The sequence below is a fragment of the Lissotriton helveticus genome, chromosome 9, assembly GCF_964261635.1.
Source record: "Lissotriton helveticus chromosome 9, aLisHel1.1, whole genome shotgun sequence".
NCBI classification, from domain to species: domain Eukaryota; kingdom Metazoa; phylum Chordata; class Amphibia; order Caudata; family Salamandridae; genus Lissotriton; species Lissotriton helveticus.
Genome location: NC_136070.1, coordinates 994,826,352 through 994,970,530, shown reverse-complemented (window position 1 = coordinate 994,970,530; position 144,179 = coordinate 994,826,352).

The window sequence follows — 144,179 nt, the reverse complement described above, 5'->3', positions numbered from 1 at the left end:
GTAATCAGGCATCCCAAGAACCGGAGCGCGACACAAGCTTTCTCTCAGCTCCATGTACGCAACCAAAAAGTTGTTATCCCATGGTACCAGATCACTCACATACTGGTGTGTTAACCTCTGTAGAGGTTTTGCCCTCAGCGAAAAGCTGGAGATTGACTGTTAACAGTACCCAACCATCCCCAAAACATTCTGACTTCCTTCTGTGTGGTAGGCGCAGTCATGTTCATGATAACCTCAATGCGGTCTGGTGACACCTTCCTCTTGCCTTTCTTAATGCGATGACCCAAATACCGAACTTTAGACAAACAATACTGTAGCTTGTTCGAGGATACCTTGTTTCCGTTCTCTGCCAGGTGGTTTAACAAAGCAACAGTATCAATCCTGCAAGCGTCTTCTGTCTCGGACGCAATAAAGAGGGTGTCAAGGTACTGCACAAGAACTGAATTCTGTGGCAGTATCAGACTCTCAAGATTCTTCTTCAAAATCTGATTGAAATCGATGGACTCTCTTGATAGCCTTGTGGGATACAACACCACGTTAGTGCACGAATTTCTAGACAGAAAGCGAATACAATTTGGCTTTCCTCGTGTAAGGGTATCGAAAAGAAGGCCTGACACAAATCAATCACTGTGAACCATGCAGCTTTACACAGGATTTGGAACAAAATCACTGTTGGATTCAGGACTTCGGGACAGTGCAGAACCACAATCGGGTTGACCTTTTGCAGGTCCTGAACAATCCAAAAAATTCCCACTCGGTTTCTGCAGTCCCATTATAGTGGAATTACATGGGATCCCCATTATATTCATCGGGATTCCCTGTTCGATCATAGGCTCAATTACAGGCTTGATTCCTGCCGCCGTTTCCAGCGTCAGATTGTACTGGGGCGTTCTTGGTTACTCAGCGTTTGGCTTGATCTGAATCTTAACTGGCTCAACCCTTTTGATAAACTCTATCTCTTCTCCCGTAAAATCCCATACATCCAAACAGACTGAGTCTCTCAAAACAAGTGGTAGTTCCTCAACTGTCAATACTGGATACATCTCAATACAGAAGTTCTGGTTTGCCAAGTTGAACGCAAGATCATCATTATTAGTCTGCAACTCCACTCCTTTGGGCGTGCAATAGATAGTGCAATTCAACTTTCACAAGAGATCACAACCCAACATGCAGGCTGGACTTGAACCACACACCACAAATTGGTGTCGATCATGGAAGTTTCCTATTCTCAAAGGTATCTCATCGGTCAATGGATTTGTCATTCTCTTATTAGCAACTCCTACAACTGGGATTGATTGCCCAGAGAGGGGTAGGTTTGGGGCTACTGCAGATCTCACAGTAGAATGGGTAGCACCAGTATCAATCAGAAAGGTGATAGGAGGACCGTCAACATCTGCATTCACATACTGTTCTCTCTGGCCTACCTCCAAGACTGCTCCAAGGGCACAGTCTTCCTCCCTCCTTAAGGCACCCTCATTGCAACGGGTCCGAATCGAAGTCATCTAAACTCTCAATGAATGGCATCTGCTGGTACATCTGATTTCCTTTAGGGATTCTCGGAGGTTGAGGAACCTACACTTGTGGACTCAAACTCCCTCCATGTACAGATCTGGGCCTAGACACTCTATTCACGACCTTAGGTGCATGTACTACTTCCTCATCTTGGACATGATTAGTGGGGTTTAATCGACACTCGCACTTCCAGTGCCCAATCGTGTGCAGTAGTTTTTTTCAATGTATCAACGTCAATCCCTGTCTTGGGATCTATGGGCTTCCCTTTTCCCTGACCCGTGTTATTCAATGCACTATGGGTCCCTACATGATTGTTTCCCTGTCTTCGTCCCAACGTTCCCTCACTTGGCTGTGCTTACTCCACTCTATCTGCATTTCTCATCTGGACCAGAATCTGCTTATCCTTGAGCTTCCTATGCTTCGAGTAAACTTCATCACTTCAATATCTGGCGTATCACAGAATCTCTTCCACTGTCTTGTTTTGCCAGCAAATCAAATGCTGTTGGATCCTAAGCTAATCTCTAGTCTTAGCCCTAGGACACATTTGGAGACAAACTGTCCCATGTCCTTTGAATCTAGAGTATCCAATCCACTGTACTGCTTGAAGGCTTGCAAGAGACTCTTTGGGTTCTTGGGTGGGTTGATCTATTTTGACCCAATCAATTTCTTGTGGTGAATTCTTGGACTGTGACCATGTGACTACCTGTTCATATTTTTTCATAACCACAGGTGAAGGACCATGCATTATTGGGTCTTGTTCAGGTTCTGAAGTTGGCCAATCAACAACAATTTTACAAGCAGACCACAGATCACTGGGTTCTACAATGTCAAACAAGGTATTCAGATGCATCTAAAATACTTTTGAAATCTTGACAAAGCAATCAACTTGCTTGTACCACTCAACAGTTTTTTCCCTCAGCAGAGGAAAATCATTTGTAAATGCTGCCAAATCACCCCTGCTTCATGCACATACCCTCCACTCGGTACCTCTCGCAATGGGTAAGCCTCTACCCCTGCTGTCCTTCCTCATGGGGGTGGCATATCTCCTATGACAGTTTTGACACTCTTTTTCTTAGACCACCTTCCCTCCCATTTGTTAAGCATGCTCCATACACATATCCTTACAATCAACTCTTGAATATGTTTTTTCAAACCAATGACTCGTTTCTCTTCCAGTTCCTGATCACTGTAATTTAGCCTATGACCTCCCTGTAACATTTTCTTTTTAGACAAATCCACCTCATATCTTTGTGGTAACTCTGCCAGTTTCTCATGGACTTTCCTTGCCTTACGGGTCACATCCTTTGCCACAAACAATAGCTCATCTTGTTCATAAAGCTCCATCCATTCCAGAGGTAAGTTTCCACTTATCATCTCATCCGTTTCCGCTTTTAACCTCACTATATTTAAAACTTTGGCCCTTATAGCAGCTCTAATCATTCCCCGACTTGATGCACTACTCAGTTCTCTGCTTTCACTGCCCTGATTTTCAGCATGGATTGCCTTCAGTTGTGTTCAGTGGGACATCCTGACTCCCAGAAGCTCCTTGATTAACTCCTCCTGTAGTCCTACCTATGGGACCTCTAACCGGGACTCCAACATCCTCAAGTCAGAGTGTGAATCTGCCAACGACACTGATGTTACTGATCTATGTGCAATGGGTCCTCTAGAAGAATCTTCGGTGGCTGGCAATGGAGAACTAGCCTCTACAGGTCTCGAGAAGTAGGACCACTTTCGCTCATCATAGTGTTTCTTTCAAAACAAATGCCTTCTCATACTACTGACTGTATTTTACTACTATTTTCTATTCGACTCAGATCATACATTGACACTATGGGACCAATGGTAAGGGATTCTGGTAATCGTGTAGCAGCATTAGCTTCCTGCATAGCAGTGTTAACTACATTTGTTTCCACACTCCTCGATTCTTGTATCCCAATTCCTTCCGTACCTGTTGAAATCTTTCTCACTACCCTTGCAATAGGACTCGCCTGTGGTTCTCCCATTTCCCCCATCAGCGCTGGTCTTCCCTCCTCTGAGCTTTGATTGTATGGAGGCGGAGGCTCTGCCAGCAACCTGTCTAACAAGCTGTCATCTGTGTCACCATCATCCTCTTCTTTCCTTTTCTGAGCGTCTCCTACTTTCACTAGCAGTGGGGATAATCTTTCTCCCACAAAGGTGTCTACCCTCCACTTCTTCAACTGTGCATCCCAACGCACATTTTGAAATGCCTTCATCGCCTTTTTCATCATTCCATGACGTTGCATCCTCTTCTTTGCCTGTGCTGCTCTCATCCATGCATCCAATGCCTCAAACTGTGTTGGTCTAGGTGGAGGTCGCAATGAAGTAATCACTGCCCTTAACTGATACAACACGTCTAATTTAAATGAACCAAAATGTAGAAAGGCCAAATCTCCTTCCTTTTCAGTAATCTTATGCAAATTTTGAAGCCATACTATGGTATGAATTCCTACATTTGTTGCCATGTAATGTGCTGGTGTATCTTCATGTGGTGCTTCCTCACCCACTTGTGTTACTACTCCCCTATCTTCACTACAAAGGTCTCTTAGCAGCCTAAAGCATTGCATGGTCGAATCAAATTATTCTACCCACAAGATGTTTTCGTTCCACTTCCTGATGACAATCCACCAATGCTAGCGTGACTCTACCCCAACAAACCTATTGCAGTGTGGCACACTCCGACGTCACTTCTTCTTCCTCACACACACCCATGCAGCAATACACCCCCCTTCACAATCTCTTCCTTACACATTCACGCACTTCATGCATAGAAAGAAATAACTGTCTCTCCTGCAACCAACCGGACCGATATACACTCAAAATATCGAGTTATTAATATCGAATTAAAAATATAGAATGGACACAATGTCGAATGGACAGAATATAGACTACAAAAATATCGGATAGAATAGCAGTAATATCGAATTCAAAATATAGAATGGACAAAATATCGAATGGACAGAATATAGACAACAAAAATATAGAATGGACAGAATATAGACAACAATGTGATGTATTCCTATAGGTACTGTATCGATTCCCCTATTCCTGACCCTGGTTTGGTTAATAATTAACTAGCAGCCATCCAACGGTGCAAAAACCGTTATCTGATTAAGCCACACCACGGCACAGAAGCGCGTTATCTGATTAGGTCATAATGCATGCCATCTAATTAGACAAGCGATATTCCTCCAGCCCCTGATAAGGCATACGGAGTTCTCAAAACAAATCTAACCTACAGCGACCTGGGAAATTCCCATAGCCATTGTTTTGATTTCACCGAGAACTTCAGCAAAAGAATGTGCGAACGAGCCCGTTCATATGACATCCTTATTGACGTATATATGTCCATCCTTACGTCAATCTCGGCACCTTTCAGGTATAAATATTACCGACATTGCCTTAAGCAAACACATGCGGTGGTGACGAGATCGGAGCAGCGAGACGTGCTGAGGAGCCCAGCAGAGAGCGAAGCCCACAGACGCTGCCCCGCCTTCCTGACGCGCTGAGAACGAGACGCTGCCTTTCTCCTGCCGAGAAATCCAGCTCCGGCGCTTCCAAGCAGCCCTCGCAGGCAGCTGGAATATCAAGACCTGGGATAAGAGATACCAGCCCTCCATCATTCTAGATCTCAGGTACAGAACTGAATAACCCCTTGCAGAGAATTCTCGAGTCAGTCCCTTGGCAAAACAAACTTAACTTAAACTGCTACTTATCTACTCCCGCCCACGTATTAGGCTTAGGTCAGGTACATTGGGGTAGGCGTGGTTAGAAGCACCAGTTGAGTACGATTAGTCAAATGTATATATGTATGTATCTATTTTATCCATTTTAAAGTATCATATGGCTCAGAAACCATATCAATGCTTTTACAGTATTATTTTATAATTCTGTCTCTACTGTATGCACTTTACTTAACTACAAGTATTGCAATAATAGCGATTCATTTCTCTTGTATGAGAAAAGAGACTGATCAATAAATAACATCTTTTATTGAACCACGCCCATCTCTTATTTCCCTACAAACTGGTGAAACTAAGAATGCACGTACTGACTGAGTAAAATAAGTTGTCTATTGTTTTCACACGACTCTAGAGATACACCCTTGATTAGGGGAGAGCAAAGTTGTCATGTTCTATGGTTGTCAGAAACTAAATCCCTTCTTGTCTATCCAGGGAGGTTAAAATCCTCCTTGCCTATTCGAGAAAGTTTCTAGTGAACTCTGAGCTAGCTGGCAAACACAAAACATTAAGTCTAATATCGTCGGTAGAAGACCTAGTTAACCTCTGCCCTAGGTCTATACTATTGAAGATATTATTCCAATGCGCAGAGCCTATTGGGATAATAGGAACTACACTACATGGCGCCCAACGTTTGGATAGGCGATAAAACTAACGCAAGACATTAGAGTAACTCAGTTGTGCTTTTTCACACAGAACCCCTTTTTTCCCATAATACTCCAAAGACGTCTGGAGTGGGTGAAAGGTCATATCCGCCAAACCTCGCAGGAGGAGACTCCTATGTATGGTTCTTGGTTTATTCAACGTTGAAGGATACACTGTTCCAAAATATTGTGCATCTAATCTTTGTTTCCATAGAAACCAGATCTGCAAACAAACAGAATAACCTTCCTGTCAGTAAAATGACAGAAAGTGAAGACGAAAGGGAGACAGTTAGACTAGCAGCTGAACTCCTAGAAGCAGACAACACTCTGCTGGAAAATGACCCAAATGCAATACTCATCCCGGTCAACATAAGGAAATCTATAACCTTAAAACTTATAGAAAATGGACTGACACCAAGAGGTGGTACAGTCATATTCGTAATTGAGGCACACGAATATCGGCAGACAGAGGTATTCTATTCATGGATAAACTTTCCAGCAGCAAACGCTGTAACAAAGGACTTCCACTATTACAAAATAGAGGAACCTCCTAGTGAGTACACTCCTTTCGAGGAAGTGGAAATACCACTCAAATTCCAAGAGCACCTGCTCTTGTTTAATGGCGCCCTAAAACATAATAATCACATCACCAGGCTCGGTCCACTAGGTAGACCAGGAGCAACGTGGCCGGTCCTAGCCGGATATACTCCACATCCAGACATTGAAGAAATGCCTGCACCAGAGCTTTTAACACAGCTAAAACAATTAATAAAAATACATAGACAATTAGTCCAATATGTAATGCGGACTTCAACAATCCAACCAGCAATTAAAATTCCACAGCTGACCAGTCATCAGGGGAACACAAATACAATTACACCACAGAACATACAGTCCTGTCTAGGTAAGGTACCCGCAAAACGGGAACAAATTCCTTTCTGGCTAGCACAAAAAATAACTCAAATAGAGGTGGTGTTTCCAGATACCACCCCTGTTGAGAAACATAGGATTCTGACTATCTGTCTTCCAATGGGAATAGCACCACATGTGGAGGACTGTGACACTTGGGGAACAGTCTTTGCTTCCATTTACACAAAAACACATGGTGTACCATCCATGTCAGTAATACCAGATGTGCTAAAACAGATTCAAGATGAATACGGTCCAGAACCCGCCTTAACTCTCGGTATGAAATTACTGAAAGATTTCAAGCAGGTCTCGGCAATATTATTAGCCAACATAAAGGGAGAAGCAGCAAATGTGGCGATTCGCCAGAGGTTAAAAGAGACAAATATAGCAGACCAACCATCTGAAATTGCCAGAATCATAGAAAAATCCTATGAAGAACTAGGAAGAGATAGTTTGGGTGGAATACCAGTGAAACCCCAACTAGTTGAAAGTCCTGAAAAGGTATTTATAAAAAATAATTTAAACAATCAAAAAAAGAGCTGGGATGGAAATAGACAATCCAATCCTAAAGAAAAAAGATTCCAGTCCAGAGGAAGGTCTCCTTGGCAGAGAGAAAGATCTCCCGACCAAGGACGCAAGTCTCCCCAACGGGAGCCCTCTGTGTAAAAATACAACCTTAGAAATAAGGATAATATAAAGAAACCTGATAGATATCAAGATATTGATACACGTCCCTCTCAATCTTTTCAGACTTCCTTGCAGAAATCGGAAAGAAGAGGACGATCAGAACAAAGGAAAGAGCACGTCAAGTCCAAAGACAAAGAACCTGCTCATCTGAATAAAAAAATTACAATTTCCAAAAAAGAAGGTAGCCAGTATTAAAGTAATCAACAATGCCAAGAATACTGAGGACACAGCTGAAAAACGGAGAATGGGCTCAGACAATGCTAGACAGCGCAGCAGAAGTGAGCATAGCTCGCAAAGTCCTTATGAATCATTTGGAGACAGTGGACACGAATGAATACATTCAGGTGGAAACTGCAGATACCAGAGTTAGCAAACCTCATAAAATATATGAAATAACATTGCGTATAGAGGGGGATAAGACTAGAAAAATAAGGGGACTATTTTGGGATAATTTGTCCAAGGGCTATGACATCCTTCTAGCTGAACAAGACGGGCCTCCAGAGTTTGTCAGGGAGTGCCCACATGGCGAAGAAATAATTATGCCTGCCTTCTCAAACCATATTCCAATTCATAAAAAATATACACTTGCAAGAAAGTGGGCAGTAGCTCAAGCCCCTGCCTTATATAAAAATCATGTGGGATGGGATGAGGACTCTCCTCCTCACAAAATCCAGTTAAAATCACAACCTACTGCCCAGAGGCAGTACCCGATTAAGCAAGAAGCTAAAAAACAGGTAAAAGAGATCCTAGATCAACTTGAATACCAGGGGGTGATTGAAACTTGCACCTCACAAATGAACAACCCTTTGTTTCCTTTCTCCAAGCCAGACAATTCATATCGTCTTGTTTTGGACTACAGACACCTTAACTCATGTTGCAAAACATTTGCAGTACAAAACTCGCACAGTGCTGCACTAATGAATAACATAGTGCGCAAAAAATACAAAACAACCTTAGACATTTCTAATGGTTTCTTTTGTCAAAATATAGCACCAGAGAGCAGATATTTGACGGCGTTCTCAATAAATGGCACGCAAAAGAATTTCTGTTGTTTGCCCCAGGGGTTCAAGAACAGCCCAGGATTATTCTCAGCGAGAGTAACAGAATTACTACAAACATATGATGAAGAGGCATTATCTTATGTCGACGACATCTATCTAACAGACGATGACTTGGATACTCACTTGAAGAGTGTGAACACCATAATACTTGGGTTCGCAGCAGAGGGTTACAAATTCATCTTTAAAAAGTCAAGAATTGCCCATCTAACAGTCCTGTTTTTAGGATATGAACTATCAAGTGAAGGAAAAAGCCTGGCTGACAATTTCCTAGAGAAATGTGCTGTAATCCAAGCACCCAGAACACTAAAAAAACCTACAATCAATTCTAGGCTTCCTGAATTTCGGAAGAACTTACATTATAAATTATGCAGAGAGAATTAAACCTCTCTATGATCTAATAAAACCAGATTTTAAAAGAATCAATTGGACTCAAAAACACACAGAAATTTTGATATCTTTACAAATAGATATGTTAGTTAAAACAAAATTACAAACACGTGACAACACACGCAACCTTGTGATTCGAGTCATCCCAGGAAGATGCGGATTCACATACCTGACCTCTAATGAGGGAGAGAAGGTACCAATAGCATACAAATCACATTTGTACACAAAAGCTGAAATGAAATTTAGCCCAACGGAAAAAATTCTGACCGCGGTACAGACTGCTGTAGCAAAGGAGCGGGCCCTAGCACAGGGTAAACGAATAATCATCGTGACACCGATACCAGCCCTAGAGGCGGTAACAAAGGCAAGCATTCCGAATGCTAAAGCACTCCATCCAAGATGGATACAGTGGGCTAACTCTTGCTGCAACAGACGTGGTATACGAATTTGATCCCAATTTAAAAACACAAGAATTTCTCCAATATGAATTCGAATGTCCTCCGCCGACCGAAATTCTGCCTCTAGAAGACTACGGCTGTATAATATATACAGACGGATCAGCACAACCGGCAGTGGGGGGTAAGCAAGCCTACAGTGCTGCGTGCGCGATTGTTAAAGGTCGCTGGCACGAAGGAAAATTTAAACCTGTGGTCACTAAAACGCAACCTCTAGGAGACTGTACAGCTCAAAGAGCTGAACTACTGGCATTCAAGATGGCGCTTGAAAATACCGATTGAGAATTCCCCACACTTATTGTGTGCGATTCGTACTACTGCGTCCAATCTTACAATGAATACTTGCAGATCTGGGTTCAGAATGGTTTTAAAGATGCAAAAGGTGGCACAATCAAACATAAAATGCTTTGGGAACAAATAGTTCTTTTTCAAAAAGAACTACAAAAGACTCACGTGATACATACACTGAGTCATCAACGTGATGGCGTTCACGTTGCAGGGAATTCATTGGCTGACGAAGCAGCGAAGGCAGCAGTGCAAACGGCTTCCGTAGCTGCTATCACTCGGTCAAAAACCAAAATAGACAGCGAAATATTACAGGCTGTCAGCGCTACAGTAAAAGATGCGATAGAAACACTCCCGAAAGGCTTTCCAGTAAAGTACTCATACATAACTGATGCAAATAATGTTCCGTTTGCTCGAATCCCTGGAGTGGGGGATAGGGCAATTCCAAACATGGAACATAGGTTAGGGCTCATTATAACGGCACACGAAGGACTCGCTTCTGTACATGCTGGCGTTTCAGCCACAGTATCATTATTAAAACAGAGATATTGGTGGCCACAAATGAGAAGACAAACAAGGAACTATGTTCTAGAATGTGAAACATGTCAACGAATGAAAGTATCAACAGTGAAACGACCAGCACAGACGCCCCTTCTAATCTCAGATAAACCATTAGCATGTGTTTACCTGGACCACTGTGGTCCCTTACAAAGGGACGGTAACTATAAATATATCTTGGTCGCAGTGGATTCCTGCATGAGATTCATATGGATGTGGCTCCAGCGATCGGCTGACGCCAGAACTGTTATAAAAGATTTGCGAGTCTTTATCGGCACATACGCAATTGGCATGCTACATTCTGACCAGGGTCCTGCTTTTAGCTCACAGGCTTATAAGGAGGCCATGACCAGCATGGGCATTGCATTGCGGTACTCTTGTCCATTTCATCCCGAGGGAAACGGAATTGTAGAAAGAAAAAACCGTGACATAAAGCAATCTATAACAGCAAAGGTATTAGGTTCGGGAGCTGGGTGGGTCAAACATCTAATAAGTGTCCAACGTAGTCTAAATAACCTGCCAAGGAATTCTCTGAAAGGGTTCAGTCCGTACGAACTATTGTTCGGGACTAGAATGATAATCCAAGATCTTGATAGTCAGACTTCAGTGGTTAAAGACAAAAGCTTTGATATCAAAGATCGTTTGGCTATTTTGCAGGACTTAAATGAAACAAGAAAAGACCTGAGCAACATAAAACTGAAACAACAGCCAACAACCACTGAAGAGAAACCACCTGTCCCAGCAAGGCCTGTCTGGATTCCAAAAGTCGGGGATCTAGTCAGAGAAAAGATCGCGGTAAAGAAGGAATTTGGGCCTTCTTACAGAAAAGCAGTTCCTGTCTTGTCTGTCAATGGGACAAGATCAGTAGTACTACCGCCCCTTGCTGGTAAAAAGGAGAACCGAGTTGTATCCATCGACCTGGTTAAACCACAATCATGTGGCCGATAACAAACAGTAGGCCAAGTGGACTCCCAAGAAGTAGCAGAACACCAATGTTTGCTACAAATACAGAGGCTCAAACTGGAAGACTGATCACATTTGGAAAATCTACAGTAAATCAACAAGGACTATGCAACAAAGCAATGGAACTTGAACCTCTTAAAACCCAAATTAAAACCTTTCATCAAGAAACAACAACCTATGATGATGTAACTGCAGACTTTGCTAATGAAACAAAGCAAAATCCAAAAACAATTGGAACAATTGACAGAACAGCATCCGGCTACTTCATCAACTTTGATGATTCATCTGAAGACCTGAGTGAAGCAAAGAAACAGCCATCAACAAAAACTTTTAAAGACAATGCTAAGGAACTTTTTCAACAGCTGAAAGAAACCTATCTGATCTCTCCATGGATTGAATTTTGGGTGGCATTCGGTGCATTTATCCTCATTCTTTGGCTCATCCTAGTACTATGTTTGGGACATTTCATTGAGGGGAAATATGCTAAAATGGACACAGCAAGCCAGAAAATCAACTTGGTCCTTAAACCACACACATCTTCACACATCGAGAAAAGAGAACTTTCTTCAGTAAACTTCACAGCCAATCCTATACCAGGCGGTGTAGCATGGGACAAAACTGATTATGAAATCTATGGTCCGGTTGAAATCCTGAAGTATCCACACCAATTCAAGATCTCATTGAGTGACTTAGTAAAACCAAGCTCATTTGCAGATGATTGGGACTTTGAAAGTATCAATGATATGATGTCTGATCTTGTTATGTCTGCTAAATTCACAGAACATGATTATTTGCAGGGTTCGTCTAATTATGATCAGATGTTCTGCTACAACCATTATGGTAACCATTATCTACATAAATCTGCTCAACCTAGAAATGTTTTAAATTATAGCCAATGGGAACATTGTGCTACTCCTCCAAAAGATAGCTCAAAAACATTTTATGATAAATATTCATACTTTTCAGGGTTTAACACAAGTAATGCAGAAACATTTTATTTCAAATTGTCAAATAAGACAGGTATGAAGACCATGCTTACAAACACAAAATTGATATATTCCGATTCATTCTTTGAACAAATGAATACATTTGGGTTTGATTTCTGGAACAAAAATATTGAAGCAAAAACTGTTTGGGGTACAAGAGATTGGCAAGTACAAGGTATAGAATCATTGTTTAGAGCCTGCATGATCCCAGAACAAATTATATTTTTGAACGACACTATTCAACAAACTACCTGTCTTGGCTTAGCCAAAATCAAAGATTTGAACAAACCGTCTATTCCAAAGCCAACAGTGAACAGTAATAGCTCTATAGATGTTGAGATAGACGTAAACCATATATTAAACCAAAACAGAACACATCCTGAATGGAAAAAATGGTTGATCTGGCCCACAGATACAAATAACTGTCAAGACAGATTCCTGAACAAAGAACAGGGGTTCACATTGACTAGGCCAGACCCTAGATATTCCCAAAGACAACATCCAGGGATAGTAACAACCTACAGCATGGGCAAGCTCTGCCTTCAATGGCTACAAACGTCCACACTGGCTGAAATTAAGCAACACCTAACTTTACTTACAGAAGGTGCTGACTTGCGTGATTTCATATTGGGACCACGCAAACAGCGTCAAAAACGTTTCATAGCGGCCTCTATATATGCAGCTTATAACGAAATTTGGAAAGTAACTCAAATTGAGACAGCAGAAAAAATATGGGAAATCGACCGTATTAATTTGGAAAAATCACTTTCTGTGGTGGACAATGGGTTAATGACTCTGTCCTCCAGAATATATTCTCTGGACAGCATTGTGTCTTCAGCAATCGGTATAATATCGCAAGACTTACTGATGTTACAACACGGTCAGTCCCAATTGCGTTCTATTGTACAGCTTGGCTGGACGTTACAAAATTTGCGTTCTGGCTATGTGCCTTGGCGTTTAATCAACACAACGTCATTATTTAATATCTTTAATCTCACTGATAAACAAATCAGTTTGGCACAGAAGGGTGCTGACTATACAATTCTGAGCATTGAAAAACTTGAGAGATTACCATTGACAATGTCAGAACGACCTGTCATTGAATGGATAATACATGGAATAATAAATATTCCGATAACTACTTTCCAGTTTCAATTCTGCCAAAAATATATACCGGCAGGCCAGTATGAAAGGTTGGGTAAAGGATACATTAAGTCAATATGGAACTTGCCCTATACACACGAATGTGTCAGCAATAAAGGCCAGAAAGTGTTTCTCAGTGGCGATAATTGTGCAAGATCACTGAGCGGTACACTTCTGTGTCAGGTAGCACGAATAGAACCATTCTTTAGGAGACTCTCGAACGGGAGTTACATTCTAATTGTAGATCGCAGATGTTGTAGTTTGCTGCCCGGAAAACCTTATCTCATAAATGTGACTAGGAAGGTCATGTGCTGTGAACGTGTATTGTTCACCAGCGACTCTGCAGACAGGGAGGCAAGGTTGTGGCCCGATTTGAAAATTGCTTCTATTCGAATAGATACTTTAAGCAGAATGAAAACCGTGCTCCCACAGACGCCGACGAGGCTCACGTCATCAAAAGAAACGTATGATCTCCAAGTTGCAAGGACAACAGAAGAGATTCATTCATTGTTATCAACTAATTCCCCCATACATTTCGCAGAAATACTGAACGAAATCTTAAATATTTCTGATACCACTGGTATCTCCAGTGTATTTAAAGCAGTGTTTTCGGGTGCTTTAACTCCATTCAAAGCCATCCTGGGTATTTTTCCAGACTTTGTCCATTCCATTTTTGGCAGACTTCCTCTCCTTTTAGGACTAGTAGCGGGTATTATATTTTTGATCCTGTTATTTCGCTATGGCAAACCGTGTCACAGACAAAACACCTGCGACAAGGGAAGAAATGATCCTAGCCATTGGCTACCGGGACCGGGTAACTAAAATCCTTGGACTATCCCGGCTTAGAGACCTGAACATGACTTGGTTTCTTTCATTTAGACCAATGTGGCAAAGTTGTGTTATGCCTGTATTAAGATGCTTGCTATGCGGCGAAGAATGCGTGTTGGACACCTGTCTGGCACTACAATCGGATGTGCCAATGGACGCAGATACCTTGTTGGGTCCGGTAACGGCTCATGCATTGTGCTGTCCCCAGCGGCTACCAATCCTGATGACGGCATTCGTGGAGTCTTCACCACTACGATTGAGGGGTAGTGAAGTACAAGATGAAAGCAGCATCGATCAGGTACGACCTTCAGTCAGCTATGCTGATCAAAACATCAATGGAGGCAATCATGCTCAAGCTCATGAATGCATGGTAACAACTTTTTCCGAATTAGTGGAACTTACGCAAGAAGCTGTTGACAGTTTTTTCAACAGTCTAAATGATATGATGTTTTCACCAGAACTGCAGGAATAACTTTGAGCAAATTGGCACTCGGAGTTCCCTACATGCTGAATTTGGCCTTCAACTTTTTAAAGAAAAGCGATATGAAAAATTCTCTCATAATTTTTTCAGACTGCAAGAACTTTTCCCCAATTCCAAAATATTTACGATTTTGGGACACTTATCTTCTGCTTAAAGTAGACGTTATTCTTAGAAAACTAAATTTCTAATTTTAGGTAGTCACAAGACATTCGCTATGCTAGCACTGTTATACATAATTTTATGATTGTGATGAAATGGTCTCGCATTTTTTTTCTGTATTTAGAGCCATTTCATGTGTAAATTTCGCGTTTATTGATGCTGAATTTAGAAATATGCGTTATATATTTAGCATTATTAGACAGCTTGTGCATATAGTATACGTGACAGTATATGTGATTGTGTTTCATATATTCTATAAAATCCAATTTCCGGAATGCATATAAATGTATTTTTGGGGTGGTACGGTATACAAAAATGCTACTGATATTCACTATGCCTAGATTTGTAAATATGGACATAGTCTACGTGGAGTGGGTGTGATGTATTCCTATAGGTACTGTATCGATTCCCCTATTCCTGACCCTGGTTTGGTTAATAATTAACTAGCAGCCATCCGACGGTGCAAAAACCGTTATCTGATTAAGCCACACCACGGCACAGAAGCGCGTTATCTGATTAGGTCATAACGCATGCCATCTAATTAGACAAGCGATATTCCTCCAGCCCCTGATAAGGCATACGGAGTTCTCAAAACAAATCAAACCTACAGCGACCTGGGAAATTCCCATAGCCATTGTTTTGATTTCACCGAGAACTTCAGCAAAAGAATGTGCGAACGAGCCCGTTCATATGACATCCTTATTGACGTATATATGTCCATCCTTACGTCAATCTCGGCACCTTTCAGGTATAAATATTACCGACATTGCCTTAAGCAAACACATGCGGTGGTGACGAGATCGGAGCAGCGAGACGTGCTGAGGAGCCCAGCAGAGAGCGAAGCCCACAGACGCTGCCCCGCCTTCCTGACGCGCTGAGAACGAGACGCTGCCTTTCTCCTGCCGAGAAATCCAGCTCCGGCGCTTCCAAGCAGCCCTCGCAGGCAGCTGGAATATCAAGACCTGGGATAAGAGATACCAGCCCTCCATCATTCTAGATCTCAGGTACAGGACTGAATAACCCCTTGCAGAGAATTCTCGAGTCAGTCCCTTGGCAAAACAAACTTAACTTAAACTGCTACTTATCTACTCCCGCCCACGTATTAGGCTTAGGTCAGGTACATTGGGGTAGGCGTGGTTAGAAGCACCAGTTGAGTACGATTAGTCAAATGTATATATGTATGTATCTATTTTATCCATTTTAAAGTATCATATGGCTCAGAAACCATATCAATGCTTTTACAGTATTATTTTATAATTCTGTCTCTACTGTATGCACTTTACTTAACTACAAGTATTGCAATAATAGCGATTCATTTCTCTTGTATGAGAAAAGAGACTGATCAATAAATAACATCTTTTATTGAACCACGCCCATCTCTTATTTCCCTACAAACTGGTGAAACTAAGAATGCACGTACTGACTGAGTAAAATAAGTTGTCTATTTTTTTCACACGACTCTAGAGATACACTCTTGATTAGGGGAGAGCAAAGTTGTCATGTTCTATGGTTGTCAGAAACTAAATCCCTTCTTGTCTATCCAGGGAGGTTAAAATCCTCCTTGCCTATTCGAGAAAGTTTCTAGTGAACTCTGAGCTAGCTGGCAAACACAAAACTTTAAGTCTAATATCGTCGGTAGAAGACCTAGTTAACCTCTGCCCTAGGTCTATACTATTGAAGATATTATTCCAATGCGCAGAGCCTATTGGGATGATAGGAACTACACTACAACAAAAATATCCAATTTGTTAAAGTGATTTTTTATGTTAGTATATGTGTGAAAAGTGTATATTTATTTTATAATTTATTTTATTTAATTATTTTTATGGTATTTAATTTTTGCATAATATAATTATGTAGCGGGTTGTGGGTTTATAGGGGAATAGGGTGGGAAGTAATTTAATTATGATTAATTAATTTTTGTAATTTATTTATTGGTATTTATTTTGAATTAATTGTTAATCAATTGTTAATTGGTAACTAATTAAAATATAATTGGTGATTCATTTTAATTGATTGATTAATTGATAATTATGTTAATTTTATTAATTTATTTTCTGTAGCGGGTAGTGGGTTTATAGGGAAATAGGGTGGGAAGTAATTTAATTATAATTAATTACATTTTCTAATTTATTTATTGGTATTTATTTTGAATTGGTTGTTAATTCATTGTTAATTGGTAATTAATTAAAATATAGTTGGTGATTAATTTTAATTAATTAATTTATTGATAATTATGTTAATTTTATTAATTTATTTGCTGTAGCGGGTTGTGGGTTTATAGGGGAATAGGGTGGGAAGTAATTTAATCATAAATAATGTAATTTTTTAATTTTATTTATTGGTATTTATTTTGAATTAATTGTTATTTAAATTTGTAATTGGTAATTAATTAAAATATAATTGGTAATTAATTTTAATTAATTAATTAATTGATAATTATGTAATTTTTTAATTATTTTTAATTGTTAATTCATTAATTGTTAATTGGTAAATAATTTGTATTAATAGCTAATAATTTCTAATAATTACTTTTTATTTGTATTTTTAATTGATTAATTATTATATTATATAAAATAGTTAATTACTTTTAATTAATTTGTAATTGGTATTAATATTTAATAAATGTTTATTTATATATGAAGTATTTAGTAATTTTTACCCCTACGCTATCCAACGCTTTCCCTACTGTTGCACTCTCTGGAGTGGGAATAGTAATTTTCCTCCTACCCTATCAAACGCTTTCCCTACTGTTGCACTCTTTGGAGTGGGAATAGTAAATTTTACCCTGTCGCTATCCAACGTTTTCCCTACTGTTGCACTCTCTGGAGTTGGAATAGTAATTTTTACCCTCCCGCTATCCAACGCTTTCCCTACTGTTGCACTCTCTGGAGTGGGAATAGTAATTTTTACCACTACGCTATCCAACGCTTTCCCTACTGTTGCACTCTTTGGAGTGGGAATAGTAAATTTTCCCCTGCCACTATCCAACGTTTTCCCTACTGTTGCACTCTCTGGAGTTGGAATAGTAATTTTTACCCCTACGCTATCCAACGCTTTCCCTACTGTTGCACTCTCTGGAGTGGGAATAGTAATTTTTACCCCTACGCTATCCAACACTTTCCCTACTGTTGCACTCTCTGGAGTGGGAATAGTAATTTTTACCCCTACGCTATCCAACGCTTTCCCTACTGTTGCACTCTCTGGAGTGGGAATAGTAATTTTTACCCCTACGCTATCCAACGCTTTCCCTACTGTTGCACTCTCTGGAGTGGGAATAGTAATTTTTACCCCTACGCTATCCAACGCTTTCCCTACTGTTGCACTCTCTGGAGTGGGAATAGTAATTTTTACCCCTATGCTATCCAGCACTTTCCCGACTGTTGCACTCTCTGGAGTTGTAATAGTAATTTTTACCCCTACTCTATCCAACGCTTTCCCTACTGTTGCACTCACTGGAGTGGTAATAGTACATTTGACCCTTTCCGCTATCCTACGGTAAAAATATTGTATTTTTTTTATTAATATTACGTTTATATATATATATATATGTATTAACAAATCAATTTGTATGTGTTTTTTTACTTACATTAATTATTTATTAATTTTAAGGTTATTTAGGTATTTTAAGTATGTTTAAGTTAATTATATTTATTATTTCATAACTTTTTAATTAATTTAAAGCATTTTAAAAAATTCGATATTTTGACTAACTATATTTTTTACATCGATATTTTTGTACTTACCTGTTTGGAAATAGGAGGTTGATATTTTGGTATTCTATATTTTTACCTCGATATTTTTGTAACTCGATATTCTTGACGTCGATATTGTTTCAGTGATCCAACCGGACCATTACATCTCCGACTGTCTGTCCACGAAACGACCCGACAGTCTCACAAGTAATTGTCTACCTCACCACTGGTAACCATCTGCCCGCGAATTGACCTGACAGTCACCTCAGACCGTCTGCCCACTAACAGCCAAGTAGTCATATACTTATCAATAGGATACACTCGCTTAACCACATTCACACACAGTGACCTGCGTTAGCCACTCGAATCGCTCTAGTCCGCCCTTGAGCACTAGCTTACCACACGACTCTATCAAGCTCTCTCACACATGTTTCCCTATCAACTGTGGGTTGTCGATGGAGCTTCATGAATCCCACAATCACTGGTCAGACAATTACAGCGCTGGTGTTTTCTACACCACAAATCTATCCTGGGATCTTCGGCTACTCATCGAGCCTGACATCAAAATCCTCAAATCGTATTGCTTGTGCTGCGTGCGTTCAGCCCGAAACCACAATCACTCGATACTCATCCCAACTCTGTCAGACATCACACAATCAAATCATCACCACAGTCTAACACACACATCCCTATTCATACTCACTCCACTGTGAACCGCTGTTTCCGCCACACAGTCACTCTCTGTTGGTTTCTGCCAAAGTCCGCCGTCCTCCGCTCTCGATCTTCTGGGCTCTTATCCTTTGAGCTCTTTGGGGATCTATGACTCCTTTCCCTAACTTTCTAAATTCTCCCCTCACTGCAGAGACAACCGTCCTTCTGCTACCAACTGATCGGACCAGGTTCCACATTACCAACCTACTCTGGAACCCTCGCTGATGAACCTTTGTTGCCTGCAAAGAAGTGTAGAGGGGAGAAGCAATTTATTTATACAATCTAATCAACTTTAGATAGGGGCATGACCCTGAAGAATCATTGACTCGAAGTTCAAATTAGTGGGTTTATTACAAAGCCAAAAGTAACTGGACATACAAACACCTCAGGACAAGGTTATAGAAGTACAGAGGTACTAATGCAAATCCGAACCTACGGGCAAGGTTACATTTTTAAAGCTGGAATAGAATGACATTTTACAGTACCAAAACACAGGCACTGATTGCCCCAACATCAAGGTCTGTCTCCATCTGCGGTTGATAAGAAAAAAACATTAGTCTGTCCCCACACTACCACTATCGTGACACCCCTAATTAGCATTCCCCAGGCAAGATCAGGAAAAGGTGTCAGCGTGTGAAGACTTCCTAAGAAGAACACTCATGTTGCATGGGTCAAGTAGCCAAGCTACAGAGCTCGTTCTAAGATGCTCCTTCACTCTCCTTCGATCTCCTCGCCTCTTCTCCTGTCCCTAATTCAAAATTCAAAAACACAGAACACGCCCAATGTTGCATCAGGATCACCTCATCCTCCTGAACACTTCTCATAGGTGATTTTCCAATGAGTCTGAACACTCCCAGCTCCTGGCTCGATGACCTTGATTCCCAGGCCTCCTCCAGAGTGAAAGAACACTTCTCCCAATTATCAACATTCCTTGCATAAAAGTATCCTCTCCTCCTCAGGCCTAACTCCTAAAACAAAATAAAATTATTTTAGCTTGCTGCGTCCTACTTACTGCTCCTCTTGGCCGCATCCCTCCTACTCCCGCAGGCAGGAACAGGAAGCAGCCTGGAAGCAGCCAGGCTCCTCTGAGCCAATCACAATGCAGCAATGCAGCATTGTGATTAGTCCGAGCGCTGTGGCTCGGTGCTCAGACAGGGCATGGGGACCTGGGCACGTTCTCCACCCAGGCTGTATTTCAGCCTGGGTGGAGAAGAGGGAAAGTGTGCATGACTGGTTTGGGTGGCCAGAGAAGGCTGGCCAAAGAGTCATTGCGCACTTAGGAGTGGGAGGCAAACCAGTCCTTGGCTACTCTGTCAGCCCCGGCTTGTCTTGCCTCTCAAAGCTGATGTGCACCAAAAAGAATTCAAGAAAATGATAATAACTGAGCTTATATCATTTTTTTCTCTTACACTACTAAAAAAACAGTAGAGCGATGCTCCTCTGCCTTAGCAGAGGACCCACCACTGGAGGCTAGACATGTACATAATTATGTTATTGAAGAATAGAACAAATTAGTCTGCAAGAAATATCTTGACCCCTCCAGTCGACTTCCAGCAGGTTGTAATGACATTGATAAAGATGCAAGTGGCCCGACGGACTGCTTTAAGGCTCTTACACATTTTTTTAGAATGGTTTGAAATATTCACGTCCACACCTGCCTTCGATCGCCGCAATGAGAGAAGTCCCTGGCTTTGACACTGCCCACCCTTCCCATCATTTTCACATCTCTTGAAGTAGATTGGATTTGCAGTCGCGGACGGTAGGGGAGTACTTGTCGGGCGGTGACGTGGGGAAGGGGAGGGGCAGGGTGTCGTTTAGTAATGTATGGATAATGGAGGTTTGCAGGTAAGTAAACATTTAAATAAATCAAATTAATTTTGTTACGCGCACTGCATCTCCAAATGCAATGCAGTGCGTGCAACAACATTCGTTTGATTTATTTAAATGTTTACTTACCTGCAAACCTCCATTATCCATACATTACTAACCCCCACCCTGCCCCATCCCCCTCCCCACGTCACCGCCCCGGCAGGTACTCCCCTACCGACCACAGCTGTGGATTTGCCTTAATTCACTAAAAACTTTACAAACTTCACCAGAATCCCGAGCAATGGTATGCACAGACTGTGAACATTTTTAAAATAGGTCACATAACTGTTTCTGATTTAGAACAAATGTTTTCTTATATTCGACCCCCTGATATATATGACAACAATGTTGCCAAGAAAATAGTTCAGACCTACCCATTACGTTCGCATCTATTGAAAATCCAAATATTGCTAACCATCATGATGCCAATACTGTTTTGTTGCACTCAAATATACTTACACTGCCTGAAAATAATATAAATAGAATATACCAGATTGTGCCTCACACACAGTTAAATTGGGATAAATTGACTCCTTGTAAACAATAAGAGGGTGAGTCAGTTGAAGAATTATTTTTCAGGAATGGAAACTACGTTCACTTCCTTCAGTGCAATGGCCAATGGATCTTGCGGGGAACGTTTACAACGCAACTTTTGCAACGCAGTACCTTTACCACGCAACTTTTACAACGCAAGTCGTTACAACGACTTGAGCTGAGGGGCGCTCTAGAATAGGGAATAGTTAATTTACTATCCAAAACCTTCCCTACTATCCACGGGGACTGGAGTTGGAATAGTAAATTAAACTATTCACTATCCAGCACCCCCCAACGGAAGTCGTTGTAACGACTTGTGTTGTGAAAGTTGCGTGGTAAAGGCATGCATTGTAAAAGCATGCGTGGTAATGACATACATCCGATCTTGCTAACAGAGTTTCTGTTCACATTTCGTTACTGGTTTGTTGCCTCATATTACGAATGATTTTCAACCTTATATATCCACTTGGCCTGGACAGACAGACTTCTGCCCAAATATTGATGATGGGCAAATATTTTGCCAGCAGGCATCTTAAAGACCTGGCCATAAAATATAAAAAGATAAAGGATTTGAAGACTAAAGCTTCGATGCAGCAAGTATTTCCTGAAAGGGGCCGTGCCCCTCACGCTCAAAGGCGACGGGGAAGAGCATCTTTTAGTTAACTTTAGAGCAGTTTCTGCTCCTCCTACCTTTCACCCCCAAAATAGTCAAGATAACGAATGTTAATACTGTCATGCACCAGATCACTGCATTCGCAAGTGCCCACAAGCATCCAGGGGTGTGAGTAGATCCCAATCACGTGGCCGAGGCAGAGGTCGCTCTGCTCCACCACCATAACAAGATATTGCTGCTGTCCCTCAAGAAAATTATTTTGACAAACCCCAATACTACACCGACAGACCTATACTGAATTACACTTCAAGAGAATATTACGAAGATGATAATTATGATTTTGTTCATACAGAATAGGGCTGCCCTAGAGAGAGCATGGATTGATTTTCTATCTAAGTGTATCCGTCAGGTCCCTATGTAGAGGACCTGTGGTGAGGGAAAAGGAATATGTTTTCTATTGGACACACTGGCATCATACACCTCTATATGCCGTAAATTTATACCTGGGATACCTCTTTCGGAAAAAAGGAATACTTCTGTAATGTTTTCAAACACTCCAATTTTCAGCCGCATTTTTGAGCCTTTGCAATTCAATATAGTCCTCTAACTTGTTCTTCTACTTTTGACAAACTGATAAGTGTGCTTTAAATGTACCAGGCATAGATTTACTGAAACTCTTGCATGCTAACATCTATTGCTCCCCTGATGGTGTCTATCTTACTTGCTTTGCTGCCTGGTTTGCAAAGTGTTTCATAACATTCAACTCTGGGTGCATTTCTGTCCCCCATGAACAATCTTCTTTCAATTCTTCCATATGGACAGTTGGTAAGAACGATGTAGGTTACATGCAAATTGATCCAGTTACTGTTGTGCTTAAGATCAATGCCAAATTGCCTCATATCCCTCAGTATAAAATATCCCAAGAAATAATTTTTTAGGTCTGCAAGTGGTCGTTTGAGAGTTATTGGCTAAAGGTAGCGTGCATGAATATTGTGCAATAATTAAATTCTTTAAAATTTGAAAATAACGTATCTTTCTGAGCCCCTACAGTAGCATTTTCTTATTGATTTACGTGCCATTAATAAAACAGTAGTGCCTCAATTTCTTGTTATTCCAGATATGAATACTATATTGACTATGATACCTCCAACTGCACAGTTCTTTATCATGTTGGACTAAAGAATGCATGTTTTAGTATGCCAATAAATTCAGACAGTTCTGTTTGTCCACAAACAGCAAGGCAATGCTCTTTGTGTACTAACTCAACAACATGGTGGGGAGCATAGACCAATGCCTTTTTTTCACGACATTAGATACGGTGTCTAAAGGATTGCCTACATGCCTTAGAGCAGATGTGGCTGCTGCCCTCTCAGTAAAACATTGTGTTGGGTCACTCCTTTACTCTTTTTGTTTCTCACATTGTGGATATTCTCCCGAATTAAGCACCAACCCAACTTTTGACTATTGTTCTTTTTTTTTCTTTATAAGCTCAAACTTTTTGCCCCAACATTGCCATCCAGAGATGTAATACCCTCAATCCTGCTACCATGATGCCCCTCCCTCCGGACCACTCCACTGACTTACATGATTGTATACTAATAACAGATGAGGAGACCAAAGGAAAAGTGGATTCTACTGATGTTACAATGTCTTCTCCGGTTGGAGAACTATTCGTAGATGGTTCATGCTTTAAATTACCTGATGGAACATCTACTTAGGCTTATGTGATCTCTACACGGAAGACAATTGTTCAAAGCTGTCGAATTCCACAAGATTATGCTCAAGGGGCTGAAATAATAGCCTTTACTAGAGCTTGTGAATTATGTACTGGCCTTATGGTTAATATCTATACAGATAGCCAGTATGCATTTGGAGTCACACATAATGTTGGATGCCTAGGGACTGAGAGAAATTGCCTGATGTAACACAGTCCCAAGATCCAGCATGGAGCATTAATCATGAATTTGTTGAAAGGAGTGGCACTTCCAGAGAAATTAGAGAGAAAATTGGATGTTGTAAAATGTAATTCACATAATAGAATTGTTGATCAATTTGGACAAGGAAATGCGTTTGTAGATGAGACTGACAAACCTTCTGCTCAGCAAGTAACTAGTATGATGTACATGGCAGCACTTTGTCTTGCAGATGGTGAAATGTTTGACCATATTATTGATGCTGTGAAAAGTTTACAAAGTGAAGCTACAGAGAAAGAAAAGAAAGCGTAGGATTTGAAATATGAAGAAGAAGCTGATGCTGGAAAGATGGCTCTAATAAAACGTGACGGCTATTGCCTAGTTGTCGTGTCCTAGCTATTGTTACTATAGCCTTTACTCCTGCTCACCTAAATGTAGATGGCATAGTAAATGCTTTAGACCCAGTCTGGAAAAATTATAAAATTCGGAATGTGGCTACTATCCATTGTAAATCTAGTGTAATTTAAGCCTAGTGTGATACACAAAAGATTATGGATGCCCCAAAAGGCCATTTCGGACCTCCTGAATTGCCCTTTGAATGTCCATAAATGGACTTCATAGAGCTTCCACTTTCCAAAATATATAGACATGTCCTAGTTGAGATCTGCATTTTAAAAAATGAGTAGAAGCACATCCCCTTAAAGATTGGAGAGCCATGAGCACTGCTAAGGCCCTGGTCACCCAGTTCTTCCCAGGATTTGGATTGCCCTGCATAATCTTGAGTGACAATGGCACCTATTTTTTTAAAATAAAATCATGGACTTAGTATGTCAGGCCCTTGTTATTAAACAACAACTTCATTCTGTATATCACCCTCAATCAGCAGGCTTAGTGAAGCAACAGTTGTACATTTAAGTATTAAATTGCCACCACGTGAAGTAGTAATGGGCATACCTTACAGCATTTGGGGTGTGCCCAGACCTAGGAAAATATCACATATTGAGCATCCTATACTGACTATTGTAAGGAATTCACAGTGAGTCTTTCTGCTATCCACCAGCAGGTCAAGGAATCCCTGCCCTAAACTTGCAACGGTCGGGACACAATATCCGGCCTGGGGACTGGCTCCTGACCAAAAACTTTCAAAGGGATTCCAGACTTCGGCCACGCTGATAGAGCCCTGTGCAGGTCCGCCCAGCCATACAGACTGGTGTGATGGCCACAAAAATTGGTTTCACAACAGCCATATTCAACGTGCCCCAATTCCTTTCCCTTCTGATGCTCATATTCTTGGATGTTTTTGGAGAGAAGAAACTCAACATTTTCCCAAATAAAAACTGTTTGGTAGAGGAGAACTGATTAAGCATGAGCTAGTGCCACTGAACACTGATAAAATCCTTTCTCACACTCCAGAGAACAAGGGAGCTGGTGCAGGCATCCCTTGCAGTGTACCAAGAGACATTACTGCAGAGAGAGATTCTCCTCGGTACAACGTCAGACCCCGGCATCTAAAATAAAGCAGAGTGTGAAGATTGCCTATTACGTGGAAAGGCAACCAACCTTTAGGTGGTCAAGACCCCCATCATTTAGGACTACCTCTCGGGTGTGGTATTCAGGACACTTCTAAATGTGTGCCTCGCACATTAATCTTCTGAATGATTTAAGGGCCGGCACCTCATGGTTCTGGCATTTGCATTAAAAGGGTCTTACTCCCCCCTCCTGAGGTGGTTGGGACCCCAAATACAAGGACTAAATGCTTGTCTTTGTGAGAAATGTACAAACTCTCTCTCATTGATCTCTTAATTAATTTACGCGGGTACCCACGTAGTTTAGTTGACAAAACTTCTGCCTCACGGAAATAATCTTCTCTGAAAAAACAATTCCTACGGATACGTAAAAATTGGCCAAAGGGAAGGCCATCCCTTAGCCCTCTTGGATGGTTACTGGAATACTCCAATAGAGTGTTCCGGGCTGTTGGTTTGGTGAACAATTAGGTGGACAGCTTTCCCTCATTTGGAAAGATGGTCAGATCTAAAAAGTCAAACTCACTGTTACTGGAATTGGAAGTACATTTTAAATCAGGAGAACAAGAATTCAACCAAATCAAAAAATAACTTCAAGTCATCATTAGTAACAGTCCAAATAAAAAATAAAATGTTGTCGATATAACGTCGCCAATGGCAAACGTTATCAAAATAAGGATTGTGTTTACAGTCATAAATGAAAAGTTGGTCAAAATCGTCAACAAACAAAATTGCAAAATTGGGGGCATAAGAAGTCCCCATTGAAGTACCTTTGATCTGTAAAGAATATTGTCCGTCAAACTCAAAATAATTGTGTGTCAAAGATATTGTCAGAAGCTCAACAATAAATTCAGTGGGAACAGGTACAGGTGCTGTCCGAGAATCCAAGACCCTTCGGATCACCTCTATACCCTCGAATTGTGGAATGTTGGTGTATAGGGACTCAAGGTCCAAACACACCAATAATTCAGAGTCAGGACAGAATTCCATCACCTCCAACTGGGTGATAATATCACCGCTATCACGCACATAACTACGTGTGCTGGAGGCGGAATCTCTGAAGAACACATCAATGTATTTACATAAAGGCTCCAGTACCGACCCACAGCCAGAAACTATGGGTCGGCCTGGAGGATTTGTCAGACTTTTGTGTACTTTTGGCAAAGTATACAGGACAGGTATCCTTGGAGATTTTGAGTTAAGGAACACATATTCCTTGTCACTCAGATATCCCTCTGTTTTGGCTATTGCAGTTGTAGTTGCATTCAAATTTTGGATCTCGGTCAGAGGATTGGTTAGCAGAGTTTGATAATGATTCGTGTTGCTCAGTTGTCTTTTTATTTCAGCCTTGTATTGATCTCTGGACTGTACAACAATTCCTCCGCCTTTATCGGCAGGTTTAAATATAACTTCTTGATTTTGTTTCAGTTTCATTATAGCCTGCCGTTCGATCAATGAGATATTGTATGGGATGTATTCAAAACTGAGATTCAGAGCAGATACTTCCCTTAGAACCATTGATTCAAATGCCAATAATTCAATCAGCATTTTATTTTCTGGTGGATTAAAAACTGAAGGAGGTCGCAGTCCAGACTGGCTGTCAGCTATTGTGGAATCTTTGTTCAAAAAGAAAGCTTTTAGTCTTAATTTACGAAAAAATTGTAACAGTTCTAGCTGAATATCGAATAGGCAAGTCTTTTCAGTTGGGACAAAACTCAAGCCTTTAGTTGAAAGAGAAATCTCGGCAGAGGACAACAGATGTTCAGATAGATTGAAAATAGGAATAGTCTCATCAGCAGGGTTAGTACGTGCCACTACTGAGGAGGCCCCCACTGGTAAATCTTCCTGCGGGTCTGTCTCTCTCCTGCTTGGAAGTTCCAATGCTGTGGTTGTGGATTGGATAAAGGAGGCCGAGTTTTTACTGCCTCTCCCCCTTCCCCGTTGTTCTAAAAAAGATGACATAATTCATAGTGGAAGGCCCAGGTCGGGAGTTCATACTCAAATCAGCTTCGTCCCCCGAGCTTGCAGAGGAATCAGAAAATGTGACCCCGATATTTCTTTTAAACCTCCCCCAAGTGGGATAATTATCTGAGTACTGTTGCCTCGGCTGCATAAAAAATTTGTCTTTCAAGTATGGGTGAAAGCGTACTTGATCAAAATTCGCGATGTCCTTCTGTATTTGATTTGATTTTATGTTTCGTTCAATTTGTTCAAACTCTCCAATGATTTTGGTAACCTTATCAAGTGCTGCCTTAGCATCGGCAACCACTTTCCCTTAAGCTAGGCGTTTTTCAAGATATGCTATAATTTCCAATTCTTTCTTACTATGCTCAATGGCAGTGTCGATCCCATGGGGTCCAGTACATATACCCAGTTGTGCCTTTGAAGTAGAGGTGACATTAAAGAAGTGTCTTTGAAGAGGCCTGAGGTCCTTTCTTCTTGCCTTGGCTCCAGACTCACCACAGGGGGGTATGCAGCCCTTTGTGTGTTGGCAGGGCCCAGCCTATTTGGGTGTAAGTGTGCGGCTGTGCTACGGCCGGACTGGGACCTGAAACTGGCCCTGGCAAACAGCTCGGCTGGTCTCTGGTGGGGGGTGCTACTCCCGTCTCACCACCACTTTTTGTTACAGGGCAAATATTTCTGCAAAACTGGCCCCCAGTAGCAAAAACAGCAACCTAGGGGTCCAAAACCAGCCCGCCCTTGCGGCACACCAGGGAAATGCCCGGGGCCCGCTATAGCCAGTCGAGTCCTGGGCTGTGCCCAACTCCACCCTCCCATCCTCCCGTGAAGAAGCATGAAGTCACACCCAGCCGTTCTTTGTATGGGACCATCTAGAGGGAATGCACAACTTGAACTGTCACCCAGCACAACCAGTGATCAAAGACAGGCAGCAGAAATTAAACAGCCAAGAGCAGGAACATTTCCAAATTCTAAAAGTGGCATTTTCAGAATGGTAACTTAAAATCCATCTTTACCATTAAAGAGGATTTGTTATTTCCATTTGAGGGGTACTAAACATGAAAACTCCACCTTCTCTCAATTAGGAATGACAGCTTATTAAATGTATTAAGGAATCCCCAATGTTAACCTATGAGAGGGGTAGGCCTCTCATGTGTGAAAAATGAGTTGGGAGAATTCCACTACCTGGACATGGAAAATTTAAAACAACATGCCCTGCCTTTTGATTACTCAGCAACCTGCCTTATGGGATACCTAAGGCCTACCTTAGGGGTGACGTATATGTGATAAAAGGTGTGTTTAAGACTTGGCAAGGGGTTTTATATGCCAAGTCAAAATCACAGTGTAAATGGCTCATACATTCATTTTATTTTATTTTATTTTAGAGTTTTATAGAGGGCGAACTTGACCCGTGAGGGTATCAGAGCGCTTTACAAGAATTATCAGTGTACAAACAAAGTCAATGTGCAGAAGTATACAGAAACTGTACAAAAAGGGGTGTGGAGAGGCATGCTCTACAGTGGCAAGCCTGAGATGTGTAAAGTGCTACTTACATGTGTGGCACCATCAGGTCTGCAGGCCCACTAGTAGCATTTAATTTACAGGTAATGGATACAAGTAGTGCACTGTACAAGGGACTTACAAGTAAATCAAGTGTGTCAATTGTGGATATATCAATCAAACCATGTATTAGGGGAAAAGCAGTGGTAAAGTTGTGAGAGTCTTAAAGCCAAGAAAAAGAATCAGCAAAAATAGGATGATAGCAGGCAAAAAAGTTTGGGGGAAGACCACTCCAAGGATGTCAGTTCCAACAAACTGCATAAATACTTCCACTATTCCTACTGCCTAGATGCAAGCTCCGGACATCTTCACCAATTATTGCCCAATGTCTCTGCTTCCAGTCCCTGTGAAAATGCTAAAGAAACACATCAACCAGCAATTACCTAATTACTTAATGGTCAATAATGTCCTTCACCCCTCTCAATTTCATTTTTCGCGCAGGTCATATCACCAAATCCATTTTTTTTACAGTATCTAAAATCTATCCAGAACATCAGGGGGACTGCTGCCCTTGTTTTTTCTTGATTTGTCAGCAGCATTTGACACCATCTCTCCTTTGACTCTGATATATAAACTTCAGGAAATTGGTATTCCAGGCATGGTCATTTCTTGGATTGCCAATTTCCATGCAAACAGGACTCAGGCTATTCAGCTCCCTTCCTGTGCTTCCAAAGTGAGGCCTTTAGTACATGTAGTGCCACAGGAGTAATCCTTGAGCCCCATGCTCTTCAATATTGATATGATCCAATCTGCTGCTCTTATTCGGAGCTTTAGATTTTAAGTTTTGTCCTACGCCGATGATGCGTAAAATCTGAAGAAAAGTGACCAGATTCCTTCCTCGTATTGCCAAAAAGATTGTAATACATGTCCTTACCTCCTCAAGATTAGAGACTAGTTCAATACATTATTTCTTGGTTTACCTTTTTACCTCATTAGAAAACTTCAACTAGCTTATAATGCTCTGACTAGGATGCTTTTCAATCTGCCCAAAGTCTGTTTAATCTCTGATAAGCTCAGGACGTCTATTGAAACAATCATTTGCAATGCAATAGGTCTCGCATTTACGAGTTTGAGGTATTGACATTGTAAATGGCAATGCCTTTAATTTATGTGTTTTGAAAAACTGCAGCTGGTGAGTAAACATGCACTTTGTAATTATAGTCCTGGTTTATGGGAAGCAAGACTTGCAGTGAAAGAGATGCAGTTACTGCCAGCCTTGCTTCTCGTAAGCAAGGACTATAAGCACAAAGTGCATGTTTAGCCCTAGCTTGCTGGTTTTTAAAACACATAAACAGCTCAAACTCATATGCAAGACCCGTCGCATTGCAAATACTTGCTTAAAGAAATAGCTTTGACCTAAAAGTAAATGTATCCAATTTTCCTGGAGTCATATATTATATAAGATCCAGACGTCGTCCACCCCTCAGAATAAGCCATGTCTGCTGTTGGCCCCATTATTGCTGCTTGTGGAATAGCGAATAGAGCAAGCAGACAAAGAGACAAGACAAAGGTGTTTAATTTTGATTTACAGGAGACAGCCGTGTGTGTTCGCTTTTGAGATAATCAGGATGAAAAAAAACATTGATTTGGGGCGTGGCTAAGCACGCAATGGCTGCAGACGTGCCTGGGTAGAGCTCCATGCTGAGCTCCCCTCACACAGGCAATTTCCCCGAACATTTTCCCTGCACGCGGCCCCCGTCAACAGCGAGGCTGTGAGTAGCTGTTCCCCACACTCTGGCGAAATTTGGGGCTAGGAGGCGGTCCCTGGCTACTTCTACGGGGGCGGGAAGAGTCGGCCCCTGCTGCGGATCCTCGGCGCCGGCACCTGCACCTACGCAAGCCCGAGGCCGGGTGCTGTGAGGCGGGCCGGGTGGGATCGCCGAATGGACTCAGGACCCGGCTGACATCGGAATCCTGCTTGTGTTCCTCTTGCTGCCTACAGTGACCGACCGGATGGTGAGATAGACCCCCTGCTGACGGGGCCCGATCGGGGCGAGGGGCGACGCCTTGGAGGTGACTGACGGAGGTGGCCATCTTGACGGGCCGGTCCCGGCCGGGCCGGGGAGGGACCAGACGAAGACACAGCTAGACTGCTCCGGCAGAGGCCAGATACGACAAGACCCCAGAGGATCGCGTCTGTGCCCCCTCCCACACCGGAGCGGCGACGAGGGGTTGCTGTGGGGCGAGTTAAACTCCCTGACCCCCCTGCTTTCAAGTTGGGCAACCGGAGCGGCCATCTTGGTAGGCCATCATTACTCGGTGCGCGGATCGGATCAACTTCAGGTACTGGTGACCCTACCCGGGGAGGCTATCGGAGGTGACGCTGAGTGGGCATTACCATCACCGGCACTAATGGACAGAGTTGTGCCCAGAGCCTAGCGAAATTGGCGCTGAACTAGTGGCATTGCGGACCTACCTAAAGGAGCCTATTCCATCTGGCCCTCCCTCCCCTGTTGACGGAGAGTCCTGGCCCGCAGTCGGGTCCGGCTAGTACACGGGGACATCACCCTACAGGTGGCGACTCTGGGCGGAGGAGCGGATGCAGCTGTGGGACAGTGTCCATGGGGAGAGAAGGTACTTGTGATTTTTAATTAAGACGCCCCTTCACCCCCCTGGCCCCGACTATATGCGCTGCTGATTGTGAGCTGGAGTCCCCCCGCACTGGCAGTGGACACGCGGAGCACTAACAGGCACAATTCTATCGCCCTCCCTGAGGCTAAGGAGTGAAGGATGTGTTATCGTTGACCGGACTGGGGGCCTGGGCCGGCCCGCCCCGCAACTGGGAGCATTACTAGCCCTGGGAAGCTGATAGTGGTCGCCGAGACCGTTACATGACTGTACGACTGTTCGGCGCCTATTACTAATAGACACTGGAAAGCCCAATCCCGGCTGGGAGTCCGAATACCAGGGTTGGCTGTCCTGATGTGAGCTTGGGGTACTACCCATCATCCATGCTGGGCCAACCCTTAAGGTGGATCACCTATCGCCCGGAGAACTTGAACCTAGTAACGGTGAGGTGAACTGCATGTCTCACTGTGCCTACTGGGCGGCGAGCTTCCCCCCTGCCGGGCAAAGCGATTGCCAGGGTGCCTGGAGGGTGTAGCAGCACAGTTGCACCCTTTCGGACAGCGTCGCCTGTGGCAACTGACACCGGAACATTCCCTACGCCACGGAAAACCTTCCTGGGGGCAATTGCACATTGACCGGTATCACATTGTCCATGTCTGGAGGGCCTAAGACGAGGGCTGGTGCTGGAGGCGCACTAGTGAAAGGACGAATGGCGAAACAGGCAGACCAGGATCAAACCGCCTCCAAGCTTGACACTATGCTGGCGGCTATGGAGCACCTGGAGGAATCCCTACAACTCACCCGAACGTCACTGGAGAAGAAGATTGATAGCATAGCCATTGACCTCACGCACCTCAGAGCGGATCATAGGAAACTGTCTGAACGCACAACGGCCCTTGAGGCCACCGTGGCGGATGTCCCACCCAAAGTAGCACAAACGGACAAACATGGACAGGACCTCCTCAACCGTGTAGAGTTCCTCGAAGACCGCGCCGAGGATGCGGAAGGGAGGGCGCGAAGTAATAACGTCCGTATTGTAGGACTGCCGGAAAGATGGGAGGGCAGAGAACCAGAAATCCGAATGGAGAAGTTGGTCATGGACCTCCTTCCTGAGGGTTCCCTTTCTCCACACTTTGTGGTTGAACGAGCTCATAGAGTGCCGGCGAGGCCCCCCCCAGAGGGCTCCAACCCAAGGCCCATGCTCATCCGAATATTGAATTACCGGGACCGCGATACAGTGCTGCGAGAGACAAGGAAGCTATCTGAGGTCAGGGTTGAAAATGCGAAGATAATGCTCTTTCCTGATTACACAATACAGGTACAACGCCAACAACACTCCTTCCTGCAGGTGTAACAGCGACTCCGCGACTTGGCACTGAAATACTCTTTACTTTTCCCAGGCGGACTGCGTGTGGTTGCCCACGACAAAACCCATTTTTTTGACACCCCGGAGGCGGTGGAAGCCTGGTTAGACTCAGGAACAGTTGTGGAGCCCGGCGCTACGGCCACCGGGTCAACTGCGAGATGTAACAGAGGTCCCCGAAGTCTCCGCAAGCGGAGGCTCTCACCCTCAGAAAGAACATGATTGGAGGCAGAAATAGGTCCTCCGACAGAACTCATCCGCAGCGAACAACAGGAGGCTCTGGGGATAGTGGCGGAGGTCAGCGGTTCGCAGGAAGAAGACCCGCTCCTGGTGACTAGTCCCCGTGACCTCCCCAGGGATGATGAACGTATATATGGACTGTCGGACTCGCAGGCATCGGCGGACCTACCTGACGTCACGCCTCAAACAGCATACTTTATTCATTAATGTCTATCTATACAGTTTGCCCCCACCTGCTAAGCCTCAAAAACCCTTTATGCCGCACGATAAGAGGTTTTTCCTTTTTGTCTCGGTTTCGCCCCATTGGTGCCTTGCCGGGACTGCTCTACCCCTGTGGGGGGTGCCGGGGCCGGGGCCGGCCTGCTGAGCGCTCCAGAGACATAGCAAGTACCAGCCGGAACTAGTAGGAGGGGCCATAGGGCCTGTGGGGGAAGACACCCTCTACATGCAAATGTGCTAGGCTCCTATCTTCGGAGCCGGGTGCTTAACGACCTCCCCATGAACTCAAGTTTTTTTCTCTTTAAGCTCTCTAGAGCATTTGGATGATAACATGGTCTGTTGTCGACCTTTTGGTATTGCACTGTTGCTCCTAATGTTTTCAGGAACATTTGTTTTTATGTATTTTGTTTCCCTATTATTATTGCGTAATGGGTGCGTGTGGAGATCCACTGTAGATTTTCATGCCTGTTTGAGTGACTTTGCGCTGCTGTGGGGTAATGGAGGCGAGTGGGTAATGGTCATGCTGAGATTGAGGGACAATTATGACTATGGTTAAATTTTGCACCTGGAACGTGCGGGGAATGCACACGCCATCATGCCGTTACCAGGTTTACTCCTATCTTAAGATACAGCGCATCCAAATAGCACTGCTACAAGAGACCCATCTGACCGCTGTGGAGGCATTGGCGATCCGCCGCCAATGGAGGGGACAGATCTACGCTACTGGCTATTCAGCTTATGCGAGGGGAGCACTGATTTGGGTACGGCCTGGAGTTCCCTTTGCACTTGCCCATTGCATGATAGACACAGATGGTAGATATGTAGTACTGCAGGGATCCCTGGATGGTCAGCCAGTAGTATTGGCCTCCCTTTACGCCCCTAACACTGAACATCCCTGTTTTTTTGAGCGGCTGTCGGTGGTACTAGTGCCATGGCTCGGAATGCCACTTCTGTTGGGGGGGTGATTATAACTATATACTGGATGTTGCTCTGGATCGCTCGTTCCCCCCCTTGGCTAGCGCACCGGTGAGCGGTGCTGCGAGGACACTCAGAGATTGGGCTGCACAATGGGATTTGCACGATGCTTGGAGAGTACGCAACCCCCATACGAAGACATATTAATATTACTCTGGTGCACACACACTCCACGTTAGGTTAGATAGATACATGCTGACCAGCGATCTGCTCCCCCAAGTGGTTGATTCCTGCTATCTAGGACGCACCCACTCTGACCATAATCCCCACACTTTAGATTTCGCCTGGGTACGCCCACACCCGCCTGTGCCAACCTGGCGCCTGCAACCAGATCTTCTCCTGGACGGCCCGTTCAGGGGAGCGCTTGAAACCCGTCTCCTACAATATTTTGAGGAGAACTCTGACACCGCCTCCTCTCCACAGCTGGAATGGGACGCTTTCAAGGTGGTAGTTAGGGGCCATTGTCTGGAAACACAGGCAGGGATGCGCAGACAGGTTGAAGGCGAACTTGCTCGAGTTGAGGCCACCCTACTAGATTGGGAATGTGAGGCGATTGAGGGCGACAATACGAACTTGCTGGCAAGCAGAGAACGACATGCAGAGTTATTAGACCGGCTGAAACATTTAAATTACGCGGCACATTCAGCGCGCACGCATGCTTCTGGGGATAAACCAGGCAAGCTGCTGTCTTGGCTGATCAGGCGGGGAACCCAAACTGCCCCAGTGATGTCACTAACAACAGCCCAGAACACCATAGTATACACACAACAAGCAATACACAATGCCTTCAAAACACACTATGAGGACCTCTACCGCTCTCGCATACAGGTTACTGCTGAACAGATCTCGACATATCTATCCACCCTGCCCTTGCCGGTTGTTACCGATGCACAACGAGATGACCTTGGAGCTCCCCTGACATCAGAAGAGCTTAGATCGGCCATATTTTCTCTGTCAAATGGCAAGTCCCCGGGACCTGACGGACTACCCGCGGAGTTTTATAAGGCCTATTCTATCATATTGATCCCGGAAGTATTGCGCATGTTCGCGGCGGCTATTCAAGACTCTGCCCTTCCTCCCACACTAAATGAGGCGAATCTCATATCATTTTTTAAACCAGGCAGAGTCGGGGTCAAACTGGGGTCGTACCGTCCCCTAGCACTTCTCAACACGGACTATAAACTCCTGGCTTCTACGCTGGCGCAGAGGTTGGCACCATTGGTGCCCGCCCTTGTTCACGTTGACCAAAACGGTTTCGTGCCTGCGCGCAGCACATCCCACAACATCAGACGACTGTTTCGAGTGCAAAGCCTGGCCCTGCATCGATGGCCCAGCTCGGGATTTCTAGTGCTAGACCTAGAAAAACCATTTGATTCAGTAGAGTGGCCTTACCTGCTATCGGTGCTAAGTAAATGTGACTTAGGTGAGGGCTTTCTGCAATTGGTGGGGCTCCTGTATCAAAGACCAGTGGTACGTGTCCGGACAGGCAGGCTTATCTCTGACCAAATCAGGGTACGTAGAGGCACTAGACAGGGGTGTCCCCTCTCCCCTCTTATATTTGCCTTCATGATGGAACCATTGGCGATTCGACTGCGGGCTTCAGGCGAGGACTGGGGAATACAGCTGGCAGATGGGATTCATGCAGTGTCACTATATGCGGATGGCCTATTGCTTTACATCAGTGACTTGATTAGCTTCCCACAGGCACTCACTGACATTTTCCGTGAATTCAGAGAAATGTCTGGACTCCGGGTCAACTGGACTAAATCGGGCGTTTATCCCTTTAATGCTGCAACACAGGAGTGTGATATTGCCGTTATGGGAGAACGGCTTGCGTGGTATCCCACAACGTTTAGATATCTAGGGTTGTATATCTACCGAGACCCTGCTGATGTGTTGGAGGGGAACCTGGTACGAGCAATCTCTTCACTCACTGCACAGGTGACATTCTGGAGCTCTCTCCCGCTAAACGTCCCAGCTCGTATCACCCAAACGAAAATGGTGGTATTGCCAAGATTACTGTACTTTTACGCCAACCTGCCAGTTTATCTCCCTGTTCGCATATTTCGTGAGCTAGAAACACTAAGCAGACAATTTATTTGGAACAAGGGGCGGCCAGGGTAGCGCTACACACCCTATACGCATCGCTGGAAGCTGGCGGACTAGCTGTACCGAATCATGAACTATATTATTTAGCTGCGCAGCTGCAGTGGGTGGCCTATTGGCTGAGCGGGAAAAATGTGGCTGATACAGCCACAGATGCGACTGTTTTAACTGCCGCTCAAATACATGAACTTTTTCATCCCCTCTCCAAGTCCCGATGCCCAGCACAGATACACTTAGCGGTGGCGCAAAAATGTTATACATGCAGCTTAAAACTCACAAACAGCATTAAGCCGTATGCACCTAATCTACCATTGTTGGGGACACCCTGGGGTGCTGGGACACTCACGGAAGCGGCTCTGAACAGCTGGCTGCAGGCGGATCTAGACACAGTGGGCGCCCTGTACGAGTATGGCTCGCTGCTCTCGTTCGAGTCGCTAGTTACTGATGCGGGGATTCCGGCAGGCCAGTTCCTTATGTACGCAACGCTAATGCGCATACTCACAGAAGCTTGGGGTGACCTTGCGGTGGAACCACCACCTCCTTTACTGATACAATACCTGCACGTGATGGGGAACGGGTCTCAGTACACTGGCTAGCACAGGCCTTACATATGCATACACAACACTCCTCCCAGCGCTTGCGGGATAAGTGGGCCAGAGACAGGGGACGGGACTGGACCGATAAAGAATGGGGCAAGGCACTAGCCGGAACAATAGATATCCCGCGCAATTCCCGATTTAAAATCATCCAATTTTATGTTATACATCGGGTATACCTTTCCCCTGACAAGATAAACCGCTATTTTGGGCTGACAACGGCATCCTGTCCTAGATGTGGATTGCTAGATGCGGATTTCTTACATATGTTTTGGGCCTGCCCTTCTTTGCAAAGTTACTGGATGGAGGTCTCAACCGCACTGGCGTCAGGGGCGGGAGGTGGATTGCCACACACAGGGGAAGCTTGTCTATTGGGTCTATACAAAAGGACAAAGCTATCGAAAGTCCCAGCTAGATTCTGGGATCTTGGTCTCATAACTGCAAAAAGGCTCATTACCAAATGCTGGAAAAACGGAGAACCTCCACAGGCCATACACTGGCGCACTTTATTTGATAACTGGGCAAAAGCAGAAAGCGTCGCTTTGCATAGGGAGGAGACTGCAGGCCTTCGTAAATACCCCATAGCCCAGACTTGGGACGATATCCTTGCCGCCTTTCACCAGGTGTGTATACAGAGAGGCATTACTTAGACACGCATCTTTTTTTACTCCCCGGTCCCCTGGAATAGCCTTGACACAGAAGATCCACCCAGTCTGCGCCCCCACACCCACGCCCTTCCGACAGCCACAGATAGCGCTTTAACACGGTCCCATGCTTACAGACCCGCGACAATGGAAGCCACTGCATTACCAAAACTTCTTCTCCCTCTCTCTCCTTCCCCCCCCCCAGCTCCCCCTGAGGCAGCGACCCGCGCTCACACTGAACTGTTTCTGCAGCGACCGGCAAAACACGCACCCCACACGCACACGCATTTGCCCCCAGACCTGTTTTTGATGGGCATTTTGTTCGGTTCTTATTTTCTTGAGTTTTGTTTGGATCACACATTCCCAGATGGGGATGTTGACAGTTGCATCAGTTAATACTCCTCCCTGGGCTACATGTAGAGACCGCCAAAGCGGATGACATCACTCCGACACTTCAGGGTTCCCTGAAACGGGTGTGTATTATTTTGTCGAGAAACGGTTAGCACGATCCCATGAGCAGGGATGATCCACTGGGAAAGCTGAGCCCTGACACTGGGGAGCACACTCAATGTTCCGAACTGCATATGCCCTGGTGTATCAATTAATCGAATCATTACATGTTAATAGCGTACAGCCAACACCACCTGGCCGGAGACACGCCTCTTGACTAATATAGACTTTGTTCAGGGCCTACACTATATGGTTACAGTGCGGTATGTTTCACTTCAGTTCATTTAGCTCATGGGTCGTATGCGGTGCCACTGGCTACGGCGCTGAACTGTTGTTGTATTCGGATGCCAAGGCAAAAATACCAGATATGTATGTCTTACTGCATTCTTCAATTGCCCAGACCTAAACAACATGTATAACGAGTGGTACAGGCACCAGACTGACTGCTGCTGTATTTAATCCTCCTGCCCGATGCATTCATGAAACCTAGTATTGTACAATGCAATAATGTTAATGTTAATAATAATAAAAACATTCAAACAAAAAAAATGAAGAAAAACATTAATTTAAACTAACAAATAAGTTTTATGTACTACTGTGTATCAAAATCTATGAAGTTTGAAAATCCATTGTTTGTCTTTATCAATTCCTAGCTAGGTGAACACATGTGCAGTGCGGAGAGCATCTCTTATATACACTCTGCTGCACGTGTCTTTGTGATTCCAGGAACTTGTCATTGTATGTTGGTGGCACCCTTGGACACTGCAAAGCCGATTCACAGAACTAATCTGAGACAAAATCCTAAACATACTATTTTTGGTATTCACAGAAGGCATTTAGTAGTAGTAAAGTTAGGATTCCTAACTTTACTACTACTAAACTCAGACAAAATCCTAACTTTACGACTTTCGGTATTCATAAAAGGGATTTAGTAGTAGTACAGTTAGGATTCCTAACTTTACTTCTACTAAATACCTACTGTGAATACCAAAAGTAGTACGTTTAGGATTTTGTCTCGGATTACTTTTGTGAATCGGGCCCTGCGTGACTGGACGGTGGCTCCATCGTTGCATGGATGGAAGACTTGCTCCCGGAGTGTCATCTCACAATGCAGGGCCCCGGGGGGAGTGGAGACGCAGTCTAGTCTTCCCCCAGGGTCATTCGCACGGGGAGGGCCAGGCTGGGGATAGGGGTGTGGTTTGGGGGGTGGGTATGAGATTGCAGGAGAGGAAGGCGACTTCCTCTTCCTGCATTCTGGCATCGTCGGGTGGGGCAGTTATTTGAGGCCTCCCACCCACCCTACAGTTATTAGGGTTCAGGGGTAGGGATGGCTGAGCGTGCCAGTTTAGGACGGGCTGCGGGGATGGCGGTACTTGGGAGGGATGGGGGAGTCACTAGCGGGCGCACCCACCTCTCGTGGGGGGGAAGAGTGAATGATGGGGGGGACTGGAGGCATGAGTGTAATATTAACTAAAGGGATGTATGGGGGTCTAAGGGACAGTTTTACGACCTAACAATGCTACTATCCTTAAGAACAGTCAATACAACAACAGGTAGCAAGGGGTCCACACCTATGCACACTAAGTTAAAATCCCACGTGGTGAAATAGAAGGAAAAGGAAAGGATAGAACTACTATAGTGTTGTAAAAAATACACATAGGGTCTCTCATCTCTGTGAAAAGATTCCCATCATCGCCCTTCATCATCTGGGATCCTTCTTCACCGAAGGTAGATTTTGAGACCCACTGTGGATTGGCAGTTGTTATGAAGCCTAATCCTACAAGTGGTACCCAGTGTGAGGAGAACATATGATGTATAGTGTGGTAACTGAAAAGTAGTGCTCAAACTAAAGTGCAAAGTGAAGTTGTGAAAAAACTATAAAATTAGGTAAGGAAGAGAAAAAATAGTTTATTGGGATTCTCTTCAATCCTAAAATAAAAGAGTGCGTAGTGGTGTAAACAAATAACCACTAATATGGATGTAAGGTCGACATGTTACTGCAGACTAATTAGATCCACATGGTATTTAGCTGCTTCCTCAGGACCATTACCGCTACTGCTTATAAAGAAAAAAAGTGAAGAAAAGATAAAATATCACCTGCTTGTTAGTGATACAATCCTTCTCCTGACTGTATAGTTCAAACCCGGTAGTGGATCCATTTCCAACGAGACACACATGTAGGAAAAAACAAAAGTACATACAGAATTGGATACAGAACACTGTATTGAAGCACATCTGTCTAACACAGTGTGATCTCTCAAAATGATCTCATTTCATGACAGAAGTGTGGTGTCTTATATGTAAAAATCATCCACACCCGTCTCCAGGCACACATATTGTCGCTGCTCACTCACCAAATCGGCAGGAGAGAAAAGTCCCACCTCACCTGGCTACAGCGCAGGTAAAACGGGGCACCGCTCTAAGTAGCGAAACAAACACATAGAAAGAAAATTAGGACACACCAGGCGTCGCTCGCCTCCAACACAAACCATTAAGTCAACAATGAATTTAAAAAGTGAATTTGAAAAGTGCACTATTAGATGTCCATACAGTGCTACCACTTTATAATGAAGTCAATCCTTAGGGTTTACCCACATTTATTTGCTGGTGACCGTTATAAAAATGTATTTATCAGCACTGATAACCAGGTGGGCAGATACTACTGGTTATTGAAGCTAGTTGCTTCGTGTATCGACCATAACCAGGCTCAAAATACTCTATTGGGAAGTCAGTATGTGGCATGTACAGAATACATGACAATGACTCAATCACAAAAGACTACGAGTATCGGAATGAAAATATCTAGTGCAACTTCTATCTTTACAGACACGGCAAATGAAGAGAAATGCTGCAGTGACAGAGATCGATATTGTAAACACGCATCTCCCCCACTCTCTGCACGCGTCTCGACCGGGCCAAGAAACACCGCCCATGCATTAAACGAATCGTGTAATGTGCTTACCTGTCCGTCGGTACCCCGGGCTTCCCTCTGGGCTGTCGTGGGAGGTACCGACGCGGCGCGCAAATACACGTTTTATTTCCACAGAGTCGGCGTCTAAGGGTCGCCCGAGTGATGTCAGGGCGCGCGCGACGCGCATAGCATCATGGGAAAAGTAGTTGTTTTAGATGGAAAAACTACAAGTTAGTGTCACTGTCTATCGTGTTTTAACGTGTTTGTTGTCTGAGCGATTAAAAGCCAAATAGAGACTCTCATATGGCGCAAAGACATTTATAACCCTAATTTCGACGGTAATTATACTGTTCAGAGGAAAAAATTCATAAGACAGCAGACGCTGTGCTGAGAACTAAATATGTACATACGTTGGAGTGTTATGTGATACAGTCACCGGGCAAGCCATATGAATTATCTGGGGGATAGAAAACCAAAAGATACAAAAGGGACAAGGCAAAAAACCTTCTTTGAAGATCTTTCTTAGGTTTGTGCAAAATGGTAAACCGATTTGCCAGCATAGCATACATGACTGTCTTATATTAGAACTCCAGGTGAATAACAACCAGACAGAAGGTTACAGTAAATCTTGAAGTCACCACAACACCAAAGTTCATTAGAGTGACATCCACGGGATGTCCTCACTAAGTCCCACTCTGTCAGTTTTAAGTTGATACACCCATCTTTGTTCTTTTTTGAATAGGAAACTACTGATATCTGTTATGTGGGGTGGGATCATGGGTTGTTCGATGACCGTCCATTTCAAATCTGTGGGTAAATGGCCGACCTCCATAAAGTGTTTAGTCAGTCTGGTTGCCTGTTTACAACATCTAATCGAGCTCTTGTGCTCTGAAATTCTTGTTTTAACTTTGCGTGTAGTCATCCCTACATATTGTTTGTTGCAGGGGCATGTAATGAGATAAATAACATTTTGACTATTGCAATTGGTAAAACTTTGTTGTTCCCAGGGGCGACCTGTGCCGATGTCAATCTGTGTAGACTTAGATGTAAGTGGACAAGATACGCAATTGCCACACGGATGGTGGCCTGTGACTGCTGGCATATCCCACAAAGTCCCTATCGTGCGGGTAATTGTGTTTCTAGGTCTGTATGGACCAGCTGGTCCTTCATATTTCGTCCGCGCTTAAAGGCGAACAATGGGGGCGGTAAATTAGCGGTGTCATTACCGGTGTTAAGAATCGCCCAGTGCTTCTTCACAATTTTTTTAATACGATTGGACTCCGTGCTAAAGGTGTTGACACATGTTATTCTTTTCTGTGCCGGTTTGGTAGGCAGTAATTCCAATAGACCCTCCCTGTTGTTATTCGAGGCACGTTTCTTAGCAGTCTTAACCAATCTTTTGGGATATTTTTTCTCAATCAGGTGTTTCTCCAGAGTTTGAGAATGTTCCTCAAATGCAGATTTGGTAGAACAATTCCGTTGAATTCGAAGGAATTGTCCGTAAGGCAAGTTATCAAGAAGTGCCTTAGGGTAAAAACTTTCATAGCTGAGCAAAGAGTTCCTTGTTATGTTATGTTATGTTATGTTATCGTAGGTTTTGTTAAGCGCTCAGCTACTCTAACAGAGTGTCCCGGCGCTGACAGATCAAACACAGCATAACTCTTCCAATGAGGGGCAAATTAGAGGCCGAAGAGCCACGTTTTGAGATCTTTCCTGAAAGATACCAAATTCTTGCTCTTTCTCAGAGCAAGAGGCAAATCATTCCAGGCACGTGACGCTAGATGTTGAAAAGAGCGGCCCCCGGTCCGTGCACGCCTGATTACAGGGATCCTCGCCAATGACAAGGCAGCCGATCGTAAGGCTCTGGTTGGGTTGTGGAAGACAACTCTCTTCCGCAGATACAGAGCCCCAATACCATGCAAGGCTTTAAACGCCATGGTAAGGGCCTTAAACTTGATGCGTTTCCTGATTGGAAGCCAGTGAAGGGACACCAGAAGGTCAGTGGCATGAGACCGGCGCCCAAGGCCAAAGATGGCCCGAGCCGCCGCGTTCTGCACCACCTGCAGTTTAGTTTAGTTTAGTTTATGACATTTGTTAAGCGCTTGGTTGCACAGAGAACAGTGCGTCCCCGCGCTGACGACCCTACCTACATCTCTTCAGCTTAGCTCACAGAGGGTGAACACAGGGACACGGGTGAACTATGCTGAGTTTATCATGGGGAAAAGATCGGTTTTCAGCCTCTGTCTGAACCTGGTTTCAGACGGCTCCATCCTCAGTTCGATGGGTAGGTTATTCCAGTCGTTGCTGGCATGGTGTCTGAATGAACGTCCTCCCATCCTTGCTCTATGTATCCGGGGCACCACTAATAGCATGCTACCCATCGACCTCAAAGGACGTGCAGGGCCATAGACTGGAAGCAAGTCCTGAAGATATGGAGGTGCTTTTTTGTGAGCTATACGGTGGGTGATGCATATAGTTTTAAATTTGATTCTTTCCTTTATTGGGAGCCAATGAAGGGAGCGTAATGCATGTTTACCAGAGGCTCTCCTAGGGAGGTTAAGGACCAGCCTCGCAGCTGCGTTCTGAACGCGTTGCAGCTGTGTTAGGCCCTTTTTACTAAGTCCACATAGGAGGGAGTTCCCATAATCCAACTGGGAGGTGACCAAGGCGTGTACCATAGTTTTTCTGGAGCTGGGGGGCAATAGGTCCAGGATTTTCCTTAGGACCTTCAGGAGTCCATAGCATTTTCCCGCGACCTTACCCACATGATTGGTGTAGGCTAGGTTAGAGTCCAGAAGAAAGCCAAGATTCTTAACTGTGTCTACTGGGACCGGGACAGAGCCCAGTTCAGTGGGCCACCAAGCAGAGGTCCAGATGGAAGGACATGGACCTACAATAAGAACTTCCGTCTTGTTACCATTAAGGCGGAGACAGTTCTGTTTCATCCAGCCGTCAAGTGCCACAAGGCAAGCCGAGAAGTTCTCAGCATCCACAACTGGATCACGGGACAGATTGATCACCAGTTGTGTATCATCTGCATAGGAGACTATTGCCACACCATATGACTCCACCAGATTGGCAAGGGGTTCCATGTACAGATTGAATAATGTAGGGCTCAAAATAGAGCCCTGTGGAACCCCTTGCCTGAGACACCTTATACTGGATTTGCATGGTGGGCAATGCACTTGAAATCTCCTGTTCTTAAGAAAGGATACCAGCCACTCATGAGCAGGTCCGGTTATTCCCTTTTCACTCAATCGGTCCAGTAGTACGGGATGTGATACGGTGTCAAACGCCGCACTTAAGTCCAATAGGACCAGTGCGGCCATGTGACCTTCATCCGCCTTGCTCCGCAGCAATTCTGTTGATAGGAGGAGGGCGGTCTCAGTCGAGTGTTTAGCTCTGAAACCCGATTGAGACGTGTGCAGGAGCAAGTTTTCCTCCATGTAGCTTACCAGCTGTCGGTTAGCCAGTTTTTCTACTACCTTCGCACAGTAGGGGAGAAGGGAGATTGGTCTTAGGTTGTCTAATTGCGCTATGCTTATGTGGGCTTTCTTTTTTATTGGGACGACTTGGGCCAGTTTCCAGCTCTCCGGAACTAGACATTCATAGAAGGAAAGCGAGGCCATATTGCCTATGTGCTTCGCCACCTGGGGAAGATGACTACGAAGAATTCTCGCTGGTACCACATCTAGGGGAGAGCCCGAGTGAATGTCCGATAGGATGTTGATAAACTCCTCAGTTTGGGGAACCACAAATTTCCTAAGTTCTTTTCTGCCCATACACGGCGACCTAGGCTGTGGTAGCAGGCTGTCGGAAATCTTGCTGCTGACCTAATAGCACGCACTTTATTGCATTTTTAAAATTGTATATTTGCACCTTGACTCTGTTGCTGATTTTAATAGCACGCAGACTTCATTTTAAAAAATTGTATTTTGCACATTTCATTTGTAGCCTGCCACAGTCACTCTTACCTGTTTCCTTCTCACCTCGTGGCCCCGTTCCGCCCCGGCTTGTGCCGTTTGCGCGGAGGGTCAGTCCGAGGTGCAGTCACTTCGTGTTCGTGACACCACTTCCGCCCTGCACAGAAGCCCCGCAGGTTAGCGGTCTAGTGCTGCCGAGCCCTTTGGTTATTTAACTTCCTCCTTGCTCCCGGCCTCATTCACATACACGGCGACCTAGGCTGTGGTAGCAGGCTGTCGGAAATCTTGCTGCTGACCTAATAGCACGCACTTTATTGCATTTTTAAAATTGTATATTTGCACCTTGACTCTGTTGCTGATTTTAATAGCACGCAGACTTCATTTAAATTTTTTTTATTTTGCACATTTCATTTGTAGCCTGCCACAGTCACTCTTACCTGTTTCCTTCTCACCTCGTGGCCCCGTTCCGCCCCGGCTTGTGCCGTTTGCGCGGAGGGTCAGTCCGAGGTGCAGTCACTTCGTGTTCGTGACACCACTTCCGCCCTGCACAGAAGCCCCGCAGGTTAGCGGTCTAGTGCTGCCGAGCCCTTTGGTTATTTAACTTCCTCCTTGCTCCCGGCCTCATTCACATACACGGCGACCTAGGCTGTGGTAGCAGGCTGTCGGAAATCTTGCTGCTGACCTAATAGCACGCACTTTATTGCATTTTTAAAATTGTATATTTGCACCTTGACTCTGTTGCTGATTTTAATAGCACGCAGACTTCATTTTAAAAAATTGTATTTTGCACATTTCATTTGTAGCCTGCCACAGTCACTCTTACCTGTTTCCTTCTCACCTCGTGGCCCCGTTCCGCCCCGGCTTGTGCCGTTTGCACGGAGGGTCAGTCCGAGGTGCAGTCACTTCGTGTTCGTGACACCACTTCCGCCCTGCACAGAAGCCCCACAGGTTAGCGGTCTAGTGCTGCCGAGCCCTTTGGTTATTTAACTTCCTCCTTGCTCCCGGCCTCATTCACATACACGGCGACCTAGGCTGTGGTAGCAGGCTGTCGGAAATCTTGCTGCTGACCTAATAGCACGCACTTTATTGCATTTTTAAAATTGTATATTTGCACCTTGACTCTGTTGCTGATTTTAATAGCACGCAGACTTCATTTTAAAAAATTGTATTTTGCACATTTCATTTGTAGCCTGCCACAGTCACTCTTACCTGTTTCCTTCTCACCTCGTGGCCCCGTTCCGCCCCGGCTTGTGCCGTTTGCGCGGAGGGTCAGTCCGAGGTGCAGTCACTTCGTGTTCGTGACACCACTTCCGCCCTCCACAGAAGCCCCGCAGGTTAGCGGTCTAGTGCTGCCGAGCCCTTTGGTTATTTAACTTCCTCCTTGCTCCCGGCCTCATTCACATACACGGCGACCTAGGCTGTGGTAGCAGGCTGTCGGAAATCTTGCTGCTGACCTAATAGCACGCACTTTATTGCATTTTTAAAATTGTATATTTGCACCTTGACTCTGTTGCTGATTTTAATAGCACGCAGACTTCATTTTAAAAAATTGTATTTTGCACATTTCATTTGTAGCCTGCCACAGTCACTCTTACCTGTTTCCTTCTCACCTCGTGGCCCCGTTCCGCCCCGGCTTGTGCCGTTTGCGCGGAGGGTCAGTCCGAGGTGCAGTCACTTCGTGTTCGTGACACCACTTCCGCCCTGCACAGAAGCCCCGCAGGTTAGCGGTCTAGTACTCCCTCCCCCTTCTGTACTTAATGACGGCATGGAGGAAGCGCAGCGGACGAGCGCAGCGGGAGCGCCGACTTTGCGCCGAAGTCGCGCTTAAGTCAAGCCCGTCTGCGCCCGTCCGCGGCCGACCGGGCCCAGGGCCTCGTCGTAATGCCCATTTTTATTCTTATTCCTCAGACGATCTCATGAGACTCAAATCATCCGGACCCATTCCTGCCCGTGCCGTTAAAGCGGCTCTGGCATGCGATATCCTGGCTCCATCAGATTCTTTGCAACAGGTTTGCTCCCTTGACCCTCCCCCCCCGGCTTCCCAGACATTCTCGTCCCTATCGATTTATTACCTCAACACCCGCTCCCTTATTCGTCATCAGCTTGAGCTCTTCCAATTATTGCATCAAAGTTCAATTGATGTCCTTCTGTTAACTGAAACTTGGATCAATGAAGATTCCGCCCCGACATCTTGGCAGCTATCCCCACGGGATATTACATCATACAGGCTAACCGTCCTGCTGGGAAGATAGGTGGCGGGGTAGCGGCTATAATCCGCTCCGAATTTACTTTTTCCGAGATTACGGTAACCCCTATCCCTAAAATCGACTACTTGGCAATAAAATTTATTTCCCCTAAATCGTCCTTCATTTGTGTTCTTGTCTATAGGCCCCCCCATCATATGCCTCTGTTTCCCCAACTCTTTAGCGATGCCATCGCTCCGCTTGTAATTAACCATGCCAACATTTTGGTTATCGGTGATTTTAATTATTGGCCATCCGATGCCCATGAAAGCAACACGTCAGTTGAATTCTCCGAACATCTAAAAACCATGAATCTTTCTCAACACATCAATACCCCCACTCATCGGTTGGGTCATATCCTTGACCAAGTTTGGACCTCTAATTTAGACATCTCCCCTCCCTCAGTTGTTCCTTGCTCATGGTCAGACCATTATCTCATTTCGTTTCATCTACCCCTTCACACTTTGTGCCTTCCACTTTGCATTAAAAATCTGTCGGCTCGCAATTGGAAAAGGGCCAACCTGCTTGACTTTCACGAGTCACTGGTCTCTACTGCTCCGGAGTTGTATACTTCACTTGAGAACCAGGCTGACAATCTTAATGATTGGCTACGCCAGGCCAGCGATAAAGTAGCCCCTTTTAAGAAAATAAAAACCAAGCGCCCACATGATGCTCAATGTTGGTTTTCTGACCAACTTAAAGCAGCCAAACTTGCGCTCAGGCAATCGGAGCGCCGATGGCGGCGCCACTATGATCCTCAGCTTAAGCTCGTCTACATGGAGACTCTAAAATCCTATAAAGTATCCATCCTAGCAGCCAAGACGGCATTTTTCTCTCAAAAAATTTTGAAGTCTAATAATAAATCGAAGGATATTTTCTCAATTGTGAATGAGCTTGCCCGCCCAGACAGAGTCACCCCTCAACCTTTACCTACCCAAACACTCTGTGACTCGCTCAATGCCTATTTTTCAGAGAAAATAACAATAATTAAAAACAACATACCGATTCCGGCCTCTCCCACTTCTCCCCCTCTTCCCCCTACCAACACTAGTACCTTGACGGAGTTTCCACCCATTTCGCATCAAGAGTTTGTCTCTCTCCTCCACAAAGTCAGCTCTGGCGCCCCCAGTGACTGCTGTCCTCCGCAAGTCTTGAAAGACGCTTTTCTAGCATGCCCAGGTCCCCCACTAGCATTGCTAAACAACTCTCTTGCTACTGGGGAGGTTCCATCTTCTTTCAAGCAAGCCGCAGTCCTACCGATTCTAAAAAAAACAAACGTTGACCCTACCTTACTTAGTAATTACAGACCCATCTCCCTCCTCCCATATTTAGGAAAGATCCTGGAGACTTATATCACCCGATGCTTGAACTCGTTTGTAGAGGAATCCTCTTTTTTGGATCCTCAACAAGCAGGATTTAGACCCCTCCACTCCACCGAGGCGGTCATAGTAGCAGTTATGGACACCCTTAGGAAAGGTGCTGATAACAACATCTCTCAAGCCCTTGTCCTACTGGATCTCTCAGCGGCATTCGACACGGTCGATCATACTATTTTGATCGACCGTGTCCATAACGCTGGCATTCAGGGAGTGGCCCTTGACTGGCTCAGATCTTTCCTCCATCAGCGTTCTCAATCTGTTCATCTTTCCACTTTCTCCGCTCCTTACACTTCCCTTCCCTGTGGTGTACCCCAGGGCTCTGCACTTTCCCCTCTCCTGTTTAATTTGTATCTCCAGCCACTCTTAGCCTCCCTTCGAAACGCCCCAGTCACAATTCTTAATTATGCTGACGACCTTCAGTTATTTTTCCCCATCACTTCTCATCCGTCTTCCCGTATTGATTTTCAGTCCACTATGTTGTCCATTGCGGAGTGGATGTATCATAGTCATTTAAAGTTAAATCCTACAAAAACAGAGCTCGTCCTGGTAGGAGGACCCTCGCACCCTTGGAACGCCACCTTCTGGCCCACCACCTTGGGGTTAGCACCCACTCCGGTGAGCTCTGTCAAAAGCCTGGGGGTGATCATCTCCGATGATCTGTCCATGAAGCCGCACATTAACGCGGTGACATCTGCCTGCTTCTTTCACCTTAGGCGAATTCGCAAGATCAGTCGTTTCCTTACTAAAGAAGCACTTATTCAAGTTGTCATCGCGCTGATAACTTCCAGGCTTGACTATGCCAATAGTCTGTACGCTGGAATCCCCGCCTGTCACCTCCACCGACTTCAGCTGGTGCAGAATCAGGCTGCCCGGCTGATTTTCTGTCTGCCCAAATATGAACACGTCACCCCCCTTCTCCGTACTCTTCACTGGCTCCCCGTCTCGAAGCGCTGTACTTTCAAACTGGCATGCACCACCTTTAAGGCACTCTCGAACGCAGCCCCTCTGTTCATATCCTCAACTCTGTCTCGTCACATCCCTTCTCGAGCTCTCCGCTCTGCATCACTCAATCTTCTGGATGTTCCCCGATATAAAAGGAAAAAACATGGTGGTCTGAGCTTTTCGGTCTTGGCCCCATCGACCTGGAACTCCTTGCCGCCTTTTCTCCGTTTCTGCCCTAAATATGAGCTGTTTCGAAAATCTTTAAAAACTTTGCTTTTTCAAGCTGCCTTCGACTAACTCCCCTCCCTAGGTCACCGTTTACTGTTTTGAGCGCCAAGAAACCTATGGTGATAGCGCGCGGTACGAATAATTTTAATAGAATAATAATAGAATAGAATTAGGGTCGGGCAAATTAGTAGCATCTGAATTAGTCTGAAACGAAGCATAGATCTTTTCTACCTTCCCTATAAAGAAGTCTGCGATCTCGTTGCATGACTCAGTCGTGGGTGGGACTTCCCCTGAACTCGCGGGAGGGGCGGAGAGTTCCTTCAGGATCATAAAGAGCTCTTTCGATGTATTCTCTGCACAGCCTATCCTGTTGTTATAGTACTCTCTTTTAGATTTCCTGATCTGGCTGTGGTAGACTCTAAGTTCGCTCTTATAGACTTCGCGTAGTGAGGCGGCGTAATCCACTCTCCATCTATGCTCCCAGGTTTTACATTTAGTTTTTGCGGCGCGTAGCTCAGCGGTGAACCACGGAGCGGATTTCGTACTCCGTGCCATGGGTTTGTGAGTCCACGGGGCTACATTGTCCAGCGCACCTTGAACCCATTCTTCATACATCTTGTACGCCTCCACCAAATTGTCGCTAAGCTTTGGGGGGTCCTGTTCTAGGGCTTGACTGATGGCATCGTGACTGAATTTCCTCCAGTCCCTGCGTCTAATAACGGGAGGTTTCTGTAATGGCCCCCTGTTGGGCAGTTTTCTGAGTTGAAATGGTATCAGATAATGGTCTGACCATAGGATCTTAGTCGGAGCAGAGACACTTATATCGTCCCAGTTAGTAAAAATTGGGTCTAGTAGATGTCCTGCTTGATGGGTGGCTCTATTGTCAGCTAAATCGAACATAAGAGCTCTAAGTTCATTGATTAAGGAAATGGCCTCACTGCAGTAGACATCCTCCAAATGCACCTTGAGGTCCCCTACAATCATGAACTTATTATGGCGTAAAGCAGATTGCGTTAGAACATCCAGGAGGCTTTCAATGAACGCAGTTGCCACACCCGGAGGACGATATATAAGGTAGCCCTTAATAGTACAGTTGGGGCTGACCGTAATAGAAAAGAGTCCTGCTTCACATTTATTAATGGGAGTTGGTTCAAGAGAGACTGGTAGGTCGCTTTTGTGAATAATAGCTATCCCCCCCCCTCTTTGGTCCCCTCTATTGATGTGAAGAATGTCAAAGCCGGGCGGGAGGGCGGGAGGGCCTCTACGATATCAGGGATGGATTGTTCATCCAGCCATGTCTCGGTCAAGAAGACCAAGTCGGGTTTGTCGTCAATCAATAGGTCATAGATATTCAGGCTATGCCGTTTCATTGATCGGCAGTTCAGTAATAAGGCAGATAGTTCCTTCTCTTCAGCCTAGACAAAAGATATTCAGGCAGGCCGAGGTAGAGTAGGTTCACGTAATCCAACCTCGATCCAATCAGGGCTTGCACCGTTGTTTTCCTATGGTCGATCGAGAGAAGAGGGAGGAATTTCCTCAACATTTTGAGTATTCCGAAGCACTGCCCCACCAGGCCAAGAATCTGAGGTTTCAGTGACAGGCAATTGTCCATCTTGATACCCAGGTTCTTGGCTACCTTGGAGTCAGAGGCCGGGGGAAACATTCCTGCAGGCCACCAGGTCTTCCAACCGGGATCAGGGGGACAGCCGAAGAAGAGGACTTGTCAGAATTGCATTTCAACTGGTTAAGTTGAAACCAAGTGAATATTGCGCCCAAGCAGTTCTTAATGCTCTCGCCATCAAAGTCTGTGTTCTTGTCACAGGTGAAGAGCAGCTTGGTATCGTCGGCGTACGATATAATCTGGGCGCCCAACGACTCTGCCAGTGCCGCGAGGGGGGCCATATAGATATTAAAAAGGGTGGTGCTATGGGTTTATGATAGATCTCTGTGTGCAAACCAGTGGGGGTTGACGTAATCAATAATCCAAGAAAGCTAGCTGGTATCTGCTGTACTCCATGGTGAATTTCAAGAAGGGATTCCTCTCGTTCAACCACCCATGGAACTCGTTCAGGTCACTCGCTGTACCATGCCACACTACCAGAATGTCGTCTATGTAACGTTTCCATAGACGCACACTTTCAAGGAAGGGGTTACTCTCATTGAGCACATGATGTTGCTCAAAACTGTGCACATACAGATTAGCGAGACTAGGGGCAAAAACACTGCCCATGCTAGTCCCGCTAATCTGAAGATACACAGACTCTTCGAACATGAAAAAGTTCTCCGTCATGGCCAGAGTAGCCAGATTCATAATCAGTCTCACAGGTGTAATAGAATCTGAATCTCTGGCAGCGAGGAGACTCTCTATCACCTCCAAGGTTTCAGTTTGGGGTATGGAGGTATATAGGCTCTCCACGTCGAAGGAGACTAAAAAGTCTTGTTCAGTGTCAAAAGTGGCCTCTGGTAGAACTCTAAGCACTGCTTTGGTGTCTTTCAAATAAGTGGGCATTTCAAGTACCAGCGGTTGGAGAAAGCAATCCACGAACGTGGAAAGGGGTTCAAGCAGCGAGCCTATGCCCGATATTATGGGGCGCCCAGGAGGTGGTCTCTGGGGTTTATGTACTTTAAGAAGTACAGAGAAGTATGGCATCACTGGATTAGCTGCACATAGGTATTGTGCCTCTTTGTCCGTGAGCCATCCTTCAGCAGAAGCCTCTTCTTAGAGCGGTGCCCCGTTTTACCTGCGCTGTAGCCAGGTGAGGTGGGACTTTTCTCTCCTGCCGATTTGGTGAGTGAGCAGCGACAATATGTGTGCCTGGAGACGGGTGTGGATGATTTTTACATATAAGACACCACACTTCTGTCATGAAATGAGATCATTTTGAGAGATCACACTGTGTTAGACAGATGTGCTTCAAGACAGTGTTCTGTATCCAATTCTGTATGTACTTTTGTTTTTTCCTACATGTGTGTCTCGTTGGAAATGGATCCACTACCTGGTTTGAACTATACAGTCAGGAGAAGGATTGTATCACTAACAAGCAGGTGATATTTTATCTTTTCTTCACTTTTTTTCTTTATAAGCAGTAGCGGTAATGGTCCTGAGGAAGCAGCTAGATACCGTGTGGATCTAATTAGTCTGCAGAAACATGTCGACCTTACATCCATATTAGTGGTTATTTGTTTACACCACTACGCACTCTTTTATTTTAGGATTGAAGAGAATCCCAATAAACTATTTTTTCTCTTCCTTACCTAATTTTATATTTTTTTCACAACTTCACTTTGCACTTTAGTTTGAGCACTGCTTTTCAGTCACCACACTATACATCATATGTTCTCCTCACACTGGGTACCACTTGTAGGATTAGGCTTCATAACAACTGCCAATCCACAGTGGGTCTCAAAATCTACCTTCGGTGAAGAAGGATCCCAGATGATGAAGGGCGGATCCGAGTGGTGACTGATGGGAATCTTTTCACAGAGATGAGAGACCCTAAGTGTATTTTTTACAACACTATAGTAGTTCTATCCTTTCCTTTTCCTTCTATTTCACCACGTAGGATTTTAACTTAGTGTGCATAGGTGTGGACCCCTTGCTACCTGTTGTTCTATTGGCATGAGTGTAATGCCATTATGATAAGAGAGATCTGAAGAAAGGGATGAAGAACAGAATGGGTCATGGAATGGAATGGAAGGTGAGTCCGAAATGTATGAAGGTTGAGTTGATGTTGGGGGGGATTTGTTGTTGATTAATGTGTTCTAGGGGTTGTTTATGTTTGTGTAGCCTGGTCCTAATAAATGGCCTTTTGCACTTTAAACATCAGTGTGGCCTGATTATTGCGCGAGAAGCAGTGCATTCAGTGGTGTGCGTACTGTGGACAGTTCATCTGCCCCATGGTCGCACGGCTCTGCCATATCCCTGAAATCAATTTGTGAAACTGCAGATAATTCCTCATTGACTGGGAGGGCAGCAGTTTAAACCATTTGCATTCCTTTTCAGTGCTGGCAGTTGCAGCATTCGCTTTCCGAGCTGTGAACCTGGTGGAGGTGACGTCACTGGCTGCGGTCGAGGTGAGGAGGATAAGTTACTGTGGATGAGATTGAAATAGTTCCTGATGCTTTGCCAGCCACAGTAACGTAAGCTTCCGATGCACATGTTGAGCAATGCACAAGGTGTCTTGACTGGGTACTGATGAACAAGACGCACGCGAGGCTGGCATATTCAAAACACCGAGAGAAGTATTCCATTTTACGCAGCGTAACCGACAAAAACAGGCGCGTGATCTCTGCACTCGACAACCCCTCCCCATGTGAGTGATTTGCTTTGTAATGTCTCTTAGCTCTATTCACGAGTTTATTTAAACAGATTGCATGTGGTGCCCAGACATTGACTCTCACAAAGCAATGTATTTCAACAAAGTAGCAATTGTAACGCCAAACGCTCATGATTGATATCATAAAAGAAAGTATAGTTGGTTTTAAAATCCACATTTACGTGGTTGGCAGGCTGCACCCTGAGGACCCTTGGCTTGTGATATTTCACTATAAAGTGTCTCCAAATACCAGTACATGTTAAAGAGGCCCTACCCTTCACTTCACTTGTTAGGAAGTATGCTTCTTCCAGAGCTCAGGTGCCAGCTGACCTCCAGCCACTTAGTATCTGGACCTAAAGCACCTAGGGGCAGATTTACAAGCCCCGTGCGCCACATTTGCGCCGCCGTACCGGCATAGAGGGGGGCGTTCTGTCGCAGGAATGCCTCGGAAAAGTGCCTGAGTGAAATCTACAAGATTTCATTCAGTCACTTTTCCGACTCAGCTGCGTCAAAACCTTGCGCCTGCTTGAAGCATGCGTAAGGCGTGACGCACCATGTTGAGGATAGGCCAGGTTGGAACAGTGCTGGAGTTGCTTCACGCCCGTGACACAACTCCAGCACTGCGCCAACCTAACGCCGGCAGATGTGACATGCATCTGTTTATCCTTGCGCCGTGATGCGCCTCATTGTAAATGCGGCACATCTGTGGTGGCGCAAGGGTAAACTTGTGTCAACCATCTTTCCTGGCGCATCCCTGCTGATTTGCAGGGATGCGCCAGGAAATGTAAATCTGCCCCCTAGCATGCTAGTATTTTTAGGCCTGCGTTTATTTTGAAAAAGGCTAAACTACAAGTTCCAGCATCCAAAGTGCTATTGGTTAGAATGGTCAGATTGTCTAATATTGGCCTGAATGGCACAACGCCAGTTAGTAGTTACACCATTCGGCGCCAGTTCAACTTTACCTTTTAAAAACTATTTTTGTTACACTTAGTAGTTGGGGGTTGGTGCGGTCTTTCGTAGAAGGGCACTCTGTACTGATCCCCCTTACAATGGAGTCACTGGGGAAATTATCTGCTGGGAAAAGGAGTGGAAGATGGTATTTGCACAGTTGAGCTAGCAAGATGCCTTCCGCTCTTCAGACGAGTGAGTGCCTGAATGAATAGTTTCGAAGGAGAGTGTGCCTGGTGAATGGTGACACTCATGGCATTCTGCAGCCCCACTCTTTGCTGGAATTAAGCTCCTTGTCTTGCCTATTCCATATATTTAGGAAAACGCTGCAGTTCACTCCCCCCGCTGGGGAGAGGGCCTGTCCTTCAGGACTGGGAAAGAAGTGAGATCGCACTAGGAAGAGTGTGTGTCCAGGCAGTTCTGCCTTTTTATACTTTAACATAATAAATATGTGTACCATCCCCAAAAGCAGATTTAAAAACAAATACTGAATTCTGGAAAAACAATTAATTAACTCCATACCTAAGTTTAAAAGTAATGAAAAAAAAAGTCTTCTATTAAATGTAAGAAACTGATTTATGGTGGCTGGAGAAAGCGAGAGAATGATGTTTGCAGATTGCTCCAACGAGTTACTTGCAGTGAGAGGGATGCATCTGAGGCATGTGTTGCCCTTGAACTCTGAAGACACAGGCCACGGACTCATTATACACAAGCTGAAATCTTAGCCCTCTTGAGCACCCATGATACTTACATGTATTTGAAGCATGTCTCAAGGCTGAAATAAAGTACAGCCCTTTCTCAATGCACACTTGGGGGTCGATTCCGATTCGGGAAAAAAATGTCCGTACGATTTGTATCCAGAGCCCTCTCCGTAAGAATCGTACCCCTCCGTCTGAGTCGCATAGTACGATCCGTATTCCGTGAATCCGTCCGAATCGTCGCGATCCGTACGTATTGCAAGGCTGAAACCGTGAACCGTACGACTTGTTCACATGCCGCACGACTCGTACACATGCAGTACGACCCGACGAGTACGATCCGGACCTGAGTATGAGGACGCGATTCGTACGGCCCACGTCAGGTAAGGGCGAGTCGTACGGAAAAGCACACAAACACATACACACCGTACGGTCGGTACACCCCATGATCGCAGGGGTACGGTGCGTACCCCTGCGATCATGGGGTACGGTGCACACCCCTGCGATCATGGTGGGAACGCACCGTACCCATGGGGGGCCCGTTCCGTACCTGTTTCGGCGCGAACTCTGCTTTTACGGCTGTTTTCAGCTCCCGTAGAAAAAGGGTCGTACGGTGCGTACCCGACACGTATCATACTTGCTGGGCCATAAAAACCAGCCGCGAACCGTACAGATGTCACGTACAGCGGGTTCTGAGGGAGATTCGGACAGGGATTTGATTTGTACGGTCTCTGTACGACTCGTACGGAGTACAGCTCCTGGTACGAATCGTACTTCGTCGTATGTACGGGGGACCTTGCAGGGTATGATTCGTATGGGATAAACGCTCCGAACGGCTATTCGGAGTGGTTTTTCCCAAATCGGAATCGGCCCCAGAATGTCTTCGATTTGAAAGTGGGATTCTGAAACAGCATGTAGAAAGGTCCCATAAGTGGTTAGAAGACAGCGCCATGACACTGGCAGGCCCGGTGGACTCAGCAGGGCTCACTGCTCACAGTAAAGAGCCCTTGTCAGCTCTTGTAACTTCTCGAATTAATACCGAGACTGTTCCCCATCGGATATATCTAAAACATGCATGTTTGTCTTTTATTCCAGGCTCTCCTAGGTGGCTGATGAAGGGTGATGCCCTGAAACCGGTCCCAGGATGCTTGTTTCCGGTCCAGGGAGGACATGGCTTGGGAGTTCGGGCTGAACTGTTCCCGTGGAACAGGGTCAAGCCTGATTTGCATATGGCTGGGTCCAAACTGGGGTGGCGTGGTGAGCAAAAGAATGATGGATTAAACCGGATCTTTGTGACTGGGGGTGAATGTTTGCATTGTTTCAGCATTCTGTCCATCAATTGTTCCTTTTGCATTTGTCGCCCTAAGTGTAATGGGTATGCCCAGATGTGGGGCCCGTGCTCACTGCGCCAATGGATTCAAGCTAGCCTGGCTGATGAAGGGTGATGCCCTGAAACCGGTCCCAAGATTCTTGCTTCCGGTTCAGGGAGGACCTGGGTTGGCAGTTCGGGCTGGACTGTTCCCATGTGGAACAGGGTCAAGGCTGATTTGCATATGGCTGGGTCCAATCTGGGGTGGCGTGGTGAGCAAAAGAATGATGGATTAAACCAGATCTTTGTGACTGGGGGTGAATGTTTGCATTGTTTCAGCATTCCGTCCATCAATTGTTCCTTTTGCTTGTCTTGACTCTGAAGGTCATGCTGTTTCTCCAAATCTTCCTCTTTGCCACTGTCACCTAACATTCCTCACGGTACCCGACACCGCATATCTGAGTCTCTATCAGAGACGAGTCGCGAGTTGTGCCCTGTCAGCAGGAACCCGGCGTGAATCTGTTTGTGTGTGTCAATAAAGATCATGTTCGCTTGCAGTTTTACTGGCCCCGCCCACCCCTTGTCCTTTACACTGCTAGCTCCCATGGCTCCTAAGGACAGTATGGTGGCAGAACCACTATATTTGTAAATCTGTTATTACAGGAGGTGTGGCTCCCTGTAGAAAATAAAATACCTGCCTTTTGCGCTTTTAGACCAACGCCAGGACCAAGGCAGGGGGAGGAAGTGTGTATGCATAGGAAGTTAGAGAGTGGGAGGTGCCTGTTAGAGGAGGATGGCGTGGCTTATCGAGCAAGAAGAATGCAACTATCGGGGAAAATAATATGCCCTCAGTCCTAGGCAAGAGCCTGGACACCGCTTGGCTATGCACCCTCAATAGCTGCTGCCTCTCTCCAGATAGGGGCTGCAATGCCTCTTTCCTTCTTAGGAAGAAGACATCAACAAGCGCTAACCAAACCAAAATCCTGGCAAAAGGGGCCCAATTGCTGTGGCCATCGAAAAGTACCAAAAAAAAAGTTAAATAAAAACTAAGCATGGGCGTAAAATCCGTTACGCTCGCGGATTTTTCGTATTTTCGGAGAATCCGCAATCCGCGAACTCTCGCGGATGCGGCGAGAATATGCAAAATCCGCGCAAAGCGGATTTTTTGTTTGTGTTCGCACTGCTCGCGCTGCTCGCGGTCCGCGGCGCGGGCAGGAACAATCTCGCACTAGCGAAAGTACAAAAATTAGTAAAGGAAGTGGCCCAGTCTCCAACTTCCTGTTCCTGTCCAGCAAGCTCCGCCCATAGGGGTGGGGTGAAGGAAGTGCCCCAGTCTCCAACTTCCTGTTCCTGTCCAGTAAGCTCCTCCATTTCCTGGCCATTTTGATTTCGATCTTGACTGGGAAGGAAGGATTACTTTTTGTGGTTGCTGCTGGATATTTGGATTTGAGGCCTTTTGGATTACTTTTGGATTCGAAATTTGATTTCACGAAGAAGTAAGTTGATGTTGTTTGTTTGTGGTGATTTTTGTGTGTGTTGCTTTTTTTTCGACTTTTTGGGGGGAAAATCTGCAAGTTCGCGAGCTGAGGATGTTTTTGCTTGTGTTCGCACTGCTCGTGTCCCGCGCAGCAACAATCTCGCACTCGCGAAATTGTAAAAAATTACAATTCTGCTGCACATGAATAGAAAACCACCAGGCTTATTTATGGGTGCATGCATGATACAATTGTTTTGTTGATTTTTTTTTAACATGATTCTGGCCAGGGCATGGATGGCATTGGATTGTGCTGATTTTTGAGTGTTTTAGTACTTTTTGGGGTGGTGTTGGGGGCTTGCTATGTGGGTGGGGGCCATTTTATTGTCTGGTCCCGTGTGGGTGGGGGTCTAGGGGCCATTTGTAAGCCAGTTTGTGTGCTTTGTGCCATAGGCCTGCACCCACTGTGCTCTGATGTCATCCATTATGCCCAGGGGGGTCTAGAATAGGTCTGTTCGCGGTTTTTGCGGGTTTTTGCCACGTTCGCACCGTGAAACAACAATCTTGCACTCGCGAAATTGTAAAAATTGCAATTTTGCACCGGAAAACCACCAGCAGGCAGCATAACATAAGCCTTCTGAAAATGGATGGCATTGGATTGTGGTGATTTGATTTGTGTTGTGTTTTTTGACTTTTTGGAGTAGGGGTTGGGTGCTGGCTATGTTGGTGGTGGCCATTTTGAGGCATGGTCCTGGCCATGTGGATGGGGGGGTCAAGCGGCCATTTTGAAGGCAGGCAGTGAGCTTTGAGACATAGGCCTGCACCCATTGTGCCTTGCTTTCACCCATTGTGCCCAGGCGGAGTCAGGGGTACATGAAAGTACAACCCTCTGTGTGTTTGCTCTCTTGGATCAATGTTAAATTAAATTCCTGTTTCCCAAAAATTTAGCAAATCCTAATTTTGAAATTTCCATATTGTGTGGTGGTGTGCAGTGTGCACGTGTGTATTCATAAATGCCTACTTGCAAACTGTTTATTCAAGCGCTACATATGCAACATTTATATTTACTGATGTTCCTCTGTCTTCGTTTGCGTTTAGGTGCACAAAACTCCGCATCATCGTTGAGCATCAGTGCCAGGAAGAAGTGCTGCTGCGGCCTGTTGTTCCGACATCTGAAGAAGATGGCTCCAAAAAGAGGTGCCCGTAGGTCCTCTTGCAATAAAGATGTCTCTACTAAGGAGAAGAAGAAGCAAGTGGCACCACTTACCAAGGAGACTGGTGGCTCAACCAATACATTTTTTGGGCAACAACAACAAAAAAAACAAAGGCCCACCATGAGTGCTGCACAGGTAGCCTGTTTAGTTGTTGAATCACCAACGACCAGTGATGTTGGTTCCTCGCAAGAAAGTAGCAGCACACCATCAACACAGGTTGTAACTCATCTCACAAGTACTATTCAACAACCAAAGCCGCAACAACAACTGCATGGGCTACTAGTACAAGCAGAAGTACATGCGCAAGGAGCTGTCCAAGAAGGAGCTGTCCGAGAAGGAGCTGTCCGAGAAGGAGCTGTCCGAGAAGGAGCTGTCCGAGAAGGAGCTGTCCGAGAAGGAGCTGTCCGAGAAGGAGCTGTCCGAGAAGGAGAAGGCCGAGAAGGAGCTGGCCGAGAAGGAGAAGGCCGAGAAGGAGCTGGCCGAGAAGGAGAAGGCCGAGAAGGAGAAGGCCGAGAAGGAGAAGGCCGAGAAGGAGAAGGCCGAGAAGGAGAAGGCCGAGAAGGAGAGGTCCATGGAGACTTGCAAGTAGAGGTCAGAGAAGATGCCCATGTAGCGGCGCATGGAGCGGTGCAAGTGCCCACAATGGTTGTTCTTCCAGAAGTAGGGGCACAGGAGGAAATTGACTTTGGAGCCGGGGTATCATGTCAGGAAGACGAAGCCACTCCTCCTGATGAATCATTTTCTCCCAGCTCCCCAGCAAGGAAAAGATCAAGGAGGGTGTGTAGAAGTTCCTCTTCAAGCCCCGCTCCATCAGATGATGATCTGGATCTAGATTGGCAACCATCTCTGACGTCTGAGAGGGAGGCACACCATGAGCTGCGAAAGGTATCACATGTTAAAAGGAAGGGCCCCGGAAAACTCATACTTATGGAACCGAACGTCTGACTTGATGAAGTGGTGCATTCTGATGTTGTTGAAGAGGATGACAGCAATGATCTATTCATCACACATGTCAGTCCAGCCACACCGGCCATGCAGCAGACAGACATTTACACCCTATCCCGACGTCATGCTGAGCGTGACCCTGGCGACGTGCCACTGGTAGCACCACCAACGCAGTCAAGTAGTTCCACAAGTTCAACAAAACCTACAGCTCCCATATTTTCTCCCCAGAGAGGGACTCCATGCAGCTCGACTCCCTCAAGTAAGGTTGCTGCAATAATTGCACAACCCAGTAGATGTCTGCAAGGCTCATCCACCACTGCTTCATCTGGCATTGGCAGCAGTATCACCTCGTGCGGCAAAACCAGAAGTTTCCAGTCCCCAGTTTGGAACTTTTTTAGTGTCCATGAAAAATATGATAACATAGCCGTTTGTTGCATATGTAAGACTAGCGTTAGCCGTGGTAAGACTGGTACCAACTATGGAACCGGAGGCCAGATAGGTCATCTTGAAAGAAAGCACGCTGTCGAATGGTTTCCGCACCTAGCAAACGTCAAGGGAAAGCAATCCCAAAGGGCAAGTGGCCAAAATATACCCATACTAGGTGTTTCATCTGAAGATGACGGGGAGGTAGAAGAAGCGTCAGACATGTGTCCGGTTGCACCCTGTACCCCTGGCAGCACCACACCCTCCGGAACACATAGGAGGCACACTGAGAGTCTGGGAGACACACCAATGCGGAAAATGTCAACACTGATCAGAAGTGGGTCGAAGAAGGCATCAGCATCATCCCGTAAATTTGTCCAGCGCACCATTTCAGGCATGTTCTCCTCAGATGTGCAATTTCAACTCAACCACCCAACTGTACGCCTGTATAACACTAAGCTGGCTAAAATGCTAGCGGTGGACCTTCTCCCTTTTTCGTTTGTCGAAGGTGTGGGTTTCCTTGAACTCGTGGCAACACTGGCCCCTAAATGGAAGGTTCCTAGCCGGTTCTATTTTGCCAGGGTTGCTGTTCCAGCACTACATAAAGAGGTGCTTGAGTTGGTGGGGGCAGCTTTGCAGAAGAGTGCTGTTCACACTATACACCTGACAACAGACATGTGGACCAGTTGCCAAGCCCTTGATTACATGTGCATCACTGCACACTGGGTCTCTTTTTCAGGAGTCATAAAACAGATAAATGCAGGTGGTGACTTGGTCGAGATTTTTAAGGGTGCTCGTAAACATGCAACATTAGCCATGTTTGGCATGGAGAAAAGTCATACTGCAGTCAACATTTTGGCTGACTTTAACAAAAAGGTCTCGCAATGGCTGCCCCCAAGACATTGCAAGGTTGGTTATGTTTCTACAGATAATGGCAGCAATGTAGTTAGGGCCATGGAGGACGGTTTCTATTTCAGAGTGCCGTGTTTGGCGCACTGTATCAACCTTGTTGTGCAAAATTTTTTGAAAAAAGAACGTGCAGTCGACAAAACACTGACCATCTGCAGAAGAATATGCACACATTTCAACCATTCTTTTAAGGCCCGGAAGGAGCTGAGGCGCAAGCAAAATGAACGTAGAATGCCAGTGAAAGCACTTATCCAGGAGGTGGCAACACGTTGGAACTCAACCTTCTACATGCTTGAGCGTCTGCATGAGCTGTTTCCAGTAGTCAATGAGTATTTCTACAACCTGGGTGGTGATACGACAGAAATGATGCTAGCGGTGGAGCAATGGCAGCTAGTTAAAAGCCTGACAGACATGCTTCGGCCTTTTGAGGTCTTCACGCGTGATGTCAGCAGGGAGGACTGTTCTTTGAGCAAAGCTATCCCACTGTTGCTGAAGCTCGAGCACCAAGTGAAGGTGGTGTCTTCACAATTAGAGGACGTTGGAAAGAACGAAGCACATGAGTTGGCGCAGAGATTATTACAACGCCTAGTTAGCAATGAACGGCTTGTAAATATCAAGAAACAACAGCACTACATTTGTGCTACTATTCTGGATCCACGTTACAAAAAGCCATTGTTTGGCAAAGTAATAATTCCTTTTGAAACATCGGATGTTACAGAGTACAAAGGTTGGCTAGCTCAGTCAGCCATTCGTTTTGAAAGAGAGCGGAAGGAAACTGTAGGAGAAGACAGTACTACTAGTGAATCAGCAGGCCATCAGGCGTCCCAAAAAAACACTGCTGCATCTGTGCCTGTGGCAGAAGTGAGTGACTTTCCCTCTGAGCCGTTAACCACACCAGCAACCGTATCATCTACACCAGGCGCATGCGATATGTCTGAAGCGAGTTGGCTAACTCAGCTAGGGTTTCCTGGTCCTAGAAAGGACACAGAAGTGCAAAGGACAGGAATCCGGGAGGACATTCTTTCAATGGTGCAGGCCTATCTGGATGACTCAACAGAGGTCAATATTACTGAGGACCCATTGGCGTATTGGCATGGGAAAAGAAAAATATGGCGAGAGCTCACCAACCTGGCTATCAATTACTTGTCTTGCCCACTCGCAAGCGTGTCCTCAGAACGTGTTTTTAGTTCTGCTGGTGGCATTGTGACTTCCAAAAGGTCCCGCCTCTTGCCCGCAAATGTGGAGCGGCTCACCTTGATAAAGATGAACCAGCACTTCATACCACCAGATTACAGAGTACGAGAATGCACGCAGGAAGAAGAGGACACCGCCCTACCTGAGGAAAGTTCTCCTCAGTTACCAGAAGTAACGCCGACTGATGATTTAGCAGAGTATGAGGACGAGTTCTGCTTCCCTGACAGCGAGTTCTGAAAATGACTCAATCATTCATTAATTGTAAATAGTCCTCCTTATTCACTTTTATTCCTGTGTGTCTGTCTTTCTTTAGCAAGTGCTTCATCACATTCCCAACAAAACTGTAATCAACCAATAAAACAACAAGCCCATCAACAGAATTGTCTTGATTTTGATGCCGCAGCATTCCTCAGGTTCACAACAGTTAGTTGACAAGAACTCAGTCCTGGTCGTCTATCCTGAGTCCTCCTCCGCCAGACTCACCCTATCCATTACCCATAATGCTGATGCCTGGATTCTGCACAATGAAGAAACTTACGTTGACGAGTCCCCTAACGCCTTAGGACACTGTGAATTCCAGGTGGAGCCAGCCCTCAAACACAAATTACAGGTAAGATAAGCGTTTGGATGGGAGGTAGTATAATGGAGTGTTCGGAGAGACGAGAGAGTGACAGTGGTACTGGTAGTAAAGTCCTAGGGCTCTTGAATTAACAAACTCTGTGACAGGCATTTACTTTGGAAAACATTTGGCCTATTGCACGTGAACGTTTAGGCGTTATCATTGCTCGCTTGCCTGTCTTAGGGGTGCTGTCTGTGGGGCTTCTAGGTTTTTGTGGTGTGTGAGCACCGCTGCCACATTTCTAATGTTGATTGCTTTTGTTTTGCAGAAAATCCACACCGGGAAACTCCAGTTGTGGCCCTGCTGCAGAACGCTTTAGGACTCTGTGAATTCCAGGTGGAGCCAGCCCTCAAACACAAATTACAGGTAAGATAAGCGTTTGGATGGGAGGTAGTATAATGGAGTGTTCGGAGAGGCAAGAGAGTGACAGTGGTACTGGTAGTAAAGTCCTAGGGCTCTTGAATTAACAAACTCTGTGACAGGCATTTACTTCGGAAAACATTTGGCCTATTGCACGTGAACGTTTAGGCGTTATCATTGCTCGCTTGCCTGTCTTAGGGGTGCTGTCTGTGGGGCTTCTAGGTTTTTGTGGTGTGTGAGCACCGCTGCCACATTTCTAATGTTGATTGCTTTTGTTTTGCAGAAAATCCACGCCGGGAAACTCCAGTTGTGGCCCTGCTGCAGAACGCTTTAGGACTCTGTGAATTCCAGGTGGAGCCAGCCCTCAAACACAAATTACAGGTAAGATAAGCGTTTGGATGGGAGGTAGTATAATGGAGTGTTCGGAGAGGCAAGAGAGTGACAGTGGTACTGGTAGTAAAGTCCTAGGGCTCTTGAATTAACAAACTCTGTGACAGGCATTTACTTAGGAAAACATTTGGCCTATTGCACGTGAACCAACACGATGACAGTGTTCATTTAAATGAAATTACTGCAAAACCACCACCCACCCAGCTCAAAAGTAGTAAAAAAACAGGTATGCTCAGATAAAGTTTGAAAAAGTATATTTATATCCCTAACAAAATAATCTCCCGCAAGACCCTCCCTAACCCCAACAAATAAATAGTCCTCAAAAGTCCCCAAAAAACCCAACTCCCAATTCCCACCCCCCAAAAGTCTCAAAAAAAGGGGCAAGGGACACTCTAGGGATGCAAGCTGTTAAGTTTGGCCTCCAGGGCATCATGCTTTTGGGCCAGGGCATCATACTTTTCTTGGAGGATGGCTTGATCTAGGCGGAGGCCCTCCACCACATTCTGATATTTGTGCCATTTCTGGACCTCCGCCTCTAGGTCTGACACTCTGCGGAGTGCACGGCGCAAGCGACCTTTAACAGTGCTGCGAGGTGCAGCTTTTGCTGCTCGGCGGTGGCGTCTTCCGGCACGGCTCCGGTTCGCTGGAGCACTGTGCTTACCGGCAGAACGTGGGGTAACAGAGGAGGATGTAGACGATGTTAAGTTTGATGCACTGGAGTGCGTGTCATCCCCCTCGAGTTCCACCAGTCGCCGATATTCGGCAACAGTTGCTTCCAGCCTCCGTTGCCGGGCCAGTACAGCCAGCATACTCCTCGTTGGTTTGGAGGTTTTAGTATTGCCAACTATATGAAGAAAGAAAGACATAATCTGTAAGCAATGCTCTTTAAGAATATGATTAACACAAAATGATTCAGCAGGAAGTTGTGTCACAGTACAACTAGCAACTAGCCAGGGCAGTACAAAACTATTCAGGCCAGTATCATGGGCGTCCGCAGGGAGGGGCGCTTGAATCACCATTTCCCTTCCCACAACTCACTTGTATCCTTGGTTTGGTGCTCTTTCATATGAAAGAGATCTGGCAGAAGTGAGTGATTTTTCCTCTGAGCCGTTAACCACACCAGCAACCGTATCATCTGCACCAGGCCCAGGCGATATGTCTGTTTCCCTCCCTCTCTCTCTCTCTCTCTCTCTCTCTCTCTCTCTCTCTGTCTCCCTCTTTCTGTCTCCCTTTGTCTCCCTCTACCTCGCTGTCTCTCTCTCTCTGTCTCCCTCCCTCACCCTCCCTCTGGCTCCCTCCCTCTCTCTCTCTCCTTCTGTCTTCCTCTCTCTCTGTCTCTGCCTCTATCTGTCTTTCGGTCCCAGCCTGCTGTAATTACCATATTGTAATTTGTCACTGGGCCACCACTGGATACACATCATATCCTATCTAAGAGTCAGATAGTACCATGATCCAGCTTACCTGTACTCGCCACCGCCACTGTCTCCTTCCTCACAGTCTGTACTTCTTCTTGGTCCGACTCCTCTAGCGCCGCCTCCTCCCCAGATTGACCCTCAGACTCCGAGTCAATGATGACCACCACATCCGAGCTGGCCCCGCCACCAGATGTTCCACCTACAAAGTAGATTTAAGAATGTTAGATTACACCACTCCACTAGTATTTGGTCTATGAATGAAAAAATGTGAAAACAACAGAAAAATTAATTGACTGTCTACTCTAGTCTAAAGTAAATGTCCCTCCTTCCAGGGAAAGCTGTTGTCTTGCTTAATTTTTTTGTCACAATTGTTGAATGCTTGCTTAATTTTAACACACACTATTTTTCTCTGAACAGACAGAAACTGGACTTCTAAGGACAAGAGGAACATCAACTTGAAACCAGGTGAAAGCTCGGCTCGACCACAAGAAATGTGTACCAATCCAGTACTCATCAACTCAGCACCAAGCACTTTTCCATTTCCAACTAACTTTATTTTAATATATGTGTTTACTTAAACTTTTAATAAAGCTTTTAAACTTGAATTGACTCTGTAGTTTTTCCTCCAGAGAGTCCAGACTAGAGTGACTGAGCGAAAAGTTTTGCAATTTTTGGAAGGAGGAATCTGTGCTGCTGACACTACCAGGTTTATTTATACAGTGTGCCAAACACGCCACTCTGAAATATTATTACTCTGGTCTTTGGTGTCCATAGTTCGGTTTGTGGAGAATTGTCCCTGCAACAGTAGGATTATTGATTTTGCTCCTATCTAAACACTATTTCGAAACAATTAAATTAGGAATGCTTGGACAACAATAGGTCCTCTATATTTAAATGAAAACTTACTGGGGCCAGCAAAGGAGCACTCGCCGCCCTGGCCTGCATCCTCCTCCTTTGGAGCCACTGCTGCATCAGATTTTTCGGTCCGCTTGCCCCTGGGCAGACCTGACGTACAACATGAAAGAAATAACAGAAAACATTGATGATTACTGCTTGCTTAGAAAGAACAAGAACCTACTATTTCATCCAAAAAGAGGGCTACAAAGGAAGGACTGCACCTGAGCCTCTACTCTAGGGGCAGATTTACAAGCCCCTTGCAGCTCTTTTGCTCCATTCTTGCGTCAATTTTGTGACGCAGCGCCACAACAAGAGAGGCGCCATGGTGTGGCGTATATTAACAACGTGACGCATATGGGAGATGCATCCCATTCTAAAACCCTGCGCCATTAGGGAGCATTCCATCGCAAGGGAGGGCGTTCCTGCGCAGGAAAGCATGCTAAAAGTGGTTATGGGGAATATATAAAATTTCAATCAGTCATTTAGGACAATGATGCGTCACTGAAACCCTGCGCCTGCATGAAGCAGACTAACGGCTTGACGCAGCATTGCTGGAGCAGCGCCATCGTTGCAACGCAACTCCATCAATGAGCCGCCTTTACGCCACCGATGCGTAACGCTTCGGTGACGTTTTGGGACCATGGTGTGCCGCATTGTAAATACGGCGCACCATGGGTGGTGCTGGCGTGCCGCACACTTTGCAGGGATGCGCAGGTAATTGCTAATCTGACACTTAGGGGCATACTTACGAGTTCTGAGCTGGACACCTCCAGATGTGCACCAGAACAAATGCGTAACGCAAAACTAACCTTGCGTCACGGCAGATGCGCCGCTATTACAATGCGGCAAACCCTGGCGCAAGGGTAGGCAGATGCGTGACGCATCTCGTGACGAAATAGGGGCGCATCTCTAGAGTCGCGTCGCGGGCGCGATGCAACTATAGCAGTGCTCAGGGCTGCCCAATAATACTCAAATACCACATCAGTCCTTACGCCTGCTTCAAGCAAGCAGGCATAAAGAATTGACATAGCAGCGTCACGGAAGTGCCTGCGTTAAATCTTGTAGATTTCACGCAGGCACTTTTGCGAGGCACACATCTGCCTGACCGGCACCCCCCACCCCCCACCCCCCCCTGCGTGGGAACGCACCCATTGTGGCGCAGGCCCAGGCCTTCACGTGGCGCATCTCCTTAGATGCATCACGTTGTACATGACTCGCAGGGATACGCCACGTTTACGTCGCAGTGCGTCAGGTAAGGCAGTGTAAACGTGGAACAAGGGGCTTGTAAATCTGCCCCTTTGTGTCTAGCATTACGCAGTTCTGTAAAATACACTCATACATTACTCAGCCCAATTAAATGAACACAAAATAGAAAACAAATAAGCAGTGGCACCGGCACAGAGAAGGAGAACAGTGCACCTGAAATGCACAGAAGATTTTGAAATAGTAATTTACCTCTCCTATCAATGTAATCACCAGCAGCATTATTGCTCTTTGTAAAAAAAGTTAAAGCAAACATTTGCAATATAACACAGCCACATAGAGCAGGAGAAAAAACAGAGTAGTGAGTAATGAAAAAATTGCTACTACTACTCACCAAGCCCGGGGACCTCCACTCCCAGCACGTCTAGCAGGTCACGCTCTCGGTCCAGGATGTCGGTCCAGCGGTGGGTCACCTGATTGTAGGTGCGCTGGACCCCCGTGATCTTAAAAAGGGCCCGGCACACCTGCCCCCACCGCTTCCGTCGCTCCTGGCTGTTGGTGTAACCAGCAGCGATCCTGCCGCCTGCCGCGATGGTCCTGGGGAGACGGCGCTGCACATAAAAAACAAGTGCGCCCACCTCCTCAGGGCTGAAGATCTCCCGGGGCACCACCATTTCCGCCCTCAAGCGACCACACGGGAGCCGGGCACGGGCTGCGGTGCCCGTCTTGGGCAGCTTGACAGCTGTCTTGACCATGTTCTGGGCAGGTGTTAGCAGTAAAGAAGAGAAAAAATGAAAAAGAATAAGAGTAGGGAAGAAGGAAATAAAAGTTTAAAAAAGTAGTTCAAAAGTAAACAAAAGTAGCCTAAAACACAAAAATATAGATCTAGCAAAATAGAGGGATAGAAAATAAGTTAAATAGATCAACAAAATATTAAAACAAGCAAAGGATGGCAGAGATATAGAGAGGATAGAAACACCATACCCAGACACATAGGAATGAATGAAAAACAAGATGGCGGCCCGATCACGTGCGCGTAAGTAAGTTCGCACGCGATTTCTCTCGCGAACTCGTGCGAACTTGTATTCGCAAGGCGCGAGTCGCGCGAGATTACACTTAGCGGGAGGAAACGGAAATACGTCACGCAAACAAAATGGCGGCGCCCATACTCAACCTTGAGATAACTCGCACGAGTTCGCGGCCTCCACGGGCCAGTTCGCACTACGACGCGCCCCGCGAATAGGGCGAAATTACCGAAAAACGAGTTTTGCAAAAGCAAAACGAACGAGCAGGTGCAAAAGTTCGAGCTCATCATTTGTAACCATTTACCTGTAGTGCTTCCTGAAGGGGCCCTCCAGAATCCGGTTGCCTACTTGCAACTATTGTGTGACCCTGCTCTGACAGTCACAGAATAGTTACAAGTATGCCATTGCATCCTGTTAAAAAAAATTATTTACATTGCATTTGCAACAAAAAGGAAAGGGAGCAGACAAGCAGGTGCCAGCCTTCATTAATGTCAGTTGGGGCAGGGCAGGTGTTGTTGTTTGCAAAACTTAAAGCACTTAGCAGGTGTTTGTTCACTCAGTGGTCAATCAGAGGGTGTTGTGATGACACTGAGGGTGGCATGGGTGTGCCAGCCAGAGGGTGGCATGGGTGAACCAGAGTGCCAGTGTTGACAGAGGATGGCAGTGCTTTGATTTGCCCCAATAATGTACACTGGTGAACTAGAGGGTGATATGATGACACAGAGGGTGACATGGGTGAGCCAGAGGGTGGCATGGGTGACCAAAGAGAGTGCCAGTGGTGACAGAGGGTGGCAGTGATGAAGAAAGCTTAGCAAACAGGCTGGGCACGTAGAAACAACAAGTTCGCAAAACTGGCGACCCGACAAGTAAGTTCGCAATTTGCGAAATTGTACAAAACCCTCGCGAACTTGCAGAAACCCGTGCGAACACACCCCCCCCCCCCAAAAATACGCAAATCCGCGAGAATTAGCGGATTTCGCGTATTTTCGCAATCCGCGAATACGCAAATCCGCAAATTCGCGGATTGCGAATCCGCAAAATCCGCCCTTGCTTAATAAAAACACACACACAAAGGAGCGGAAGGCAAAGCACGGGAGGGAGGCACACTAACACAATTGAGGTATTAAGCGAAGGTGGAATGGAGGACTGCTATAGTAAAATCTAAGCAGCTATAGAACCAAAGGCAGGCATTAACAGAGCAGGAAACCAATAACAAATAAAATAGTCCACCGAGGGAACATATAACGAACCACAGTGTAATGGGACAGTACTTAGTCCCTGCTGCATGGGAGGGACTGAAGAGAAAAAGGAGGGATAAACAGGCAGCACTGACTACTAGCAAGCATCGATTTTTAAAGGACAGTGAAATAAGCAAATCTAAGGCAAGGGGATGGCTTTAAGCCGACAGACGAAATTACAACAGGGCTCGAATGCTCTACCTAAAAAGGATCCAGTTTAACATACTTTACGTTGTCCATCATGCTTTTTTCAAGACTGGCCCTGGTAGCCTCCAAAATATCTTGACTCCCTGTTCCCTGTGGAGGAGTCAGAGGCCATTTAATACTGGAATCCTGTGTCTCCTTGATGTTGTCTCAAACTTAGAGGAAACAGATCTTTCTGAGTCCTTCACTTGAAAATGTGGAACCAGGTCCCGCCAAGATTGAGACCCACATCTCACCACCCCGCTTCCTTAAAGAATTAAAAACCTGGCTTTTCATGGTACCATGATTTCTCTGTGACTGTCTTTTGGTAGCGGGTGCCCTGTTCTCAGCACCTAAAAGCTCAGTTTCTGAGCATTAAAGTGCTTTATAAATCTCCCTCACATTACGTTATATTATTTAAAACTAATGAAAGAAAAACACATTTCAAAATCATGGAGGAACAGAAAGCACATATCTTATGGTATCTCAAAACTGTACATTGGATTCAATGTTTTAAATTTTTGTAAATGGCATGATTTCCTCTTCAAATACATGTTAATCAGAAAACTCTGAAATGAATTAAAAAAGAATTAGGGCCTGATTTAGATTTTGGCAGACGGTTACTCCATCACAACGGTGACAAATATCCCATCCACCGAAATATAAATCCCATTATGTTCTATGGAATTTATATTTTGGCGGATGGGATATCTGTCACCGATGTGGCGGAGTAACTCGTCCACCAAGATCTAAATCATGCCTAAAGAAAGTGTCAGAATGTAAATGCAAATGCTTGCCAATGCATATTTTACTTTCAAGACCATTCAGCCATTTGTTTTGGTGCAATAGCCCAATCATCAGCTTTATGGGCCCCTAGGAGAAAGGTCATGCTAAGTACACCTTCTTCCTCTAGACACCAGGTGAGTGCAGAAGATGGCTCTTGCCCAGGGCTATGAGATACTTTTTAGTGCTACAGCCTGTTGCTTTTACACAATATGTGAAATGAAGAAAATACAACAAGAACAAATCTTAAAGTCTGCTTTTCAGCCATATCCCGCCAAAAATGTGTCTGTTACTGCGCTTTTACAGACAAGCTGGAAGGGGTGGCGGCAACAAAGCAGGGGGGTTATTTGAGGGGTGAAGTAGCACACAAAAGAGAGAGCTAGCAAACATCTCTACTCTCATGGAGTGCTGAATGGAAATAAAAAAGTAGTTCCTTTAATATGAGCACAGGAGAGTGCAAGTCAGCAAATATTAAGGATCATTAAGAGACTATGATACAGGAGAGACAAAAGGATCATTAAGAGACTATGCTCCGGGAGAGACAAAAACACAAGAAGAGAAAGCCGGCCATCTAATAAGAATCAAGCAAATGAAAGTGACAGTACAGCCAACCAATGGTAAGCGATGGGTGGGTTGTAAGCCCACTGTCAGCAGGGCCGGATTGGGAACAGAAACTGGCCCTGGCAAAGTGCTCAGCTGCCCCCCCTGGGGTGAGGGAGAGTGCAGCCGAGCACTGTGCCAGTGTGGTAACAAAAACGGCCCCCAGGGGCCCCAAACCGGCCCTCCACCCTAGCGTCCTACCAGGGAAACGCCCGGTGCCCGCTATGGCCGGTCCGTCCCTGACTGTAAGCTTATAGTAGGCTTTTTGCAACCAGATAGCTTGCGCTTGCTGGTAGGCTCGAACTAAAGAAATCTGGTTCTGGACTAGTATCTAAATAAATTGTTCCAGGAAGAAAGTGGCACTGTCAGATATCGGTACCAATGAAGTGCTGTGAGCTAGCTTCACATCCACACAACACCAATCTACCAAGCCTGCAAATAAATAACTACAGAAATACAACCTTAGTGTACCGTTAATATTGCATTCTGTCGTCTGTTGTTGAATGGCTTGCTGCGTTGCGGAGTAATTCAAGCAAGTTATGGTGTATTTCTGTTTTAATCATTTGGGTAGTGGGTAGAGTGCTATGGTACTAGTTTGCAGCCCCTTTGTGAGCTAATTTGACACATTAATGTCTGCATTTCAATGTATTTGAGTTTTTATTTGATTTTTTTAAAAGCATAGTTTTGAGGATATCACTTTATCAGGTGATATAGCAATATGACAATTTCACTGCAGGAATTTGTTTTTCTTTTATATATGCAGTGTTCAACAGGAACCTCCTCGTAATGACCTGTGTTTATTATTTTCCGCACCGAGAGTATCTTTGATCCCAATCACAAACTGAACAAGTGTTTTATATATGATCATGTGAATAAAGCTGTTGGTAAGTATAGTGCTACACGCATGAACCTACATTTGAGTCTGTGTACAGATGTGCCTTTCTATATGTATCTATGACTACCTGAGAGCACTTTTGTGTCCGTGCATGACAATTGTCTGTTTTAGCTGTCAATTAGAAACTGACCTCTTGTATCCGATACAGACTTAATGGAGCATATTACCAACAACTAGCGATAATTATCGCTATGTTGGCTTAGCGGCAATATTTTTATCGCCGAGCTGCGGCGATTTTTATCGCTTAGGAACCTTGCTATTATCAAGGTTTATCTCCCAAGCGATAAAAATCGGCCGAAATGCATGAATATCGCTGAAAAGTCAGCGATATTCATGCATTACCGAGCTAATGCTCTTAGCCATGTTATCCACCTACCATTGGATAACATGTCTAAGAACTGCTCAGGGGCAGGTGTTAGCTTTTGGAGATATACGCGCTTAGCGCGAATATCTCCAAAAGTTGGTAATCGGAGATAGCGATGTTAGTGACTGTTTCCAGTCGCTAACATCTTGGCACGCCCACTTTGCATGTCATTAGTGATAAATTTCACTGACATGCAAAGCGGGGCCCAAGATGGTCGCTATCTCCTACTAGCTGTCGCTAACTGGTGTTAGGGAGATAATTTTATCTCCGCTTTCTTGGCTTTTAAAGCCAAAAAAGCCGAGATAAACCCCCTTGATAATATGCCCCAATGTGTGGGTTTTGGGTCTGCCAGGCTCGTGATTAAATGGCTTTCTTGTCTTTCTCATTGCTGGGTCCATATTTGATGGCAGGACTCCATGTCCTGCGCTTGTCCCACCCAAGGAGCATCATGATCTTTCAGTGTTTTTATTGGATGTGTAATATCCTGCATGTTTAAAGAGGTCAACCTTACATTAATATTTACTGCCAGCAGTTCTTTAGTTGTTTTCATGGTAATGTCAGGATGTAGTCACTACTGTTGGTGTGTGATGAGCAAGTCATGCTGCAACTATACATTCTGTAAAAAAACGGAGACATCATGGTCACACATGTCTGCCGTAGATTTTCAAAACTGCCATTTGAACTCAGAATACCATTGAATTATGAACAAACCACATGGGCTTTTATCAGTGCTTATTTTAAGCCAGTGGTTGCAGGTGGGGTCCACCACACTAATTTTTGGCGTTTATTGCTTATGTTTTATCTTAGGACTTTGACCCAGACTGTTGGAATAGAAAAATTCATGTTTGCGCATTGTTTTATGTATGTTAGCATTTGCGGCACCATTTTCTATGTCAGTGCCATTTTGAGTGGTAACTAAACTAATTCCTTGCTGTTTCCGAGAAAAGGCCCTAGTTATGTTTAGTTTCTGCAATGTTAGGTTTTGCTTCACTAATGAATGGACTGTCCTTATTAGCGCATACCTTTCTGACTAGATAGAGGCCTTCTCCCACTTGTCTAGAGGCGGGCACGGGCAGAGCGACCTTGAGTAGTAGATAGTGTGTGCCCAGCCTTAGAATCAAAACGTATCCTCTGTACTTCATTGTAAGCAGCATCTGCTTGAAAATTCTATTGTGGGCGTGCCTTAATTGGTTCTGAAATTTACCTAATGTATGTTTATGCATGCTGATGGCAGTCCCTCTGTAGTACTCCTAGTGACTGGGAAGACCGGGCTCCGCTCTGAGTGTACCTGAATTAACAGATATTGGTTTGCATTCTCTACTGTCTGACCAACTGTTCATTTGGTATGCAAGGCTGAGAGATGGTTGTGAGTAGCTTGAGTGACCCTAATCGGCCCACCTTCTTCAGTTGGCGCCCAAAGAGTGACTCTATCAGGTGAGTGACCCATTCCCTTCTGTGGATGGGGGGAGGTCAAGGCTATCGTCGGGTTGGACTGACGGTTCAGCGAACCCTGTATGAGGAGCATTGATTGTTCGCAGCTGTCCCTTTTGTCATGCCATACAGTGCCTCACCCAGCGATCATCCCGACTGGAGTCCTGAATGGCGAAACCCTTGGATCTGACTGTTTGGTCTGAAAAGTCAGCAGTAGAGAATCGGTTTGTTTGTGCTACTTATGTCAGGTATGTTTGTTTTGGTTCTTTGTGGATATGGTACCATTGTGGTTTGAGTTTGGTCCGGTCTGAGGACCGTTTTGATAAAAGCATTTGCAATTGCTTTGCCAGGCATAAATAGTGAACTTTTTTTGTTTTTAATGATGCCTGGTATCAGTAAGCTGTTTTCTTTGTGCTGTTGTTGTTGTTCTCTAGATGCACGATTGGAAGAAGCTCAGCCGGCACCTCCAGAAGGCACTTCTAATTTTGATATGTATATGAAGCATGGTCTTGGCCCTATTATGTTTAGTATACTATGGCACAAATATACGAGGGACAATGTGGAGTTGTAGGGGCCACTGTTGGGCACTTTTGATGAACAAAAGATTTGGTATTTACAGGAGCAGTTGTTTAGGAAAAAAAGTAGACAGTCTATGTTTGACTCTCTCAGAACGTGGCAGAAGGCAGCTAGGCAGAGACTGTTAAAGTAGGAAAAAGATGCACGGAAAGGAATGATGCAGACACTGACTCAGAAAGCTGTAGCCTATGCTAGAGAGAATCAGGAGAAGGGAGTTTAATGTGAGGATAGGAGGTTTCGATTGCATGTTGATAAATTGTATTTGGCTCAGGAGGAAAGTGATACTTTTGTGGAAGACTTGTTGGACATCTGACCGCCTCCCCCATATGCCCGCAAAGTATATATCCCACTGTCCCCGCGCCATCCCAGCTGCCTGTTACAGCTGCTCCCACTGTCCCTGTATCTATTGCTATTGTCTCGATGGCTGGGGCTGCGGCTCCTCCTCCTCCGTCTTTACCGTCTGTGGCGACTGTAGCTGTTAGTACACCAAGCACTCCTATTGTTTTGGCATCCCTATCTCCATCTCTCCCCAGTGGACCCACCGGCAACTATCCTACCCGTTGCTTCCGCTGCCTTCTCCATCTTTAACGGTTCATCTCCTAGCATTATTGGGTGCTGAGACACCAACACATGGATTTCAGGATAGAGATTTAGTAAAATTTAAGGAGCGTATGGGCCCTTTTGTACGATCTGTGGTGGGGAATGAAGAGAAGCAGGTAGTAGCTAATAAGGCTGCGCAGTGTGGTCGTAATCCTATTTACAGTGTGGAGGATGTTTCGGGCATGATGAAAGATAATGAGCCCTTTGTACAACAGCATTAAATAACTATTAAACATTTGTCCTCTATGTTGATTGGCCTTTTGCAGCAACAATTTGGGAGCGAAGTGCCACAAATCTTATTCGATATTAGGGATCGCGTGTATGTCAGTGGTTTGGACCTAGGCTACATTTTTGGGAGCATTACCACGTTGGTTGCTTATAGAGGAAGGTTGCATGACAAGAGTCCTACTACGGTATCTCAGTTTCCAATTAGAGAGGTTCATCCTATATATCACCCATAGATACCAGAGTTAACAGACCAGCGTGGTAATGTTACTCGAGCGGGTGTAGAGACCCATTTCCAAGAACAATGGGTTTATACTCTGTGGAAGAGAAGTAAGGTTTTATTTCTTAAGACTCATTTGCCAAATCCTAGAAAAAATTCTACGGCTTATTATAAGTAACTGACTGAAGCCGCCTATTTGACGGTAATGACTCTTGCTGATATTTAAATGTTTTTTGGCCTTCTTGTTCCAGTTGATATTTGGAGGCAGGTTCATACTCAAGATCATGTTGCAGAGTTGGGTGGTACATGGGACCAAATCAAAGCATGGGATCAGGAACGAAAGCCAGGTGATAAGCTCTGAGCCGAGATTCTTGCCTTGCCAGGCCGTAATATTACATATATGCATTCTCTTATTCTGCCGAGGAACGTAGATTGGGACAAGTTGGCGGCTTGTCGCCAAAAAAAGGAAGAAAGTGTGTCCAATTTTTTCACTCTGTTCGCGGATACATTTCCGGATTACAGTGGGCAGGATCTGTCTATTGAAGGAGGTAATCGGTTGTTTGTAATAGGTTTGTTTCTAATTTGCTTCCCAAAAATGCCACTAGTTTACAGGCTTCTGAATGTACCTGGTCTACCTCTTCCACTTCTGATGTTTGAAAATGGCTCAATATTATGAACATTGAGACCAAGAGGAGAACAAGAGTGCATAGAAAAGGCATAGGGATTTAAAGATGAAGGTATTGTTGAAACAGGCATTTAGAGAGAATGGTAAAGGTCGTGGTGGTCCTGCCTGACAGCTTCCACATACTGGCAGGCAACCGAATATGACGCCTTTGGGGCCGAATCAGTGTGCATATTGTAAGGAGGATGGTCACTGGCGTAGCAAGTGTCCTGTGCTTTTGCAGAAGGTGGCTGTCCCTATAGGATGAGGGTCTCGTGGGCGGGGTCTTGAAGCAATGGGGCTGATAGGGTTCAGAACACTACAGCCTCACAGGGTCGTTCTGATAATAATTACTTTCATGACCCTCGCAATGGGCAGTGCTACCATGATGACTATGATATGGAAGAAGCAACAGACAGCAAAGTATGACTAAGGAATTTTTGGTGGATACAGGTGCGACAAAAAGTTCTGTTTTTCAAAGTATGCTGCCTGGGTTGGCTCTGTCTGGCCATAATAATGTTTCGGTAGGTTTTTCAAGTGTACCAGTTGTGAGCCCCATTTCAAGACCCCTTGCGTTAACTATTGGTCCCTTTACTATGGATTCTCGATTTTGGTTAGCATCCAATTGTGGTGAGAATTTGATGGTTTGGAAGTGTAAGTACTAAACAGTGTCCGTCTTACCCTCTTCCCACTGAATTTGCTGATGAACCATCTACTCTATGGGCAACAGGTGATACGGATGTGGGACTGCTGCATAACCCCCCGGTTTTGATTCAGGTAAAAGATAATGCTGTTTTGCGTCATATTCCTCAGTATAAAATACCCCAGGTGGGAGAACTGGCCCTTTTACAGATTATTCTGGATTTGATACGCAAAGGTTTAGTCAAGGAGACGTCTGTAATATTTGTAATATTTCCATTCTTCCGATTCTTAAGAGGGCACCCTCAGGTTCTTCTGATGATCATGAAGATGTTTACAGTTTTGTGATTGATTTGCGCAAAGTGAATAAAATAGTGGTTCCTCAGTTTCCAGTGGTTCCGGATATTACTACATTTCTGACAATTATTTCTTCCACTGCTACATTCTTTTATGTTATTGATTTGAAATAGGCTTTCTTCAGTATTCCTATTCATCCAGATTGTAGATATCTGTTTGAGTTCACCCTAGCTGCTAGGACCTTTAAGTTCTATCAAGCTCCTCGGGACTATACAGAGAGTCCGAGTATTTATAACCAAACATTAAAAGGTCGATTGGATTCCCTTTCGCTTCTTGCAGGTAATGTATTGGTGCAGTATGTTGACGATCTCATTATTGACCCCGATACCAAACAAAGTTGTCAAGACTGCGCAGTTAAGTTATTGCTACATTTAGCTCAGCATGCTCATAAAGTTTCTCTTTCTAAATTTAAGTATTGTCGACAGGAGGTCACTTGCTTAGGTCACATACTGCCGAAGGAGGGTAGGAGGTTAACCCCTGAGTGCATCAGTACCACTGTAAAATGCCTATTCCACAAACTCAGAAAGATGTGCGCGCTTTTATAGGTATCACTTCCTTCTGTTGGCAGTGAATACCTAACTACTCCCTACTAATTAAACCCTTGCTTACCTTAACAATGAAAGAAGTGCATGTGCCTTTGCCTTGGATGCCTGAATGCCAGCAGTCTTTTGAGCAATTGAAAACTGCGCTTTTTTCGGCGCCAGTACTTGGCACCCCCAATTAGGGTACACCATTTGTTCTGTACGTGCATGAGATGGCTGGTTGCGCGCTTTCTGTTCTAACACAAAAGTTGGGAGATAAGCAACAGCTGTGCGCCTATTTCTCTGCTGTCCTTGATCCAATCGCGTGAGCCCTCCCGAGTTGCCTAAGAGTGGTCGCGGACATGACCACATCGATCAGACAATCGGCTGGACTCATATTGGATACTGATCTCACAGGAAACATCCTTTACAACACAACTTTTACCACGCAGCGCTTTTACATCGCAACTTTTACAACGCAAACCATTACAACGCATTGCGCTGCGGGTGCTCTAGGATAGGGAATAGATTTAATTTACTATCCAACACCTTCCCTACTATCCACGGGGCCTGGAGTTGGAGTAGTAAATTAAACTATTCACTATCCAGCACCCCAAAGCACTATGCGTTGTAATGGTATGCGTTGTAAAAACCGCGATGTAAAAGCATGCGATGTAAAAGCATGCGTTGTAATGTCATACATCCTAATCTCACAGTTATGGGACCCCTTGCTGTGGGTACACTTCTGAATCAGACAAAGACACAGCACCTCACCAGTGCATGTCTTACTGGCTATGAATTGACATTGTTTGTCAAACATATTATGATTCAAAGATGTGCTACTCTGAATCCAGCCACATTATTATCCCTCCCTTCCGAGAGTGAAAGAATCAACAAACATGATTGTGTCTTCCGGACGGAAGAAGAGACGAAAGGATGGGTAGAGCTGACTGATGTTCCCTTATCTGACCCACAAGGGGAACTATATGTTGATGGCTCTTGTTTCAAATTACCAGACGGCACTACAACTGTGGCTTATGCTATTACTACACTATGTACAGTAGTAGAGACATCACAAGATCCTTATCAGTCGGCTCAAGCTGCTGAGCTTGTTGTCCTTATTCAAGCTTGTGAATTGTGTAAGGGACTGGTTGTCAATATCTATACTGACAGCCAGTATGCCTTTGGGGTTGCTCATAATTTTGGGAAACTCTGGGCTGAATGAGGATTCCTTACTTCGCATGGCACCAAAATCCAGCACGGACACCTCATATTGAGGCTTTTATTTGCTTTGACACTCCCCAAGAAATTGGCCATAGTGAAGTGTAGCGCCCACCAGAAGGTTTCTGATGATGTAACAAGGGGGAATGATTTTGCAGATCAGATAGCTAAGGAAACAGCTCGGACAAAAATGAAAAGAATGTTCGTAGCAGGTCCGGCTAGGTCGGTGCCGGGGGTTGCCACATTCGAGGACACCCTTGAGAATGTAAAAGAGAAACAAAGTGAAGCCACAGTAGAAGAATTAGCAGAGTGGCAGGAAAGTACAGCATGACTCAATGATGCGGGATGTTGGATTGATAAATCAGGGAAGAAAATATGGATGTTGCCCAATGTATATGTTCTCCCTGTGGTTATGATGCCCACAGACCAGCTCATATTAGTGCTAAGGGCATTTGCAAGTTGCTAGACCCTGTATGGCAGAATGATAATATTCCTAAGACATCTGCACATTTGGTGAAGTATGGTGTGCATGATGCACAATCCTGGAAAAGGTACCCCAGCACCGTCTGGTAACTTTGCACCACCCTCTTTCCCTTTTGAAGTCCTCGAGAAGGACTATATAAAGCCGAAAAGATGCAATAATTTGAATTATTTTTGGGTGGTTGTATGTGCATTCAGTAAATGGGTTGAGGCTTACCCCACTAAAGACAATACGGCCATTATGACTTTGAAGGCGCTCCTGAAGGAGTTCTTCCCTCGTTTCAACTTTCGCAATGGATCTGGAGTGAAAACGGAAATCATTTTAATGCAAAAGTGATTCAATTGATTTGTGACGGTTTGCACATAAAGCAAAAAAAAAATCATGCTGTTAATCACCCACAGTCAGCAGATTTGGTTGAGAAGTACAATGGTACTCTCAAACTCAAACTGGCAAAAATTCAGGAGACCATGGGGTTAAAGTGGACAGATACTTTACCGTTAGCTCTTTTGTCCACAAGAACAACGGCACATTCTAGGACAGTGTTGTCACCGTATGAGGTCGTGTCATGAAGCCTGGCAAATGTTTGGGGCATCTCGCGCCCTTGGCGGTTCTCTGATATTGAATTTCCATTGCTGATTTGTTATCTTGGCCAATAAACTTAAAGTTTGCGTTCTATTCATCAACAGGTCTGGGACACCCTGCCCCTTACACCGGAGGGGCCCGGGCACAACATCCAGCCTGGCGACTTTGTGTTGATTAAAAACTTCCAGTGGAAGAAAAGTTTGGAACGCTTTGGAAGGGACCAGAGCAGGTCCTTCTAGCAAATCTCACTGCGTGAAGGTCGCAGGCCATGAGAACTGGATACATGCAACTCACTGTCGCAGGATTCCTTTGCCCTTGCCCTATGACCAGTGGGTGAAGGAGGGAGTAGGGGACTCTGAGTGCGAGACAGTGCCTCAGTTTGTCCCTTTTAGTGACACCAAATTGACATGGATGCGGACGGATAAGGAAAATGATGATGTGCTGAATGCAGCAGTTCCTCCGGAAATACAAGCTATCCAGGAACCCTTGTTGTTGATCCTTCTGTAACTTGAGCCACTCTGTACAATTTGCGCCCTAGCTGGGAAACTGTGCACCAAAGGAAAAGAAAGATTAGTCAGGAATGGACTGTGTACATTAGGGTGCTCTATGGTATAGTACCAATATAGTTAGTTTATGTTGATGAGAGTTTTGTGCACTGTTTGAACACTGGACAGGATAGATCGCAGTATACCGCATAGGTATACCATCGTGGCTGACAAGGGATATGAGCTCAGGAAGGAGTAAGCTCCACCGCCGGTGTTCAAGAGTGCCAACGTACTGATGGACAATAGGAGCCCGTACCAGTGACGTTCTGACAGACACTGGGAAGTTTCAGATTTCCCTGTATTTTGCCCCCATTTCATCATTCGCTATGCATCCCTTTGGTAGAATGATTGCTGGGGAAGAGCAGCCAGTGATTCCTGTTGCGCAGCAGAATACTGTGTGGACCATTAAACAAAACTTAATATGTATTACTCATGTGATTTTACTGTTAATAATGTTATGTGGAATATGATGGGTTTGGACAATGATCAAAGTGTGCCTTTACAGAGTAAAGATAAAATTGGTTCTCAAGTCCCAAAGAAAAGGACTGCCCCAAGTAATGTGTTTCTAGATACACATAAGAGGTTCTTTGGAGAAGGGCCTGCTTTTTACACCACAGAATCTGTCACCTAGTCTATGGTCAGCGTATCCAATGTCAATTGTCAACTATACCTATACCCGGCCCCTTGATTTCGTAGAAGTGCAAGGAGTATTTGGGTTTGGCTATCCAGATCCTTGTCTATAATATAGAAAGCCACGAGGCTTGGGTTATCCAGGGTGAAACGCTCTTTGTTCATATTAGAAATTAGAAAATGTTTAGCTAATGCTGAAAGGAGGGCCTGTTAGAATAGAAAAATTCATGTTTACGCATTGTTCTATGTATAGCATTTGCAGAGCCATTTTCTATGCCGGCGCCATTTAGTGTGGTAATCAAAACTAATTCCTTGCTGTTTCCGAGAAAAGGCCCTCATTATGTTTTGTTTCTGCAATGTCAGGTTTTGCTTCACTAATAAATGGACTGTCCTTATTAGGGCATACCTTTCTCACTAGATAAATCCTTCCCCCACTTGTCTAGTGGCGGGCACGGGCAGAGCTATCTTGAGTAGTAGATAGTGTTTGCCCGGCCTTAGAATCAAAATGTATCCTCTGCACTTCATTGTTAGCTGCATCTGTTGGGAAAATTCCATTGTGGACGTGCCCTCATTGGTCCTGAAATTTACATAATGTATCTTTATGCTTGCTGATGTCAGTCCCTCTGCAGCACACGTAGCGACTGGGCAGACCGGGCTCCGCTCTGGATATACTTGAATAAACAGATATTGGTTTGTATTCTCTACTATCTGACCCACACTTCATTTGGTATGGAAGGCTGAAACATCGTCATGAGTGAGCCGAGTGACCCTAATCGGCCCACTTACTTCAAGAGTATGAGAGAGATAAACTCTACTCTCAAACTTGCCAGACCTCACTTTTGATTTTTCATGCCTTTCATAGGGATGTACTGTCCCATGCATCGCATCCTCCGAAAAGCCTTTCCATTCTTCATCTTGTACTGCTTTCAGTCACATTGAACCTCATCATCCATTCTCTATTAACTAGTTTTGCACTACTGTTAGACTAACCAAAGTTTGGGGCAGATTTACAAGAAAGTGCCACGCTGAGTCACTTTCAAAGCACACCGGTGCAACATATTTACAACAATATGTTGCATCTCTGTGCTTCCCCCTGCGCTGGCGCATAAACAGCCATGCGCCGGCGCAGGCACCCTTTCATCATGGTGCAAGGATGCCTGCATGGTGGGGAGATTGTTTTCCCTTCCTGCACAAAAACAATCTGAAATCCTGTTTTTCAACTTCTATGTGTGCTGCATTAGCACACATAGAAGTTGAAAATGTTTATGTGCAGGAATGACACCTTCCTGTACATAGGAGAAGTGTGGCTCACTGGTTAGAGGCGGCAGACCCTGAAGCAGAGGTCAGACCCGGGACCAGGGTTCAATTCCCGACGCGGCAGGGTCTTGAACCCAAATATCCACGGACTCGATAATTCTAGTTTCGGTGCCAACTCGAGTCACAGGTTCACACTCTGCAGCTCTGGGCATTAGCTTGCTTAATCTCCACTATGGCCCCCCCGCGGCGGGATGCCTGGCTTTCACCTTGGGGATGCCCAGTACGGGTATCTCACAGGGAAAAACCAGGACGGGTTCCCAAGGCAAGCGCCGAGATGCCTACGGGTAATCGAGCGCTATATAAGAACGCATAATAATAATAATAATAAACAATCATTAGAAGTGATTTCCTCTTTATGTGTGCTCCAGGATGCAGCATGCATAGAAAAAGAAAATAAATGAGGAGAAATTAATACATTTCCTCGTAAATCTGGAAATGTGTCAGGTTCCATGGGTGTTGTTTGGGAACACCCAGCGCAACACCCATGGAACATCCCTTTCATGCAGAGTGGTGCGTGCCAAGGGGGCCATTTTTACAAGGACAGGAAAAGTCAAGCAGGGTGCCTTTTCCTGTCCTTGTAAATATGGAGCAGTAAAATGCGCCACCGATGCATCACAAAAAGTGACAAACCGGTGGCGCAAGTGGCTTGTAAACCTGCCCCCTCATTTTTATCTAGCATGACCTCATACTCAGCAAAAGGAGGCCTAGTTAGGCAGCAGTTGCGTTTCACAAATTTATTTATTCATTCTTTCATTCAGCCAGCCAGTCAGTACATAAAATGGCTTGACCCTTTTGACACTCATAATATATAATGTTCTGATAATACACCTTGCCAGTCAGTTCATTTTGCTACTAGCCATAATTCACTTTTGATCCGACATGACCCCATATTGCCTACAGCTCATAAAGTAGTAGCCATACTGCACCTATACATCAGCTCTTCCTCTCCTTGAAATACATGCCCACAGCTAATAGTGACCATGGTGAAATAAATGTGTTTCATTAATTCTTTCATTATAGCATTATAGTCCGCTTCTGAGGGCTATATGGGCTGTTGAAGACCCTGAAAGACAGCTTAATAATACCTGGGGACCTGACGACGTCCTATAATGAGAGAGGGAGGAATATTAAAACCCATAGCAATTGTTGCAGAAGAGCTGAAATGATATTGAACATTTGACCCAGAAGGTAGAATGTAGTACATGAAAAAAAGGCAGAAACAGATTGGCAAATAATAGAATGTTGAAGCTGAAGGTCGATACCAGCCATTATTAGCCCCAGGTCACTAAATTGTCTTCAGTGGAGCACTCAGCATTCCAATGTTCAAACTGGAAAATACAGCACTCTCCTGTGTAAGCACAGACTCTTTTCTTAGTTAAAGGGATGTGTGGAAGGATAATTCGATTATTCCATGTGTATACGATAACATAACAGAATCATCAAACTCAAACCCTAAGGCAAAGAAACTGCGGATGGCCAGGACAGCTAGATTACATGTAAAATACAAAGATAGGGAATATGATACCACTTTTTCGCCATAATTTGGCAGGGTATGCTCAGACGGGAGTCCCTTGCTCACTTTGCCACTGGATTCAAGCAAGCCGGGCTGAAGACGGCTGAAATGCCAGAAACCGGTCCCCGGAAGCTTGTTTCCGGTCCAGGGAAGGCATGGCTTGGCAGTTCGGGCCGGACTGTTCCCATGAGGCACAGGGTCAGACTGATTTGCATATGGCCATGTCTGAACTGGGGTGGCAGAGTGGGCTAAAGAACGGTGATGGATTAAACCCAGATCTGTTGACTCGGTGTGAGTGTTTGATTGGTTCAGATGCTCCGTCCATCACCACCCCCTTTTGTACCACTTTGTCCGCCATAAGTTGGCAGGGTATGCTCAGACGTGAGTCCCTTGCTCACTTTGCCACTGGATTCAAGCAAGCCGGGCTGAAGACGGCTGAAATGCCAGAAACCGGTCCTCGGAAGCTTGTTTCCGGTCCAGGGAAGGCATGGCTTGGCAGTTCGGGCTGGACTGTTCCCATGAGGCACAGGGTCAGACTGATTTGCATATGGCCATGTCTGAACTGGGGTGGCAGAGTGGGCTAAAGAACGGTGATGGATTAAACCCAGATCTGTTGACTGGGTTTGAGTGTTTGATTGGTTCAGATGCTCTGTCCATCACCACCCCCTATTGTACCACTTTGTTCGCCATAAGTTGGCAGGGTTTGCTCAGACGTGAGTCCCTTGCTCACTTTGCCACTGGATTCAAGCAAGCCGGGCTGAAGACGGCTGAAATGCCAGAAACCGGTCCTCGGAAGCTTGTTTCCAGTCCAGGGAAGGCATGGCTTGGTAGTTCGGGCTGGACTGTTCCCATGAGGCACAGGGTCAGACTGATTTGCATATGGCCATGTCTGAACTGGGGTGGCAGAGTGGGTTAAAGAACGGTGATGGATTAAACCCAGAACTGTTGACTGGGTGTGAGTGTTTGATTGGTTCAGATGCTCCGTCCATCACCACCCCCTTTTGTACCACTTTGCTCGCCATAAGTTGGCAGGGTATGCTCAGACGTGAGTCCCTTGCTCACTTTGCCACTGGATTCAAGCAAGCCGGGCTGAAGACGGCTGAAATGCAGAAACCGGTCCTCGGAAGCTTGTTTCCGGTCCAGGGAAAGCATGGCTTGGCAGTTCGGGCTGGATTGTTCCCATGAGGCACAGGGTCAGACTGATTTGCATATGGCCATGTCTGAACTGGGGTGGCAGAGTGGGCTAAAGAACGGTGATGGATTAAACCCAGATCTGTTGACTGGGTGTGAGTGTTTGATTGGTTCAGATGCTCCGTCCATCACCACCCCCTTTTGTACCACTAAAGCAAACTGGTGGCACTATTGGGCAGACTGTGAGAATATCTTGCATATTTGTGGTCATGTCCTCGCTTCCAGGTCACTGAAAAGGCATACAGGTAGAGCTAGGACAGGTGAGTTGGTAACATATAAGTCTTAACTCCCCATGGTATCACAGTATGACTTTGAAAAAATCCCATGGCTAAAGAATCACAGACGCAGATGGTATGCCACATCTTTATCGGTGCCTAGTTTGTGTGTGTTGCGACACTGAAAATCTGCCACGGCTCCAGGTAAAGAAGATTGGTACATGGAAGAGATCAAAATGGCAGGCAGAAAAGACAACTTTACTAACATAATGATCAATTATGTGAGTTTGTAGAAATCTGAGGTCAACTTCTGCCAGGAGTATAGTTGTTACTAGGAGTGATCCTAGATTCTAGATGACAGTCAATCCATAGGTCGATTGTGCTTGTATCATTTGCTCTTTTAATATACCAGACTGTTTTAGGATCAGAGGACATCTTTTGAAATATTCCATGAATAACACTTTAGGCAATAGACTTTTACTAAAGGTGGTATTTTTATGGCTGATTCACCGGAATCAGATCACGCATGCAATGAAGGAATGAAGTCATGTATTGTGGGGGTACTTTATAGGACTGGGTTATATCTTGATGCTGAAGGTGGACAGAGTATGTGCGAAAGACTGAGCAAATAAACCTAAAGAATGCGTGTGAAGATCTATTACGTGTGGATGAAAAAAGAAAATACAACACTTTAGATTTTGCCTCTAATTGACATTAACGATTTAGAAATGGTAGGAGTAACAAATTAGTTATAACCACAGTAAATAAACCAACACACATCTTCAAAGAAGACCCATTAGTGTTAATTAAGACTGGCAATAAACTATTTCACAGTTGATTCTAATACGACAAATTCCCTTTATTAATTGTAGGGAAAGTACTTCAAAATCTGACACTTTTCACAAATGTCAATTTTATTGTTATTTTTACATTATTTCTTAGGGTGCGGGTTGGCTTTCCCATTGAGGGTGAAACAATCTGGACAAAAAACAAATTCTCAGATTTCTGTATTAACTATGCAGAGCAGTAGCCCACAACAAGCCTAATTGTGCTGAAGTGGCCTTACTGGGATACATTTGTCAAACTTTGGCTTTCCGTTTATTTAACACCATCGATGCTGGTGACGGAACCACTCCGTCACCAGCCATCGACGCGCTGTGCTGGTGACGGAGTGGTTCCGTCACGGCCCGGCCGCCACGCCTGCGCGGCGCGTTCTATTGAGCGGGCGGGGCCATGACGGAACCACTCCGTCACAAGCACAGCGCGCCCTAGGCTCGTGACGGAGTGGTTCCGTCACGAGCAAGGCGGCGCCGCGCGCCCCCTCCTCCCCCCTAGCGCTGCGGCGGAATGACTGCCGCAGCCAAGGGGTTAAGGAGGACACCTCTTAACAGAGTTGGACTGTGGAACTAAAAGCAACCATGGCAAAAATGTTCAAACCATTCTCTCTCTCACTCTCTCTCTCGCTGTGAATGCCATTCCCATATGCAGAGCTCTTTCGTTTCATTGGCTAAGTCAATGCATGGATGGCTGGCATCAGCTCCGTACTCAAAGCTAGTAACTCCGCTTACTGGATTCGAGCTCAAGAAAAGACATGATATAATCATTACTAGGTGAAATTGAAAGGGAAAATGGCTATGCCTTTTTAGCTTTGATGACTTTCTATAGTCATTGAAGCTGTCTATCATACAGTTTTTACTGATTAAGTACCGTCACTAGTATTGGAATATAATACATAGGAACCTGCAATCCATGTATAATAAGTTCATCTCTAATTTCCATATTGCAGCCGCTTGGGAAGTCTCGAGTCGCATGTAATAATAGAATGACGTAGCTGATCAACTGTGATATGTTATTGCAGTTGAGTTCTGAGTCACCACGCCTCCTGTCAGAGCTAGCAGGCAAGATGAAAGAGAGGTCACAGAGCGTATTTAGAGATGCAGTTTAAACAAGGCAAAGACAAAAGGGCTTTTCATATTTATGATTTGTTTTCTAAAATAAACAGTGATGATCAGAATTTAGATATTTACGGCCACATGTTTATTATTGGCACCCTAATGGTCATAATAGGAAAATAAAATGTCTCTGCCTATTTCTACAGATTTTGAGCCTCAGCAGTTATTTAATCTGATTTACATTAAACTACCATTTGCAACAAATTACTAACTGTTTTCAATGTGTTGTAAACTTTATGTAGATTTCACTTTTATTTTTCATATCTGCAACCTTACTACCTCTTCCATGTCAATGAACAAGACACCACAGATTTAAGGTGTTGCGAAACGGTGATACCGTGACTGGGTATTATAAGGCATATAGGGGCATATTATCAAGGACCGGTGTTAACATTATTGCCGTTGTTAACATCAGAACATGGGCTTCTATGGGAATTAACAAGGGCGTATTATCAAGCCCATTATCGCCGTTTTATCGGCAGTTTCCTGCCGATAAAACGGCGTTAATTTTAACACCGGTCCTTGATAATATGCCCCACAGTATCCTCTTACATATATTTTATGACTATTGCCAGTGACTTGGTAGTTCCATGATCTTATAAATAAAGTTAGTCTTCACCCTCATTCCTCTTTATGGTCAGGGAACTCCACAGCAACCTGCAATATCCTTATAATAAATGGCTAGGGCTACTTTATCACATATATAAAACACCTATGCTAAAAGTTAAAAAGAAAACTCTTGCTTAGAATCACTTAGAGAAAAGAAATGTCTGTTGACTCAGAGAGGTAGGTTGGTCTTTGCAAATCACCCAAAGTTCTTTTTTTAATAATGTAGCTGATGTATTCATCCCTTTTAAAAGCTGTTGCATCTATCACCTACTACTTTGTCATCTCAGTGTGCATGCCTCTAATGGTGAAATGGGCAAGTTTCATCCATGAACCAACTAGAAGATTTGTCACGCAGTAGGAATTATGGGGCTCATTATGATGGCGGGAGGATCGCCACCGCCGGCTCGGCGGTGTAGTGTAGTTGCTATATCCCTGATAGGCTCTGTGCATTGGAATAATATACACTATAGTTTTGACATATGACTGAGGTCAGTATGTCTCTATCGAGTACATTAAACTTAATTACTTGTGTGTGCCAGCTAACTCAGATGTCACTGGAAATTTCTTGAATGAACAGGGATTCGTTGCTGACAACCGCATACACATGACAACTTTGTTTCCCTTAGAATTGGAACAATCTCAGAATCGTGGAAACAATAGATAACAGTTTCACTCAGTCACCATGCATGATTCGTTTCTACAGAATTGCACAGAAATAGAGAGACGGGTGTTTCAATAAAAAGGGTTTATTGAACAGTATTATTTCTCATGCAAGAGATATGAACTGCTACAATCGTAAGACAGAATGCAAGGTATAATACGTACAGCGTTAGCAGGAAGATAAAATAATACTGCAAGAGCATGGTGTGTAGCTACGACATATATTCATAAAAATACATAAATAAATAACACAGGCTAAAATACTCATCTGGTGCTTCTAAAATAATCCTACCCCAGTGTACCTAACCTAAGTGTAGTATGAGGGAAGAAGTAGGTGCTGTTTAGCTTTAGTCTAGTTTAGCTAAGAGTTGCCAAACGTTTCTCTAGGTTCTGTCAGCTCCATACCTTAGAATGAGTGAGGTTGGACTCTCTTTCCGGGTCTTGATCTCCAACACCCCGCAAGGGGAGTCAGAAACACTGGAGCTGAATTCTCTGCGAGGAGGATGACAGCGTCTGGTCAGTGCGTCAGTTGTGATTTGACTTCCTTCTGAACTTGCCGTGGTGAGCCGCGTTGTGCAAGTAGGCAGACGAACTGTGGTTTGCCATGGTAAGTGAAGGTGTATTTATACCTTGAAGTGGTTTAGGAATGCCAGTATTGACGTACAAGTCGGGCATAAGAACGTCATGAATGAACCCCTAAGGAATAGATGTTCATGCATAATAAATGAGTTCTTGGAGAAGTCAATATCCAAGCAAGGGGAGGTCCTAAAGGCCTAAGAGACTGGTTTTCCAAAAACTCGTTGTGACGAAGATGAACCCATGTAATTGACCATGCCTGTGTTTGGTTAGCATGGGTAATGCCTAAATAAGGGCTGGATTTCTATGCCTAAATAAGGGCAATGTGAATTATACCTATATAAGGGCATAAATCGGGAAATCCATATACAGTATCTAAATTGAAACACAACAGCGGTGGCGATTCTCCCGCCATCACAATGTGATTCACCCACCGCCAAATTAGGCGCCACCTCTGTCAGGGGGGTGCACTGGGGGTACCCATGGCACCCCCTACATTTCTATGCACAAGGTGGCAGGCACCGCGTGGTTCCTGCTAAGATGTGCATGGAAATGCACATCGTGGCATTTTCAGATTGCGGACGGTGCTGCAGCCATCAGCACCATCTGCAATCTGAAAAGGCCAGGATGCACCTGCCAGTGTGGCAGGCGCATCCTAATTGGGCTGGTGAGACCGCTGCATGTCTGGCGGGTGGTTCCATCACCGTTATGATGGCGGGCGGACTGATGTCCGCCTGCCATCATGATCAGCTCCTATGTTCTTCTGTAGCTATACTTTAAATCTATATAATTTAATGAAGTGCCCCTGAATAATACTTTGGTTCCAGGAATTATTGAAATCCCGCTAAATGTAATGGAGGATGCATCAAGATAAATACTGCACTGTAAATAAATGCTTCCTAATATAAAATGCACTGTTGTGTTCAAACCACAGATACAAGACAGTCTCGTACTTGGCATCTCCCATATCTCCTTTTGGAATTTCCCATTCTCAAAATGAAATGCCCCATGGACAAGACAATAATCAAATACAGCTCAGGGCTATATTGCAGGGTTAAAGTGACTGGGCATTTCCACAGACATAGACACTGAGAGAAAACTATTTGGGGACAGATGTACTAAGCATTTTAAAGGTCCAAACGCTCTGATTCAGAATTTGTAACAACAATGCTTTTTTAATTGTACTAACCCCATTTTTGTAGATGGGATTTCGAAGATGTGTGTTTTAGGTGTCCCTTCCAAATACTGAAGAATGATGAAAAATAACTTCTGTATCGGTCTTTTGCAACTATATACACTAACAAAAGTTTAAAAAATAACTGACTACCAAACTGGAGTTACATAACTTCTACAACAAATGTGTTTATGCTCTAGCAGTCTCAGGAAGCCTGTGATTACCAGGACATTGGACAGTATTCGTACTTACAAAGATTCATGAAAAGGGGGCTTTTGGCAAAGTTAAGAAAATAACTAAAAGATGAAATGTTGCTAGAATGACAAACTGGAACACCACAGCAAGCAGAAGATTGTGCAGCAGACACATATGATTGTATTTCAACCATATAAAGCAACATAATGGGTCTGATTCACAAACTGCATTTTGTAAAGTATAAAGTAAAACTACAGTAGTTATACTTAATTACTACAAAATACAATTCATAAACCTACGAGTGAAAATCTCTACCTTCACCTCTCCTATCTTTTTTAGGGAGAGATAATCACAAATGTAGATTTACCATGTCGTAGTAAGTGTCGGAGGCACCTGGTGAAGAAGCTGGAAAAATGACATCCTTACTACTTAATGGAGGGATTTAGGGAGGAGTAATGAGGTATTTCGGGAGATCTGGGAAAGGCTTTTGGGATGGACATTCACCCATTGATTAAAGAGTGAGCCTTTTGCTCTTCACAAACAGAACTTCTTAAGTTACTACAGCCAAAAAAGACCCAAAACAGCCGTAAGTGTATTCCAGCTCAGAGTAAGAGTAAATCAAGCACCACTCATGGGCACACACTGTTACTGCATTATTTTCCCTAGAAAATAATGGAGGTATGGACTTAAAAACCCCCACAGGAAGTAATGTTGAATAAAATCAAATTATGTAAAATAGTTACAAATATAAAAATGCAACTTAATAACTTAATAAACTAATAATAAACTAACAATGAAATATATGTTTTAATTTATTTTAACATACTTTAATAAACTAAAAATAAAGTTAGCATTCATTTGTTGAGACATAATGAAATAAATTTCAATTAATTCTATACATCACTTTTAAGAATTATTTTTATTGAATAATGTATAGTTATTTTTACATTTTGGTGAAATTTCTTTTTAATTTAAACTTCAGAAAAATATAGTGTCTGTGTTTACAGAAGCATTTTATTGAGGAGACGTATGACTTTGTCCATTATGCTCAGTTGACCTTGCCTGGCTGGCTATCCTTTACCATGTTCAGACAATTGCAAACCTCTTCATATTGCTAGCACAGTGTGTACAGGACCCCACCGTACAGCATTTAATGTCCCCCATCTTGCACACTCTGGTTGTTCTGTACCTGCAGAGTGGGAGGCCGGATCTTTCTCGAGCAAATTCTGCCACTGTACGCCCCTCCCCCTTGCAGAATAATTGTTTTTGCCTTGAGCTGCCATCAGTGCAGCAAACAGCAGGGTAGGCTCTGCAATCAAACTGATGTTATTTCCAGTAACGTTTATTAATCAGTGCCTGTATGAGTATTTAATTATAAAATTGAGGTGTGCATGTAAGCCAAGACGTGTATTGCCTCTCACTGTAGTTTCAGTAGCATTATAAGCCTGTTCCTCTAACATTGTAGATTTCCCACGAGGCTCCTAGTTTATGGCTGCCTCCTCCATACTCCCACATAATCTCCAATGCTTCCTATGCAGTGGGAAGGGACGGCACACATATGCTAGCATGTGCAGACTTCCACATATCTGTATTGCACATGCCATGGCTATCCGTTATTCTCCCATGATTAACTATCTTCAGAGTCAATTATATCACTATGCTAACTAAGTCTAGGTGTATGAGATCATCCCCTCATCTGTCTGCGCACTACAGAATAAGTCAGAAACTAACAGACCTGTGCCTCACTACCAGTGGGTCACCCAAAGCTACCCAGAGGCTCACTCTTGGTCTGTGGCATAGATCAGGAGACGGGTGAGATAGGGATTTATTGCCTTGTGCCAGGAGAGTTGGCCAGCCTCTTCTAAAGGGGTTTAGAAACACTGTAGCCATCAGTAGCCTCAGAGAAGTACCAGTAACCCTGGGTGTAGTTCGCGTAGTAGCGCTACGTGTAGCTATGCAAAGTGTACTTCGCACTATGCAAGCTTCGCGAACTGCGTAGTGCACTGTGCAAAATGCTGTTTGCACTGATGCAGTGCTGAATGCTTGTCCGCACTGTGCAATCATTGCAAACCGCATCTTGCACAGTGCAAGCGGTCGTTTTCTGCCGCTCGAGTACATTTGCTCTTGAGCTGCAGCTTTCTCAACGTGGATTAGTAGTTTCTCATCGCGAGCGGTCGCGAGCATACGCGATCACTCTCAATGAGAAACCTGACCTCCTCGTATTGAGAATCTCGCCGAAAGGTTTATTTTCTACTCTCACGATTGACAACTTGATGGTGCTGATCGCGAACAAGGAATAAGTCTCGCCGGGATGTTATTTTGCTCGCTTGGAGTTGCACCTTGATGTTGAGGGCTGTGAGCAAGCAAAAAATCACCACTACGCTAAGCTATGCGTTTTCGCACTGTGCAATTCACGTAGCGCGTTGTTGCGCAAACTACTTGATCATAGCCTAGTCCTACGCCCAAGGTTAGTTACCAGTTGGGTCTATCTTCTTTTTACCCAGCATTTGCTTCATCAGTTGACTTTCAACTTGGTCTTGTGTACTTTGGACCAGTATCAATGTGAGTAGCATCACTTCTTGAGTTTGGAGACTTATTGTGGCATTCTTGCAGCCTCTGTGTAGGAGCAGATCTGAAAGATGTGGGGTCTTTTAGATGGAAGTATCATCTATCTGTGTCTTCTGCAGGCTCATGCAATGGACCATGAGGACTATATCATGCATCTATAATATATGCGATGTCTAGCTGCGTGGTAGAAAGGACACAGGGTTACAGTCAAGTTCTATGTTAAACTACATTTCGCAATTCCTTATACCCTTGCCATACATGAAAAACTAATTACGAAATTTGGCACTCCGACTGTTTTTACCCATCCACCTTGACAAATATTTTAAAGCTTGGATGAACCGTTGGAGTCCTTTATGTGGTATCTGAAATATGTTTACCTTTCAATAATAAAATAGTTAGAAGAACCGTTTTATTTAAAAAAAATGTCAGATGGGTCAGTTTAATTATATTCTAGTGAGTGATTAGTTGAAGTGTTTTCCTTCTTTTAGGGTGCGTGATCATCAAATATTTGTTTGTCCATAATAGTTTCTGATGTTGCCGTTCTCTTACAGGTAGAAAAAATGTTTGAATCTAAAAAAAAAATATCCTGAATACTAATTCATTTCCATAGGCGAAGACTTTTTAACTGAAATTTGAACTTTGAATAAGGAAAATATATACATATTGCAGTCTTACAAATCCTATACACAGGCAGAATCATAACAGAATTTGTTGTATGCGTAAAGTAAATTCCCAGCTTCCAGTTTAGGGCACACATCCTCTTTTCTGTTCTAAGGGGCCTATCACGATTGCGGTTTTTCCGCATCCTCCGGGCCGGCGGAAGCCATCGCCGGCCCGGAGGATGCGGAAAAACCGCAGCGGACCCACCAAAGACCCACCGCCACATTAGGATGGCTGTTGGGTCCTGGTTTCCGTCCGCAGCTTTTCCACCGCGGTTGGCTTACAACCGCAGCGGAAAAGCCCTAATATGGTGGCGGTGTCTCTCAGACACCGCCAGCCATATTAGGATGGGCTTTAAAAAATGCTTTTCCGCGGCGGGTTTTCCGCCGTGGAAAAGCATGTGGAACTTCACTGCGGAGGCCCCCCTGGGTGAAGGGGGGGTGGGGGGTGCACATGGGGGGTACCTATGGTACCCCCCTGCATTTGTTTGCAGAAATCGGCAGGCACCGCACGGTGCCTGCCGCTTTCTGCATACAAATGCAATGTATGCATTTTTACCATTGCGGCGGGTGCAGCTTGAAGCCCCACCTGCCGCAATGGTACAAATAGAGGATGTGACCGCCAGGGTGGCGGTCACATCCTAATTGGACAGGAGGGAACTCCGCAGGCCATGCGGAGGTTCCCTCCTCCTCTGTGGTCACGGACGGACTCAAGTCCGTCCGCGATCATAATGGGCCCCTTAGTTTGTTTATGCAAAACAATTATTCAATTATATCTGGAAAACATAGTCTGGCTTGTTTTCGGTTTCTGCATCTTTAGACACTGCAAATTATAACATTATTACAATTTCAAAAGGTTATTCGGCACACAGCTAACACATTTTTTTCATAATTTTACATTTTTTCTGAGACCTCGGCATCTGAGGAAGGTAGTCCTCTGAATGCCTATATTAATCTAAATGCATGAGATTCTACAACTTCAAAGGCAGCGTTAGAGGTTTTTGCTTGTGAAATTAGATTTTATGATCTAGTAGCTGCAATGCAGTGGCGAAAAAACAATTCTTCTCTGCCTGGAATCAGAGATGTGTTAAAGCATGGCCAAAGTGAGCAATTGCCCAGGGCCCCCAATTTTTAAACCCCCACCCCATATTAAAGTGATCTTTCTCTCACTATATCTATTAAAACCTCTTTCTGTCTATCTCTACCTCTGACTTTAACTACCCAGTGTAATTTTTGGGAATTTCGAGGTCCTGGAATAGACTTCAGCTGTTTTTGTGTGAAATTATAATTCAATATTGTTGTGCATCATATTGTCTTGAATTATCAGAAAATAGGTCATGAAACCGCAGTTTGTTCCAAACAGGGCGGCCCAAAATATTCTTTGCCCAGGGCCCCGAAAGTTCTTCAAATGGCACTGCCTGGAATACAGCATATTTGTATCCAATACAAATGTAGGGGCAGATTTACAAGCCCCTTGCGCCAACTTTACACCGCCATTGCGTCACACCTGTGTCGCAGTGGCGGCGTAATCAATGTGCCACGATGCAACTTATTTACAACATGACGCATCTAGGGAGATCCGTCACGTTGTAAAGCACTGAGCTACCTTATACCTGCTTCAGGTATAATGTATGCAGGGTGGGCGTTCTGTTGCAAGGAAACCTCATAAAAATGACTTCGTGAAATCTACAAGATTTCTCTGAGTGACTTTTTTGACGCTACTGTGTCAAAACCTTCTGCAAAAATAGGCAAAAATAGGCATTCCTGACCATTGCTGGCAATGCGTTGTGCTTACGACACGACTCTAGCAATGTGTTGCCTTTCCGACAAAAGATGTGTCACACATCTGTCTGACCTTGCGCCACCGTGCACCGCTTTGTAAACGCTGCACATCCATGGTGGCTCAAGGCTATTTTTCCATCACACAAATGAACTAGAGCATCTCTGCAAATATGCGCAGATGTGCCAATTCTTGTAAATCTACCCCATAATTTTTTTATGGATACAATATGACGGCAATGGTAAAGGACCTCACAATAAACTTCCAATACAAATAACACATCTCAAAAAACAAGGGCATTCGTCATACTCCTAGGAATGGACCGGATTCTTATTCACTGAGTATTTATTTTTTCCCATGACAGTGAAAAATAAAATAGCAAGCAACTCTAGGGAAATCACTGATGCTAATACATTGTTCAATGTGACATACAAGCTGTTTTTTGAGGTATTTCGATATGTATTTCACATGTAGACAATGATCTTGGTCATCCAATACATCACCAAACGTGATTTACAAAATGGTGGGAAACTTCAGAAAGTTTACAAAGTCCAAATGACACAACTTTGCAAAGATTATGGGTTAAAAATTAGTTTTTCCTATCGCCAAAACTCATTCTCAGCAAATTCTAGCCGCAACAAAGATCTAGTTTAGATCATCCAATACACAAACCAGTACTTCTCTGTTAAGGAGCACATTATAGAGTAGCAAAGCTGAGCAAATGTATTGTTTTCAGCAGAACAAGTCATAACAATTAAAATTCAATATACAACTCAATTTGGCATCGACAATTCCACAGATAAAATACTACAGTACAGTTAATAGTCCTTTAAGAGCTGTGTAGTTATTTTAAGATCATCTTAGTTCCTGTACTAAACAATTAGCTCCTGTTTTTCACATGGATAAGAATAAATACCACTCTTTTCCTTTGACACAATATAAAACAATGTTTAAAAGACAAGTGACCTTTTGCTAGTTAATCATTTTGCCAATACACATACTTTCAACAACAATACCAGTGGCATTAAAGAGCAGCATAATTTAAGAGTCTCCAATTATCACTGCAGCAGAAAGACCATGTATTTTTCGCTAGAAGTGTTAGTGGACCTTTATATGAGTACAGGTTTATATTACCCCTCTCTAAATTCATCTAATTTTTACCCCTACGCTATCCAACCCTTTCCCTACTGTTGCACTTTTTGGAGTGGGAATAGTAATTTTTATCCCTACGCTATCCAACGCTTTCCATACTGTTGCATTCCCTGGAGTGGGAATAGTAATTTGTACCCCTACACTATCCAACGCTTTCCCTACTGTTGCACTCTCTGGAGTGGGAATAGTAATTTTTACCCCTACGCTATCCAACGTTGTCCCTACTGTTGCACTCTCTGGAGTGGGAATAGTAATTTTTACCCCTACGCTATCCAACCCTTTCCCTACTGTTGCACTCTTTGGAGTGGGAATAGTAATTTGTATCCCTACGCTATCCAACGCTTTCCATACTGTTGCATTCCCTGGAGTGGGAATAGTAATTTTAACATTTCTGCTATCGCACGGTAATAATATTGTATATTATTTAATTATATTATGTTACTATATATATATGTTTTAACTAATATCATTGTACATTTTTTTTATAACTTTCATTAAGTATTTAATTTTTATAAGGTAATTTAAGTATTTTTAAGTATATTTCAGTAATTAATTTTTAATATTAATTTAATTTAACATAGTTTTTAATAAAGTCGATATTTTTTTTAATACATTTTTTTAAACGATATTTTGTACTCGATATTTTTGTACTTACCTGTTTGTAGATACAAACTCGATATTCTGTCTGTCGATATTTTGTCGTCGATATTTTTGATACTCGATATTATTTCCCTCGATATTATGTCAGTGATCCACCCATTCTGTGTCTATGGGAAAATGTGTTCATACATATGGCCCTTTGTGCATCACCAGGTATAGTTGAGCGTATTTCATCATTTAACACAATGGAATTCACGTATGTTTTCTAGGTAAACACCCCGATATGTGCAAGTGTTGCAGAATTCCACCCATACTTCTGTAAAGCTGTAAATCTAAACACAAGGGAGGTTTAGACCAACAAGTGTGGTTGTCCATTATTTTATTATCAGCAAATCTGGCTGCACTACTTGAACATGAGTGGCCAGATTTATCAACACTGCATGAAAGGGCAGGAATGCACCTTATCTAACACGGTATGGCGCCTTTCTGATCTCTGCTAGCACCAATGCAAGCACCCCTGTGTCATGGTGAAAGGAACAGCTTCCTGCACAAAAACAGTCCTTTCAGGCTTTAACCTTTTTCTAAGTGTACTGCAGAAAGTAGCACTCTTCAAAAGAGGAAACAACAAGCAGAAATAAGGATATTTCTCCTTGTTGTTATCTATGGAAGAAAAGGGTCCCCTGCCTCAAAGGATGAACCGTAGCAAGGAAACTATACTTTAGGAAAATCTGACATGTGGCACCGGGTTTTGTGCATACTTCACAACCAGAAAATTAGACGTTGTACATGTAGACTAATTACTACCATATATTTTCATGATATATTCTTCTATTTTTTATTTTTTACACTGTTGTATTCGAATATTTTTTCATCTTTTTATCTTTTTTTCTTTTTACAAACATGAAATAAGTGACTTTTCTTACAAGTATGATTATGTAAATGAATGAAATATAAGTGCAAACAAAATACACAAATTCATTAAACAATTCTTCGAATACCAAATTCCCATTCAACGCATTTCGGCATATGCCTTCCTCAGGAATTCTGTATTTTTTTCGCAGTAGCGGTTACTATGAAATAGAGAATTAATTCAATCGATTATTTGGTACTTCAATTTTCAATGACAACTTCTAACTAGTTTCACTATTTACATAACATACATCTCTATATCTAACTTGTTTACTTAAGGGACTTCTCTTACACCGTTAGACTTCAGTCTAGCTAAGCCAACAATACATTTTCACCTAATTCACATTACAATATTATACATATTCATACATTGCTATACATATTTACAGTACATGTATATCTCTCACTGAATTGCTATATTCCTCTATACAATATATACATTATTTACATATGACTATAGTTCATGGACTCATAGTAATAGAAATGTATAAACGAACCAATCCATGCTATTTCTCCTTGTTGTGCCTCCTCTGGGAAGGTGTAGCATTTTTACGCATTCCAAGGTTTGCCAGTATTGGAAAATCTTGGAATGCGCCCAAATCCATAGGTGAATGTAAGGGAACACCCGCCCCCCACCGATGGAATGCCTGTCCAGGGCAGAGTAACTCAAAGCAGCGATATGTGCTGCCTTGCATCACTTCAGATTTACTAAGCAATGCAGAGCCTGCATGGTGGCCTTGCACTGCTTGGTTAATCTATTATAGTTTTGTGCTGTCCTTGAAACACATTGAGTGATACAAAGGCAACACAATACCATGATAATTATGCCTCCCAATATATTTTCCAAAATGATCTGGTACTCTGATTCACAAGCAGCTAAACATACTGTAAATCATACTAATTTTTCAAGAGCGGTAGGTAATAGTTGGTGCTATAAATGGATTTTACAATCACTACAAAACCCCTCGGGCTTCTATGCGTCCCCACTAAACCTTTTAAGAGTGAAATCTGATACCTAAGGGGAATCCTCGACTAAAAATGTGCAGTTTGATGACCTTTGGTATGGTGCTATGATCCATCTCATTTGAATGAGTCATTTATATCAGGTGAGGATCAATGCACCCTAACAAGTGGCAATTCTATGCCATGAATGTTTATACCGCATTAATAATTGATTTAAATTGCCTTAATATTTAAAACAGGTGTTTACATTTAGCTTAGGCATGAAAGGTATAGAAGAATTTTTGACACTTATGGCCAGATGTATAAGGCTTTTGCAAATCCGTAACCAGTCGCAAACTGGTTACCGACTACAAAAATTACCTCTGTTTATGTATGAAGAGCATTCACTGCACTATTTTTCAGAACCAACAAATTACAGAATCAATATTTAGCGACCAAAGTTAACAAGTCACTTTTACTGAATCCTTATTAGCGATTCATTAATTAAATATTTGAACCGTTTGCATATTGAAACTAGTCATAGAAAGGGCAATTTGCATGTGCAAATTACCACCAACTCTGATCTGGTGATAACCAGGTGCAACATATGTAAAAAGTCCAGGCCCAGACTGGCCGTTGCGGGCACCGGGCAATCCCCCGGTGCGCCGCAAGGATGGGGGCCGGTTTTGGGCCCTGGGGGCCGTTTTTGTTACAGGGCTGTTTTTGCAGCATAGTAACAACATCGGCCGAAAACCGGCCATGGCAAAGAGCTCGTTCGCACCCCCAGGGGGCCGGCCGAGCACTTTGCCAGGGCCGGTTTTGGTTCTCAGTCCGGCCGGAAAAAGTCCCATAATGCATCAGGGTGTTCCACAACGGCAGTGCTGTAGGTCTGTATGTAATTGCAAGGAGGATGTGGATTCTTCATGGATTGCAGAGAAGAAAGGGGATATAGGAACGGATATCAGACCGAGAGCTACACTTTTCCAACAGAGGAGGAAATATATGATAAATACGCAGCTGATTAGTGCAGTTATTATGGATCTAATTGCAGAAATTAGGCTTCAGCATAAGAGAAACACTCTCAGCAGTAAATCATTACTAAATATGCAATACTTAATAATGTAGCAACACGAAAAGGTTTGCCGGAACTCTTGCCAGACTCAAACTTCGATGAGTAAGAACAATATCCAACAGCACATGCAATACAAAAATGGTCAATGGCAGCAGAAGGAAGAGCCAGGCGTATTGCAAAGTATTACATTTAAGGTAAGTTAATATGTCTTTTTAAACATTCTGTACAAAGCTATCGTCATGTTTTGCCGTGGTAAACAAAAGAATCTTTATTTTCAAGTTTAATATTTCTGGTTTAATATCCTTCTCAATCCTCAGAATCTATTAATGCGAATACCAGGGATCTTTACACATACTTCTGCAATTGCAAAACATAGCAACACAATATGAACTGCAGATTAAAGATTGATTAATGTTTGCTCCTACCACAAACAGAATTTTGATTCTCGATTGAAGTGGAGTGTTCAATACCTACAAAGCCATCTTGTGATCTACTGAGACAAAGACTCATTGTCCCAGTCATTGATACGTTGCTAACATTTAATTTCTCCTCACTTTCTGCAGAACCTACTGCTTCCCCACTTACATTCTGAGTAGTTTGCTGTCTATGGGATTAGTTACTTACATAAGGCCGCGTGCAACATTGCCACTATAGTGACACATTCTTACCTGCAAACTTACAGTGCAAGGTAAGAGTGCAGAATTATCCTGTGCAAGGTGATTTATGTGGGCTTACTCAACACATCCATACGTGAAAAAAGTTATGTTGTCGACAGCCTTGTGTTACGTTTTCCTGTTGCATCCTACCACATAAATTGTTCATTGCCTCTGCCATAGAGTCCACTTTTTAGACCAATGACGTGTGAGATTCCTCTGTAGTTGTCGATAAATGTTGTAAGCTAATAGCGACACTTCATTCTAGTCCAGCTATTTTGTTGCTCATACGTCTCACTTGTTTGTGTTAAAGGTATTGGACCTTCAACATAGAGGCCTCTAAAGTTCCTAAGATCTGTGTGTCATCTCCCACATTTTGTGTGGACACAGATCTTGGAATAGTTGAGTGCCAACACCACTATGTTGTACTCAATTTCTCCTGTGTATTTTTCTGGGCCTTAATGAAGGTACTTCTATATAATTGGCGCCCCCTGCATCATCAGCTTCATCAATTGCTAGTGTGTGTCTGATAGGTTGTGAAGTCAAACATAGCCCCTGGGGTGGTGTATTCAGGATATTGGAATCATTCCCTTCTTCAATGCACATTTCAGAATATTCCTCCACTCTTGATCTGTTTGTGCAGGGATATTGGTTTAGAAATGTAATTTGAAAATTGCTTCTAAAATAAATGGTAGGTATTTCTAGGATTGTTTCTTTAAATTAATTTGCAATAAGTTTGATTTCTGCTGATTTGCTTGTTTAGAATGGAGTACCACATACCACATCCATAATACACTAATAGGGTCAACATAACACTTCTAATGGCGTTTACAAAATGGTTCATGGTAGGCAAGGGTTTACCAGACCCAAGACGTTTACAAAGTTAACTCAAACATTGCTACAAATATGATTTTAGTGTCATTGTAAGTGTATGTATGAGTCTTAACTTTTGATGAAGCAGGAGACTCAGAAGTGTCCATACTACTGAAGCCAGACGCACTTTCTGGCTCCTGGGTGGACTATATAATTTCCTCAAGAGGACTCAGTAGTGGTTGAGTTGGAGGGCCTCATCCTGTTGCATGGTCCTGTCATGTATTCCTATCGGTTCTGAATCGATCCCCCAATTCCTGACCCTATTCTAGTTAAACAAACCAACAAGTTAACTAGCAGTCAGCCCATGAGGCAGAATACCCCCATGATGCAGATACCGTTATCTGACGCAGTCACACTACGGCACAGGAACGTGTTATCTGATTAGGTCATAACGTTTGCGATCTAATTAGACAAGCGATATTCCTCCAGCCCCTGATAAGGCATACGGAGTTCTCATAACAAATCAAACCTATGACAACCTGGGCAAAACCCTGCGGCCATTGTTTTGATTTCACCGAGAACTTTAGTAAAAGAATGTGCTAACGAGCAAGTCGTATGACATCTTTATTGACGTATCTATGTCCATCCTTACGTCAATCTCGGAACCTTAAAGGTATAAATATTACCGATCTTGCCATATGCAAAACACACGCGTGGTGACGAGACGGAGCAGCCATACTTGCCGAAGCCGAGAGCAGAGCAGACCCCGCTGGCAGCAGCCCCGCCTTTCTGACGCGCTGAGAGACGCGCTGCTTTCTCCTGCCGAGAATCCAGCACCGGCGTTTCTGGGCAGCCCTCGCAGGCCGCCTGGAATATCGAGACCAGAGAGAGAGATACCATTCCTCATTCATCCTAACTTCCAGGTACAGAACTGAATAACCCCTCACAGAGAATTCTTTAGTTATTCACTTGGCAAAAACAAACTTAACTTAAACTGTAACTTTCTATTCCCGCCCACGCATTAGACTTAGGTCAGGTACACGGGGTAGGCGTATTTAGAAACACCAGTTGAGTACGTTTAGTCAAATGTATATGTGTATGTAAATATATTTTATTCATTTTAAAACATCTTATGGCTTAGAAACCATATCAATGTTTTTACAGTATTACTTTATACTATTGCTTTTAATGTATGCACTTTACTTAACTATAAGTATCGCAATAATATCGATCCATTTCTCTTGTACGAGAAAAGAGACTGATCAATAAATAACACCTTTTTATTGAACACGCCCGTCTCTTCCTTTTCTCTACATTCTGATGAGACTAAGAATGCACGTACTGACTGAGTAAAATAATTTGCCTTTTGTTCACACGACTCTCGAGATTGACTCTTGATTAGGGGAGAGCAAAGTTGTCATGTTCTATGGTTGTCAGAAACTAAATCCCTTCTTGTCTAATCAGGGAAGTTAATTCCTCCTTGAACATTCGAGAAAGTTTCTAGCGAACTCCGAGCTACGCTGGCAAACCCAAAACTTAAGTCTAGTATCGACAGTAGTAGACCTAGTTAACGTCTGGCCTAGGCCTTTACTGCTGTAGGTATTATTCCAATGCGCAGAGCCTATTGGGAAGATAGGAACTACACTACATGGCGCCCAACGCGTTTGGAAAGGGCGATAAAACTAACGTAAGACATTTAGAGTAACTCAGTCGTGCTTTCTCACTCAGACCCCTTTTCCCACATACTCCAAAGACGTCTGGAGTGGGTGAAAGGTCATATCCGCCAGACCTCGCAGGAGGGAACTCCTATGTATGGTTCTTGGTTTTGTCAACGTTGAAGGATAAACAGTTCCAAAATATTGTGCATCTAATCTTTGTTCCATAAGAAACCTGATCTGCAAACAAACATAATACCATCCTGTCGGTAAAATGGGAGACAGTGATGAAGAAAGAGAGGCAGTTAGATTAGCAGCTGAAATAGCAGCAGCTGATACTGCACTACAAGACGCAGACGGGGATATAATACTAATCCCGGTCACCAAAAGGAAATCTATAACCTTAAAACTTATAGAAAATTGACTGACACCTAGAGGTGGCACAGTCATATTCGTAATTGAGGCACACGAATATCGGCAGACAGAGGTATACTATACATGGATACATTTTCCAGCAGCAAATGCTGTAACAAAGTACTTCCACTATTACAAAATAGAGGTACCACCTGACATTTACACTCCATTCGAGGAGGTGGAAGTACCACTCAAATTCCAAGAGCATTTGCTCTTATTTGATGGCGCCCTAAAACATAACAATCACATCACCAGGCTCGGTCCTTTAGGTAGACCAGGAGCAACGTGGCCGGTCTTAGCCGGATACACACCACATCCAGACATCGAAGGGATGTCTACTGGAGAGCTGTTAATACAGCTAAAACAATTACTAAAAGACTTCAAGCACGTCTCGGCTATATTATTAGCCAACATAAAAGGTGAAGCAGCAAACGTGGCGATCCGCCAGAGGTTAAAAGAGACAGATATAGCAGACCAACCAGCTGAAATTGCCAGAATCATAGAAAAATCCTATGAGGAACTAGGTAGAGATAGTTTAGGTGGAATACCAGTAAAACCGCAACTGACTGAAAGTCCGGAAAAATATTTTTTAATAATAATTCACCAAAAAAGAACTGGGATGGAAACAAACAATCCAATCCAAAAGAAAAGAAATTCCAGTCCAGAGGAAGGTCTCCTAGGCGAAGAGAAAAATCTCCAAACCGAAGACAGAGGTCACCGCAGAGTGACCCCTCTGGGAATAGATATAACCTTAGAAATAGGGATAATATTAAAAAACCTGATAGATATCAAGACATTGATACACGTCCCTCTCAATCTTTTCAGAACCTGCTCAGCTAAAAAAGAAATTTCAATTTCCAAAAGAGAAGGTAGCCAGTATCAAGGTAGTAAACAATGCCAAGAATACTGAGGACACAACTGAAAAACGGAGAGTGGGCTCAGACAATGCTAGACAGTGCAGCAGAAGTGAGCATAGCTCGCAAAGTCCTTATGAATCATCTGGAGACAGTGGACACAAATGAATATCTTCAAGTGGAAACTGCAGACACCAGGGTTAGCAAACCTCACAAGATATACGAGATAACATTACGTACAGAGGGAGATAAGACTAGGAAAATAAGGGGACTATTTTGGGATAATCTCTCCAAGGGCTATGATATCCTTCTAGCTGAAAAAGACTGGCCACCAGAGTTTGTCAGGGAGTGCCCTCATGGCGAAGAAGTAATTATGCCTGCCTTCTCAAATCAAATTCCAATTCATAAAAAATACACACTTGCTAGAAAGTGGGCAGTGGCTCTAGCTCCTGCTCTATATAAAAATAACACGGGATGGGATGAGGATTCTCCTCCTCACAAAATCCAGTTAAAATCACAACCTACTGCACAAAGGCAGTACCCAATTAAGCAAGAAGCTAAAAAACAGGTAAATGAAATACTAGATCAGCTAGAATACCAGGGGGTGATTGAAACTTGCACCTCACAAATGAACAACCCTTTGTTTCCGGTCTCCAAACCAGACAATTCATATCGTCTAGTTTTGGATTACCGACACCTTAACACATGTTGCAAAACTTTTGCAGTGCAAAACTCACACAGTGCTGCACTAATGAATAACATAGTGCGCAAAAAATACAAAACAACCTTGGACATCTCCAATGGATTCTTTTGTCAAAACATAGCACCAGAGAGCAGATATTTAACTGCATTCTCAGTAAATGGCACTCAAAAACAATTCTGTCGGTTAGCCCAGGGGTACAAGAATAGCCCGGGGGTATTCTCAGCGAGAGTAACAGAATTACTACAATTATATGATGATGAAGCATTATCTTATGTCGATGACATTTACTTAACAGATGATGACTTGGAGACTCACTTGAAAAGAGTGAACACCATAATACTTGGGTTCGCAGCAGAGGGTTACAAATTCAACTTTAAAAAATCCAGAATTGCCCATCTGACGGTCCTATTCTTAGGATATGAGTTATCAAGTGAAGGCAAAAGCCTGGCTGACAATTTCCTAGAGAAATGTGCCGTACTCCAAGCACCTAGAACACTAAAAAACTGACAGTCGATTCTAGGATTCCTAAATTTCGGAAGAACATACATTGCAAATTACGCAGAAAGGGTCAAACCCCTTTATGACTTAACCCCTTCAGCGCTAATGACAAGGGTAACTCGTCATGGACTTTCCATTGATTTCAATGGAAAGTCAATGAAGCTCATCGACCACCCTTAGCAGCCAAGTGGTTAATTAAACCAGATTTTAAAAGATCCAATTGGACTCAATTACACACAGAAATTTTGAGATCCTTACAAACAGACATGCTAATTAAAACAAAATTAGAAACACGTGATAACACACGCAATCTTGTGATTCAAGTCATCCCAGGGAGATGCGGATTCACATACCTGACCTCTAATGAGGGGGAAAAGGTACCAATTGCATTCAAATCACACTTGTACACAGAAACTGAACAGAAATTCAGCAACAAAGAAAAAATTGTTCATGCAGTTCAAACCGCAATAGCTAGAGAAAAAGACATAGCTGACGGTAGACGTATCACAGTCAGAACAGCTGAATCAGCCTTTGAGGCATTAACAACACCGTGTAATTTACCAACAACAACATTGAATCCGGAATGGATACAATGGGTGAATTCAATCACAACAGACAAAGTATACTACTACTTTGATCCGGAGCTAGAAGAATTAAAAAATCTAGAATATGAAGAAACATACCCTCTGCCAATCGACATTCTGCCTCTACGACATTACGCCTGTGTAATCTATACAGACGGACATGCTCAACCCTCCGTTTGGGGAGAACAGGCATACAACCCCACATGTGAGATTACAAAAGAAGTGTGGCGCGGAGGTAAACTAAGACCTCTATTAACAAAATCACACTCAGTAGAAACTAATTCAGAACTACAAACTGAAATAATAGCATTGAAAATGGCGCTAGATAATGCGGATCGCGAATTCCCGACACTTATAGTGTCAGATTCATATTACTGCGTCAAATCATATAACAAGGATTTGCAGACATGGATTCAAAACGGTTACAAAGATGACACAGATGCACCAATAAAGCAGAAACTGCTCTGGGAACAAATAGCTCTTTTACAAAAAGAACTACCAAAGACTCACGTGACTCACTCACTGAGTCATCAGCGTGATGGCGTTCACGTTGTAGGGAATTCATTGGCTGAAACAGCCGCAGCGGCAGCCACTAAATCGGCTCCCGTAGTTCGAAAAAAGCGTACATTAAAATACATTGACGGTGAAACAGTGCTGGCGGTGAAAACGCCATCAAAAGGCGACTGCTCAGCGTTACCGATCAACTATCCACTCAATTATACATACATAATCGATGCAAACTCCGTCCCTTTTGCTCGAATCCCTGGAGTGGGGGATAGAGTGATTCCAAACATGGACAGGAGAAACTTGTTAATCGCAGACGCACATATGGGCGAGGGTCTCAGACACCTCAAACTAAAAGATTCTCTGGAAGAATTACAATCACGGTACTGGTGGCCAGGCATGAGCCTACATCATACCATGTTTGTAAAAAACTGCCCAAACTGCAACAGAAATCGCAGTGGGGAGAGAAAAAATATAATACGGTGGAATCTGACTGCAGATAATATCACCAAGTAAAAAGCAGGGCTTGCGATTAACATATACAGGCTAGTTCCACTTATAATGTAGATCACCAGCACTCGGCTGAGGTCCGGACTGTTATACAAAGATTTGCGAGTCTAAATGGCATATACGCTAAGAGCATGCTACGTTCGACCATTGTTTTCACTCAAGCCCACCAGCCTGGGGGGAAACATGGCCGAATGAGCACAGTCCAGCGGGAATCTTCTCACTTCCTTCCTGAGGGTACGGGATGGTGTAAAGAAAAAACCAAGGCAGAAAGCAATCTATAACGGAAAGGATATTAGGTTCGGGAGCTGTGTGGGTCAAACATCTAATAAGTGTCCAACGTAGTCTCAATAACTTGCCAAGAAATTCTCTGAAGGGATTCAGTGCGTACGAATTATTATTTGGAACTAGGATGATTATCTCTGACATTGATAGTCAGACTTCAGTGGTGAAAGAAAAAACCTTTGATATCAAAGACCGTTTGGCTATTTTGCAGGACTTAAACAAAACAAGAAAAGACCTGAGCAACATAACGTTGAAACAACAGCCAACAACCACTGAAGAACCACCACCTGTCCCAGCAAGACCTGTCTGGATTCCAAAAGTCGGGGATCTAGTCAGGGAAAAGATCGCGGTAAAGAAGGAATTTGGGCCTTCTTACAGAAAAGCAGTTCCTGTCTTGTCTGTCAACGGGACAAGATCAGTTGTACTACCGCCACTTGCTGGTAAAAAGGAGAACCGAGTTGTATCCATCGACCTGGTAAAACCACAACATGTGGCCGATAACAAACAGTAGGCCAAGTGGACTCCCAATAAGTAGCAGAACACCAAGGTATGCTACCAGTACAGAGGTCCTAACGAAGAGGCTCATCACATTCGAAACGCCTACAGAAGAACAACAAGGACTATGCAACAATGCAATAGAACTCAGGCCTCTGAAAACCCAAATAAAAACATTTAGCAGAGACACACCAATCTATAATGAAGTACCAAGTGAAAATGCAAGAAACAAAAATCCTGAAGCAATTGGAAGAATTGACAGAACTGCATCCGGCTACTTCATAAACTTCGAAGATTCCTCTGAAGGCTTCAGTGAATCAAAGACACAGCCATCATCAAAATCCTTTAAAGACAAAACTAAGGAACTTTTGAAAGAACTGAAAGAAACATATCTGATTTCCCCATGGATTGAATTTTTGGTGGGTTTTGGTGCATTTATCCTCATACTTTGGCTCATCATGGTACTTACTTTGGGACGCTTCATTGAGGGAAAATATGCTAAAATGGACACAGCAAGCCAGAACATCAACTTGGTCCTCAAACCACACACATCTTCACACGTCGAGAAAAGAGAACTTTCTTCAGCCAACTTCACAGCCAATCCGATACCTGGTGGGGTAGCCTGGGACAACACTGACTATGAAATTTATGGTCCAGTCGAGATCCTGAAATATCCACACCAAATTAAGATCTCATTGAGTGACTTTGCAAAACCAAACTCATTTGCTGATGATTGGGACTTCGAAAATATTAATAATATGATGTCTGACTTAGTAATGTCTGCTAAATTTACCAAACATGATTATTTGCAGGGTTCTACAAATTATGACAGTATGTATTGCTATAACCACTATGGTAATCACTTTTTACATAGATCTGCACAACCTAGAAATGTGTTAAATTATAATCAATGGGAACATTGTGCAACACCTCCAAAAGGGAGCTCAAGAACCGTTTACGACAAATATTCATATTTTTCAGGTTTTAACACAAGTAATGCTGAAACATTTTATTTTAAATTGTCAAACAAGACAGGAACCAAAACCATGATAACCAACACAAAATTGTTATATTCAGACTCATTTTTTGCACACATGAATACCTTTGGATTTGATTATTGGGACAAAAATGTTGAATTGAAAAGTGTTTGGGGTACAAAAGATTGGCAAGTACAGGGTATAGAAGCTTTGTTTAGAGCCTGCATGATCCCAGAACAAATGATATTTTTAAATGACACTGTTCAACAAACCACCTGTCTTGGCCTAGCCAAAATCAAAGATTTAAATAACCCGTCTATTCCAAAGCCAACAATGTTTAGCAACACTTCTAAAGATGAAGAGATAGACGTAAACCATTTATTAAACCAAAACAGAACATATCCTGATTGGAAACAGTGGTTGATCTGGCCCACAGATACTAATAACTGTCAAGACAGATTCCTGAACAAAACACAGGGTTTCAAAATGAACAGGCCAGACCCTAGATATCCTCAAAGACATCACCCAGGGATAATAACCACCTACAGTGTGGGCAAATTATGCCTTCAATGGCTACAAATTTCCACACTGGCTGAAATTAAGCAACACCTAACTTTACTTACTGATGGTGCTGACTTGCGTGATTTCACTTTGGGACCACGCAAACAGCGTCAAAAGCGTTTCATAGCAGCCTCTGTATATGCAGCATACAATGAGGCCTGGAAGGTTAATCAAATTGAAACAGCAGAGAGAATACGGGAAATTGACCGTATTAATTTGGAAAAATCACTTTCTGTAGTGGACAATGGGTTAATGACTCTGTCCTTCAGAATTTTTTCATTGGACAGCATTGTGTCTTCAGCAATCGATATATTATCGCAAGACTTACTGTTATTACAACATGGTCAGTCACAATTGCGTTCTATTGTACAGCTTGGCTGGACGTTACAAAATCTGCGTTGAGGCTATGTGCCTTGGCGTTTAATCAACACAACGTCACTATTCCAAATCTTTAACCTTACTGATAGACAAATCGGTATGGCGCAAAAGGGTGCTGATTATACAATCTTGAGCATTGAAAAACTAGAAAGATTACCAATGACAATGTCAGAACGACCTGTCAGTGAATGGATAATACACGGAATCATAAATATTCCAATCTCAACCTTCAGGTTTCAATACTGCCAAAAATATATACAGGCTGGCATGTACGAGAAATTGGGAAAGGGGTACCTTAAAACAACATGGAACCTGCCCTATTCACATGCATGTGTCAGTAATAAAGGACAGAAAGTGTTTCTTAGTGGCAACAATTGTGCGATGTCAGTAAGCGGCACGCTTCTGTGTAACGGAATTAGTTTGCATGGAGCCTGTGAAGGGAATTCATACAACCTTTCATGTCACCAGCAAGGCGCACCTGCAACTGAAATAGAACCATTCTTTCAAAGACTCTATAATCGGAGTTACATTCTTATTGTAGACCGCAGATGTTGTAGTCTTATGCCCGGGACTCCTTATCTAGTTACTACGACTGCGAAGGTCAAGTGCTGTGGACGCTCATTGTTCCCCAGCTCCTTCCCAGACAGGGAGGCAAGGGCATGGCCCGATTTGAAAATTACTTCTATTCGAATAGATACTTTAAGCAGAATGAAAACAGTCCTTCTTCAGACGCCTACCAGGCTCTCGTCATCAAAAGAAACGTATGATCTACAAGTCGCAAGGACGACTGCAGAGATACATACATTATTATCAACTAATTCCCCCGTACATTTCGCGGAAATCCTGAGTGAAATCTTAAATATTTCTGATACCAATGGGGTCTCAAATGTATTTAAGACAGTATTTTCGATGGCATTAACACCATTCAAAGCCATACTGGGTATTTTTCCAGATTTCGTCCATTCGATTTTTGGCGGACTTCCCCTGATCCTGGGACTAATTGCAGGAATCCTATTCTTAGTCCTTATTTTTCGTTATGGCAACCCATGTCACAGACAAAACTCTTGCGACAAGGGAAGAAACAATCCTAGCCATTGGATACCGGGACCGGATATCAAAAATCCTGGGACTCTCCCGGCTTAGAGACCTAAACATGACTTGGTTTCTATCATTTCGACCAATGTGGCAAAGATGTGTTTTACCTGTATTGAGGTGTCTGCTATGCGGAGAAGAATGCGTGTTAGACACCTGTCTGACGCTACAATCGGATGCGCCGATGGATGCAGAAACATTGTTGAGCCCGATCAAGGTTCATGCTTTGTGCTGCCCTCAAAGGCTACCAATCCTGATGACGGCATTCGTGGAAGCTTCACCACTACGATTGATGGGTAGTGAGGTTCAAGATGAAAGCAGCATCGAACAGGTACGACCTTCTGCCAGTAATGCAAATCAGAATGTCAATGGCGACAATCATGCGCATGAATGCATGATTACACCTATTTCCGAGTTAGTGGAACTTTCCCAGGAAGCTGTTGACAGTTTTTTCGAAAGCCTAAATGATATGATGTTCTCACCCGAACAGAAATAGAGACTTTTGAGCAAGCTCGCACACGGCGTTCCCTGAATTCGGCCTTCAACTTTAAAAATAAAGTCACATGAACATTTTCGCTCCAGTTCACGGACAGCAGCTTTTCCAGCAGCCCCAAATATTTTTGCATATTTTTCGGGACACTATCTTCTGCTTAAAGTAAGAACTATTCTTAGAGAACTAAGGTTTCTAAATTTTAGATAGCTTATAGACATTAGCTGCCCGCTAGCATGTTCATGAAGATATTTTATTCTGTGATGGAATGGTCTCGAAACTTTTTTCTGTCAGAAACCATTTCATGTGTAATTCTCATATACCAAATAAGCAAGAATGTATACAGATGCAATTACTTTGGCATTTTTTCTACAGCTTGAGTGCATACCATGTATATATGTCTGCAATTTTTTTTTCAGTATATTTGAAAATTTCAAAATGCATTTATGTATTTTGGGGTGGTAAGGTATACACACTACTCTATAGTATGTTGTACTATGTTATACTATGCCTAGATTAGTAAATATGTCCATAGTTAGCGTGGAGTGGGTGTCATGTATTCCTATCGGTTCTGAATCGATCCCCCTATTCCTGACCCTATTCTAGTTAAACAAACCAACAAGTTAACTAGCAGTCAGCCCATGAGGCAGAAAACCCCCATGATGCAGATACCGTTATCTGACGCAGTCACACTACGGCACAGGAACGTGTTATCTGATTAGGTCATAACGCTTGCGATCTAATTAGACAAGCGATATTCCTCCAGCCCCTGATAAGGCATACGGAGTTCTCATAACAAATCAAACCTATGACAACCTGGGCAAAACCCTGCGGCCATTGTTTTGATTTCACCGAGAACTTTAGTAAAAGAATGTGCTAACGAGCAAGTCGTATGGCATCTTTATTGACGTATCTATGTCCATCCTTACGTCAATCTCGGCACCTTAAAGGTATAAATATTACCGATCTTGCCATATGCAAAACACACGCGTGGTGACGAGACGGAGCAGCCATACTTGCCGAAGCCGAGAGCAGAGCAGACCCCGCTGGCAGCAGCCCCGCCTTTCTGACGCGCTGAGAGACGGGCTGCTTTCTCCTGCCGAGAATCCAGCACCGGCGTTTCTGGGCAGCCCTCGCAGGCCGCCTGGAATATCGAGACCAGAGAGAGAGATACCATTCCTCATTCATCCTAACTTCCAGGTACAGAACTGAATAACCCCTCACAGAGAATTCTTTAGTTATTCACTTGGCAAAAACAAACTTAACTTAAACTGTAACTTTCTATTCCCGCCCATGCATTAGACTTAGGTCAGGTACACGGGGTAGGCGTATTTAGAAACACCAGTTGAGTACGTTTAGTCAAATGTATATGTGTATGTAAATATATTTTATTCATTTTAAAACATCTTATGGCTTAGAAACCATATCAATGTTTTTACAGTATTACTTTATACTATTGCTTTTAATGTATGCACTTTACTTAACTATAAGTATCGCAATAATATCGATCCATTTCTCTTGTACGAGAAAAGAGACTGATCAATAAATAACACCTTTTTATTGAACACGCCCGTCTCTTCCTTTTCTCTACATTCTGATGAGACTAAGAATGCACGTACTGACTGAGTAAAATAATTTGCCTTTTGTTCACACGACTTTCGAGATTGACTCTTGATTAGGGGAGAGCAAAGTTGTCATGTTCTATGGTTGTCAGAAACTAAATCCCTTCTTGTCTAATCAGGGAAGTTAATTCCTCCTTGAACATTCGAGAAAGTTTCTAGCGAACTCTGAGCTACGCTGGCAAACCCAAAACTTAAGTCTAGTATCGACAGTAGTAGACCTAGTTAACGTCTGGCCTAGGCCTTTACTGCTGTAGGTATTATTCCAATGCGCAGAGCCTATTGGGAAGATAGGAACTACACTACAGTCCTCATTTCTGCAGATTGCCAGCTTCTCTTGGTTCGGGATCAGAGATAGTACTTCCTTTACCTGATCTCTTCTGACACCCACAGAGTTAATGTGCTCCTGTATGTTAAGCTATATTTTTTTCTTTTGTGACTCTGGCACAGAATGATGTTTTGCCAAACAAGGCATCATGATTGGCTACACACTCTTCTGTTAATATCTCCAACTCGTTCTCCGTCCAAGATCCTTTTCCTTCAGATATTGGTGCAAATTAATTTGAATTGCAAACACCATTCTCAATGCTTCCTAAGTCTTCTTATGGATTGTGCTACCTACTTTCTGTTTGTGAGGCCATCAATCAAAGTCAGAAACTGATATTTGGTATTTGCAACTGGATTAGCTAATTACAAAGTCACTAAATGAGATATCATAAATTGCAAATGCGACTCGTTATGAATTGGAAAAGATCAGAACACATTCGTATGTGCCAAGTACTCATTTTCAATTTGCGGTTCGGTAAGTATCACAAATTACAAATTGGTATTTGTTTGCTTTGTACATCTGGCCCCTGGATCCCTCACACACTGTTCAAACTTTAACTACTGAAATTCAGGCTCAAACAATTCACCAGGGCATCTTCCCTATGATGAGAGAATAAGAAAACCTCAGGTGTACTGCAGAGATAGTCAACAAGCAGGGCTAACTGGAGAGATTATCCCACATGGTCAATGTAACTTAATCCAATCGTCAAGATTAAGAAAATGGGGGCTAAAAGCCACCAACACAACAGAATTATTGCTCCTCTTTTATGAAAATAAGAGAAATTGAGGCCCCAGCTAATTGTTTTTTTACAAATATAGCTGTAGAAAATGTGATTTTTGCTGATTAATAAACTTGATTTATTTAGAATTTTCTCGAAGAATCACTCAAACATTGGAAAAATCCTCATTCAAATTCAAACCAAAAAAATCAAGGTGTAATTTTTGTGACTCCAGGTTGCTTCTTCAAGGCTGAAAGAAAAAAAGAAAAGAAAGAGACAAAACAAAAACATCACAGATATGTTTATTTTGTTGCAGTTTTATATAGTGCGAACTCGACCGGAAGGTATTGGACTGCTTTACATGTGCACCAGTTACATTACACAAGAAAACATTCATTTTTTGGTAGGCACGGGGAGATTAAGTTATTTGCCCAGATCACAGGATGTGGAGCCAATGTCGAGATTCGAACCTGTTTCCCCAACTCCCAGGTCGGAAGATCTGGTCCTTAGACCACACCCCCTCATAAGGAATTTATAGCCGGTGAATCAATTTGGTATTTTTTTTGCATACATTTACAAAATTTGTAAGAGAGGTAACTGGTATATAGGAGTACACCTAGTGCTGGACTTTATTAACTTCTCATATAAAACTCCTTTATAAAATGCCATATTTTTAGATTTGATTATTGGTGCTCTTACATACGCAGAACATGAAGAAATACATTTAAAAAGAACCAGTCAGCTGAAATCATCTAGTATTGAAAACAATTCTATACGAGAAATCCTTCAAGTTACCAGTGTTGACTCAAGAGACAAGAACCTGACAAAGTATTGAAGAGATGTATGTGTTGGATAAGAAATTATATCAAGTCCTACATACCATAAGGCCATAAGACCTTGAAGAACATCTGTAAAAATAGTCTCTCTAGTACACATATAGCCTCATTACAAATACTTTGAAATGCGTTGGTTTGACTTGCTCTTGTAGTTCTCAGGGCTGACTCCTGAATTCCAAGAGTGAGCCGGAAGTTATCATAGAATACTGTTGGCTTCCTGCTGGAATTCAGGAGCAAACTAGAAATGCCATGAAAACAAATTGCAACTGCATATTTGTAAATTGGGGCTGGAATGTTCATTCATTCATTGTCCCACAGAACTTGAAGAAGGAGGACGTGTGTAGCATGCTGACTCCAAGCATAAAGAGGATAAACAAATCCACAGCCCGCTTCCATTTGCAGACTGGCAAAACGCTATATTGCATGAGCATCAGCCATCAGCACCTGCTTTTTATATCTCTATCATTCGCCTGGGAATGGGAAGAAATCCTCAGCCTATCAAAAGTAGTTTGTTGCTCAGCCCCCCAGCCATGTGGCTAGGTGCTATTTTTGAGAATTGGCATTCTAGTATTGGTGTACCCTCCATTCAGGGGCGGCTCTAGGTTCATGGTGGCCCTGAGCAGACAGCGTAGGTAGGGGGCCCCGGAAGAGGGCCCTGGAAGAGGAGGCCCCGGAAGAGGCATGGAGGCCAGTGAAGAGGGGGGCGGGGTGTTTGGAAGTGGGACAGAGCCGGAGGCTGCTAAATCCCTGCCAGGGGCCACCACGCAAATATATATCCATCCTCAGAGGATTATTATATTAAGGATATATATTGGCGTGGTGGCCCCTGGGGTTTGGAGGCCCTGTGCAGGTGCACAGCTTGCACATGCCTAAGGCCGGCCCTGCTCCAATATCATAAAATACTGTATTGTTTAAGCACAATTGGTGAGTATTTGAGGCTGTGATTCACCTCTTAGTGAAAACTGAGTATTCTTGCAAAGGGAGAAATTCACTGCCAAACAGATGAAATCGACATCTTATGCTCGAGCCATGGTTGATCTGCCTTTTTTGGTTCAAGAATGGTCTACCAAAGGGATGGCTACACTTTGTGCCTAGCCTTAAGGAGTTTCTTCAACAGACATTGCAATGCTGCCTCGTGGGCAACACAAATACTTTCAGTACTCTAGGTGAAATATTGGAGGCCCATTTTCAGCAGATCTTGGTGTGGAGGTCTTGAAGGCTGCTACTGGTAAAACTCACTTTATTACTCCATTTTCTCTCACTAAACTCTTGTATGTAACATTGATCAAACCATGCTCTGTGATGGTTTACTGTTGCTAGGTAGTGTAAATATATAACAACATGAAAAGACAGTTCCCAATGGTATACAGGACCAAGAGGTTCAAATAGTACAATTGCCCACAGAGCTGTTGTTTGTATTCACATTATTTTATGGTCATTTATGTAAAAAATTCATTAAGACAAGTTCATACTTCAATGAGTAGGACAACAAATATATCTCATATAGTGTCAACCCGGATACATAAAGAGCAGTAAAACAGATACATACACCAGTCATTCATTCTACCAGTCTCAAATTCACTAACACACCAATGCAACCATAAAAGTTCAAACACCTCAAGCAACTCTCAACAACCAGACAGAAAAAAGCGCTGACGCGCGTTTCGGAACAGTGCCACAATGTGGAATTCCTTCATCAGGGCGCCAGTAATTCATGTAACTAGGGGCCACAAAGTCTTCCAAATGTCCGGGTGGTTGATTTTTAGAACATATTCATAGGTTCTGGGCAACACAACAGCATGTCAGGAAAGGGCTTTTTCTCGAAGCCTTGGCCAAGGCAAGGTTGATGGACGGCCTTTCAAAGTGAATTAGATTATTTTCAATCACGAAGATATCAAACGGGACTGTGCTGAATGATGGAAGGGCAAGAGTTCAAGAGATGTATGATTTCGCAACCTTCAATGTATACGAAGCGCGAAGTGGAGGCTTCGAATAGATATGCTCTCTTTTTAAATAATGAAGAAGTACAAGTTCAAGCTTCGCGGTAAAAAATTCCGACCGGTACAGTCACCAAAAATATGGGAACATAAAGCCTCAGCACAGTTCTCTCGCAAAGAGAATAGAGACGTCAAGATCAACGAAAAACGTGTCTGCCTTCTGCCGCAATCGGGAAGCAAAAAAAAATTGTAGCCATAGAGTTTGCATTAATGTAATTCATCTTTATAATGTGCAGATTGTGGTAAGGAAGCATGCATGGCTGGCACACGGAAGAGCGGCGAGTCTTGGCGGGGTCCCTGAGTCAACTGACGACGGAATAGGTAAAATTAAATTAAAAAAAAAATAAAACCATTTACCTTGGGCTTGCTGCATCGACGAGTCAGTGATGCGGCGAGTGCAAGGTAAGTGGTTTTATTATTTTTTTAATTTAATTTGACCTATCCCGTCATCTGTCAAATTCCCGCCCACCCCACCGCTCTTACTTGTGCCGGCCACGCCTGTAAGGATGATAGATAAGTTGTAAATTCCCAGCAATCTTAGTTATCAGGAGCATTAGACGAGGGGCATCGCTTTCTGCAAGAGAGCAAGCAGAACATACCAGTATCAACAGATGTCAATAGCACACATACTGCACATGTACCAGGTGATTCAGAGTTTTAACATCTGAAATGGGGAATTACATGGGGACAGTGGTTCTACTGATAGTGGCCTTTGAAATCTTAGAGAAACAATGATTTCATCAACCATTTCCTAATTAAATAAATAGTAATTTTGAAAATGGATTATTATATAAATATTTCTATGAGAGCTTTCACTATAAAATGAAAGTAAGACAAAATATGTCTATACATAACCAGATTTAACTTTAGTGAATGACCTTGAAGCATTAATTATGACATAAGCCAATTTCTAACTTATCCATATCTTAGAAGAAAACATAACTTCGGTATAACTACATTAACCTATGAAATTAAACCTTCTAAAAAGATTTATACTGCTCCCTATGTTCATTTTTGTCCTGTGAGACTTGTTGAAATGTGTGAAGGAGGAGAAAAAGCATGTGTCCCTCAAAGCCCAAACAGCGAATTACATGTTTTTTGTTCTGTTGATGCCAGTCAAAAGTGGTGACACATTTGCCAACAGGTAATTTTCGTAAAATGATTTCTAGTGTTCCCAAGGTAGCCTGTTGAATTGAGGGATCTTGGGGGTGGACTACATTCTGCACTATACTTATTGAAATGATTTGCCAGTAAGAAAAAATAATGGTTTGTCTGCTTGTTGTTAACTATATATGCTTTTGACCTCTTACAAAGGACTGTTCCCTGAAAGCAATAACAACAGTGCGAAGGTTTATTTTATGCACCATACAATTGACACACAAAAAATGTATATGCATTTGGAGAGCAAAAGCAGGGAACGCTACTGTAAAGCTAAAAACTCTGTAAGTGAATGACTGTTGGTTGTTGTTACTGCAGGCGCAGGACTGACTTTTACTGTAAACACTTTTTCTCTTCAGATCTGCGGGCCTCCCCTGAAGTCTTGGGGATGTTCGAAACCATTAAATCCATACCAGCTGTCCAATCTATGCACAGGAAGGGATCTGGCGGCGTCTTAGTCTAGTTGTGAGTATGACGTCAATATTTCTTTGTATGCTTGCTATTCTGAGACCTTTTTTTTGCACCCATGGTTTTGCCTACCAGCTTCTTAGCATGATATGTGTGTTCAGGTTCTTACTGCAGTTTCAAGCAAGAACGAAAACGGATACCCTGAGTCGACCATGGGGATGCCTCAAGCACCTGGTGCAATAAGTTTGCTGTGAGCAAAAGTAGATTTTTTTTACATGGAAGACTAAGGGTCAAAATATGAGTTTGGCGGTCCATAGGACCTCCAACCCAGTGGTGGAGGTATGGTGGCGGTCAGAGACCGCCTCACCAGTGGTCCAACTGTTGTATTAAGAGTACAGCGGTCAGACCGTGATGGGACCGCAGCAACCGCCAGGGATCCACAGTCCCTGGTGGTGGCACGGCGGTGAAAGGGCGCAATATGCTTGGTGGGCTGCTGCAGCACCGGCAAGCATATTACGAGCTTTCTAACCGCAACCATATCTACGGTGGTGAGCCTGCCATGGAAACGGTGGCAGTGAGGAAACGTGTGCTTCTGCGCAGGGGGGTGCATGCAGGGTGACAGATGTTGTGCCCCACTGTAAGTGTTTACCCCCAGTCCGGGATGGAAAGAAAGGCACTGCATTGTGTCGTTCAGTCCATTCAGGAACGAGCTTTGGCACTCCCATTGTGAAGCCTTTATTAAGGTACCACCATGGGAAAGCCAAAGGACTGCCTGCCAGACCACTAGGACACACATATTCTGGCCGGCAGCGAGCGGCTCTGTTTGGTGGTGCAGGAGCGGGGCAGTGGTGTGGCGACGCACTTCCACATCACCAAACCCGTAATCGGGCTCTAAGTCCAAAGATCTTTAGCACAGAAGGTATAATGAACAACACAGCTTTAAATACATCTGTGGGTCTGGCTTGACAGATGGTTTGACCACCTCAGGCCACGTCATTATATGCACTGTCTCCAGTCATGAAGTTTTCACTTACAAATTATGGATTTCAGGTGTGTTAGTCTAATTAGTTCAAGGGAAGCAAAGCAATACTAGAATTCACAGAATGCATTAGGACATCACCCAAAAGCCCAAGGACTGGAAACAGTGGGGCATATTATCAAGAACAGGGTTAAAAATTATCGCCGGTTTAGCGGCAGAAAACTGCCGCTAAAGCGGCGATAATGGGCTTGATAATATGCCCTTGAGAATTCTATAGAAGTGCATGATCTGGTGTGAATATGGGCTTCTATTGGAATTCTCCAGGGCATATTATCAAGCCCATTATCGTCGTTTTAGCTGCAGTTTTCTGCCGCTAAACCGCGATAATGTTAACACCGTTCTTGATAATATGCCCCATTGTCCATAGTGACCAGGAGGGAGGAGGCCAACCTATAGTATAGCTCTCTTATGATCTGTTCTTACCAATGTTTTAAAATATGGAGTGGGCTTTGGCTCCATAGGATTAGTTACTCTCTGCCCTCCCGCTACGGCCTTATTGATACACCATTCTACCACTTTTGGAGTGCTTTCATTCCTATTCAAGAGGGACTATTTTACATTTCAAAAGTACACCGAATCATCACACTATTTTAGGGTTCTCCAAAGTCGGTCTAGGAGAGCCGGATCCAAGCCAAATTTTAAGGCAATTGCATTTATCTAAATGAGGATATGCTAACAATCTGGCATGGATCCGGCCCTCCAGGACCCACTTTAGGGAACCCTTCACTATCTCATACATATTTTGTACTCCGAAAACAACCCTGTTTTGCTTCGATTTTCATTTTGTACTGCAGCAGGCTTTTTTCAATGTCTTTGAACACACACACACTTATATATATACATATATATATATATATATATATATATATATATATATATATATATATATATATATATATATATATATATATACATGCATATATATATATATACACACACGATTCCGGTTACAAAACCTATACAGAACCTGAGCTATATATGTGATATATGTTATTTTTTTGTAATGTGATTTATTTTTGTATTGAAAATGAATGGTGTCATTTAATATGTATGTTCATTTTTCCTTGTTATGATTTCAGTGTATGTCTAAATATCTAAAAATAAATATTGCATGTACCAAAACAAATTTTCTAAAGTGAATTGAATTTATAAAAAACAAAATAACTGAAAGAAAAGAGAATAAATAAAACAAATTACTTTCAGATTGTAGCAATTAGTTTATGTGAATGTCTGAGTGAATGATATCAGTACTGGCAATTCTTGTGTTGTGTTCTAGTTTGAGGGCCGGCCTTACTGATTGAGGGCCAAACCCTTAAGTGTTTCGCATTAATACTTTTGACATTGCCTCCAAGTTAAGTCTGACGGCTTTTGTGCTATGCTACCAGAGAGTTAAGCACAGATCAATATGGGGTTTGCTTGTGTTTCTCCCTTGACAAGGATTGTGGTTGCTGCTTGAATAGGGTTTCATGCCTTTCAACCAGTAATGCAATTTCAAACACACATACTTTTCTTTTAGTAACATATGCTATATACCGCCTGGAAGAACTGTTGCCCATGGTTAATTTGGCAGGACATTAAGGACTTAGAAATTGTATATGTTTCCCTTCAAAACGACCTGTTAAAGCAATGCAGTTTAACTAGTTGATTGGGATGGTCTGCACTGTAAGCAGCGGAGGCCAGGACAGCAAAGGAGGCATCCGAGGTACGGAACATTAATCTGGACGAGAGACGGGCCACCCCGGCAACTGCACACTGAGCATGCCCACCTCCGACTGTGGAGGGAGGATGAAAAGAGGAGCAGGAAGAAGGCCAGAAAAAAGAAGTAAAAAAAATGTGGAAGGCAGGAATGGGCCAACCAGTCAGTACTTCAATGGTAATTTAAGGAGCCAATGGGAGTGGGAGTTAGCAGACCCAATATAAAGAACTCCCAATAGGTAAGAATGACCAACTTATTTAATACCACCAAGAAGAGTAGCATGGAAAAGGCATCACAGTGGGTAGGGGCAGTGGTGGCAGCTGGCTGATGGACAGTTGCTTAAATAGCAAGTTAAGCCTAAATCGCTGCAAATGATCACCTACCCAATGGTGTTCGGAATTGATGGTTTGTAGAAAATTAGGTTGCTTTGCTGTACTTTACTGATATATTCAATGGTTAATGATGTGGGTGGAATAAAAGATTTTATCATAAACTGTACCTTACATCCCCAGGGAGTATCTCCGCAAATTATTATGGCATAGTTGAAAAGAGGGTCTTGAGTCCATAGGTTAATGTTTTTTCCTTTTTTTCCTGAGACTTTGGGGTAGATTTACAAAAAATTTGCACTGGGTTAGCATGACAAAAGTGACGCTAACCAGCACAAACATTTTTTTCCCTAATTTACTTTCCAGTGCAGCACTGGAAAGATCCCCAAACTAACACAAAGCAGTGCAAAGCACTGCTTTGCATTACTTAACACGAAGGGGGCATTACTTGGGTGGGTACATGGGCGTATCGAGAGACCTGGGGGAATACTGGGTGGTAGGAAATTTGTGTCAGCCCGGCGGTCTTACAACATTCCCACACAGAAATGTGAGAAAAATGTTATTTTTTAAGCTAAATTTGAGGTTTGCAGAAGGTTCTGGGTAAAACCATGAAAACTGGCTTTGTGTGGCCTTGTAGATATGAGTCTGCACTCTGCTTCTCCCATTGCATCATAAAAAGTGATGCACCAGTGGCACAAGGGTAAATAAGCCCCATAATATTTTGTACTGGAAGGGTAGCCTTCCAATGCAAAACCTATGCATGACTCAGGCATCCACCCTTGTACTATGGCGCAAAGGTGTTTGCCTGGCGCACAGCAGCTGAAATCTGTGCCAGCGCTAGGGAGAGCGGAGGAGATAGAAAATCTCTGTAGATATGGAGCGCTTCTGCTCCCTCCCTGTCACGCAATGCGGCACAGCATCTTTGGCTGCTGAGCTTCATTCCCGGCCTTTTCTAAGTCTCCAAATTCTCCAGGAAAAAAATCATTCTTGAGTGCACGGGCAAAGTGGAGCTGGTATGAAAATACTTTCTAGGAATCTTGCCCTAGCTACCGTTGCAGCACTAAGAACTGGATGTGGATGGGAGTAAAATGAGATATCTTTGTGGTAGAGGCGTGACGGGCCCAGCAGGCCTTGGCGAGGAGTGGGGGCAGGGCCTCTGCTGGCGATGTTATAAAGATGGGATCCAGTGGAAAGCTTTTCCTGGAGATTGTACTACTGGCCATTGTTATGCTCAAAGCTAGCCTGGGGGTGTAGCAGGTGCAGATCTGAAGAATAAAGGCAAACACGAGATTGCTATCTGCATTGTGTGTGTTGATAATAAAACTCGTAAAAATTAACACAATGCCCTAAAGTCATAGATAAGGTATAAAAGAGAACTTAAAAATTAAATGCACATCACAAATTCTGCAGAATCCGCTGGCTAGACGTGCATCTTAATAGTACACCAACAATTTAGCATTGCATCAGGCTAGGGTGACCAGGTGTCCCAGATTTGGCCGGACAGTCCCGGCTTTTTGACATCCGTCCACATGTCCCGGTTTTTAGAGAGGGTCGGCAGGAGGTATCTTTTAATGTTTTTCAAAGCAGGGATAGTTATCAGCTGTTATAAGAAAGCAATTTAATTACCATGCGTGCTACTGGCTTTAAAAATTGCATTTTATATTTGTTTTTACAGCCTTTTCTGTAATTCTCTGCTAGAACACTGGGGCATATTATCAACAAATAGCGATATTTATCGCTAAGTAGGGTTAGCGGCAATTTTTTTAACGCCGCGCATCACGGGATTTTATCGCTGAGATAACGTGCTATTAGCAACGTTTATCTCAAAAGCGATAAAATTCCCGGCGATAGCGGCAAAATCCGTGAATATCGCTGAGAATACAGCGATATTCAGGCATTATCGCTAACATGGTCTTAGCCATTATATCCACCTCCCATTGGATATAATGGCTAAGAACTGGTCTGAGCAGGTGTTCGTTTTTGGAGATATTCGCGCTTAGCGCGAATATTTCCATCGCTACGCCTGTGTTGGTAATAGGCGATAGCGATGTTAGCGACTACTTTTAGTCGCTAACAGGTTGGGTACGCCCACTTTGCATGTCATTAGCGATAAATATCGCTGACATGCAAAGCGGGCCCCAAACTGCTCGCTATCGCCTACAAGCTGTCGCTAACTGCTGTTAGCGACAGCTTGCTAATAGGGCGATAGTATTATCGCCGCTTAGGGGCCGAAAACGGCCGCTAAAGCGGCGAAAATTGCCTATCGCCTCCCTTGATAATATGCCCCACTGTTATTTTGTGCCCTGGGTTGCGGTAAACTTGTAGTCCTTCTTCTATTTGTTAGAAATGTCCCGGTTTTTGGCTTTAAAATTCTGGTCACCCTACATTAGGTGCCTTGAAAAAGGGGGAAAATGTAAAACTGCTTGGGCTTCATTTAAGGATAGTGGTTGCTACCTCTTGAGTGCCCATGTTGCCCATGGCGCTAGTTTGCCAGGCCTGGTCTGGAGGATAATCAACCTAGCAGCAAAAACAGAAATTAAAGCCAAGTCTGTCTTCTATGTTTTTCACCTCTTGTGCTTCCCTTATCTCATCAGTAGGGTGCGTTCATTGTTGTTTCATTGCCATTCCTAAATAAACTTACTCTTGGAATTTAAACAAGTAGGGTGCGTCCAACCTAGTATTGTTACTGGAGGTCAAATGGTGTGTAATGTGTAGTTTTAATGCGCTCAAGCTCCTGAGGGCTGTTTCAAAGCACTTTGTGAGATAGAAATTAGTTGGTCAGAAGGACTCAGAATTATAACAACCGGAAATGACGAGCTTGCAAACCTCTATACCTCTGATACCTGAGGCCCAGAGGCTGCCAGAAACTCGGCTCTCTACAGATTATTGACATGCAATAACTACAATAATATGTGTCTTATTTTCGTAACATGGTATTTCCTAGGCGCCACCAGAATTGAAAATCTTGACAAATCCATTTGTGTCCTGCAAGCTGCAACACTATCAAACGTGCAGGATGTCTACATAATCAAATCAATTCAAAGTGGGAATTACAGGATTTTAGGTGAAAAAAAGCAAACACTCTTTGTGATGAGAAGAAAACCTTCTGTACCCTTTTATATTGCCTGATAATATCAGCTCGCGGAGTGCTGTCTTCAATAAGCTGCAGAATGGGCTGCATAAGCAACATCTGCTGCAGTGCGCCCTGGAACTAATAAATAATTGAGCAACCATAATAATGAGAAGGTGTGAAGAGGCAGAGGTTATACTGACTTCACGGACGTCCTGATGTAGAGTTTTCTCGAACATTTATGGGACTCTGATCACAATGATATTTTGGGGCACCCTGTACACAAGCCTTACGTGACATTTACATCCTCTTTGCAATAACCAGATGAAGAAAACTCCCCGGTGCAAAGCACACATGTGTCATGTATTAGGTGAGTTTTTGCGCAGATTATTTGCTATGTATGAAAACAAAATTTCCAGTGCAAACAGTTTAGAGCTGCTTTAGGTCTACAATGCAGTGGCGGCTTCTCCGCTAAGGTGGAGGACGCCCCACTGCTCTGTGGCCAGTTCAAAAAAGGAAAAATAAAATGATAATAAAACAATGTTTATTTTTTATTTTTCCGTCTTGGCTCAGCTGGTTAGGGGCAGGGCAGGGCTGGGTTGTCACAGGACAATGGGGAAGGAGGGGTTGGCACTCTCTTAAGTGCGCATGATGGTTTGGTCGGCCGTCTTGGGGCGGCCGAACAGTCATGCGCACTTAGCACGTTTTCTACCCAGCGGTATTTCACAGCCTTGGCGGAGAACATGCACAGCCTCCCAGTCCCTCTTTGAGAGCCGATCCACGGTGCTCAGAACAATCACAATGCTGCTGTCATACAGCGTCGTGATTGGCTAGGGGAGTCTGGGAGCCTGTGTGCTTCATGCTCCTGGAGTCCTACAGTCGACCAAAAAGCCAAAGAGGACTGAGAGGTGGTGGCAAGCATGCCGGCTAGTGAATAATTTTTTTTTTCATTTGCGCCCCCCTTCCCCGCCCCGCCAACCCCATTAAGTAGCAGCCACCACTGGTACAATGTTGTGTCTAGTGTACTTTTCAACTGGCTGTCATTTGTTAGGCGAACTTCATAGTAAACTGCGCATAGGTATCTATTTATGCTCTACTCCTATATAGCACCCCTTTAACAAGCATAGCCAAGCTAATAGGTGTGGGTGTCATGTGACAATGCATGGCAATAAGGCAAGAATACATTCTTTTTCTATGCAGTACCACATTAAAGCTAGTACTGTTGCCTTTGTCAATGCTTGGTAGTGGTGGCAATGGTAGCGGTGTTGATAGTGTGATACTATTGGAGGTGATATTGGTGGTGATAATGCTATTGTTGTGGAGGTGTTATGGTATTGGTGTTTGGTTTTATTGTTAGTGGTATTATTGGTGGCTTTGACAGTGGTGGTGGTTTTTGCTCGTGGTAGTGATGGTATTGGTGATGGTGGTATTGGTGGCATTGGTGGTAGTGGTTCTCACTGTGTATGTATGAGTGGTATACTGATGATGCCATTTCTCGCCAGGCCGGGAGGTATAGGCAATCATAGAGGGATGCGGCCAACACCCCTGGTGGTTGGCAATCAAAGTGCCCAGCATCAAAAGGGCACGAATGGACAGCAAATACCAGTGGACATTCAAATGGCCCAATGAGAGGAAGGGGCTGTAGCCATGAACGTGGCCAGTATGTGACTAGGACAAGCGGTCCCCAGCATTGTTGCCAGAGAAAGTTATCCATCTGCATGCCGCGGGATCCAGGATGCAAGCATTCCAGAGGGGAGGATTTGGACCACTGTGATGTGCGAGGTGAGGGCTGCACCAGAAGAGCGACTGCTGCGTCCAGCAAGGCAAAAACAAGGTGGGCAGCAACACAACAGTGATGGCACACCAACGCCGCTGCATCAGAAGAAAAAGTGCTAGGCTGCTGTTCAGTGCTCAATTTGAGCCAGGGCTTTCCGGTGCTAAGCACAAGCACTTAATTGGTTTACGGTGCTCGGCAGAGGCACCTAATCGTAAACACCATACTTGGAACAGTCCACTACACGGTGGCACTGCTCAACTTATTTAGAGATGAGCAGAACAATGGTAGTTTAGGAATACAATATACATTAAAATTGCTAATACCTGCCTCCCTAGCCATTCCTTTAGCTTTGGGGACCTGGAATAATCTGAACTGTCGCATTTATCTGCGAGAGAGATGATTAGTAGTTGTTTTGGCAGCAATGACAAGGGCGATGGGTGGGGCAAGCTGCAGTGGCCTCCTGGCCAGAGCCCTGGAACTTAATATTTTACAAATTAGGCACTGCTGCGGCACCAGAGTGGGAACTGTGATATCTGGCAGGCAAGAAACGATGTGGGCAGTGAGAAAACACTGAGGACACATCAGCGCTTCCAAAATCGTAGGAAGAGTTGGATAGTGAGACCAGAGTGAGCGCTGGACATACCTGGAGCGGTGACTGGTTTAGGGGCACACAGGCTTCCCTGATACCCAGCAGCATGCGGAAATCTACACAATGTAGAGGGAGAAAGCGACTTTCTACAGGATAAGTGGAGGTGAAAGTGAGCTGCACAGCGGCTTGGGGATTTGCGTGTTTGCTTGAGGAATTATTGGTAAAAGGCCAGGTTTACCTCTTCGCTGAAGAAATTCTCGCTCTTCCACTCTCAGGTGCACTTGAGGAAATAGCTACGCTAGATGATGTGGCCCAGTGCAGCATGCGAAGCAGGTTGTATGGTGTTACAATGTGATCAAAATGATCGCGGTACATCACAACGCATCTTTTACAACGCAAGTCGTTACCACGACTTGCGCTGTAGGGTGCTGGACTTAGGAATAGTAAGATTGACTATTCCACCTCCAGCCTACGTACAGTAGGGAAGGTGTTGGAATAGTAAATCTACTATTCCTTAGTCTAGAGCGCCCTCCAGCGCAAGTCGTGGTAACGACTTGCATTGTAAAAGATGCGTCGTAATAGCAGCGCGGTGTTTTGAACGCGTTGTGATGGATGTTTACCCACCGAGCATTGCCCTCCATCCTGGGCAGCTAAAGTGTCTTATTAAAGGCACAGGAGCTCTGTTCCAGTTTCACACAAGCCCTGAGGAGTTAAAGTCCAAAGCATGAGTAGCTCACCCTTCCCTCACCGCTACATTAGAACGAGTGGATGAGTGGGGAAGGACTAATGTGGTGAGGCTCCTCTTTAGGGTTGGCCAACTGCAAACTCGAGGTCCCTGAAGGGAAGTCACGCTGGGATAAGCTGGATGATTCTGAGTGAGAGGTTTTGAGAGGGCTCTGACTTTGTTTTTGTCTTCTTTGTCCTGGATAATTATAGAGATAGGCACTGCACTGATTAACCACCAGCACCCCTTCCAAACCACCACCAGCTGTGTCATGTTGCCAAGGTGACCTGTAAACGCAGGGGGCCGAGCCATAAGACCGGGGTGGGGCATGAAGGATTCCACGGACACTGCTCAATGGCACAGGGTGAGTAGAAGTGAGCCTGCACAATGAGGGCATGCCTGGGGGACACAACAGAGAAAAGGACATGCAAGAAGCCCATAAGGTTCAGAGAGGGGGCCAGAGAGATGGCCATGGAGATGGGAAGCTACAAAAAGAAGCTAGCCCCACTCAGCTGATGGGGCAAAGTGCCAGCAATTCCAAAGGCTCATTGGAAACAGGAAAACATGAATGTGGAGCAACTCTTCAAGCAGGTGAAGGAAGCAGCAAACCTGCACAGGAGTAAGTGGCTGTTGGAGTAGGTCCTGGATCCGTGGGGCAAGTAAGGGCAAGCAAAAGAAAGGCTGCCATGTGGTAGTAGGAGCAGGAGCAACAGCAGCGGCAATCCAGATGAGAGCCCCCCAAGGGGGCACAGAAAGGCAAGACCAGCGGGGGTCACAGAAGGGAGTCTAGCAGCAGCAGGAGTTTGTGGAACAGCAAATCCAGGGAGAAGAGAAGGTGGAGAGGCCACAAGGAAGGGCACTGCATGAGCACATACAGCAGCACAGACTTGAGGAGCGTGTCAGCAAGGGGGCATGCAGCCACATCGGTGGTCCCACCCATGCGCACAGCCTCATCAGTGGACAACGAAGAAGGGCACAGGAGGGATCGAGACCCCGAACATAGCAGGCACCCAGCGGGTACATGGAGCCTACACGTTGGATGGCATTTTAATCAACAACCAACATATTAAAATAGTTAGTGTGATGCCAGTACCGTGGTCTGTTCATAATGCTATTCTTTTCAATGTAAAAATCCCTATAACTAGCAGGCGTTATTGGAGTAGACCGCCCATGGTCAAATCGCGCCCATGGAAATCAATCCAAAAAAATTATTTGGTAATAACCCTGGCAAGGAATCCCTCTAACATGGTTTCAGACTCCAGTGTGGCAGCCAGAGACTTTCTTTGAAGACTGGCTCAGGACATCAGTAGAAAGACTTGCTCCTGAAGTAACTAAGTACCCTCAGAAAAATCAAGTGTCTTCACCTTGGTACACAGTTGAGCTTATACAGATTAAAGCCAAATGCAGACACAAGGAGCACCCCCAGAGAATGGACTACAGTGTTGACCGCAAAAATGACTATAAAACAGCCCCAGAGGAATACAAGGCAGCAATAAAAAATGCTTAAACTGTATACTTCACAACCAAAATCCAGGCGGCCAAAAACTCCTCGAAGGAGCTTTTTAAACAGTGACAGCTCTGTCAAAGTGCTGGCAAGACAGTCAATTTTCACCTGTGGATAAGATTGCCTCCTTCTTTCAAAATAAAGTTCAGACAGTTTACAATGAACTCCATAAAACAGTATCTGATCCCGCGGGGAACAGTGATGATCCGTCGGAGAACATTCTAACGCATCGCAGTCTGTTTCGATTCTCTTTTTTCTTTTTTTATATCTTTTTATTAAGCGTAAACAAATAAAATAACAATCGGCATTAGCACATTTGATGTGAAAAAATGACACAATGGTGTCAATCACAATGGTGATTACAGTCAGACAACATACATGATTTCGTTGATTTATCGTTTGAGTTGCATCAAGGGGAAAATGGTTCCTCCTCTGAGGAGTGTATAGGGGCTACACAAATTCCTCCCCGATAGTCGTTCCACCTAGACCACACTGCTGACCACTTCCTGGGGCATCCTCGTGCTACATATACAGTCTTCTCCCTGAACATGCACCAGTCCAGACTCCTCTTCCAGGATGCCAGAGTTGGAGGAGCAGCCGCCCCCCCACTGCTGGGCTATATCTCGTTTGACCACCAATGCCCCCAGCGAAGCCCAGAACCTCTCCATACTTGTTAAATCAGTGGGTCACCACATATATAAGACATCTTTTAGCCTCTGGACGTATGGTTTTATTTAACACTTCTTCCATCCCTTCATGTATCTCCCGCCAATACCTTTGTATCTGATCACATTCCCATAGTATGTGGAGGAAGGTACCTATGTGTCCGCAGCTGCGTCTGCAATTTCCCTCCTCCCTCCTCCCCATGTGGACTAATTGGGGCCCAGTGATGTATGTTTTGTGTAATATCTTGAGCTGGACCAACCGCAGACGTGCAGAGACTGCCACCTCCCGAGGTGAGGCCACCGCCTGCCGCCGATCTTCATCATCAAACTCAAGTCCGTCTCTCTCCTAACACTCACGTTAGTGATCAAGTGGGTCAGGGGTGTGGTAAATCAATTTCTTATATGTAAGGGAGATCGCTTTTTGGGGAAGGTAGCCATCCAGTAAATGGTCTTCTAATGTGAGGATTCAGGGGGGATTGTGCCTTTTTGTAGGGCCATGGTGATAGCATGGTGAAACTGCAGGTAGAGCAAGAATTTTGTACTAGAGAGCTCAAATTGCTGCTGGAGCGTGGCAAAAGTAACCATATCACCCTTCACCCAAAGAACTCCCAGAAGGGATATACCGATCAGGTCCCATTCATCAAAGCCTTTCGTGGACCAAAGATTACCTAGATGCTTGGAGTCTCACAGAGGCGTCGCCAGTGTGAGCTTTCGATCTCAACATAAGCTTTTATTGACGGTGTGCCAAATCAGAACAGAGTGTTTGGTGGGGCTGGTAAGGGAGAGTCTCTGGGGGTTTGAATACAAGGCTCTATTATAGTTCCTTCCGGGGAGTAGCCACCTGTCCATGGTAAAAGCCGGGTCATCGGGCTGGTGATAAGTTCAGTGGTTCATGGCAGCTAGGTGGGAGGCCCAATAATATTTCCGAATGTCAGGGAGGCTGATACCTCCATTGTACCAGTTCAGGACCAATTTATTAAGTGCTATTCTGGGCCTCCCCTCCCACAGCAACTCTCTCTGCAGCCCCTCAATTTCTCTGAAGTATCGTGCTGGGACCAGATCCGCATAATTTTACAAGGTATATAGCAGCTGGGGCAGGGACATCATTTTTAATAGTGCTGCTCTACCCAACAGCGAGAGCGGGAGGGTTCTCCAACCAGCAACATTTCATTTGAGTCGCTGCAGGGGCGGGCATAGGTTTCGCTCGTACCGGAGTTTAGGATCTGTGGTGATAAAGATTCCAAGGCAACGGAAACCATCCCTCACCGTCTGCATCGGGCAATTATTGGGCAGTGGGGGAGACTCACCTCCCAGTACATATATAAGTGACTTGTTCAAATTAATCGAGTAGCCCGAATAGTTGCCAAATGCTGTAAAAATATCCAGCACACAGATTAAAAACTTTTTAGGGGAGACTAGATAAAGGAGTACATCATCAGCATAGAGCAAGATGCAGTCCTCCCAGTCTTTTGACCACCGTAGTCCGCGAATCATCGGGTCTGCACGGATCCAGGCAGCCGATGGTTCCAAGGCGAGGGCAAAAAGCAGGGGGGACAATGGGCACCCCTGTCTGGTCTCTCGATGCATCTTGAATGGATCTGATCGCTTGTTATTAACTATCACCTGGGCCATAGGTTCCGTTTAAAGGAGTCTAACTCTAGCTATAAAGACAGGCCCACCCCCATTTTGTCAAGGACAGCTGGCAGGTACGGCCACTGTATGGTATCAAAAGCCATGGAGGCGTCTAGGGATACTATGACAACCGGCTCATTAATAGTATCAACCCTCCCCTCGATTCCCTATTTTAGCGACAGAGCGAGTCACAGATCTGCTATCACAGACTAAGTCCGGCTCGCCCCTGGACCCCTGCCCCCCTTATATACTGCACTTGGTTCCCGAGGAAATCAGTGCTCACTTGACTCCACTCCTAAACGAGGTAATCAGCTCTGGGGAATTTCCACATGCTTGGAAAAAGGCCTGTATCAGGCCTATCCTGAAGAAAGCTATCTCGGACCCCATGGAGGCAAAACATTATCGCCCAATATCCTGTCTCCCGCTACCTTCTAAAATGTTAGAAAAAGCCATTAACTCGGAACTGACTGACTACCTAGTAGGCAATAACATTCTTGATCCCACCCAACACGGCTTCAGATCCCGACATTCCACCGAGTCAGCCTTCATCATGGCCACTGTAGAGATCCGCAAAGTGATGGATGGTGGGGGAAGAGCCGTCCTCATCTTGCTTGACCTATCAGCTGCATTTGATACAGTGAACCACGCGGTACTGATGCGGCGGTTGAAGGCAGCAGGTATTAGCGAGATGGCTCTAACCTTATTAACATCTTTCTTGGCTTCTAGGGAACAATTGATTTACTGGAATGGCCTTAAGTCAGCAAATGTCTGCCTCCCTTGTGGAGTCCCACAGGAGTCAGCTCTGTCTCTGACATTGTTTATTATATATCACACCTCTGTCAAGACTAATTAAAGATCATGGTCTAATGCTTGTATTGTATGCGGACGATACCCAGATAGTGGTATCAGTCACACAAAGTGAGGACACTACAGCTGTCACGTTTCCTAACTGTCTAAACGCTGTTATGGCATGGATGAACTAAAACCTTCTAAAGCTCAGTACTGAAAAGACTAAGGTTATTGAGTTTGGGCAGAGGCCTTCTATATGGAGCCAATTATGGTGGCCCTCTGAGGCTGGGAACTGTCCTGTTCCTCTTGACCAAGGCCAGGAACCTTGTATTTATGTTTGATAGCGATCTAAAGTTTGCTCAACAAATAAATCAGGTATCTTCTGCCTGCTTCTTCACGCTGAAAGTCCTGCGCAAAATCCTGCCATTTAAGCCCACTAACTCTTAGGAAAGCTGTAGTTGTGGCTCTGGTTCTCTCTAGAGTCGACTATGGCAATGCCTTATACCTGGGAGCAGATAAAGGTCAGATTGCCAAACTGCAGTCCTTACAGAACGCGGCTACTCGTGTGCTACTTGATCTCCCCAAAACACCATCCCACGTCTGCCAGTATTAAACTGCTCCATTGGCTTCCAGTTCAGCAGCGAGTGGATTTCAAGGCCCTCTGTCTTGTTCACAAGGCTCTGTTCAGAGGGGAGCTGCGGACGTTCAACATCTATTCCCCCGGTATCAACCCAACGCTGCCTCAGGTCAGCAAATACAGGACTCATTCTGGTCCCCAAGATAGAAAGAGCCAGATGGGGGGAAAGGGCTTTTCATATCGAGTGGCCAAACTGTGGAACTTCCTCCCCACACTGATCAGACTACAGCCTAACAGGACTCTTTTTTAGAAAACTAAAGACATGGCTTTTCCCCTAAGCTCTCAGATTAATCAGCGTACGCCTCAGTATCCACTCACCTTAGTGCCAAGTCACCTCGGCAATCGTGCGCTTTACACGGCAATCAGTCAGTCAGTACACGGTGGTGCCCGACAAGGACCGAAGGGCAGATCCCCGGCAGTTGATGGTGAGAGACACGCAGCGTGCGAGGAGAGAGGGGCATTCCAAGCGAGCACATTAAGAAAGCAAAAAGAGCTGCAAAGGCAAACATTATACAAGGGGCAAACAAATAAGGTCACAACCCGTGACCTTCTGGAAAATTTCAGATTGGTGAGTGCAAGTGGGGGTTGGCTTGCAAATTCAAACATGTGTGCAGCATTTGTGGGGGGAACCACCATGCCAGCGAGTGTAGGATGGGGAATGGGAGTAGTGAGTAAAAGGTACCCTTCAAAAAGTCTCAGAGAGCCAATGAAAGACAGCAAGGAGGTGGAAATTGACACCCACTCCAATTAAATGCCAATACCTGCTCCAGGTACTCAACCCCTACTATAAGAAGGATGATGCACACTTATTAGCGGAAGGCTTCAGGACTTGCATTACCATACCTACAAGGGGCTTGCAGAAGTGATTCAGTGCAAGAACCTTATGTCTGTCACAGACAATGCCGAAGTGGCAAGGCAAAAAGTGATCAAGGAGCTAGAACTGAGCCATATGGCAGGCCCATTTGAAAATCCACTGCTGAAAGACTTAATTGTATCCCCTTAAGGGGTGATCCCAAAGAAAGAGCCAGGCCAGTTCAGGCTCATCCACCATTTGTTTTGATCAGGACTGGTGCTTGGTATACTACACCACACTAGGTGAGGCAATAGACCTGTTGAGGGTGGCGGGCAAGGTAGCCCTAATGGCAAAGAGTCTGCCTTCTGGCTCCTCTCTAGACTTTCAGATAGTCATAATCTCCTAATCTTCCAATTAGATGGAGCCTTCTACTATGAAAAATGCCTGCCCATGGGCTATGATACTTTGAAGCCTTAGCGCGATATTGGAATGGACATTGAGTGAAAATTGCCAAGAAGGGGGAAAACTATACTACCTGGATGATTTCCTTTTTTGGGCACACCAGACACGGAGCAATTCAGGGTAATGGTAGAACAATTCAAATCCCAAACAGAGCAACTCGGGGTACCACTGGTGCACGATAAGACAGAGGGTCCCATGACACCCTTGACAGTCCTAGGGCTAGAGCTAGATTCAAAAGAGGGAGTAAGCAGACTTTCGGACAAGAAAATAGCAGACCAAAGGCAATATATAGAAGGGCTAATGGTCAAGAAAAAAAAGCAATGCTAAAGGACCGGCAACAATTGCTTGGGAAGCTTCACTTTGCTGCAAGGGGCATCCCATCACATTTTCCAGGCATTTGGCATAGCTGACAAAGGGCATCACATGGAAACATCACTGGTTCAGGTTGACCGTCTGCATTAAGAGAGACTTGCAACAATGGCTGAACTTCAGAAGCACATTTAATGGGACTCAGGTATGGCAGGAACCCTGGGTGACAGCAGAGCAGCTGAACTTGTACACGGATGCAGCAGGTAGCGCGGGCTTCTGCACCAATCTGGGCACAGCATGGTGCACCTTAAGGTGGCCCGAGAGATGGCACAAGGCAGGCCTGACAAGAAATGCTGCGCTGCTTGAGTTGTTCCCCATAGTGCTGGCTTTTTCACTTTGACAGGAGCACCTGGCAAACAGGCAGGTGACAATTTGGTCGGACAACCACACAGTGGTGCAAGCACTAACCTTAGGGGCGACACTCCATTTCAAAGTGTTAGGGCTGCTCTATAGCCTGGTTGGTTGCCAGCTGAAAACTAAAATAGCAATCAAAGCTAGGCATGTATCTAGATGTGACAACTCCATTGCTGGCGCCCTCTCTCACTTTCAGTGGGAGAGGTTTCATAAATTGACACCATTGGTGAATAATAGTCTCAGTGTATTCTGATAGGCTTGCCACAAGCTTTCTGAAAGCCTTTCAGTTAAGATTCTTGACTGCATTGAAAATATATGGAGTGCAGCCACCGCAGATAGGCTACCACCCAACAGCCATGTCCTCAAAGGGACTTGCTGGTTACTCCCAGATGACTCCTTTGCAAGTGCAAAAATACTTTTAAGTTGTCATTGGCGCACATGTGGCACTATGTGGGTGACAAAGACTGGACTTCTCCTGCTTGACTGCTGACTAAGGAAGGTGATCTTGTTCAGTTCTTACATTTGGTCTAGGAATCCACTGCAAGATGAACTGACTCGAATGGACTAAATGGTTGATTTTGAGTTTTGCATACAAATGTGACGGAGTGCCCTGTCCACAAAACGGACAGTCCTCCTGTTAGACCTGGCATAATTGGCGTGAGTCTCCCTTCCATTTTGACGGATTGCCGCCTCTGTTTTGATATGTTTTTGCTGGATTTATGCTTTTGGGCACTGTGCCACTGCTAATCAGTGTCACAGTGCAAGTGTTCCCTATGTTAAATTGATATACTAAATGGTTATTCCATGATTGGGTTATTTGATGTATCTGTCAGTCCCTAGTACAGTGCACCATGTGTGCCCAGGGCTTGTAAATCAAATGCTGCTGGTGGGCTTGCAGCACTGGTTGTGCCACCCACAGAAGCAGCTTGTAAAGTGTGTCTCAGGCCTGCCATTGCAAGGCCTGTATGCCGTCTAGCACTGCCATGTGGACTTGGCCAAGTGCACCCACTTGCCAGTCCCTAAACCTTCCCTTTGCTTCATATTAGACACCCCTATGGTAGTCCCAAGGGCAGGGTGCATTGTAAGTATAAGGTAGGACATGCCCTGATGTGTGTAGCATGTTCTAATAGTGAATTACAGCCATTTTCGTTTTTCACTATTTAAGGCTACCTGTTCTCATAGGCCAGAAAGAGCAGCTAGATTATTACATTCTTATAATCCTAACGGACTCAGGGAGCATGGTAGAAATTCGAATTTCGTATGCCTGAATAATAAAATACATATTTTAGTAAAGTTTATTTTAATATTCTGTGTTTGCCAAAACCAGTTTTAGAAAACAGGTATTTACTTGCCTAACCATTTGAGCCTGCCTCTGCTGGGTTGTGTATTCCTGGTCTGGGCTTGTGGGTGACAGGGCTGGGGGGTTCCTGGAGGCTGGCTGGGGCAGTCCGTGGTGAATAGAGAGATCTGCATCTAGATGGGAGGGAGGAGTTGCACCTGGGACCGGAATAGGGCTGGGCCTTCCCTCTACAATGCTGGCTCCACCCCCTGTGGCTTGTCTGATGTCTCTTCCCTCTACTGTGAAAGGAGAGGAGGAATCATGTCAACAGAGTGCTCCAGAGCTGTATCTTCCCTCCCCTGCGCTGGCTCCACCTCCTGTGGGGCGGCTGATGTCTCCGCCCTGCACAGTGAAAGGAAGAAGAGAGTCATGTAAACAAAGTGCTCAGGAACTGGTTTGGACTAGGCAGAGGCCTCTCTGCCTTCAGGGAACACAGGATTTTGGGGTATAAATATTGGGACCCTGATCCCAAGAAATTAAATCACTTCCGGAACAAGACACCTTTCTGCCAAGGAAAAGGACCAAGGAATCTGCAGGAGTTTGGACTGCCTCTCTGCCAGTGTGCTGTTTGCTGGGTTGGCCTGCAGTGGTTGCTTCATCGCCAAGGGAAAGGAGAAGGAACTTTGTAAGGACTTTCATCTACAGAATATTCTCCAAGGGCTTGAACTGTGCTTGCCTCCTGCTGAAGTCTCAGGGACAAAAGACTTCACCTCCAGCTCCCTCCTGAATTTCTTTGCTGGGAATTCTGACTCCAGACACCTGCGTGCCGCTGGGAGCTGGAAGCGCGACGCATCGAGAAGAAGCGTGTCGCCGCCGCAGCTGAAATCATCGCAACGCCAGAGAAGCGAACCTTCATCACATCTCCCTGGAAGCGCGTGTTCATCGAAGCTGTCTGCTGTTGCATCACCGGAGAAGCGTGACGCCATCATGAGAGTCGCCATCACATCACCAGAGAAGCGTGTCGCAGGGCCTGTCGCAGCTCCAAAGTACAGAGTCGTCGCAAGGCTGCTAGGGCGTGATCACATCGTCATTGCATAGCTGCATGAAGGGCGCTATCTTCTTGCATCGCAACCGGATCGTCGCATCGCACCAAGGCGTCATCTTGCGCACCGCAATGGGCCCGCAGGGCGAGAATCTACGCACCACCTCCGCACCGGTAAGGCTCACGACGAGTCCCCCACTCTGCGCAAGCATTGAGGAAGGACACAACCGTTCCCCCGGGTCACAGAACCCACGCATCTCCCCTTTTGCAAGCCTTTTGTTCACTTTGCGTTACGCATCCAGGTACTTTGTTGAGAACTTTGTCGCATATGCCAACAACTTGAACTAAGAGACTTTAATCATCTTTTAAGTAATCTTAAGTGTAGCATTGTGGATTTTTGTCGTTTGTGGTCTTGTGTTAAGTCTATATCAAGAATACTTATTTATATAAAACCTGTGTTGTGTCCATCTGTAGTGTTATCACTATATTACTGTGTATATTCACAAATGCTTAACACACTGCCTCTGAGATAAGCCTGTCTGTTCATGCCAAGCTACCAAGGGGGTGATTAAGGAGTGTAATCCCCTTATCCTGACTTAGAAGTAAGGGTCCCTATTTGGACAAAGGTGAATACCATTGCCAAATAGAGACCCCCAGATCTAACATTGGTGGCAGTGGTGGGATTTGGACTTTGCATTTGTGTTTCATATACGATGATAGCTGTACACTACTAGTGAGTGCAGACCAAACACAACCACATACTTTTTTTAGAATCCTTTTTCCTTGAACTGTTAGTTTTTTCCTGAAAATTCCCAATTGTTACTACTATGAGGAAACCGAGTATGAACGAGGGGGTATACCCATGTATAGTCACTGGGACCTGGGTTGTATGTATGCTAAAAGGAAGGGGTCCCAGTGTATCAAAGGAACTAATTAAACAATTGAAACACAATTACTCGAAAGACAAATGTTTTAGATCCACACGGTTTAATTCACAGTGGGATAGAGTATAATATACACATAGTAGAATGCAATAAACTGTATTAACGTCATACAGTGCCCCAAGGTGGGAGAAGGAACGTGATAGTGAGGATAACGTGAAGTGAAGGGATTACGTGACAGTAAAATCAGTTGTTTAGGCATATATACGTGACACCAATGCGGTGGCAACAACTTGTATATCATATAGTAACTTGTTCAAACACAGGCATACTACACCAGGTACAGCATATATACAATATTGGTGTGTAGTTGCCACAATAAAAACAAACAGTCGACGTTTCGACCCTCTTGAGGTTGCAGGATCGTTTTAACCTTGCTGTGGGGTCTTCATCAGGACCAAGGAAGGGGAGTGGGGGCAAAGGACCTAATGGGGGTACAATAATTCCAGATTAGAGGGTGGTAATCAACCTCTGAATTTACACATAGGTAGAGACAAAATTATGCTTAGGTCGAGACAAAAAATGACCTAGTGATGTCATTGGTTGAGAAGTAATGATTACACATGCAGTTAAAACGGATACATAAATGAGCCTGGAGAAGGGGATCAGTGCGCGCCGCTACAAAAGCATTTACAGACAGCGGTACCCTAAATATGACAATTGGTTTATAACACTCTAACATGTCATAAGGACATGTATGTATATAACCATGCAGTTAAACGGACTCATTAATTGGCCTAGGGAAGAGGAACCAATGTGCGCCGCTACAAAAGCATTTGCAGACAGCGGTACCACAGGAATAAATGCGGAAGAGTTGGTTTGAGACAATCAGACATGTCATAAGGACATGTATGTATGGCCGACGGTCGGGAAAGGACTGTGGCGTAAATCACTAACGCTTGGAATCAGGCTCAGGGAATGCGGCAAGGGGCAATGCGCATGAAGGAAGCCTGTCCGTATGTCCCAATGTCGATGCCACGGGTGTTGGAGCTGCCGGGTTAGTATAATTTACAATCATGGTCTATATTAAAACGGAAAAGAATAGCTAATGGCTAAGCCATCTAGGAGACGCTTACCGCAAGTCAGCGTGCTGCTTAGTTCACAGGCGGCGGATCAGATGAATTAAAAACAAGTAGGCAGATACCGCATCTGGAAAAGAGCGAGCATTCTGGTAATCATAAATTAACTAAGGTCCGAAAGCGGCTGTCTGAGAGGGCCGGCAAAGCCACTTAGCAAATACAACCAACTGGTGAATGGTTACATTAAAGGTGGAAAGACCGGGCAGCTTACCGATTTGCGGCGGTACAAGAGTTGTCAATGATCGGAAATATCCAAAATCGTCAATTGCAGGCTTAATGGTCTACGGGACGGGTCTGTGGGATGTAAAAAATGTATTAAATGGAGCCGAAAGCGGCTATCGGAAAGGAGCGGCGAGGCCACTTAGCGAATTCGTCCCACACGTAAATGGTAGATTAAACTGGACAGCTTACTTCTCAACCAATGACATCACTAGGTCATTTTTTGTCTCGACCTAAGCATAATTTTGTCTCTACCTATGTGTAAATTCAGAGGTTGATTACCACCCTCTAATCTGGAATTATTGTACCCCCATTAGGTCCTTTGCCCCCACTCCCCTTCCTTGGTCCTGATGAAGACCCCACAGCAAGGTTAAAACGATCCTGCAACCTCAAGAGGGTCGAAACGTCGACTGTTTGTTTTTATTGTGGCAACTACACACCAATATTGTATATATGCTGTACCTGGTGTAGTATGCCTGTGTTTGAACAAGTTACTATGTGATATACAAGTTGTTGCCACCGCATTGGTGTCACGTATATATGCCTAAACAACTGATTTTACTGTCACGTAATCCCTTCACTTCACGTTATCCTCACTATCACGTTCCTTCTCCCACCTTGGGGCACTGTATGACGTTAATACAGTTTATTGCATTCTACTATGTGTATATTATACTCTATCCCACTGTGAATTAAACCGTGTGGATCTAAAACATTTGTCTTTCGAGTAATTGTGTTTCAATTGTTTAATTAGTTCCTTTGATACACTGGGACTATGAGGAAACCAGCATCTGTTGCATCTCTGGATCTTGATTTTGAGGAAGAGAGGTTGGAAACCTACACTGTGAAACAGCTCAAGTATCTCTGCAAGAAACTGAAAATTGCTACACCTGGCGTATCTAATAGGATGAGTACCAAAAGGCGCTGAGGGTCTGGGTAGAAGCAAGAAATGCCCCATATCTTGTGGTGGAGCCTGTTGGGGATGCAGATGGGCAAATTGATGAGCCAGTGTTTCTAGCCAGGGGTGGGGTGCCTTCCCCGCCTGGCAGCAGCATCTCTTCTAAAGACCTGTCCCCTAGATAGTTGGGAGACAGGGAGAGAAATAGGGCACACAAGCTGGAGATGGCTAAGCTTAAAATGGAGTGTCAGAGGGAAACAGAGAATAACAGGTTGTCTTTGGAACGAGAGAGAATGAGAATGGAGCATGAGAGAATGTTGAGGGAGTCAGAGATTAAGGCTCAGGGAACTACTAACAACACTAACAGAACATCTACGAGAAAGGAAAGGAAATTAAACCTCAACAATCTTCAACAAATCCAAATAACCCGGAACCGGTAAACATAACCTCAACCAGAACGGAGAAATCTCTAAAATGTCTGTTAATCAACTGTCGATCGGCGGCGAAACATGCTTCAGACATAGCAGACATCATCATAAAACAAGAAATAGACTTAACAATCCTGACTGAAACATGGCTATCTGAATCCTCATTGCCAATACTAGACCTTCTGGTACCACCGCACTACAACATTTTGAGATTAGATAGACAGATACAACAGGAGGAGGTATTGCATGTATACATAGATCGACCCTAGAAGTTGGCCAATTTCAATCCGACCCCCTTGAATCATGCGAATACCTAGGGCTTAACATTAGAGCGACAAATAATCTGATCTGCAATCTACATGCCCTATATCACCCTCCAGGAAACAATATGAACTTCATTGACCAACTGATGGAGATCATCACTGCTAACACCAACTCCGACACAAATAATATATTCTTAGGCGACTTCAACCTTCGTTGGAATGACAACAACGACAAACAGGTCAACGCCCTTAAAGAATTTTTAAATGATCTGAATCTATCCCAAGCATGTCTTCAACCTACTCACTCAAAAGGAGCCACACTGGATTGGATTATCTCGAAGAATAAGAACATCGAAATCCTCTCCATTGAACAATGCGACTGGTCAGATCATCACGCTATAACCTTCCGAATACCTTCACGGGAGAAAATAAAAACGACTCAACCTACAAAAATGGAAAGATGGATTAGAGACACTAGGGATTCAAATATGGAGGTGCTATCAGAAAGTCTCAAGAGAGACTTAAACCCACCTGAAAACTTGAAAGATGTGAACGATCTAACGAACCACTACTACACCACAGTAACGGAAATAGTCAATGCCACCATACCACTCAAATTAAAAAGAGTGACGGAAAATAATAAAAATCCATGGTTCAACGGAATACTGAATGAAGAAAGACGCAATCTGAGAAGAGCAGAAAGAAAATGGAGACAACAGCCTTCCTCCACTACACTGAAAGCTCTTAGAAATATTAGAAAGGAATATAACAAGAAGATCATCAACACAAAAAAGGAATTCATCAGAACAGAATTGGATAGCGCCAAAAACAGACCTCGTAAATTATTCGAAATCATAAAACAACAATCCAACAAGTTGACAAAATCTGTCCAAGAGGTCACTAAAACACAACTAAGCTGTGATGAATTTTCTACCTTCTTCATTAACAAAGCCAATAAGCTGGAAGAAGAACTTAAGACCGCCGCAGATAACATGAAGACAACACGCCACCAACACTATCTGACCGGAACCATGCAAACAAATCGACTAAAAACAAAGCACACTGGAATACCTTCAAATTATTAGATCATAAGGAGCTGGCTATCACACTTGCGACCACGAAACCCAATAACCATTATAACGACCCAATACCATCGAAATGCTTAAAAGAAATCAGCCATTCTATGATCACAATATGGACAGAGATCATAAACGCATCACTATCTCAGGGATGCCTGCCTGAAAGCTTGAAGACTGGGCAAGTAGTCCCGATCATCAAAAAACCCACAGCGGAACCAACAGATCCAAATAACTATCGCCCAGTGACCAACATCCCTTTTCTTGCTAAACTCATAGAGAAATGTGTACAAAATCAGTTGAGTAAACACATCGACAACTTCGCATTGCTAGATGACTGCCAATCTGAATTCAGAGCAAATCATAGTACTGAAACAGCAATCCTACACATTGTCGATGATGCCCTTCAAGCTCTAGATCGCAACCAATCCTGTCTACTCATCCTCCTAGACTTGTCAGCTGCATTTGACACGGTTAACCACGAAAAATTACTGAACAGACTTCACACCAGGATGGGAATCTCTGGCACAGTACTGAAATGGTTCGAATCATTTTTAATGAACAGAACTCAGAGATTCTTAGTAAATCAAGCACTATCTCCATCTTGCCCCAACACAATCGGAGTACCGCAAGGATCCACCTTATTTCCGTCACTGTTTAACTTATACATCGAACCTCTCACAGAAATTCTGCGGAATTCGAAAATATCCTACCACATGTACGCAGATGACACGCAACTTTACATCAAGATTGCTAGCCTGGAAGATATAACCACAATGAACGACGCCCTCAAAATATCGCTAAAATGGTTAACGAACAATCATCTCAAGCCAATGCCAACAA